Here is a 126189-nt window from a genome sequence, read left to right as displayed (position 1 = left end):
AAAAGAAAGAAAGAAAAAAAAAAATGCAGCCCCTGTGTTTCGGTGGTTCTCTCGACTCACCCGAAAATGAGAAAGCTCGCAGGCAGCGAGGAGTGCGGGAGGATGCCCGGGGGTCCCCGGCCACGGGAGCTGCCGAGCATCCTCTGGTGCCCGTGCTCAGCCTGGAGCTGCTCGCTGCTCCCCTCGGTGCGAAGGGGTCTGGTTCAACAAGCAGAAGACCTTCATTTCCATCCCCCCCACCAAAAAAAGTGCGTTTCCTAATTGCCCCCTCTCTGAATGGAGCCGGAGCACGAGGGGAGGCTCTGTCCGCATCCCCTCCGCCAGCGGCTCCTGCACAGGGCCAAAAGAGGAGCAGCTCCGGCATCTCACAGCTTGGCGAGCACATTTATGAAGGGCAGCGAGTTATTTCCCTCTGTTTTACTTGCTTCCAGGCCCAGAAGAGCTGCTGTGGCTGGAGAACACAGTGTCTGTGGATAAAAAGCGAAGGGGAAGGTGGAAAACTTGCTGCCGTGCATGGACTGGTGCTCGCCAAAGATCCCCAGCCATAACGCAGCAGCCCTTGGCCGCAGCACCATGGTTGTGCTGAGGACACCTCACTGCGGGCAGAATTTGCCACCTCTGCAAATTCTGACCCTCGGCTGCTGCGCTCTGATAGCTCCGGGTTTGCTCCTCTCCATATTTCTCCCTTGCCCCCAGCCCGGGCTGCTCAGGGGCCGCGGGGTTGTAGCCGTGACCTCGGTGTGGCTCGGTGAGCCATTTGGAAAGGTTGCGCTGCTCAGACCTCCCCGCTCCTCTTATCCCCTTATATTGTTGGCACGAGAAAGGACAGGTGGGCATTTGCACATTTTTTTTACTTTTTTCTTCCTGTTCATAAAAAGCAGAGAAGGAAAACTCCAGACCCAAGATCTCCTCTGCTCTGAATGCGAGCAGTTTCACACCCATGCTTTTTCCCCAAAAAAGTGCCCTGGTTTTGGCTCTGGTGCGATGAACCCCATGGAGCCGGGGTGCAGGAGGAGCCTTGTGCCCTCGGCTGCTGCCCGCAGGGATGGGGGCTCTGTCCTAAACCCACCCTCCCAGCACGGCTCATGGTGCTGCAGGGGAAAACAACCATCAGCTAAACGATCCGGCTCTCTCGATAGCTACCTGCCCTCCTGGCCACGGTTTCCAAGCCCTGAGACCCTGCTAGTTAGCAGGAACATAAAAATATAACTCCTCCGTAATTAATATTAAAAAGATTGTAGCAGAAATGAAGACGGATGAAACGGCGCAATTTTGCAGATGCGTTGCTGGGCGCTGGGAAATGAAATGGGAGCTGAAAAAGTCCTGCCACGTTTTGGGGACGCTGTGCTGCGTTTCAAGGCACCTGGTAATTTTACTGGCTAACGAACCACATCAAACGCTGCAGGACAAGGTTTAGAAGAGCCAGATTAGCTCGGACCGGCTGCTAAAATCTGCCAAAAGTGTGTGTGCAAGACTTCGTGGCAGCCTTTAACCAAACCCTGCACCTCCCGGACCGCTGTGGCCGATGCCATGGCCGTGCCGATAACTTTGCACAGCCCTCCTCTGAACGGGATCGGGAAACTCTGGGGATCATGGAGGAGTCCCAAAACAAGGAGAAGCTGCCCAAAATGCAGCACCGTAAAATCCCAAACAATTAAAATTTGTGTCACGGACACTGTTGGGGATTCCAGGCTTTGCTTATGCTTCAGGTCATTTTATCGTACTCTTGCCCAACCCTTTTTCTTCTTGCTGCAATTATTCTTTTTTTTTTTTTTTTGGGGGGGGGGGGCAGTGGGGTCAAATGCACCTTTCGTGTAAGGTTGTTGTTGAATAAAGTCTTTTAAGTGTCTTCGATTGTTATAAATGTCTCTGCGGTAAGCGAAGACGACCAAGGGTTGCTTTCAGCGGCAGACGGCGTGAATTCAGCTTTAGGTGTCACCGAAAAGTTTCCAATAATTCTCTGCATCGGCACCAGCCGAAGGAGTCCCCGCACAACGCCTCACGTCCATCGTCTGAGCGCCGAGCTCAAACATTCCCCATAAAACAGCTTCAAAACGCACCCCATTTTCCACTGCCGTTTTGATGCTGACGTCTGAAAAAAAAACACCTCTGTGAGCAGAGCGGTGTTTTTAATGCACTACCAGGGGCTGCTCACGACAAATGTCCTCATTTAGATTACACAGAAATTGAGCTTTTTTTTTTTTTTTTTTTTTTTTTTTTTTTTTTTTTTTTTGCAGTTGGTGGGGCTGTGCCTGGCTCCTGGATGAGGTTTGGGGTCCGAAGCCCCGGCACGATGCTGGACCCCAGGGCCGGGCAGGGGCCAGGCGATGAGCTGCTGAGTTTTTGGCTGAGTGGCGGGGGGGAGCTCAGCCCACAAGCGCTGCCTCTTTCTGTACAAATAGGAAACCAACGGGTAGACAGCTCGAAAGGAAAATTCAGTCGTTTGTTCTGACCTGAGAGAGCACTGCTGCCTTTCCAGCCCCACCAAGCCCACAAATGGGGCAGGAGTGGAGATGCCTCAGCCCAAGGCTGGCAGCCGTGAAGCATTTCCACCTCTTTTAGAAAAAAAAAAAACAGGCTTGCCTGCTGCAGAAAGAGAAAAATATAACCTGAAAGTTCTCCTTGCAGGCGCTTCTGCCTGCTCCAACCGAGTGCTTTCTCTTTGATGGTCAAGCAGACCATTTTTTTTTTTTTTTATTGTTCTCCGGTTTTGTGTGGTTGTTGTTTTTTGATTTTTTTTTTTTCTTTTTTAACCGCTCTGGTCTATTTTTAGTGCCGAGGGGATGGCGTTGAAGGGCCTCTGCTGCTGGCCATGGCGCCTGTCATTTGGGTTGCTCCCAGAGCAGGGCTGGAAACCAAAGCAGCCCCTGGGGCTGCAGAGAGCTGGGGGTCCATGGTGGGCTGGGATCTGGTGCTGGGGGGCTGCCCAAGCACCTTGAGATAGCAGGAGGTGGCAATAAACCCAATTCCTTCAGATTAATTGCCTTTTTTAGTTAGCACATGGAAGAGCTGGAGGTGTGGCACTGTGATGTGTAATGAGAAAAGAAGTGGTGTTTATTTTTTTTCCCCAATTTTCTCCAGCACCTCCGTGCTTCAGGAGGAGGCCAAGGGGCTGTGGGTGTCCAGCAAAGCGTCCCCCTGTGAGCCTGGGTGACAGAGGCAGCAAGATGGAGCTGGAGCCGTGCATGAGCACAGCCCTTGCCTGTCGCCTTCAGGAACACTTGGCCGTGGCAGCTGGACACCACACGATATCTCAGGGCCTCTCATTGCTCCCCAAAGTGTAAACCAGCATGTTTTCTCTTTCTTTCACTAAAAAAAAAAAAAAAAAAAAAAAAAAAAAGAAGAGTGGTGTGACCTTCGTAGCGCTTGGGCTGTTGAGGAGGGCAGTGCTGCTGAGGGCTGCAGCAGCAGTGCGGGCAGCACCAGCCACCCCAGTGAGGTGCAGGCTGGGGCTGTCTAAAAGAAGAGTTAGATAAATATCTTGGCGCCAAAAAAAGGTGGTTTTGTTCTTGTTCTCGCTGCCCAGACCCACGAGGAGCCATCACGGCCACCCCGGTGAGCGCGCATGCCTGCCTGCCTGCCGGCCGGGCGGCCAGAAAGACAGAAGCGGGGAGGGGAGCCGTCCGCCGCCCACGCAGTGTTTCCGAGGTGGTGTGTTTGCCGCCGGCAGTTTGTCACAAACACAAAAAAGTCGATCTCAAAGTGCTGGCAATGGCGAGGCGGCGAGAGGGGGCCCAGCGGCCTCACCAGATGGCAGCTGTGGGCGGCTGAGGGGAGCCAAGATGGCGCCGCAAGCCGGTGGAGAGGGCAATGGCAGTGGGGATGGGGCTGCCAGGCATCGAGGCCTCCCGCCATGGTGTTTGTTGCTAAATTCACCATTGCTGCCTCAAACAAGGCAGGGGGAAGGCAGGCGGGGATGGGGAGGGAAGGCGCCATGTTCTCACATGGCAGGAGCAGTCTGCCCAAAGGGGAAGCGGTGGCATGGGTGCACCGCCGGTTTGCTGAGGTAAAAGTCAGCTCTGTGGTGGCAAAACACAGCTTTACGGGGCTAAATGTGGGCGTGCTGAGGAAAAGTGTGGCTCTAGTGGGGAAAAACACAGATCTGGTGAGGAAAAGTATGGATCTAATGCAGATGTGCAGAGCAAAATTATGGAAGTACTGCAATAAAAGCAGGAGCTGCCCAGGGTGCAGAGGTCTCCAGGACCTTTGGTCTGTGCGATCCCCTGCGGGACAGGGTGTGGGTGCTTGGCCCTGACGCCATAGGGTGCCATGCCGTGCTCTGCTGTGCTGTTTTGGGTGTGCCAGCTGCCGTCCATGGGTGCTGGGGCTGCCTGGGTGCGTGGGTGGCACGCAGCAGCCTGGAAGTGCTGCAAAACAAGATGTGGTAGCCGGAGGCTTTGGTGATGCCTCCTCCCCTCCACCCCACGTTTGTTTTCCCCTCCCATGGTGGAACGTCCTACAGGTGCTGGCTGTGCTCATCACAGGCTTCCTGAGGTGACAGGCCGGACCATTGGTACACGAAGCCCTTTGGTGGGCTCCATGGTGGGTCACAGCCCCATTGCACCCAGTTCTTCTCCAGTCACACCTCACGGGCTGCTTCCTGCACGCTGCTCCTTGGGGGCTGTGATGAGAGACCCAGAGCCACAGCACCCATGAGGTTTCAAGGAAATTGGGATGAAAGATGCTTGCTTTGCTCCCCACCAGGGAATTATTGTGGGTTTTTCACCCGCACGATGGACCCTGGGAACAGCCCCTGCTCAGGACCCACTGGTGGCCTCGTCTCCTTCAAGGAGGCCAAGGGCGGTGTTCAAAGCTCTGCTGGAGCTTTATGCATGAAGAATGACGGGGCATTCGTTATGGGGTTGCACATGGTGTGGCAAGCAGACGCTGGGCTCCTCCAGCACTGCCCTGTGCAGCCAGGATGGCTGGTGCAGGCTCCTCCATGCTCCTGGTGCAGCTGCAGCCCCTTGTCCCACACCTCATGCCATGGCTCACCTGGTGCCCCAGCCCCAAAGCCCTGTGTCTGCCAATCCTCCTATGTTTGTGCTTATGAGCTCTCCTTCCACCTACGCAAAGAGCTATTTTTAGCAGGCCCTAATCAAGTGTCGGCGCTGGCTCTGAGCGTGGCTTTCAAGAAGAGGGCTCCTGCTTTCACTGAGTGCTTGCAGGAACTTGGGCGTGTGCTTTCTTTTAAATTTAGTCGAGAATTTATACAATGTGCCACAGAGCGGTGGCGGTTATTTTGGGCTCCTCACACCTGAGCCCACACTGAGCTGGCACCAGGAGGCTCCGCTTCAGCACATCATCCCCCTCCTGGTCCCATTGCCCTGGCTGCCTGCCTTGCCCTAGCCCCAAGGGGACCAGCTCCCAGCCAGGGGGTCCCCAGACGAGAAGGGGTGGGCTGGCTCCTCTTGGCCCCTTTACCTCCAGCACAAGGATGTCGCACGGGTACTTTGAATTGGGCAGGAAGGGAAAATACTCTGCGTTCAGCCACAAGGGTCACGGCTCTGACTAAATCCACCTCCTGGGGCTGGCTGTCTCCCTTCCGCTGAGGTTACTCTGGCCTGCTAGCAGCTTCCTGGAGACCGTTACGAGAGCCACGCCGCACGGCATCGCGAGCAGCTCTGATTCAGCAAGAGCAGCCCGGTGCTTGCGTGAGCTGTGTTTCACTTCGGCTGCTGAACTGAAACAAGGCCTTGGTGCTTTTTAACCCGAAGCTTTTTAACCCAAGCCGAGCTTCAGCTTCCTTGCAGAAAGGAGGAACGGCTGTTCCTCTGGGACCAGCCCTTCACCTGGATCTGGAGCACGGGATTTCTTCCCTGGAGTGAGGCAGCAAGAAGAGGGAGCTGGGGAATGGGGGTGGTGGGTTCTCCTCCTGCCCCAGCCCTGCTTCAGGAGGAAGGCCTTGGTTTGAGAGGGATTATACCACCCTTGCAGCAAGGCCGCAAAGAGCTCTCTGTCCCCATGAGCTCTGAGGAGGCTTAGAGCAAGCAGGACTGAGGGCACGTGCTCCACAGGGGTGTAAGGACTTCAGTGCTTACTGGAGGGATGCAATGAGCAGCCTGCTGTAAATAGCTCAGCCAAAAGACAGAGCTGCAAGAACCTCTCTGTGCCTGCAGGGTCAGCGGCCCTCAGCAGCATCCACCTCCACGTGCAGCATCTCCCAGGGTTACGACTTCTTGTCAACCCCGGGCTGCGACAAGCAATGGCTCCATTCAAGAAAACCAGAGAAAAAATTTATTATTTTTCTTTATAAAATATCTCCAATAAGTTATATAGGCAAATATTTAAATTAAAATAAATTAACTCCACTCTATGCTGGGACACGTGACTGTCCACAAAGTCAAACTAGGATTTGTGTTTCTTTGAAAAAATATGCCCTAGATCTCCAATGTAAGATTTGAAAAAAATATCTATGCTTGGTGAGGAGAAAGGAGAAATCTTTGCGATGGACAGAAGGGGTTAAGGTGCGGTGCTGAAGCTGCCTGCCACCAGAGGCACCTCCACGGCCAGCTAAGTGCTAAGAGCATCTTCATCATCACTCCAGTCAGGAGGAGCGTCCGTCCCGAAGTACCGATCGCCGAAATTCCCTGTGGGGAGAAGAGAAAAAATTGCAACCACGGTGCAGCGTTGCAGGAGCCTTGGACCAACCCCTCCAAGCTGCTGGCTGCCCAGCAGGCGAGGAAACAAAAGCAGGTTTATCCGACAGCTTGAACGGCTCTAAAATTTGGGTAGCAGCAAAACTGGAGCAGCCTGGAGGCTGCTTTAGCACCCCGCAGGCTGTTTTAGCACCCCAGAGGCTGTTTTAGCACGCTGTGGCAGGGTTGTTTCCCAGCACAGCAGAGGTGAGGACAGAAGAACACGCTGAGCTTGTTTAGGACAAGCTCGTTTCAGGTGGCAGCTTTGGAAATGAGGTGGGCACTGGTCTGCCCCAGCTGTCACAGCCCAGATTCTCTGTTTTGGGCTGGATGAGGCTTGTGGCACGAGGCTACGGCTGCCTGACAGTGCTCAGCGTGCACCTCGATCCCACCACCCGCACGGCAGCAAGACCTGGGAGAGGCCCTGGGTAAAACAAGGCCAGAGTAAAGCAAGGCCAAGCTGCTGCTGGCAACCACTTCACCTCTTTGGGGAGTGGGCCAGAAACACCGAAAATTCCTCTGAAACTGCTCATTTCTACCCCCAGGGACTCACCAATGCCAGGGATTATCCGGAACAGGTCATTCACCTTCTTGTCCACAGCTGTGGTGATGATCTTCACCCGGGGGAAAGCGTAGGCGACTGAGTGGACACCCATCTCTGCCATGAGCAGGGAGAGGAGGAAGATTTTGTCTTCTGGGACATCGTGATCCTACAGGAGAGGCACGGAGAGAGCACGGAGGTGTGTGGGACGAGGAACCAGGGTCTGGGTGCTTACAAAGCCACTCCAGCTCTTGCTGTAACCCACACCACCCTCTGCAAGGACGGACCAGCTTCAGTGGGGCTGTGCCTGGCCCTTTGAACGTTTTTTTGGGGTCAAACACTGTTTGTCAGCCCACCTCCGGCCCCGCACCCCCCTGAAATCCCCCCGTACCAGCAGCACCCGCACGGCCATCATAGCTGCTGCGCCTGTGGAGACCGTGCAGTCCATCAGGATGACGTGGTCTTCGCTGATGTCCTTGGGCAGCCGCAGGTAGTGGAGCTGGGCAGGAGGGGAGAGAAGAGGCAAGAGCAGCTCAGGGGCTGCAGGCTTCGTGCGGGGACCTCTCCTGATGGGCAGAGCGGAGCGAACGCAGAACCCCCAGCCCTTTTTTTTTTAGAAGGGTGCACCCCAACAGGTCTCGGGGGGGTTTGGTTTTTACCTCCGGCTCGCCCGTGTTGCAGTTGGTCTGGATGAGGATGGTCCCGATGCGCACGTCCTTGCACACAGCTCGCAGCGCCGGCTCCATCGTCTCGCCCGCCCGCAGGATGGACACCCCGGTGATCTGCAGCACGGGGAGGATGGAACGAGAAGGCACCATTCTCTAGGTGCACGCCGTGTGCTTTTTGGCCTCAAACCTCGGGACCTCTCACGGGCAACCCCAAAACACCCCTGGAGAGGGCTGCGCTGCTCCTGCCTCCCAGAGTGGTGGCACGGTGACACTGCTGGCACACTCGTGGCAGCAGGAACCATCCCCAGGGCCTGGAGGTAGCCCTGAGGGGCCAGGGCTGTCCTCCCCCTGCAGGCAGAGGGCTCTCAGCTTACCCCACCAGGCATTTTGGGTACACGGCACCTCTTGTTTCCACTTACTTGCTTCCCACTGTACGTCCTCCCTTCGTAGTCCTGTCCCTGCGGGGTTTGGACTGTGCAACTCTATGAAAAAACACACAAAAAGTGTTACCAGGGGCACTGGCACGGCTCTCAGAGGAGCTCTGGTGACAGGGGGACAGCCAGGCTGGTCCCCTGGAGAGCAAGGCTGGACAGGGCATGGTCACCCAGCCCCAAACCCACCTGGAAAGGGAGAAAGGAGAGCGCGTGCTCAATCAGCAGCCGCATCAGCCTCTTGGAGTAGAAAATGAACTCGTCCCTGCTGGTCTCCTTGTTTCTGGAGGGGAAGGAAAAGAAACATAAGCTGGAAACCAAAATGTGCTCCACCCACCCCCCCCAGCACATCAGGGAAAGCCCCTGCCCCAGCTGGCTGTCAGCCTCTTGTTTGCATGGGGCCCGCGGGTTGAGTTTTAGGGTGAAAAGTTTTAAGGTAAAAAGCAGAAAAATCGTTAGCAAGATGAGGGAGCATTTTCCAGCTTCTGAGAGCACCCCAGCAACGCTCCCACACCCAGGACCCCCTCTCGGCTCCCCTGTCCCACGTCCCCAAGCCCCGGGGCAGGGCACAGGTTGAGCTCTGGGGGGTTTGGGAGCCCAAAATGAGCCAAGCCCACCCCATCCGAGCCCCGTCCCACCCCAGGGGGGGGCTTTACCTGATGATGGTGTGCATGCCCCTCACCTGAGGGGTGCTCTTCAGCACGCTGAGGGTCTGCGGGAGAGGGTGGCACTGGTGGGCAGAGGCCAGGGCGGCCCTGAAAACCAAAAACTGGGGGTCAGAAGGGGCTCAGGGTGAGGTTCCCGAGGGCTTGTGCACAGCACACGGCCGGAGCCATCCTCCCAGATGCCCAATTTCCTGCAAATTCACACCGAGGACATTTGGCCGAGCCCAACGAGCGGCCAGGACCCCGCGGTGACAGAGGGACCCGCTCTGGCTGAAGGGGCAGGGGGTGGGTGCTTAGGATTTAACCAAAAAAAACAAAATCCAAACGTCCTCCTGCTTGGGAGCTGGAGCTGGGGGATGGATCCTCGGCTCACGGGGTGAGGAGGAGACATCGCAGCGGGCTCGGTGCCACCCAAAAAGCACGGGACACCGGGTGCTGGCTGGGTGAGCACGCATCCATCCCAAATTGGGAACAGCTTCAAGGCTGTGCCCGCCGGGCTGGCTGCCTGTGAGTCATCTCCACGTAAGTAATAGGGCCGGGAGCTATTCTGGGATCAAGGGAAGACCATTGAAGGGGGGAAGAGCACAATGGAGCCCCGTTAGTCACCTCTGGGTTTGTAACGAGCTGAAGGTCACAGCCGCTGGGCTCCCCGGGGGCCGGGCAGGATGGGGCAAAGCCACTTTGTCTGGGAGGAGGGCTGGGGTCACAAAGCCACACGTCACACCAAAAAAAAAAAAACCCAAAAAAACGTGCCAGCGGCCGCTCGGAGAGAGGGAGGAGGAGAAGAGAGCAAACAGACACAAAGCAGCGGGTGATTAAGAGTCGCCATCCAGCAGAAACCTCGGATTGATTGCCCGAAGGCGCACACACAAGCGGAGGAGAAGGCAGAGAAAATGACTGGGGGGGGGGGGGGATGGAGGAGGGCAGGGCTCGATTTCTCGAGGCCTCCATCCTCGGTGCCCAACGAGACATTCCCAAGGCCTGGGGGAGCTTCAGGGCTCCTTTTTGTTTTTGCCAGCCACACGGGGAAGGATCCCGAGAGCCGAGGCAGCACACGGGGCAGGCTGCGCCCCCACTGTGGGTCCGGAGAGCCCCCCCTGTCCCTCTGGGACCAGCAGCCCTCAAGACCCCGCAGCAGCCGTCAGCGAAGCGAGCTCACCCCGTTAGCCCCCAAAATTCAGGGTAGTTAGTCCCCAAAATTCAGGGTAGGTGCTCTCGGAGATGCAGCTCTGCCCCCTCCTGCAGGACCCAGCCCCAGGGACAGGTTCTGGGGACGTGGCCACCACCCAGACCCCCTCCTGACCCCAAAAACGCGGACCCACTGAGCCACCGCTGCAAGGGGTGAGCGCTGCTGCCTGCTCCCGGGGTGGGGGGGGGCAGAAATCAGCCCCCGGCACCGCACTCACACCCTCCTCTCCCAACCCCAATTGGATTTTTGGGGCTGTTAATTGCTGTCCCCAAAATCAGAGCAGCTCCAGGTGCCGGGGTTGAGCCCGTGGTCTGCGAGCAACCCCGTTCCCTGCAGAACGGGCTAGAAAAAAAAAAAAAACAAAAAAAAACAAAAACCACCTTGGGACCCCCCCCAAGTCCCAATTTGGCCCCTGAAGCCCCCCAGCAAAGCGGGACCCCGTGTGCAGCCTGCCCCAGGACCCCCGCCCGGGTTAGTGCCGTGGCTCACACTGCGCTGCCCGCGGTTAGTGGCACACCCCCACCGCGGCTGTCAGCGTTTTGTTTTTTTTTGGCTCCTCACATATCCCAGCGCAGCTTCCTCTGGTCACCGGGTGGGAGGGACGTTCGGGGGGAGACAAGACGGGCAACAGCAGAGTTTTGTGGGTTTTTTGTGTTTTTTTTTTTTTAAGGGGAGAGGGGACAAAGACGACATGGAACAAAGGAGAAAGCACCAGCATTAGTTAAAAAAGGGTGGGGGGGGGGAAAAAAAAAAGAAAAAAAAAAAAGCCCAGTGCCCGGGCTGGCACCATACAGCCCCCAAAAGCCCCTTCCTCGGTGGCCCTGTCCCCTGTCACCAACCCTGGTGCCACCGTGGGGACTGCCACGTCCCTGTCCCAGCTGGTACCGCAGCTCCTGGGCTCCTCCAACCTCTGAAATCCCCAAAACAAGTGCAGGAGCTTCAAAAACCCAGCCTCGTCCCGCACGTCCCCCCCCTCCTGGCACGCTGGGGGGGCTCTGCCCCAGTCCTGGAGAGCCGAGAGCACTGGGAGCACTGGAGAAAGGCAGCCCTGAACCCACCACCAGCAGCTGGAAAACCTTCAGGACCTTCTCCTGGACCTGCCATCCTCCCACGGGGGCTCGCGGGCAGGGGGCTGGGGGGGTCTCAGCCCTGCCGGGGGGGGTCCGGTCCCCGCAGCCAGCCTGCGAGCTTCCTGCCCCCCCCTCCTGTCGGGGCAGGACGGCGACGGAAAATTCAGCCAGGCAAGAAAAACGTCTCCGTTTGGAAACTTCATTATTAGCTTTTTTTTTTCCCCCTCCCCGCAGAACAAAAGGCTCGAAGGTAAAAAAAGAAAAAAAAAAAAGAGAAAATAAGAAGAGAAAGAGAGAGAAAAGGGGGTGACCACCGCTCAGGGAACGTCAGCTCTTTGTGGAGCGCGCCGTCGAACGGGAAGCAGACAGGAGACATCTACAAAGGGGCTGCTGCAGTCAAAGCATTTCGAACACGGCCAGCAGCTGGCTGTCACGCTGACATTTCAAACCTGGGCTATTAAAGCCGAGCCACGGGCTGATATTTATAAAGCCACAATCGGCAAAGGGCACGCCGAGCCCATCGCGACCCGGCGCGGAAGAAAGAAAGATCAATCGGCGAGGGGTAAAGCTGGGAAGAGCTCCGAGAGCTGGGCTTGTTGCTGAAATGGTGCAGGGGGGGAAGAAAAAAGGCTGGGGGGACACACAAGGGTCCCGCTGCTGCTGCTGCGGGGCACGAGGAGAAACACCCAGCATGGGTGGAAGGGGGGCAGGTGAAGGTAATCACCCCGTGGTTAAATGTGGGGCCGGGTCGGAGCATCCCGCTCTTATCCCACCTGCCACCAAGGCCTGGCTGCGTCCCCACAGCCACCAAAGGGCAGTGGCATCAGAAAAATAAGCGTGATGTTTGGATGAAGCCATTCAGGATGAGGAATCATTTTGGATGGCACCCCATGAGCACGGAGCCTGTCCCTAAATCCACCTCGCAGGGCTGTGGGGCTGCCAGGGGCTGCCCCGGCTTCGAAGGCACCACGATGCCAGGAGCAAAAACTTTGATTTTTTTTTTCCAGACCCTCTGGCAAAGGCATCAATGGAAACCAGGGGCCTGAAAGGGAACACGCACATTTCTGCAGCCTTGATGACCGCAGGGGTCAGAGTTCTCCTTCCAAATTTGCTATCGGGACATGGCTCACGTTGCCTCAACCTTTTGCTGACTACATGGGTTAGAGGGCGCACAAAAAGTTCAAAAAATCACCTCTGCTGAGAGCCAGCTCCATTAAAGAGGAAAATCACCGGAGAGAAAGGAAATCCTATAAATATCAACACATACACACACACATAGGGGCATGCAGACGCACACACAGCCTGCTCCCTGATGTCATCCCTGCAGGATTTTGGGTAAAAAACTTCTCCAAGTGCTAAAGAGCAACTTCCCAGCTGAGCCTCCAGACACCCAAGGAAGCTCACGCAGGGAAATGCCGGGCCCCGTGGTGTTAAACAAGCAGAAAACCCCAGAGAAAATCCAACGTCTGGTCGCTTAGTCGGGGAAATAAATGGCTGAAGCAGAAATAAGGAAGGCGGAGAGCCTTTTCCTGCCCGCCGTAGGTATTTTAAAAGCTTTCTGCGTGCTGCATGTAAAATCTGGGGGTCACTCGTGCCGAGTGTCTCCGTACAACGATGGAGATCTAAATGGAAACCCTGCGCTTCCGACAGAAATACCCGTAAATTTCGCTGGTTGCCTAATGGAAGTGAGAGAGCCTCGGCCCCACCTGGATGCAGAGGCTGAAGAGGCTGCGGAAATCGCTGCCTGCCCTACAGCATCCTCCCAGATCCTGGGAAATGAGAAATCTCGCTGGGCTGCGGCCAAATGGGTCGCCCGGTCCCAGAGCCTGCGCCCGGTGAGGGATTTGGGGCTGTCACCTCCCTCCTGCGGCTTCGTCCCCAGGGCTGGGGAGGGAGAGAGGCTCCAAAACTCCCAAACTTGGAGGAGGAAGGGAAACGAGAGCAAAACCCGGGACGTGGAGCCCCCCTTTTTCCTCCAGGGTCCTGGCTACGGACCTGCCCTGCTCCGTTTTCTCAGACCTGGCGGCGCCCCCGCGGCACAAACACGGCCCCGAGGACCGGCCCCGTCCCTGCTGGCCCCAAAATTGGGGACTTGTGGCCTCTTGCCATGGGATTCGGGAGCTGGTCGGGGTTTAGGCCAAGCAGTGCCTGGCATTGGAAATGCCTCGGGCTGCACAGACAGGACGGGGTGAGGGGGCTCTTACCTGACACTGAGTTCACGCTGCGGCAGCAAGACAAAGACACAACGCAACCGGTATTTAAGCATTGCCAACACCACACGGTCGTTTCAAGACAAAAGAAAAGGAGAAATAGGAATATTTTCCCGCATTCCCATGTAGCTTTTTCCCCTTTCTTCCCCTCCCTGGGTAAAGGTGAGCCCCCCCAGCCAACCCCTCGCCTGGCTCGCGGTATTTGCTCTCCCTGCCACATCTCGGGGGGCTGGAAGAAAACTTCCATTCCCCCTCCGCCTGATGCCAGAGATGATGCCAGGGCTCTGGGCTTGGCTCCTGTGCCCTGGGAGCAGGATTTAGCAAAAAAGCAGCTCCTGAGCTGCCAGAGTTCAGCCCTGGGGTGTCCCCAGGGGAACTTTCCACCCTGGTTTTGTGCCGGAGCAGGAGGCACGGTGCTGTCACAGGCACCAGAGGCTCCTGCAGGAACCGAGCCCTTGGTTTTCGGGGTGTCCGTCCCCAGGCTGTGCTGCCCCCCGGGTATCACCCCGAGCATCTTCACAGCTTGAACATGAAAGCTACAAAGCAGCCCAGCACCGTGGGGCAGCGGGAGGGGGCTGCGCTGCCCAGGGAATGGCAACACGCAGCTGGGAGCAAAACAGGACAAGACTTTTTTTAATTTTTTTTAGGTTTTGCTCCCCATGGGATGCACCCAACGAGTGGGAACCCGGGCTCTGGGTTGCCAAAAGCGCAGCAGTGGCTGCTGCGGGTCCAGCATCACTCGAGGATGGCTGCTTTGTCCGTGGATCACTTGCTGTCCCGGGGAGATGGAGGCTGCTGCGGGACCGCAGCGTGCAGCGAGGATTTGTGCTCGCTGGGACGAGGCAGGCTCCTCCGGGCTGGAGGAACAGGGCTCGGAGGAGTTGTTGGGGACAGCCCAGGAGCACGGAGGGATGCCAGCCCCTTCCCACCACGGCACCCGGCACCCCGAGGGTCCCCCCATCCCTCACAAGCTCCTCTTACCTCCTCCAGCTGGCTGTGGACGTGCTGCACGATCAGGTCGATGGCCACCGTGTTCCCACTCCCTGAAGCAAAAGCAGAACAGAGGAGGTGAGGGCCACAGAGTGCTAACCACGACAATTCCTTCCCCAAGTTCCTCGCTGTGTTCAAAAATAAACCCTACTCCTGCAAAGCATCATCCATCAGGAGACATCCCTGCTGCTACCACATCGCTGTTTGGTAATTTATTACTGAATATCTAGAATATAGATAGATATTAGATATAAATAATAATATAGATAGATATTAGATATAAATAATAATATAGATATTAGATGGAATATCTAGATATCACGATATTTTTTAAATTGCCAAGCTACCAGCACTTGTAGGGCAGGACTAGTCGAGGGAAAAGTGGCATGAATTCCCCAGGAACCTGCTTTTGGTGAGTTTTTGGGTCTCTCGCCTGCAAAAAAACCTTTGCTTTTGCCACTCTCCTGCCCTCGCCCGCCGGGCCCCAGGCACGTGGCAGTACCTCGGGGCACCACGATGTCGGCCAGGCGCATGGTGGGCTGGATGTACTGGTCGAAGGCGGGCTTGACGAATTTGTTGTACTGCTTGATGACGCCCTCGATGTCGCGGCCGCGCTCGCTGATGTCCCTGCGCAGGCGGCGCACCAGGCGGATATCCGAGTCCGTGTCGACGAATATTTTCAGGTCCAGGAGCTGGAAGGAGAGGGAAGGGAAGAAATCACAGCGGGATGAACAGGAAACAGGAGCTGGCCACAGCCAGGAGGCTGAGCCCAAGGCACGGCTCTGACCGAGCTGGGATCTGCTCTGCACGGCTCCGGGCTGTAGTGAGGTCAGCTCTGGGGCTGGGATCCCTGACGCTGCCCCGAGCCTCCAGAGACAGAACCGAGGGATATTTGGAGGAAAAGTTCCTCGGGGATTTACCCAGCTGTCCACTGGAGGTCATCGTTGCTCCAGGAAAGCCGCAGCACAAAACGCTTGGCAGGGGAGCAAACTTCCTAGACTGAGCTTGGCGAAGCTTGTGCGCGGCTCACCGCCCCCCTGCAGCATTTTCCACGGACCCAAACACTTCCCAGGAATGCCCGAAGCGTGGGATGAGCCCGCCCTGGGAACTCAAGGGTCTGCGGAGCAGAACCTCAGCCAGATTTGCCTCTGGCTGTGCAAGCTGAGACGCGGGGTGGAGGTGTGCTATTTCTGGGCGTATTTACGCGCCGTCGCTGCCAGGGCCCGGGTCACCACTTGGCTCCTGGACACGAACAGCAGAGACCAAGGTCTCTGCTTAAAGCCTGGGGCTCTTCCCCTGCTGCTGCAAGAGCCCAGGACTATTTCTCCCACACCCTGAAGCCACAACAGCTTCACAACGAGACCCACAACTCACCTTCAGGAGCTCCTTGTCTGCAAAAGCCATGATGCCTTCGAAAATAATCACGTTGGCGCCGTACAGGGTTTTCTGCGGAGGCAGAATCGATGTGGTTAGAGCTCAGAGATCCCCCACTCCAGAAAAAAAATAAAATAAAAACAAAAGAACAATCAGCTCCTTGTTTCCCAGGCTTTGGGGTGACTTTGGGGTACCCAAAACCCGCACCCTGCTCTCGCCCTGGCGGTCCCCCCCCACCCCATCCCGCACCCCTCGGTGTCCCGTACCCATTCCTTCTTCCTGCTGTGGGTGGTGAAGTCGTAGATGGGGATTTTCACACTCTTGCCTTGCTTCAGCTTCTTCAGGGTGGCGATGATGAGGTCGAAGTCGAAGGCATCGGGGTGGTCGAAGTTGAAATCGTTGCTGGCCGCCTGCTCCTGCTGCTGCTTGGTCAGTACCTGTCCCCGGAGACGAGTTTAGGGCTTGTGGCCGTCCCCCTTTTGGGGCAGCCTTCGCTCCTCCTGCCCCAAATAGGGCCAGGGGAAGCAGGAGGCTGTCGCTGAACCCACTCCACGTTTCCCCATCAAGGCCACGGCTGCCTCACCTTGTAGAAGGAGTCCATGGAGAGCAGCACCACCCAGGGGACGTCCAGGGCCTCGATGATCATCGTGGCCACCGTGGTCTTCCCAGAGGCGCTGCCTCCTCCCAGACCTGCCAGAGAGAAGGGGAGGAAGCCCCTGAAATCTCCTCCAGACCCCAGGAGGGGCTCGGGGGGCTGCTCTGATGCTGGGGGCACAGCGAAAAGAGGGAGATGCTGGGAGAGGTGATCCCTGAAATGCCCAAACGCCCAAAAGTGCCAGCAACGCGCACGGCTCACGTGGTGCTTGTGTAACGAGGGGAGAGCTGGCACGGGAACAGCCGAGGCTAAATCCCTCGGGACAACTCAGGCAACCTGCAAAGCTCTGGGAATAACCCCGAGGACTCTCCCCGAGGCTGAGCAGCTCAGGACGGAGCCAGCCTCCAATTTCTGAGCACGTTGTGGGAGCGTGGGGGAAGCACAAACCCCAACTCAGGTCTCCAACAGGGCTGTGCTGATGCTGCCGGAGAAATTTGGGCTGTTTTTGCCTACCTATGACGAAGGCCTCCTTGGACTGGGTGCCGTGCTCGTTGTACCAGGGCGGCCGGCCCGCCGTGTAGATGGTTCTCTTGCTGGTCCTCAGCAGGGGCGGCTCCGACTTGCACTGGCTCGTGGTGCGCTTTCGGGGTGGTTTGGAGGATCCCACGGCCGGGTACAGGCGGTCCAAGGACTCGGCGCTGCTGTTGCTGGGGATGGGAACAAGGAGCAGGGGTTAAATAAAAACCGAGGGCTCTGGTGAGCACCGAGTGCCATCACAGAGGGCAGCGGGGTGTCCCAAAAGACTTTTCTAAGGGATGGAAGTCAAACATGAGCCAAATTCTGCCACACACCCCATGCACAAACCCTCTCCTCGCAGCTTGGACGATTTCCAACCTCACCCCAGCTCCCACCCTTTAGGGCTGAGCCCCCTGGGGACCAGCCCTCGAGCTGCAGGGCTCAAAACCCTTCCTGGGACTACAGAGCTGGAGCCCTGGAGCTGGTAAAAACCTCTCCCCGATCTGTCCTCCCACAGCAGGGAGCTGGGGGGGGAGCCCGGAGGCTCTGCGCTTGGCAGCGGTTGTGGTGGCTGCGAGGTGATAACGCGGCGGCCGGCCAGGAGATAAGCTGCAGCCTGCACCAGGAGGATGATTTCCACCCCCGGGGCACCGAGTTCTGCACAAGCAGGCTGTGCTGGAGGACAAATCCTGGCTGGAAATGGGGCTTTTTCCCCAAAACAACCCCCTGCAACCCCCTTGGCACAACCACGAGGCGCCTCCGGGAATCACCAGGTGGGGATAAAACCTCTGCCAGGGCACCGAAGGCTCAGAAGGGTTTAAACCTTTTTTTTTTTTTTGCTTGGTTTTAAGCCGTTTTGGCACGCAGATTAGTCCCCTCCTCTCCCGCAGCCCTTTTTAGGATAATTCTTGATAATGACCAAAATTTGAGGCCGGCCATCTGTGCGCAAAGCCGCCCGGCACCTCGCAGGGGGGGGACACGGCCGTGGCGTGGCTCTGTGTGATCCCCCCAGCACCAGGAGCTTCCACATCAGTGCCAGAGCTGTGAGCATCGCATCTGGAGCCTCGCTCAGCACCCCTGGAGCCCTCTCCCGTTTTCCCCCAAGGCTGCAGGGCCCCAAATTCTGGGGCTGAAATCACGCTCCCCAAGCCAGGCACTGCCCCTGGATTGATCCTGGTCTCCAAAGAGGTTTTTGGCAGCCAGCAGCAGGCTGGGGGCTCTGCCTCCAGCTCAGATCCACGCAGCTCAGCTCCCGGAGGTGACAAGGAGGAGGCTCTGCCCCCACGGCTTCGGTTGTGCCCCAAATTTCAGGCTGCTGTCAAGGTTTTCTTCTCCCCGAGGTGCCCGCAGTGCACGAGCAGCAGATCCATCCTCCCCTCGTCCTCCCCGACGCAAGGCGCGTTTTCATCCCGTTCCCGGAGCTCGCCTTCTTCGCCTCTTCTCCTCCACGCACGTCTGGACCTCTGCATAAATTGTGTGCCACCTCTCCAACTGCTGCCCCCCATGATTTATCTCACATAAACACGGCTCCGGGGGGGCGGTGACGGTTCTGGACTCCTGCAAAGGTCACGATTTTTCTCCTGGTGCCAACTTCAGGCTCTCCCCTCCGAAGGTCCCTCAGTCTCAGCTCCCTGATTTCCCCGCTGGGTTCTTCTTTTGCTTTGTAGGGCCAAAGCTTTGCTCTCTGCACCTCCTGAGGAGGGAAGAGCCCAGAGAAAAGCCACTATTTATAGCCGGAGCCCCTGGGCTGCTTCGTGCGCCCGGCGGCGAGCCCGGCCAGACCTCGCCAGGAGGGCAGGAGCGGAGCACAACCCTCGTCCTCATCCTCATCCTCATCTTCATCCTCTGCAGCCCCGCCGTGCCAGGAGAATGCGTCCCTGTGCCAGAACAAGGCAGGTACAGACAGAAACCCCTCCCTCAGTGCCTTTTTGGGGCAGCCACACCGATCTGTCCCCAGGTTTGGGGACGTTTCCCCTCCTCGCTGCAGGTGAATCCTCCCCGCTGGCACCGGCGCTGCTTTGCCAGGGGAAACCCACCTGGGTTGGAGACCCCCCCCATGTGCCCGCTCCCCACCTGGGTGAGTGCAAAACATCCAGATCCCGGCACCCCAGCTGCAGCCAGCGAGGGAAAACCCCAAACCTGACCTTGCCACCCCGCAGGAGAGCTCCTCCTTGGTCCCATGCCCTGCAGACACGGCGCCAGCCTTCCAAATCCTCCCCCTGATCCCCCCCCCAGGGAAGCTGATCTTCCCTCCAGCTGCCAGCCACGATTTTGCAGCCCCCCACCAAAAGAAAAAAAAAAAAAAAGAAAACCCCAAACCCACCCCAAAAAGGGGCAGAGGAGGAGCTCACCTGCCTTCGGGCCCGAGGGCCCAGCAGCCCGATATGCGGACGCTGGCGTACGCCGGGGGGCTGCTCATGGCCGGGCACCTCCCGGGGGGAATTTGGGGGGGAATTTTGGCTCGGAGGCTTTGGGACGAGCCATGCGGGGAGCGTCCCCGTGTGGCTGGGGGGGCACCGACCCCAGAAATGGGGGGGGACACCACGGGAGGTGTTTTGCTGGGAGCCGTGGGGCGGTCAGCGCGCATAAGAGGATAGCTTAACCCGGAGATTACGTTCATTACCTGATATTAATAGCACTGGCTTGATTAAAGAAAAAAAAAGGGGGGGGGGGGCAGCAGGGGGGTGGCACCTCCTCGAAACGCCCCGGCGGAGGACGAACGGGCTCGTTTCGGGGCCGGGGCTCCTTCAGCTGCTTCTGACACTCAGCGCACGGCTCCGGGGCAGCTCGGTGAGCACAGGGGGGGCACCAAGGGAGGGCTCCGGGGGGGGCACCGGGATGGAGCGGGCACCTCGGGGGGCACCGATGGGGCTGCACAAGGCTTGGTGCTGCCTTAGCGGGGCTGTCGGTGCGGGTTTGTCGCCCTCCTGTAGCCCCCAGGTGGGGGCCGGTTGGATTTGACCCCCCCCTTTGCCGTCCCCGTGAGCTCGGCAGCCCCGGAGTAAACAAGCCCTGGAAACTCAACACCCCTCAGGCTAAGAATAACGCCGCCACCGCCGCCGTTCCCGCTGCCCCCCTCGTCCCCGTCCCCAAAATCTCTCCACCCCGGGTGTTTGGGCAGCAAAAAAAAAAAAAAGAAGTTTTCCTGCGGCGGCTGAGAAATCGCCCAAAAAGCCACGGCCACCGAGCACCACGGTCACCAACGGGACCCCCACGGGACAGCCGGACACCGAACGGGGGCTCAGCAGCTGCCTCCTGGCCCTATAACGCGGAGCTGACCCCAAAGAGCAGGATTTGACCCAGGGGATCAAAGGAGCCCATCCCGCACCCTGCCATTTCGGCACCAGCTCCCCTCTCGCTGGAAAAGCGCTCGCAGGAGTTTAAAAATAAAAACCCCTTTTCCGCAGCGATTTGGGATCTTCCTCAAAATAGAAGAAAAAAAAATAAAAATAAAAATAAAAAGGGGACCAGAAATTGGAACCGAAGTGCTCCTTGCCCCTGTGTCACTGTTCCGTATCGCATGCTCCTTGCTGCCTTTTTTTTTCCCTGCCGTTGTTTAAAGCCTCCGAGCGGTGGCACCGATGCTCCCAGCGGCTCTCCCGACGTCCCAGACGAGCTCCCAGGTAGGATGGGAATTACCCGTGCCAAATTTTAATCCTGGCAGCAACAAAAATCCCCCCCCGGGGGGCTCAGCATCCAACCGTGGGCATCGGGCGCCGCTGCGGCTGCGGGCACGGCGCTGGGCAGGGCCCTGGGTGCGCTCCTTCGCTTCCTGGTTCCTCAGCTCTCACGCAGGGCGAACGTTTTGGGACTTTTTTCTTCCTTTTAGAAGATTTTTTTAAGCCTGTGATCCCAGGGCTGGGGCAGCTGGGCTTGAAATTGCGAGCGAAAGCGACGCGGCGAGGGCGGATGGAGGCGTGCTGGGGCGGCCACCTCCGCTCCCCGCGCCCCGCGAGGAAATGTTGGAGGAACGGGAGGAAAAGGAAGCGTTCAGCCTAAAAACCAAATATCTTAAGGAAAAAAGAGCAAGAACAAGGCCGTCCGAATGCACAGGGGCTGAGACGAGGACGTTGGAGACGAGGATGTTGGAGATGAAGATGTTCAAGATGAGGATGTTGGAGACGAGGACGTTGGAGACGAGGACGTTGGAGATGAGGACGTTCTCCACGAGAGGTGGCGCAGACTTTTGGGACCTCACCTCTCCCATGGTGCTGGGATGAAGCAGAGCCCCAAGCAGCTCTCCCCCCACTGCTCACCACGACCCCAAAGTCACCACCAGGTCCCTGGGAGAGTTCCTGGGGTGCCCAAGCCGAAGCCGAGCGGCGCTCGCAGGATGGATCGGCTCCGGTGCCGCCCCTGGGCGCAGTTTGGGCTCTGCCCGCTGGCACGGGACGACTCCAAGGCTCTTTGGGATTTAGGGAAGGGCCACGGCAAAGCACAACGACCGAGACGGGTCCGACCCCCTTGTCTGAGCGCTGAGGGGGGCTGCATCCCCCCTGCCAGGTTTCGGGAAGCCCAAAGTGCCCGGAGAGAGGTGGCGGTGTGGAAATGGGGGATGGAGGCAGCCCCAGGGGCACAGGGTGCCCCTACAAACCCGAGCAGGACCACGGTTGGTGCCCCCACCTCACCCCACACAGGAATGGGGTCAGCCCCCCCGGCGGGGCAGAGGGAACACCTCCCTCCTCCGATCCCATTAGCTCGCTGCTATTTATACCCGGCACAGGCAGCTCCACCACAGCCTTGCGGTCAGTGCCCGCGCTTACACAACCCCACGGTGCCCTATGCCCCACATCCCGTCCCAATTCCATCCTATTCCATTCTTTTCTGCCCTGTTCCATCCCATCCTATCCCATCCCATCCATCTCATCCCATCCCATCTTGTCCATCCCATCCTATCCTGTCCTGTTCCATCCCATCCCATTCATCCCATCCCATCTCATCCATTCCATCCCAACCCATCCCATCTATCTCATCCCATCCCAACACACCCCATCTTTTCCAACCCATCCCATCTCGTCCACCCCATCCCAACCCACCCCATCCCATCTTATCCATCCCATTCTACCCTGTCCTTTCCATCCCATCTCAACCCATCCTATCTCGTCCATCCCATTCCATCCCATCCCATCCTATCCTGTCCTGTTCCATCCCATCCATCCCAACTCATCCATCCCATTCTATCTGATCCCATCCCATACATCCCATCCCATCCCATCCTGTTCTACCCCACCCCATCCCACCCCCCCAAAATTCCCCCCCCCACCTCCACATCCACCCCCCCCCTCCCACCCCACACCCACTTCCCCCTGGCTCTTCCCCATCCACACCGACACCGGCAGTACCCCCCCCCCAAAAAATTTTACCCCCCCCCAAGAAATTTTACCCCCCCCCAAAAAATTCACCTCCCCTTCCAAAGCCCAGTTCCACACCCCCACCCGGGGGCCCCCCCATACCCGTTACACCCCCCACCCCCCAAAAACCCCCAGAACCCCCCCGGGACGCGCTCGCAGCCCCCCAGAACCCGTTTTTGGGGCCGAACCCCCCCTTTTTTCCCCCCCCCCCTCCCCAAATTTCCGTATTCCCCGGCGCTGCTTCACCCCGGGGGGGCCGAGATGGGTTCCAGCTCCCCCCCCTCAGCCACCCCCAGCCCCTCGGGACCCCCCCGGGACCCCCCGGGACCCCCTCCCGGTGCCGCCCCCCCCCTGCCCCCCCCCCGGTACCTCCCGGCCGGTGCCGCCGGGGCCCCCTCGGCCGCCGGGGCCGCGGCCATGGCGCTGCCGGGGAGAGGCCGGGGCCGGGCGGGGCGGAGCTGGCGCGGGGGGGGCCGGGACTTGTAGTGCGGGGGGGGAAATAGGGGGAAAGGGGGTGTATGGGGGGTGTAAGGGGGAGGATGGGGGGTGTAGGGGGGTATAAGGGGGGGATGGGGGGGTAAAAGGGGGGTTTGGGGTGGTTATAGGGGGGTATGGGGGGTATAGAGGGGTATGGGGGGGTGTAGGGGGGTTATAGGGGGGTATAGGGGGGTATGAGGGGGGTTATAGGGGGGTATGGGGGAGTTATAGGGGGGTATGGGGGAGTTATAGGGGGGTGTAGAGGGGTATAAAGGGGGTGTAGGGGGGTTATAGGGGGGGTGTAGGGGGGGTAAAAGGGGGGTTTGGGGTGGTTATAGGGGGGTATGAGGGGTATTGGGGGGTATGGGGGGGTTATAGGGAGGTATAGGGGGGTATGAGGGGGTATAGGGGGGTATAAGGGGGTGAATAGGGGGATATAGGGGGGTATAGGAGGGGTATAGGGGGGTATGAGGGAGGTGTAGGGGGGTTTTGGGGGGTATGGGGGGGAGTAGGGGGGGTATAGGGGGTGTAGGGGGGTATAAGGGGGGTGTAGGGAGGTTATAGGGGGGTGTAGGGGGGTAATGGGGGGTATAGGGTGGGTTATAGGGGGGTATAAGGGGGTGTAGAAGGGGTATAGGGGGGTGTAGAGGGGGTGTAGGGGGTTATAGTGGGGTATGGGGGGTATAGGAGGGTACAAGGGGGGTATAGGGGGGATAAAGGGGGGTATAAGGGGGGTTACAGGGGGTTATAGGGGGTATAGGGGGGTGTAGGAGAATTATAGGGGTGTTTTAGGGCTGTATAGGGGGGTTATAGGGGGGTGTAGGGGTGTGTAGGGGGGTATAAGGGGGTATACCCTATATACAGGGGGTGCTGGGGGGCCTGGGAGGGCTGATGGGTTCAGGGGGTGCTGGGGGTTTCGGGGGGGGGCTGAGGAGTTTGGGGCCTTCTGAGGGGCTCGGGGGGGGGGGGCTGAGGGGCTCCAGTGGGTGCTGTGGGGCCCGGGGGGGTGCTGGGGGCATTTGTGGGTGCTGTGGGCACAGGTGGGTGCCACCCGGGCGCTGTTGGACTCCTTTGGGTGCTGCGGGGCACAGGAACGCACCCCGGGGCGCAGGTTACGGTGCCGGGGGGTGCAGGGGAAGCACCCCCAAGGATCCCCCCAACCCCATAAAGCTTCAGGGTGGTCCCTTGGGGTCAGCGGTCAGGAGCAGGGTCAGGTTTGGGGATCGCCCACCGCATCCCCACCTACAGGGCTCAGATCGGGGGCAGCAAGTCCCAGGACTGCCCCATGGGGTCCGAGCTGCCCCAAAACAGCCCCACAGCTCCAGAGGGGCTCTGGGAGCTCTGGGTGCATGGTGTCCCCCTCCTGTGGGGCTTGGGGTGCTGGGGCAAACATTTTAAGGTGATTTTAGGGTGATTTTAAGAGGAAACTCAACCAAGGGAGCCCCCTTCCCAGCAGCAAACCTCCGTGCCCCTTTAGGGATTTCATCACCCGGGAGGGGAACGGCAGCGCTCGCCGTGCCCGCTCCCCGCAAACCCTCCCGGCAAACTGCAAAATAACGATGATGGTGATAATAAGAATAAAAAAATCAATAAACATTTATTCGATACAGCTGCTTTTAATACATACAGTACATCGAGTTATCCCTCCTCGGTGCTCGGCGGCGCTGTGGTTAATAGCTGCTCGTTACAGTACTCTCAAACTGAGGATTTGTCCATGATTAACAAAAGAACAGATCGTCACAAATCGGGAGTTTATTATAAGATAGTTTACTGTTAAAACAATTTTATTTTTTGCAAATAAACACTTTTTTTAATATATATATTTATATATTTATATATATGGTTACAAGTGATAAATTGAAAATTCTTTTTTTTTTCTTTTTTTTTTTTTTTTTTTTTCCGTTTCGCTTTTTTCCCCAAAATACACTTACGCACTAATAACTGGCGTCGACGAGAAACATTCGGATATGCCGTGGGATGGGTGGCACGGGGAGAGAAAGAAAAGAACAAAACGGTCCCGGCCCCGGGGGGTGCTCGGTGTGCCCGGCGGGACCCCGGCACCCACAGCCCTGGGCGCGCGTGCGGGTGCGGAGCCGACCTCGCCGGTGTTTCACGGCAAATTTCGGCACTGGGAGCTACCAGAGACATTTTTGGGGCCGGCTCCGTGCAAGGGCTGGGTCAGAGCCCTCCCGTCCCCAAGCACGTGGAGGTTTTTAGCCCTTTCCTGGGTGATGTGCGGGTGCGGGCGGCGTGAAGATGAATTTGGGCAGCTGCGCCCCCGAGCCCCCCGCTGACACCGTGCGCATCCAAGCAGCGGGTCCGGCCGCTTCAGCCCAACCACGTCTCCAAATCCCAGCAGGAAAGAGGATAAAAGGGCAGAAAAATAGCTCACCGTGGAGCCAACCTCGCCCCCCACACCCTGCTGCCCCCCACCCGCTCGGTTTCAGGCGCCCACCTCCAAATACGAAGCGGTGGCACCGCGCGCCCTGGGGCAGGCAGGAGCTGCTGCTCCCGTTATTGCTTCGGAGGTGGGCAGCGAGGGGTGAGGAGCCTCCCCCCAGCGGGTAAAGGAAAGAAAGATGCTCACGGCGAAGCAAAGCAAAAGGTTTTCTCTGCCCTCGTGGGAGGAAAAAGCTCGGGTGAACCCAGGACACGAGGGGCGTGCGCTCACGTGGCTTTGAAGACTCGGTCGCAGCGGGCTGGGGGCTGCTGCATGAACCCAGCTCCTTCCAGGGATGCTCTGCCCCTCGCCTCCCACTTTGGCCCCATTTCTCTTGGGGTCTGAGCCCCATCTAGGAGCTCCCGGTGCCGGGCTGGGTCGTGTCCTCACCGCCGGCTGCGTCGGCGCAACCAGGCTCGAGGAGAAATCTGTCCCTAGGCTGTTATGGCCACCAACGCTTTTTGCAGCTCTTTATGGAGAAGAAAGCGGTGGGAGAACAAATCCTGCACCGAGTAATGAGTAGCGGGGGGGAAAAAAAAAATCAAAGGGAAAAAAAAAAACAACCCTGAAGAGTTCAATTCCTCATCGAAATTTCCTTCTGACCAGGGAGCTGCTTTTTGGGCCAAGCACTTTGTGCTGATTTAATCAATGGGAATCAAATTAATCGCGTGTTAATGAAGGCGAGCCCCGGGATGCTCCCTGGGGCGGGCGGTGGGGATTGCAAGGGGAACCTGGAGCCAGCGCAGCCAGGGCCAGGACACGGAGGAGCCTTCTCCCGATGCCACCTCCCAGCTTGGGAGCTGAATTCAGCCACAGCATTCAGAAATTTCAGCCACATCCCTCGGGGAAGGCGAATTTCTGAGGAGCAGAAATTTGCTGGGCTCCCGAGCGCATTTTGGCACGCCCTGCCTCGAGGTGGGCACCGGCCCCACGGTCACAGCCCAAGAGGAAACCACATTCGGCTCCCAAACACCCTGATTTTCGGATCCAGCAGCTCCCTCTGACGTTAGCACGGAGCTGCCAGCTTCCCAGCCCTTTTTGGGGGCACAAAACCCCCCAAAGAGCCCTCCCCAAAGCACCTACGCGGGGATTTCAGTGCAGAGCTCAGTGCCGCGAGCTGCCAGCTCCTGCCAGCCTCGTGTTCCCCCAGCTCTGCCCCCTCTGTCCCTCTCCTACCACTGCCCCAGCAGCCTCTAAAACGCAGAAAAAACTCTTGGGACCGTGTCCCCACATCCCCACGTCCCCCCTGACCGAGCCTGGGGCACCCCAGGTCCTGCAGCTCCTCGCAAGCCCCGCGGAGATGAGATCTGCACGGGCGATAGCATCAAAGCCAAGATGGGACGCAGCGCAAGCAGCCAACGGGATGAGCTGCGTGACTAATTAAGCTTTCTTGCTAATTGCTTCCAAGCCCGAGGCAACAGCAGGGTTCCCTCACTGCGGGACAGCCGCTGGGGCACGAGGGCCGGCTCCCAGAGAAGCCACCCCGGCCTCGGACGGGATTTTCACTGACCAAAACCCAAAAAAAGCAGAAGCTCCCCTCCCCGTCACCACCTTCCCGAGCCCCAGGCGGGGGAACAGAACGGAGGAAAACCCAAAATGAGTTTTTTTTTTTCTGTTCCACCACCAGAAAAGCGCCGCGGGTGCCCCGGGGTCTGCGTCCCGAGGACGGAGGTAGCCTGGTTTGTGTCTGCGGACGGACACCGCTGGCTCCGGGGACCCTTTCCTCCAGGCCAGAGCGATTTGGGATGAGCCCGGTGTGGGAAAAACCCCAGCCCCGAAAAGAAAAGCCAGGAAGGGAAGGGAAGGGAAGCGGCGCCGTGCCCGAAGGCAGGAGCTGTGATTGTCACTCCACGCTCACCCTGTGTCCCCATTGCACGCCCCACCGAGGAGCCGGGTGCCCAAAATGCTGCTCCCCTTTTTTGGGGCCATCGTTTGGGGCAGGATGGGGGCCCCCCGAGGTGCTCCGTGCCACCTCCCCGCTCCTTCCCTATAATATGACAAAAAAAAACCCTACAGCCCTCGCTTGGAGGCACCACGGGGCAGCCCCCCGCTGCGGGCAAAGTGCCACCAGGTCCCCCCCAGCACCCTGCTGTCCCCCCCCAGTCCCTTCCCACCCCACGGGTCCAGCATCTTTGGGAACGTCGCCCCCCGAGGGGGGGTTGCGGCCACAAAAAGGCTTCAACAAGGGCAAGGGGGGGCTCGGGGTGAGCCCCCTGGCAGGGCGCAGAGCGACCCCGTCCACCGGGGCCCTGCTGCTATTGCACTTTTCTTTCGCTCAAGCGTCACCAGTTTCACACAGGGGGTGAGAAGGGAAGGAAGGGGGACGCGGGGGGGGGGACGGCAGCAGGGCCCCATTGGGCTGGAGGGGTTGGGGGGGGTATGTACATGGGCGGGGGGGGGTGAGAAGGGTCCAGCTTGCTCGGTCCTGTTTGCTTTCCAGTGTGAAACAAGGTCCATGATTTGCTTAAAGTGGTTAATCGCTATTTTCCGTCTCTTTTTTTTTTTCTTTTTTCCTTTTTTTTTTGTAAAAAGGGGGAAGGGAGGGGGGCGAGCGGAGGGTGGAGGGGGAATAGGAAGGGAAAAGAGGGGGGACAGAAAACCGGGAGCGCCCCCCCCCAACCCCCCCCTTCACCCTGTTACCCTGGGCTGTAAACGAATCCGTGAATCCTCGCGGAGGAGTCTCTGAGCTCTCACTTTTCGGGCACCTTGCTGCCCCCCCCCTTGCGGTGCTGGCTCGGGGGTTTGGGGACGCGCTCGTCCCCGGCGGGGCTGCAGCGGGAGCCCTCCCAGTGCTCGGGGCTTTTCTTGTGATTAGTCTTTGCCGCCAGGCTCTCTTTGCCTTTGGGGGATATTTCCGGAGGCCTCTCCTTGGGTTTTCTCCCCCTTTTCTTCCCGTTTGTGCTTTTCTTTTTCTCCTCCTTGCTGGATGAAAGCTGCTCCCTGCTTTTCTTTTTCCTGCTGGCCTCGGCAGCGGTTCGGAACCAGTTCTGCATCCACGGGGTGATAACGGGGCTGGTTAGGGACCTGCCTCGGCCCCGGCAGCCCCACAGAGCAGGCTCTCTCACCCCCTTTTCCCAAGCCCCAGCTGCCCCATGCCCTTTGGCATCACCTCCCTGGAGGTTGGGAGCTGCTGCGCCCCACTCCAGGAGGATTTGGGGGGCTGGAGAGGGGCAAACCGAGCGCGGGCGCGTGGCAGCAGGGCCCCGGAGCAGCCCCGGCTGCTTCCTTACCTCCGAGTGAGCCTTGATGATGTGGTACTTGACCCCGCTCTCGGAGCTGAACTCCTTCTGGCAGAGGAGGCAGCGGTACTTGCCCACCGAGTGGTCCCCCTGCAAAGACACAGAACCCACGGGCAGCCCCAAGGCAGAGCCCAAAAGCTCCCCGGGCGTCCAAATTTCGGGTCCTGCAGGCTCGCAGGGCACAGCCAGTGCCCGAATTCGGTGCCCCTGCGTTACCCACGGCGGCCGCGGCGCTGCGCAGACCCCGTGTGGGGCCAAACGCCCCCGTTCCCTCGCTGTCAGCAGAGCTGTGATCTACGGGGACCGAGCCCTCGGCTAATTTACGCCCGCCAGCCTCACCTCGCTGCCCTTTGAGGCTGTCAAAGAGCTGCGGCTACCGCTGGGTTCCTGTCGGCAGAGCCCTCCTGGGGGTGACTGATCACCCGGCTCATGGAGGGGGGGGGATAATGTGTTCTCTATTGACAAGGGGTTGATGGATGGCCCCCTCGGGCCACACAGACATCGCTCCCTGGGAATTTCTCCCTGGCTGGCTCTGGGCTGTAAATCTGCAGCGGGACAGCTCGTGCGTTTTGGAGAGGGGCAGGCCCGGCTCCGTAAACCCTCGTGCAAAAATCAGCTCGGTTCCTCGATCCCCACCGAGGATGGGGAGCTCCAGCGTGGGCTGTGCCAGGTTTGCCTCTCGTGGGCAACGCAGCTGTGTGTTTAGAGAAAATGATCCTGCAGGCCCTGGCTACCTTCTGTGCACAGGCACCAGAGCAGAAACAACAGAACCAGTCAGAAAACGCCTGGTTTTCGCTCAGAAACCATTTGCTGCTGGGTGCCCGGGTCTGTAAACTAGCAAAGGAGCTGCTGGAGCCTCCTGCGCTTGCACTTTTATCCTGTGTAAATCCTGCTCCTTCTGCCGGGTCTCTGCAGCCCATTTTCGAAATGATCTCATTAGGGGCTGATGTTCCAGCTCGTGCTGGAGGAGTGCGGGAGTTTGTGTTTTTAATAACCGTGGGGTATGCGTTGGAGCTGCCTCCTGGAAGCTGCGTTCAATGCAAGCTGCAGCTGGAAACGTTTCAGGGCAGAAAGCTTTACGAGCTCACCCCGTTCCAAGGCGAGGGACCTACGCTGAGCTCCCGATCCCTCCTCCTGTGGGGGCTGCAGGCCACCGCGGCCCCCCGGCGCTCGGCAGTGCCACCGCTCTGCCTGCCCACAGCCCTGCGGTCTCTGCACGGCTCCTGGGGGTGCTGGCCACAGCTGCAACTAAATTATGGGCTGCAGGAGCTGTGCAGGGGCTGCTGCGGGTTGTCCTTGGGTCAGATGTTGGCTCAGGCAAGGGTTTTCCTCCAGGAGATAAAAGCTCTCCGCGATGTCCGCTGGGCTGCAGCCTCGCCACTTTCGGGTACGCGGGGCTGGGGGGTTGATCCTGCCCACGTTGCCATCCTTTAACCCACGTCCTTTTTTATTTTATTTTGTCCCTTGGCCTGCTTCTTCCAAAAGGACAAGCCCAAGCCCACCTCCGAGCCGAAGGGGCGAGAGGCAGGACCTACCTTGGTGCAATTGGCCAGGTGAGCTTTCAACCCCGAGACGCTGGAGTAAATGGCTTCGCAGCACTGCGGGAAAAGAAACACAGGAGGGTTGGCCACCGTTTGCCCTCCCTCGTCTCCAAGCCTTCCTCCAGCCCGTGGCCAGGAGCCCGCTGGGCCAGCGAGGCCACGGGTCCAAGCGGAGCAGCGGGAGGTTAATGCTGCGCGAGACGCCGAGGGCTCTGGGCACACGTTTCCTATTAGCGCTAATGGGAGTCATGTGGCTGCGTCCCCCTGCAAGGGGCTGGAAAAAAAAAGTCTCCCCTCAACGTCTCCGTGGAAAACGTACATTTGCGAGCAGTCAGGAGGCCCTGCTGGGCTACAGGAGTTCTTGGAGCCACAGCAGACGCTTAACGGAGAAGGGAAATCACCAGGGCAGCAGCATGACCAGTTTCTGAGCAACGTCTTTTCAAAGCGCCTGGGTATGACATTCATTAGCCAGTGCGTCTCCCCCGGCCTTGTGGTAAGAGCCCCGCTCAAAATTCCCACTGCTGAGGCTTTGTTTCACGTTGTAAATCAACGGCCCAGCACAAGGGTGGAGTTCACCTCCCTGCGAGCTCAGGCCAAGGCTGTTTTACAGCGAGATGAAGCACACACACCACGTCCCGGAGGCCTTTGCCTATCCCAGCGCTTAGAAAATAAAAATAAAATTAAAAAACACGCACGAAAATACCCAAAACGACTTAAAACCAGCCCCAGCTTTACTCTGGGAAAAGCAGGTTCTGTGCAAAAAGGGCTCCCAGGCACAGAGCACACATCCTTCGCCCTGTGCTGGTGCCAGAGCTCCCCAAATACAGCCCCAGCTTTTGGGGAGCTCCAAAACCTGCCTCCCACCAGCACCCAGGACCTGGGAGGGGTGATTCCCAAGCCCCCGCGTGCTCGAGAGCCCTGGCAGGGGACGTGCTTCCAGCCCACGCTGCGTGGGGAGAGCAGCTCAAAACCAGAGCTGAGCAGCAACAAAACTGCTGCAGCCTCAGTGCTCGGGAACAAAACGAACCGAGGGTTTCTGCCCCAAAAAATTCCCTCCGTGGGGTGAAAGCAGGAGAGGAGAAGCGTTCCTTACGTTGTTGGGGCAGTTGATGTGTCCCTTCTCCTTCACTTCGTTCTTCCAGTTTTCCAGCAGCCTCGGGTTGAGCTTGGGAAGTCCCGGCCGGGTGTAGTTGAGCTGCGAACAAGGGGAAGGTGTTAGCAGAGCGGCACTGTCCGGGGGGGGGCCTTGCTCTCCAAACGGGTTTGGACCCCCCCCCGTTTCCCCCAGAGAAGTGAATTAGGGTCGAAAACGAGCTGAGAAGCTTCCCCTGAGGATGTTCCCTTCCCTGGGCACTGAGCAGCACGGGGGTGGCTCTCCTGGAGAGCCAGGGGGCAGCGGGAACGGGGGGCGGTGGGGACGGCACAGGGCAGGAACCGCGGCCACCTCCAGGCAGAGACATGAGAGAAGGTTCCAGATCCTGGGGCGCGCTCCCCACGGCTGCTCGGGGCCAGGTCTCATTTCGGAGGAGCCCCTCGGCCACATTTTGTGACCCGCAAGCTGGGCAGAGGGGACAGAGCCCAGCTGGAAGAGCCCCCGTGGCTGCCTTCCACCGGTTACCGGGCGCAGCCCCACCGAACAATGAGAGCCTCTCGTGTCTCTGCCTCTCCTTCTGGCAGCGCTGCTCCTTCCAAGTGCTTTTAATTACTGCTTTATTAGCGACTTGGAGGGTTAGCTTAGCGGGCTGGGCCCTTCCAGCTCTTTTTCTGTGTGTTCAGCCCACGCAAACGCGGCCGTGGGGTGCGGGGCCCTACCTGCAGGGCTGGTGCCACCAGGGCACGGGCGCAGCGAGTGCCGCAGGGCGCACGGGGCTGCTCCTCCTGCAGCTGGAGCTGCCCTCAGCCGTGACACGATGCAGGCAGGAGCTGGACGAGGACCAGGGGGTGCTGCTCGTGTCCCCAAACCCTCGTTTGCTCGGTGGGACCCGTGCGGTTTTGGGGACGGGGGCTCCTCCAGCACATCAATGTAACTTTGCTCATTGGAGAGGAAGCAGGCTCAAAAAACGCTTGCAGAGAGGTGCAAAAACCAGGCTGTTCCTTCAAAACGCGCATCCAGGCGTTTCACGCCAACCACAAAAGCCCCCCCCGTGCCCCCCTCAGCTGGAGGAGGGAGGAGAGAGGCTCCACACGAAGGGCAGGGGCGAAGGGACTTGCGGAACGGACGCTGGTGAGGACGGATGTGGAAAAATCCCCCAAGCCCCGGCGTGCAGCTCTTCTGTCACGCCTCGTGGCCACCAAAATGCCAGCAGAGCCCTTTGAAGCGCTGGGATGGGGGCATCCACCGCCCGCCCCCGTCCTCCCCTGCCCGGGGAAGGCGATGCCACCTCCGGGGGAGAACCCAGGAGGCTCTTTTTTTTTTTTTGCCATTGATACTGAGAGGCGGGGATGCCAAGCGGCCTCCTTAATTAAAAGCCAATCAATCCCATGAATGAGCAAACATTAATGGGAACCGCAAGCGGCCCCGGCAACAACCCTCTCCCCCTGCGTGTCCCCGGGGAGGAGGCGGGGGGGATGTTGGATGTTCAGAGATGCGGGTTCTGCTGCTCCGGCTTCCCACTCCGGGGGAAAAAAAAAATAAAATAAAATAAAATAAATCCCTCCCCGCTCTGCTCCAGCAGGCACTGCACAATGACATGCAAATCCCATGTCTTCCCGGGGCGCTGCGGTTCTGGGAATGTCAAAGCCATCTTTATGTCTCTATTAAGCAGGAGCCCCAGGCATGGAATATTTTATTTTCTTCCATTTATTTTCCTCAAACAGCCTGTAAGTGAAAATCTTCGGGGCCAGATCATTAAAAGAGCTACAACCGGGTTTGGCCGCGGCCCATCTTCCTCGGAACAGTCGAAGGATGCTGGGCTGGGAAGGCTCCTTTTCTGTGTCGGGTGGTTTTATTTCCTTCACTTGCAGATTTCCATCCTCTCCGCTGGCCCGAGACGGCTCTCCCCTTCCCCAAAATACAACGCAGCAAACGAGAACCACGCACGCCAACACCTCGGCACAGCCCCCTGACCTCTCCGTGGTCCTGCCCCGTGCAAAATGCAGCTGATTTCACCCCGGAGGCAAAGCCAGGAGCTGTGGCCGGGCTCCTGAGCGAGGGCAGGGCACGGGGAACGGTCCTGGGGGGTCCTCACCTGAGCCCCCTGCTAGCAGCCAGCTCGGCCACCGCTGAGCCGAGTCCTCGGGGCTCAGCCTGGCTCCAGGACTTGCCGTTTTCTGCCCGGATGGCTGGGCCATTGTGTTGGGGGACAGACCCGAGCCAGATTTTTCTGGTCTGGGAATGCATTCCGCTCCCAACGCGGGGTTTTCTTAAAAAAAACTCAAGCCCGCGGATGACTTCTGCCCTCCAGCTTGCTGACTGGTGTGCGCCGGCGCTTTGCTGCGAGCTCCCCTTCCATCCCAGCCCCTGCTGGGCTCAGCGCCCCTCTCCCTGCTCCTGCAGGACAGCAGCCGGGTCCCCAGCACCGTGCAGACCCCCAGGAGCAGGCAGGAAAGCAAACTGTTCCCCCAAAAGTGCTGGAGAGAGCAGGAAGGGCCGTGGTACCCGGCTGGAGCTGGGCTTGTGGCAGAACAAGACAAAAAAAAAAAAGCTCCAGGAGCACAAGCTGCTCCACGGGGGAGCAGGGAAGGCATCAGCCCATCACACAGCCAGATTTCCGAGGTGTTTTCTCCCTGCTCACCTCTTCCCTCCGCTCTAGGAGGCTGTTTCTCCCACATCAGCCTCCAAAATGAGTCAGGGCACCCCCGTGCAGAGCTGGGAGCCCACTGCCACCTCCACCCCCTACCTGGCAGCCTCTCACCCCCCTGCCCAAAGGCTGAAGGCACCGAGGCAGAGCTGGGCCTTGCTGCAGGTAGGGGCTGGCTCCAGCAAAGGTCGGAGGAGGGCCGGGGGGATTGGCACCATCTTCATGGAGCTTCTGGAGAGGAGATTTTTTCCCAGAAAAGCAGCAGGGGTGTGCCCTTCCCCAATCTGACATCCTCAGCAAGCGGCCGTTGTGAAATCCCTCATCTGGTTCAGCTTATCCAGAGGCAAATAAAGATCGGAGCGAGAAAATCAGGCTCCAGTGTATATTTAGAAGTGCTGGATCTGGTTAGCGCAGAAGGAAGGCATTGCAAGGCCTGGGATCCGAGCAGCAATCGTTTATTCTGATGCCATGGCTTTGGTGAGAAGGAATCCATCCTCCCGGGGGGAAGGCGAAGGCGTCCCACCACGGGCCACCAACAGGATCCCAAAGCAGCGTCCCAGCCCGGCCAGGGCCGGCTGCGGCACGGCCACGGTGGGCACAATGTGGTGGGGGGGCTGCAGGGGGGCACCCGGAGGAGATTTGGGAGAGGCAGGATGCTGCCAAAGGAGCTGCTGAGGAGCTGCACGCCCTCCCCCGGGGAAGAGCTTGGCTGCTTGGAGAAGGACGGAGCAAGGGGTGGCTTTCTTCATCGCCTCCCTCAGCGTCCTCGCGGGCTGCTGGGACCGTGGCGTGTCGCTGGAGAGCTCCGGGACAGAGCAGGTCCTGCTCTGAAGCAAACGGCGAGCAGGATGGGTGCTCCCAGTGCGGTACTGGCTGGAACTGGGAGCACTGGTACCCTCTGGGGCCCTGCAAATCCCTCGGTGTTGCTGCAGTGTGGCTGCAATCTGCCACTGACCCCTGACATCTCACCTCCAAGGCAGGGAAGGGTCCTGCAGGCTCAGCAGCGTGCTCCAAAGGGTGGAAACTTCTTCTTCTTCTCATGGTTAAGCAGGATTTGTCTCTTTGCAGCCCCAGTGTCCGCTCCCTGGGAAGGACGAGCACCGTGGGGGTGCTCAGCAGGAGCTCCGGGCGATGCGCAGGGGTGCTGAGCTGCTGCCCCCTGCTCCCTGCTGCTGCAGGGCGGTTCTGCCAGCACGCCTGAAGCCCATTCGGAGCAGAGGGGGAATTCAGGAGCAGATGAGATTTCAGCGTGTTGTCAAGGCGAGACGCACCCACAGATAAACTCTCACAGCTCCACATGTGTCCACTCGCCGCGCTCTGACCTCTGAATTCATCTCTGCAGCAAAACCCGGTGCAGCTGGGGCCAACACAGGGCTCGAGGTCCTTGTTCTCCAGCCCAAAAGCCTCGCCTGCCACCTGGGAGCTGGGCTTGCTCCCCCCTTCTCATCTTCGACGCCAATCTGCTGCCACCAACCTTGCAGCAATTCGGTTTTCTTAGCGCTGGGATGGAGCTCACACGTTCAATTTAAACAATTAGACCGTGAACACAAGAAACATCTCGTAAAAAAAACACAAAGGGAAGTTCATGGAGCTGTTGTGCCAGGGGCTGGAACCTTTACGAGGTCTTTGTGTGCCGGCCTGCACATGGGCCTGCTGTCCGGGCCCCTCCCTCAGCTCAGCCACAAAATACCCAAAGAGCAAGGAGGAAAAGAGGAATGCAAATACCGAGGGGGAGAAGAGCGCACAACGCCTCTCCTCCTGGGAAGAGCCTCCCAGAAATTAAGCAGGAGAGATGGAAGGGATGAAATTCTGCCTGGGGAGTCCTTGCTCTCTGACGAGGTGATTCTTTTAGACCTGACCTGCTCTCTGTGTGCTCCTCGCTTGTCAGCCTGCACCTTGCCACAGACAACAGACCTTCCTTCATGATATCCTCGGGGCCAGACCCTGATCTCCCCACTGCTGGTATGGAGCCTCCAGAAAGAAATTTGCCATCTCTGCTAATTCACTGCACGCACCGAACACGAGAACGCGAGGCCTCGGCCACCTGGGGCCCCGCTGCCGTGCCAGGATGTCTGCGCATGAATAGCTCAAAGCAAGGAGAAGTAAAAGCCTCTTACCCGCTTCGTTTCGGGTACCAGGTCGTCCTTCATCCTCCGCTTGGTCCAGTCCCTGGCGAGCTCATCCTCTGCTATCTCCTGCAGGTGGAAGACGGCCACCTGAGCCGACGTGCGACGGATGCGGCCGCTTGGGGTCCTTTCAAAATCTTCCACGGGGCTGGGCTCTGGCTTCACCTCTGGCTCCTCTGGAGGCTGCAAAAGGAGACAAGAATTATGACTAGGGGAGAAGGGGAGAGCTCTCCCCAGCCCGGGGATGGGGATGCTCAGGTTTGGGCTGGTTGCAGACCTGCTGTGTGCAGGGACAGCAGCACCCCAGCATGGGGACCCCGGGCACACACCCGCCTCCTCCCACAACCACACAGCCCAAGCGCTGGGCTGATCGTGTCCTTTCCTACTCCCAGACTTCCCACGTGTATAAACGTCTCCGTTTATTAGAGTTATGGGGTTATTAGAGTCAGATGCACTGTCAGGAGGGATCAACAGCACAGAGGATGCTCCCCAGGGACGCATCCTGCCACCCCAGCGGTGGTGAGCAGCTTGCTGGCTGCTGGAGGAGTGATCTGATCTCTTATTTTTTTTGGCTGGAGCACAGCTGGGCAGCCCCGCGGGTGCTGGGGAACACCGCCCACCACTCCCCTCGCTTAGATACAGCTCCCTGCTTTTTGGGGATGGGCAAAGGGGGCTGTCGCCCGTTCCCCACCTACACTGCAAGGTACAACGCACGCGTGAGGTGACGAAAAGGGAAAAAACAACATCAGTCCGACGTCTGCACCTGCCTTGCCCGGCCCGGCCCTGCCCGGCTCGGTCCTGCCCACAGGCTCTGCAGCTCTGCAGTCCCCTACAGGGAGGGCTGGCCCCGTTCCTCGGGCTGCGGAGGTGTCCGGGGGGCTCACCGAGGCCGGGTGTTCTGACCGCACATGGTAATCGTGGCCAGCCTTGGATTTGTACTTCTTGCCGCAGTGTGGGCAGCTGAAAACGGGCTTGTCGGCCTCGGCGAGCTGCTTGCCGCAGCGCTTCTGGTGGTACTGGTAGCCCATCAAGCTGGAGAAGTTGGCTGCGCAGCCCTGGGGAGAAAAAGGAGGGAAGAGAAGGGTGAGAGAGGGCTGTGATTTCGGGATGAAACGATCCCGGTGCCGCTGCTCCGGGCACGGCAGGAACACGTCCTGCTCTGCAAACCCCTCCGACACGCAGGGGACCGGCAGGCAGCCGGCCAGCCCCACTCCCCTCTGGCTGCCCCGTGCCCACGGAGGTGACACGGAGAGGCAGAGGGAGCAGCCCCCAAATCCCCCTGAGCTACCTGCCCTGCTCTGACACACGGCCAAGGCTCCCCGGCCGGACAGACGGCAGGCAGGGAGCAGCGAGCGTGGCGGGCACGCGCTGCCACGCGCCCCACGCAGCCACCAAACCACCTGCAGAGACAAACCTCAGCCACACGCCCCCGTTACCTGCTCGTGACTTGTCTGCAAAAGGCTGGGCACCGTTCCGGCGCGGTTCGGTTGGGTTTACGCTGTGCAAGGGGCCCACGGCAGCGCCGTGCCCCTTTTTTTGGGTTGGAGAGGCTGAGCTCGGCTTGCGGCCCTCCTCACCCTGCCCTGCTGCCACCCTGCTGCTAGGACGGCCCTAAGAGCTATCGGGATGGGGATGGGGACACGGAGAGCTGAGCTAAGGGGGAGCGATGTGAGAAGTGGAGGGCGCACCGAGGGGTGCCAGGAGGGCACGCATCCCCTCTGCCTCGGGGCTCACTCCTTCCACCTTTTCACAGAACAAGAAACAGGAATCGTTCTTGTACCTCATTGGGGCATTTCAGTTTTCCCATCTGCTTTAGCACTTTCCTCAGCCTTTCCCGCTCTTCCTGTTCACCAAGTCCAGCGGTTTCCACAGGAACAGGCTGGAAACAAGGAAGTAACAGAAGCGACAGAGTCAACCATTTACTCATGTCCTCTGTGCCAGGAGTGGGTGGTAAAGCCCTGCCTCGCAGCAGCTGCCCCGGGCGGGCTGCAAACCTCGCCTTAGGCAAGCTGGGTGTCCCACTGCTCCGTGGTTTCGCTGCTAAACGCCAGCTTTGCTCACACATTTCCCGTGGCTGCACCCAAAGGGCAAACCGAGAAATCCACGAGCAGTTCCTGCACAGAGAAGCCACCAGCCGGGCCAAAGAGCGGGAGATCAGTGCGCAGGTGAAAGACAAGTCACAACTGGTAAACACGGGACATGGAGAGAGAGGGTTCTGCCTCACCCTGCTATCTCAGAGGCATTCACAATTGGGTTTTTAAGAGCAGCACCTAAATCGCTGCCTGCCAGATTTTGTTCGTGGCAGATTTTGTGGCTACTTCTCACGTGGACGGTGGAGAGCAACACGTGGGATTTGGAGATTTGTGCAAAGCAGCACCCATCCATCCCACGTTTGTGGGCACAGGTTTGGAAACAGAGCTTTGCCCCTCAAAAGCTGCCTCACCACACTCACTGAACCTTCCCCCGTTCTGGGCTTGGAAATCCTGTTTTGTTTTTCCAGCTCTCTGCTCTACGCTCAGGGGTGAACACGAAGCTAACCAGCTGCCTGGGGACGCAGGGCTTTGCTCGGCAAGGATGGGGGAAGGCTACTGCGGTCGTGGGAATCCCTCCTTTGAAAAGACAAAGGAAAGCGAGCTGCCGATTGCTTCGTCTTCTGCATCTGCATCTTTGGGGAGAGAGGAGAAACGAGGTGTGAGGTGAGAGGTCCGCAGCCCTCTTACCTTGCTGACGTGTTCAGCCATGGTGTGGTAATTCAGCCCAGCTTTGGACTTGAACTGCTTTTTGCAGTGTTGACACTTCAAGGCGTCCTGCAGCTGGAGGAATCAGAAGCAAATCATCACGGGGGCTGCTAACACCTTCAGGTTTCCGAGGGCTGCTCCTCACCGAGCCCCGGGGGCAGCTGCTGCTGCGTCAGTTCCCCCTGGTGGGACTCAGCAGGCAACTCAGCACCCGTGTCCCCCCGACCCCATCTGAGCCTGCCACTCAGTTTTCTCTGTGTTGGCCTGGATATGCCCCAGTTTTTGGAAAACATTTCATTTTGCTGGGGCTGGTACAAGAATTTATTGACTCAGGAGGTGAATGCTCCAAGCACCAGGAGACAGGATGTCTGGTGGGACAGGATGGTGCTGGGATGGCCACGGCTGTTCCTGCTCTTCCTGCCACTCTCACCACTGCCCGTTCCCTCAAGTCTGGCCTGGAAGCTGGGGAGGGGATGCAGATGGAGCTGTGAATCCTTCCTTGTCCTAGAACTCTTAGAAAATGACGAATAAACTCACAGCAGCCAACTGGGAATGACCGCTTGTACCTGTGCTCTGATGGGTTAATCTTGTTCCAGACCCCAGCACCATCCTAACGAGGTGGGTGCTGAAAGCTCCTGGACTCACCAGATGCCAGGGGCAGCCAACGTGGGGTTTATACCACTCTGGTTAACACTGAAGAACATCAAATGTTCCTGTCCTGCCAAGCTCTTCCAGCTGGGATGCTGGGAGGTTACACCTGCCCTCATCTCCTTTGGGCTCAAGGATGTTGCAACCATCCCTACCCCTTATTTCCTTTCTAAAACCTACGGAAAAGGGCAGACTGCTCAGTGACAACAGGCGTGAGCAAGGAAAGCAGGAACCAATTTCGGCTGTTTTACAAGAATTTCTGGAGTCTGCACATCCTTTTCCCATTGCCCAGCTAAGAAATACTTCAATCACTAAACAGAGAGCGAGCAGAGAGGGTGCCTGTGCTGCAGGGTCACTTCTGATGGGAACATCCCGAGGGTAAAACCTGCTGCAGGCTCCCTGCAGAGATGCTGCTGCGGGGTGGACACATCAAGTCTGAGGACTGCCCTTGCCAGGCCACAGGCTGCTCTGTGAAGCTATTTAGCTCCCGAAGTGGCACGGCCACCCAGGAGGGACTACACCTCGTGGGAAAGGGAAGAACACACCTGCTCCTTCAGCTGGAGCCGGGACCACTGGGACCAGCGCTTCTGCTGCAGAGGGAGAGGCAGGCACGTCCTCCCGGGCAGGCGTGACTCAAGGCCACGCTAACTCTGCTTTGTCGTGAGCTTGGCAGGCTGTGCAAGCCCCGATTGCTTGGCTGAACACCCACAGGGCTATTTATAGAGGGGAAGACAGGCCTGACGGCTCGCACAGATTTGCACTCGGGGGGCTGGCTGGCCTCGCAGCCCACGCGGAGCCTGCCTGGCGAGGGAGCCGCTCGGAAAGCACAGGAGATGAGGGAGCTGATGGCCAAGATCCCCCCTCCACTGAAGCCAGGACGCTAGTGGAGGCAGGATTCTGCCCAGCATCGATGTAACGCAGGGTTTGGAAGGGATAAATAGCCTCTCGCTCTTGGATAAAGAGCGAGGCAAAGGCTGAGGAGGCACTGACAGAAAATGAATGTGGAATCAAAGCTGAGCCATGTATTTTCAAAGTGGGAGGCATCGATCCCACGTTGGCTTTCTGTGGCAGTGGCTCTGCAGCATGCCAGGTGACAGCTGAAGATGTAATCCTTTGCTCTGATGGATGGCGCTGTGGCAGAGGGACAATTTTTCACTGTGCCATTACTGAACTCCTGCATCGCGACAGTCTGCCCGGAGCACATCCGAGCTTGGTGTCTCTCTGAGACGTGCTCTCATTCAACCACAATTTATCTGGCCTGATGCAAGGCATGGCACGCAGCGAAACCCCACAGCCAGGTCTCTGGAGGAGGGCAGATTAGAGACAACCCCAGCAATCTCTCCGGCCTTAAAACTATTCATTTAGCTGCTAGAAATAACTGACTCTGCTGGGTACACGGGGACAAAGGGCCCAGACCACAAAGGGATTCAGAATTGATGAGAATTAGGTGTCCAAATTCCTCTCTGTGTTTGAAACAAAGGGAGGCAGCAGCTCTCTGAAGATGACTAGCAAGAGCTCTACCAGCCCCAGCCCCAGCCCAGAACTGCTTTGAGGAGGACCAATATGGTTTAGAAGCAGCGCATGCACGTGGCCATTGCCTTCCGAAATCCAAAGGTGTGTCACTGAACACGGCAAGCCCTTACTTTCTGGCAGACGTCCATGTGCTTTTTGAGCCCAACGACAGTTTTCCTGGTTATCACGCTGCAGGTTGGACAGGCAACTTCCCCCTTCTCGCTGATCTCCCGCTGCCACTGGTCCTCGGGATTTGCTGGGGAGAGGAGAGGAGAGGAGAAGGGAGGTGTGACACCCAGCCAGAGACAAGAACCGCCGGGACTGTTCAGCAGAGAGCAGCCCTTTGTTATTCCCCCCCTGGTATCTTGCATAGTTAAAATATTGCGATGCCCCTGGCAACCTGAACTTGCCCTGCTTGGAATAATTCCCCCCTGCCAAACAAAACAGTGAGAGGGAGAGAAACAAAGGTGAGAGCCTCGGCTCCATCCGGACGCGTGCCTGGAAAGCTTCCTTGGCATTCCTCTTCCCAGCAGACACACGGTCAGCTAGGGGAGCGCTGGCTTCCAGGCGTGTGTTTGTTTGAATGGCTGTGACCAGCTTAAAAAAACACCCCAAATAAAAAGAGCCATGTGACCAAAACGTGTTCCCACGTCCAGAGTTCACGCCGCGTTCTCAGCAGAACGACACTAGGTTTCCAGCAAGGGAAGCCCGGGCTGAATGAAATCCTCCAAGGCTGTTTATTTGGAAGCGTTTGCATGGCTGGGAGATCAGAGAGTCATTTATTTGAATCTGAAACCAGCGCAAGGCGTTGCAGCTGTGTTTATCTTCTACATCCTGCGCTCCTCCTGCTGTCAGAACTCCCAGGGAAAGCCAGCAACCTGTGCTAGGATGTAGGCTGCAGCCCGGAGGCTCCACGAAGAAACAATCATCGTTAGAATTACACACACCCAGTGTCATTTGTGGGGATGACATTCGGAAAATGCCATCATCCCACAGGCTGGCCCAAACTGTGGTCACACTAAAGCCAGGTGGACCCAGGATTTGGCTGCCAGCTCCCAGCACTTGCAGGAAGCTGATCTGTCCTCACGGTGAAGCAGAGCTGGGGTACCCCTTTCAGGATGTTGGCTGTGACTGCAGCAATGTTTTACAGTCAGCAATGTTTTTATGCTGCACCTCAAAAAGGGAAGGAGCTGCTTGCATCTATTTCTTGTGCTGCTTTCAGCTCCTGCTTCCACAAACCGTGGAAGTGGGGCTCGTGCAGGCTCAGCACAGAGAACAGGACCGAGGCAGGGAGCAGCCAGGCTGCAGGCAGAGCTGCTGCCTCCCATCTGCCTCCCCCAGCCCTACCTGCTGGTAGATGTGCAGCTGCTTCCTTCTTCACACCAGCTCCTGGAGTTTTCTTTTTCAGCTCCTCCACGTTGGTGCTCCCCTCCAGCTTCTTGGCTCGATGGGCTTTTGCCTTGTCCTCTGCTTTGACAAGACCTGAAGAAAGAAGGGATGCTTATTCAGCACTCGATTCAATACCATCAGACCAATCTGCATTCAGCAGGGACCCCTCGTAGAAAACCGGGCAAACTGGGATCCCAGACACCAGATCCCACAAGGTCTCATCCCACAAGGGCTCTGTGCACAGCTGTCATGATGGATGCAGGCCTCTCCCCGTCCTGCTGGCTGATGGGGAGGTGAGGAAGGACAGCAGGAGAGGGAAGGTGACCAGGGAAGAGGAACCCCCTGGGCTGCTGGCACCATTCTCAAGCTGCCTGCAAAGCAGAGAGGCTGGGAAGTGATGGGCTGAGAGAGGAATTTGAAGGCAGGGCTCTCTGTGCACACACAGACAGCATCCTGTGACACTGGTGGCATCCCTGTGTGGTGGTTCTTCAGGGAACGACTGCCTCGTGGTGTCACAAGCTGCACATTCAACCAGGGGATGCAGGCAAATGCCAGCTCTGTCTCACTCTGTTCGAGGCAGAAGGTCGTGGGGGGACCAGCTTATTCACGAGGAACCCGCAGCAGATATTTCAGTCTGCCCCTGTGGGGAAGTTAAGGGAAATGACCCCAGACTTCCCAGGAGGCAGAGGCCAGGAAATCGCAGCGCCCACATCCTGTCTGCTCTCTGGTGAGCGTGTTTAATTCCTTCAGAGCCACCAGTGCCTCTCCCCCAGGACTTGTACTGGAAGGTGCTGCCTCCTCCAGCGCCTGGAAGCCCATGTTTAATTCCCCCAGTTGAACAAATTTCAGCACGAATCCAGTTGCTCTCACGCTGGGGTGCTGCAGGTTTCCTCCCTCCACACCCTGCTGGGTGTGCAGAGGGAGCGTGGCCACGGTCCCACACAGCTCCGCCAGGCTGAAGCAGCCAGCTCCCGAGCCTCCTCTCAGCAAACACCCCGGGAACAGGGCTCTTCCCCCCCGAATTAATTTTCTGTCATGTGGGCGACCAGCTCTGAGACAGTCTGAGGGACGGATGCGTCACCCAGCCTCCCTAAGCAGCAGAAATCCCTCGCAGCTCCACGGGAAATACCGTGGCATCCCAGGCCAGCGTTTGCCTGTCTCATGGCTCCCTGGTGTAAAAAACTCATTCTTTTTGTGTTATGGCCTTTACCGGGTCCTTCCCCCTCTTTCCTCATTCTCCAGGACCGGGCTCCTGAGCAGAGCAGACGGGGTTGTGATCAGTGCCAGCAGTGCTACTGCCCTGCATCTCCCTTTCGACACCTTTATCGACCTGGCTTTAGTGTGACCACAGTTTGGGCCAGCCTGTGGGATGATGGCATTTTCCTAAAGTCATCTCCACGAGGCACCAAATCCTCCAGAGAGAGGTTCCTGTGGCCCAGGGGGCTCCCACGTTACCTCCACCACAGGGAGGGCTCTCGGGGAAGGGGCTTGCCTGAAGTGTGGCAGGGAAAAGTTATGACCCTACAGCTGCCCATGGCCATCCCCTGTTACCTTTCAGTCCAAACGTCCCCGAGATGGATGGCTGCTCCCCCGTAAACTTCTTAGGAGTTTTCTGTTTCCTTCCTGACTCAAAAGAGAGAAACAGAGAGAGAGATTTGGTTAAATACCCATACTGCTGGGTACTTTTCAGCAGTCCCGGTGCCAAGAGCTTCATGGTTTCCCCAGCCTCACGAGCTAAGGTATTTGTTGCTGGTTCACTTTGGAGCTGCAAGCAGTGTAAACCCATGCTCTGACGGATAAGCAGGGCCCAGGCAGTGCTAACGGAGACTCCTCACTCCCCATAGGCAAGGAAAATGTGTTTGCCAATCACCCCGGCTCAGGACGGATGAGCTGACAGAGCAGCGTGCTGTGCCGCAGGTAATTCAACCCATTTCCAGCTGAGGGGCCCTATGGAAATATCCCTGCCACAGCTGCAACCTTTTTTTTTTTATTTTAACTCCCAGTAGAACTCAGCGCTGCAAGAACCCATGGGGGCAAATTCTCAGGATGTGGAAAAAAGGCTTGAGAGAGAAAAGCTTCGGCAGCGTTCACCGGAGCAGAACCCCAACCCTTCCCGGCTTCCCAACCCAGCACAGCCCCGGGCTCTAATCTTACTGTGCTTCATCCTCTCGGGGTCTTCCTCCTGCAGCGAGGCCTGGCTGCCCCCCTGCTGCCCGGCGTCCTTGCCGCTGGAGGATTTGGCCGTGGGGGTGGCAGCCGCGATCGCCTCGGCCGCCGCGATCTGAAACTCCTTGCTCTCGCGGCTCTCCGCCGGGCACTCGCCGTTCTCGGCGCGCTCCTGGGCCACGGCTTTTTCCGTCTTTGCCTGTTTGGGATGGATGGTGGGGCAAGCTGAACTCTCAGCAGCTCTAGGGCAAAGCACAGAGGGCTCGTTTAAAGAGGGCTTGAAAGGCAAGATGTCCTGACACCTCTCCCCCACTCCCTGGCCCGGATGGTGGGTATGGAGGTGGGGACGCCGCCCTCCTCCCGGCTCCCAGCCGGCCGGGTGCCACCACCACGCAGCCCGGCCGCAGCCTGCTACCTTTTCTTGCCGCCGCTCTTCCCGAGGGCCTTCTGCACTTTGTTTTCTGTTTTGCTGCTCGGCACCGGCCGGTCCAGGTGATTCCAGAGGCGATGCTTTTCTAGCTGGGTTTTGGAGGTGAAGGCGGCTTCACAGTACGAGCACGAGTACGTCAGCTTCTCCGAGATCGCACCCTGGGCAGCGCAAGGAGAAACAGGCAGGCAGAGGTGTTAGGCAACAAAAGGGCCAGGATTTTTCTGGTGCAGGGCGTCCCAACCCTTCCCGATGGTCCAAACTCCCTCCAGGCTCCAGGTCCTGCTGTGCTGCAGGGCCCTTGGTCCTAGCTGTGTGCACCTCACACCATCCCCAACCCATTTGTGCCCTCCCCGTCTTCATTTCAGGTTTCTCCTGGGGTTTGCAGCCCGAGAGGAGCTTTACCTGCAGGCAGGAATGGAAAAGTTGGCCGCCAGGAGGGACACGCAGCCCTCAGGTCTCCTTACCCCTTGGCAGCGCTGGTAGTGGTACTTCAAGCCGTAAATGCTGGGGAACTCCAGCCAGCAGCCGGAGTTGGGGCATTTCACCCTGGAGTGGGCTTTGAATTCATCCTTCCACTGGTTCATCAGGGGGAGCTGGGAAGGAGAGAAGAGAAACGTGGCTGAGTGAGAAGCTTCCCGTTCCCTGGCTGTGTCCGGAGGGCTGGGGTCACCCGCGGGACCTCTGCCCACCCACAGCCCCCTGCCCACCACCCAGAGCTGCGTTTTCTGCAGGCTGTTAGTTCCTCCTGAGCATTTACCTTGCTCCCAGCCAGGCTGGGGAATAAATCAGGCCAGAAGCAGCCTGGGTGATTTAACCACCCCACATTTCATCCAGTCGGTAAATCACCCCCCCTCCCACCCCGTGCCCACGCTCTCCTGACAAACTGCTCGGCGCGTTGTCCACGCTGGAAATTAAACTGCACAATTCTCGGGGGAATAAATCAACCAGCCCCTTGTGCTCTCTAATCATCAGCCAAACCCGAGGCGGCTGCGAGAGCTTATCTGGGAACGACATGGGGAAAGGGAGGTTTGTGGAGGGTCCTGATCCCCACCAGGGTTTTGTAGGGTGCTTGGTGATGCCGTGAACCCCCACGGAGGGGACACAGGGGCCGAGATCTTGCTGAGCTGAGGAAAATACTGCTCTGAAGAGTGGGGCTGGTTGGGGTCAGCAGTGCAGCAAGCTTCGGGGAGCAAACCAGAAGCTGGGGCCGCATCCGGAGCCAGGGAGCGCGAGGTCTTACCGGGATGTCCTTCAGCGCCTGGTTCTCCGCCTTGGGTCGTCCTTTCTTCTTGCCCTCGGTTTTGTCACTGGTCGCATTTCCTGCAAACAGACACGGCGCTCGTCACCCGCTGCCCCAGCCCCAGGCTGCCCTGCCGGGGGTGCAGATTCCCCTCGGGAAGGGGATTGCAGCTTCCCCACGGCTCGCACCCGTGCAGGCACCCGTATGGGCTGTGCCCAGCTTCTCCTGTTTTTTGGTTGTTTTTTTTTGACCCCTCTCCTTTTATTCGCAGAAGCAAAGCGGAGCAGTTGCAGCACAGCTGGGGCTTGCTTTGGAAAACCACACTTCCACTGGGGTCGGAAGAAAGCCTTCCTTAGCAAAAGAAATCCGTTTGGGGCAGGGGCTGGGCACAGAAATCCCCCGGACCTTTTGCCGGGGGATCCTACAGATGGAAACGTGGCCCCATAAAACCCAGCACAGCCTGCTCGGAGCCAGCAGTCGGGCCTTTTTGCCATGTTTACTCACGCTGCTTTTGCACAAAAGCATTTTCGGGCACGGGATCTGTTTATTGGGACGATTTCCAGGCACCCCAGAGACATGCCTGGGTTCGTCTCCATCACCAGAGACCTGGCAGCCCACTCACAACCCCACCAGGCTCAGGAGAGCTCTGGCAGGCGCCGAACGCTTCCTACCTCACCTGCAGCTCTCGCTCTGCTGGCCGCTTGGGTTTTGCAGGTTTTTCACCTGCTCCCTTGGGTGCAGCCCCATGCCGGGGCAGTGAGCACACCCAGCCGCCACGGCCACCACACCGGGGCCCTGCGAGCCCAGTTTGGCCACAAGCAGCCTTCCCTGGAGGCTTGCAGAGGGCTGCCAACCTCAGCAATCTGCTGCTTTCATTATTTCCATCGTGCTGTTTGCTGCCCTTGGGATCTGGCAGCGTTCGTGGTGCCGGCACCGTGGGTGCTGCGCGCCACCCGGTCCCTCCGTCGTGCTCTGATTCCCCAGCCTAACAATCGCTAGGAGAAACTTTCCAAATCAGGGCAATTTCTGAAAATACAGGTCAGGCAGCGGAGCTGAGGGGAGGGGAGCGCAGGGAACAGCACCGGCAGTTTTCTGCCAGGTCTTCTGGCTTGGTTCATGGCTTGGCTGCAGCCGTGCCAAAGCCACCACCCTGGCCAAGGGAAGGGCACTGGTTCCTGGGCCACGTTTTTAACCCTGGCTCATCCTGGGGCACGCACAAATCCTCCTGCACAAGCTCTCGTTGGCACAGCTCAAAAGGGAGAAGCAAAAGCAATGACTGAGGGGAATGACAAGTGCCTGGTGGCAGCAAACTCCTCCTCTGGGTGCACGCAGCGAGCGCTCACAGGAGGAGGGGGCAGCTGGAAGCAGAGGAGCTGCTGCAAAGCTCCTGAGGCTGAGGGCTGAGGGCTAACCCAGAGCTCTGAGCCATGCAGAACATTCACACCGAGATCTGGGAGGGCTTTCCTGGCAAGAATCAGATAAAAAGGGGTTGGAAGCCGAGCCGGCAATTCCCCCCCAAAGCTCCCGAGGAACCGCAGCTCGGCTCTGAGCCTGTGGCTGGCTGCGCTCAGAAGCCAGCCCAGGATTTCTGAACAAGTGAGAGAGATTAAACACAAAGCCGTCCAGTTACCTAAAGAGGTGCTGCCAAAAACATCCACTCTCTCCTTTTTTTTTCACACCTCCTGCCCCAGCAGCCAGGGGTAAAATGGCAAAGCAAGACAATTTCCTCATTTCTTTCCAGCCCTGTGAAGTCAGGCCAGCTGGTTCGCTTCGCTTTGAGAGCCGTGAAGGCATCGTTTGGAGCTCCTGCACCCCCTGGGAACTCCGCTAGCCATGAAGGCCTGCACGAGGTGGCTCCCAGCACTGCTGCTCCCTGCTATTCCTCCCCTTTTTTTTCCTGCTTTCTCTCTTAAATGCTTCAAACTAGCCTGAATTCAAAAGATCCCAGAGCAGCAGGAAGAGCACGCCCCCATGCAGAAGCTTGGCACGCCTGTGGCCACAGCTCGCTCAGGCTCTCCTCTCCTTTTAACACCTTCCACAAATCTCAAAACTTTTGGGGATGCTTCAAGCCAGACAAGAGCAGGACAGCTTCCAGGCAAGGCACCTCCCAGTGCCCTCAGCGATCAGCTGCTGGCTGGGGTCAGCAAGGGCAGGCAGGGAGAGCAAGCAGGAGGAACAGAAAAAGCTTCTCCTTTTCCAGCACGATGCCTGCGGTCGCTGTGGTGAGCCGTGGTGTGCCACGGTGCGCCGTGCTGGCATGCAGCAGGCACCACAGCATGCTGGCTGCTGAATCCCGGCCTTTCCATGCACTCCTAAGAGGCATAAACCTGATTTTTAGGGTATTTTCAGGGCTGGCACCGTGGCTGTGTCCCCCTGCAGCGGGTTGTGCTGTGTCAGCAAGGTGGGAACGGCGCGCTCTTTAAAAACGGGGACTGGGGATGGCTCGCCAAGAGATTTAGGGTTTTTTTGGAGCAAGACCGAAAGCACAGCACAGAAAGTGCACTCCCTGCCCTGCCCTGGCCACGCTGCGTCCATGGGGTCAGCAAAGCAACCGCAGGAGAGGCTCCTTCCTCCCCAGCCTGCGCTGAGCCAAATTCGCCTTGGCACATTGCGCCCTGAAGCTGCACCCCGCGACGTTCAGGAGCTCCGAGAGGCTCTCAGCATCACAGAGCGGATTTACCCAGCGGAAACAGACAGGAGAAAAATCTCCTCGGGCTCCGGGATTCCAGGATAGAGCAATCAGCCATCCATCAGCGCGACAGCCCTTAGCACGAGGGTCTCCCAGGGCTCGTGCGGCGGCGAGCTCCCTCCTGGGGGGCGCGACACGGGGGGCAGCAGATGGGCTGTGCTCCTTTCAAGCCTTTTCATGTAGCACTCAGCTCCCCGACGTGACAAATAGAGGGCGAGACACCCGGCTCGTTAGCCAGGCACGGTTTCCTTTAGAGGGAAAGACCTCTAAAGGGAGAGACCTCTAAAGAGAGAGCCCATCCCCTCCGCCCCGTGGAAATAAAGGCTGGTTCCTTACCGAGCTTGGGGAGCTCCACCGGGGGGTTTATCCTCGTGTCTGTCCTGCTTTCCTTGCTGGCAGTGGGTTTGTTGGAGCCTGCTGTTTTCCTTCCCCCTTTGCAGGTGTAGGGATCCGCCATCTCTGCAACGAGCAAGGGACGGGTTAGGATTCATGCACAGCCCCTCGGCGCCGCGAACGACACGTGCGAAAGGCGAGGGGAGCTGCTGGAAATGAGGCAGGGAGGGAAATTAGGAAAAGTGTCCCACAGCTGAAGCGTTCCCACCAAGGGGAGAAGCGGGGCAGGTTTCTGAGTATTCGTTCCACGGCTGAGCAAAGCCACAGACATGGTCGAGAACCTGCTTTCATTATCGGCTGCTTCCCTCTCCGCGTGCAACAGCAAAGATTTTATTAAAAATTATGGGCTGGCTCCGTCCAGGGAAGCAGCGAATAAATGGCTTTTCCTCCTCGTTTATTTCTGTGCTTTCACTGAAGACACCAAAAGGCAAAAAAAAAATAAAAAAAAATAGTGAGTTTTAATGAGCAGATGTAGTGATAAATTTCCAATTTTCCTTATTAATGGGAAACTGTTATAAACCGAGGATTGTTAATGTTATCTAAATTTTCCGTATTAATAATTCAATTTGGCTTCTCTAGAAATAATGAACATCAGAAATTATCGCAGAAGGCCCAAGCGTGCTCCCAAGGGCAGCAGGCAGCAGGACACCCCTCGACTCCAGCCGTGCCGGGATGAAGGCCGTGGAGTGGCCGCTTCTCACCCGAGCTCATCTCAAGCACCCCGAGACATCGAGCCCAAACCCTGCCGTGCTCTGGTTAACGGGGGCACAACGAGGCTCCAGACAGAGTGAGGACAGATTTTAGTCCCACAGCGCTTCATTCATTCTTGTTTCTTCATTCCTGGGCCCATCTTCACGCCCTGGAGCTGGGAAATCGCTGCCGGTGCTCAGCCAGACGCCGGCAGCGTGGCTGAGGGAAGCGCCAGCTGCCGCCTTCTTCACCTTCCCTCCACGCCTCTCTCCCCCCACGCGCAGGTTTTTTCACGCACGGATTTGACTTGTCACCCCCCCAGTCCCTCCCACAGAGCCCTGCTCGCTTCATTTCCATGCTGGAAAAAGGGAACTGCACCTCGCGTGCGGACCAGATGCTTGGGGACGAGCCGCCAACCCCTCCTGGCACGTGCACGGCCGGTGACAAATATCTGGTGCTTTGCACGGGCCCAGAGGTGAAGCAGATCAAACGAGAACCTTGGCAACAGGTTCTCTGGATTCCTGCACACAGGAATCATTTATTCAGCTCGTTTTGGTTGGGTGGGAGCTGCGGCTCCCTCCCCAAAACAGCTCCTCCACGTGCGCGCCGCCGGGGACAAACCTGTCCCCGTCCTCCCCGGCCACCTCCTGCCACCCCCAGGCAATCCTCGCAGTCGAGAAATAAAATTCCTCGCTCGCAGAAATAAAAGATTTGCGAGGTCCCAGCTAAATGGAAGCTGAAGAAGGACGAATCTCGGGGAAAACCCCGCTGTGGTCCATGGCACCAACATCCTGCTCGCATCCAGGCTGCGTGCCCTGATCCCACAGCTCATCCTTCCTCCCTGTCCCCTCAAAGGGGTCCTTTCTGGCCAGCTTCGGGGGTTTAAAACTTCTTTTATTTTTTCCTCCCCTTCTTATTTTTGACTACAAGTAAAATAAAAGTAAATAAAAACCCCACTCGGCGAGGGTCCAGCTCCGCTCCCCGGCCACCGCCACAACCCCAGGGCTCCCGGAGGAATTGCCCCAGAGGCGGAGAGCAGAAATCAGCCCCATTGTTTCCCACCACGTCCAAACTTCTCACTGGGTTTTGAGGAAGGCACGCTGAGATTTGCCGCGATTTCCTTGCGTTTTGGTGAAAACCCTCCTGCAGCTGGTGACGGGGGGACAGATCCCGGCGGGTCTGACTGCGAGGGCGCACAGGGAAGGCTGGGGCTGGCCCCACAGCAGCCGAGGACACCCTGAGCTGCAGATGTTTTTTAAGCATCCCCACTCCAGCTCCGGGGAAAAAAAAAAAAACAAAACACACAGTGCCAAGGTAAGAGACAGCATAGGATGAGCAAGGAAAAAGCTGCAGAGCCTCACGAGCTAACGGGGAGGAAGCACGTGGGCCTGGAGGGTGAGGAGGGAAGTTTGGGAACTCGTCCCACGCACGCTCCTCTGCTGGGCTTCAGCGGGGACAGCAGCGTGCCCATGCTGGGGACTTCCCGTGCTGGGAAATTCGGCACAAACTGGAGACGAGGAAGGAAATGCACACAAAAATACCTGCCTGGCACTTGGGCACACAGGCAGCAAGGGATGCTGCGATGCCCCCGGCCCCAGTGCACCCCTACAAGGGGGAAAAATCACCAGTCGATGCTCTCCACTTATCATCAATAATTAATCGATGGTTTTGGATGGCCCAGAGAGATGCAGGCGGTGCCAAAAAATCAAGAGCAGTGCCCACGGTGCCCTGCGGGCAGGGAGGCAGCGAGGTGACGGTCACCACAGGGAGCTCGCTGACCTCAGGCTGCGCCAAGAAAGTTTCTGGGGGGAAAAGACGAGGAAGCGCTGGGAGAAACTTCCTTGGAAGGGACGGGAATCACCACCAAAAGGGAGGTTTCCCAAAAGGGAGGCACCCGCTGGGTGACACAGCCCCAGCCCCTGCTTTGTGGGGCCAAGAGCTCTTTTGGGACAGAGCCACACGTGTCCCTGCCTCCCCGACACCTCCACGGACCTCAGCAGCATCAGGGGACGTCCCCCTCGGGGTCCTTCAGCCCCCCGAGGAAAAAGCAGCAGAAAGGTTGAAAAGCGTTTCAGGCAGAGCGCCTCTTTTTGGGCGTGGGCGCAGCTTTTTTTGATGGTTTAAAGTTTCTGTTGGGAACACATTCAGCAAGTCCCTCCCCCCCTCGCCCATCCTCGGGCACAAAAGCAAATGGGGAAAGCGCACACACACACATAAAAAAAAATAAATAAAAACCACAAAAAAACAGCAGACAATGAGCAGCAGCGGCTCCGTCCCCAAATCTGCTCGGCCTCAAAGCCTGGACGGAGCCACCACCCTGCCCCGGTGACAAGCAGGGGATGTGGGGACAGGGTGATGGAGTGGCAGCGGGTGGCCGTGGCGGTGACTGGGGTGTCCTCGTGCTCTGGGCATCCTCGGAGTGAGAGGACACGGGTGCTGTCACCTCACTGGGCTGTCCTGTCCCCTTGTCACCCCGTTGGGCTGTCCTGTCCCCTGTTGTGACCCCGCTGGGCTGTCCTGTCCCTTGTCACCTCACTGGGCTGTCCTGTCCCTTGTTGTCACTTCTCTGGGCTGTCCTGTCCCCTCGTTGGGCTGTCCTGTCCCCTGTTGTCACCTCACTGGCCTGTCCTGTCCCTTGTCACCTCGCTGGGCTTGTCCTGTCCCCTTGTCACCTCGCTGGGCTGTCCTGTTCCTTGTTGTCACCTCGATGGGCTGTCGTGTCCCCCTGTCACCTCACTGGGCTGTCCTGTCTCCTGCTGTCACTTCTCTGGGCTGTCCTGTCCCTTGATGTCACCCCACTGGGCTGTCCTGTCCACTGTCCCCTGTTGTCCTGTCCCTTGTCACCTCACTGGGTTGTCCTGTCCCCTGTTGTCACCTCTCTGGGCTGCCCCGTCGCCTGTCACCCCTCTGTGCCACCACCTTTCACCCCCTGAGGCCGATGCCACCCTCCTGTCCCCTCCCCACCCCTTGTCCCCCCTCCTCCTGCCACCCCATCCCCCTGTCACCCCGTCACCCCCTCCCCGTCCCCTCAGCACCCCCTGCCCCATCCCCATCCCACCCCGTCGCACCCCCCCCATATCCCACCCCCCCCCCTCATCCCCTTCACCCCCCCGGTCCCCTAGGGGCCACCTCCCCCTTCGGTGCCCACCCTGAGGGCTTTGGGGACCGGGGGGGACCCTAAAAAGCGGCCCCAAAAGCGGGGCCGAGCCGCGCTCCCCGCCAGGGGAAGCGAGAGGCAAAATGGCGACGGGGCTGCGGCGGGAGGAGGGGGGGGGGGGGGGGGCTGGAACCGGGGATCCCCGCACCGGAGCCGAGCTTTGGCCGCACCGGAGCCGGGAACCGGAGCTGCACCGTGAAGCCGGGAGCCCAACCGTGAAGCCGAAGCCGGGCCTTCGGTGCTTACCTCGGCGGCCGCCCCTTCGGCTGCGGGGCTCCCCGGCGAGCCGCCAGCCGCGGAGCCGAGCTCCGGTGCCGAGCTCCCCGCCCGCCGCCGCCGCCCCTCACCGCCCCTCACAGCTCCTCCGCGGCTCATGCGCTTTTCCCCAGCCCCCGGTTTCGATCCCCGGTTTCTCGTTTGGCTCCGCCACCGGGCCGCGGCCACGGGGCGGGAGAGGGTGGCGGTGGCGGTGGTGGTGGCGGCGCCGCCCCGGTAGGGCGGGCCCCGGGGAGCGCCCCCCTCACGGCTCCGGGACACCCCGAAGGGGGGAAAAAGGAGGCCCCGGTGCTGTCCCGGTGCCCTCAGGGGGCGAGGAGGCTTCCAGGCCCTCTGAGGCCTCCTCACGGTGCCCCCCGGTGCCTCCCGGTGGGTGGGGGGGGGCACCCGAGGGTGCGCCTCGAGTGCCTGTGGTGGGGGCTGGCACCGCCAAAGGGGTCTGGGACTGACCCCTCAGGGGGACACGGCCTCTCCCGGTCCCGTTTTTATGGCCAAAGTTGGTGCTGGAGGCCCGAAATGTGTTGTCACACACCCAGCACACCCACTGGGACCATCCCAGTTAGAAACTGGTTTGGGTTGTGGGAGCGGTGCCGCTGAGCGTCTCACAGAATCACACCGAATTTCGAGGTTGGAAGAGACCCCAAAATCATCGAGTCCAACCTCTGTCCTAACACCAACAGTCCTCCACCAAACCATAGCCCTACATCGAAACGTCCCCACGGCCCAAGGCTTTAAGCACCCACCCCACACAGCCCCCGGCACACGAAGCTTTCCCAGCTCCGTGTCACCCCACGGGGCTGGTGGCAGTGCCGCCGTCTCGGTGTCTGCCCACAAATCGGGGGGAAATCCGACAAATTTCGCCACGTGGGGTTGAAGCCCGGTGTGTCCATCATTTCCAGGGCTGCCCCCAGCCGTCCCGTGCCCGTCACACATCACCGAGACAGCTCCGGGCACGGCCCAGCAGCACATGACGAGGCTCCTGGCTCCGTTCCTGCTCCATTTCCCCTGTCCCCAAGGCCACGTGGGCGAGCAGCCGCAGTTTTTGGGTTCAAAAGGCTGCAAAACACCGCTCTGCCCGGCAGGACGGGGATTTCCCAGCGCTGTTGTTATGGAGCAGGGACCCCACGAAGCCATCCCCAGCTCGTGGGGAAGGTGACGAGCACCTTGCAGCTGATCTCTGCTCCCAAGCACATCTCTCCTGCTGTCTCTGGCACCGTGGCGTGGTCCCATAACAGATCCAAACCCCTTTAGGGATGCGGCTCCTCGGTGCCACCGCCACACACCAGCCTTTGCGAGCAGGGTCCAGCCGCACCGCACCATCGCAGCACTAAAACGCAAGCTGGGATTTCCCCCCCCCCCCCCCCCCCCGGTTCCCCTCTTTGTCTCCGTTGAGGGGAAAGAGCTTAATTAATGTCTGCGGAGAGCATGTAAAGCTTTGTGTAATTGCTAGGTATTATTATCAGCGGAGCAGAGGGTGAGCAGCGGGGTGGGAGGGAAAGGCACAGCCCACCTCCTTTGTACGAAACGCGGCGCATCCGAGGGAGCTCCGCTTCCCAGCCGGCGGCCTGCCTGCGAGCAGAGCTATTAACCTGCAGCGGGGCTGGCAAGAGCCTTCATGTGCCCGGGGGGACCCGGGAGCATCCCGAACACGTTCAACATCTCCTCGTTGTGCGGCTTCAAAGTGCTCCTGGATGCCCTTGAGCGCATCCCGCACGTGCTCCTGCTGAGCGTGCCGAGCTGCAGCCCCAGAGCCAAAGGACAGCAAAAACGAGCTTGGAAGGGGCTCCTCGTCCCTGTCCCTGTCCCTGTCCCTGTCCCCGCCACGATGCTCCTGCTGAAGGCTGCGCTCATTTTCTGCTCGTTTTCTGCGTTTGCAAAGCGCGGTTTTACGGCACAAGGTGCAGGGTGAGGGTGAGAAGGAGAGGCTGGGGAGCCTGGCGGCCTCGGAGGTTGTCGATGGGCTTGGAGAGCGGCCAGCTGCGGCTGGTCGAGGTACAGAAACTCCTGAATAATGCAGCAGGAAGGTGACCACAGTTCCTATTTTCAGGCCCCGCTGAGAGGAGGGGAGGGGGCCAAGGAACGAACTTGAAAAGAACAGCAAATGCGGAACAGATGCGGAGACGTGCTTTGTGGTGCTTTCCACGCACGGGGTCGCGCCGGTGTGGGAGAGCCTGGCTGGGAAGGGCAGGGGAGACGAGGAGGAGGAGGAGGAGGAGAAGGAAAAGGAGGAGGAGGATGAGGAGGAAGAGCAGGAGGACGGGAGGATGAGCGCTGCCATCCTTGGCGTGCTGGAGAGAAACCATCGCGCAAAGGGGCAGTTTGCCAATGGCGTGGGGGTGTGGGGGGGACACCCGTGGGGACCCCCATGGGTTCCCCACGGGTGTCCCCCATGCTCTGCCCTGCAGCTCTCCGTTTCCACCCCACAAAGCAGGAGGAGGTGGAGGGGAGGCGATCGGGTGAAGGTGTTGGGCGGTGGGGGATGAAGCAGTCAAAGCCGGCAAGCATGGAAATTAAATTGATACGGACCCCAGGAAGAGGAGAGGAGGGGGGGGGGGGGAAAGCAATTACAGAGCAAGGATCGGATAAATATTTGTGCAGAGGCCTTTTCGTTTCAGGTCTTGCTCCGCTGGGGCTGCTCCAGTGTGGGCAGGGGGGGCTCTGCCCTCTCCAGAGGGCAGGGGAAGCTCCAGGCAGCTCCTGCTGGGGCTGGGCACGGCCTCATCCTTCGTCAGAGGGAGGATTTGTTCAGAGGGAGGATTTGTTCCCAGACACGTGTGGGTCCCCTCCTCTCTCCGTTTGCTGTACCTGTAAGGGCTGGGGCGCAGGACGTGAGGACAGCCCTCCTGCCACCACTGGCCTGATGGTTTGGTGACCTCAGCCAGCTTTCACCAAACTGGGATGGCTGCAGGGCCACCAGAACAGCGACACATTTCATCCACATGTCACCAAGAGGCTGACATCCTCATCGGGACAAATCCACGGGGCTCAGATGCTCCTGGAGCAGTCCCGGTCCCGGCACAGGAGCAGCGGGAGCAGCGGTGGCGGAGCAGCAGTGCAGCGAGCTGCTGCCATCCTTTGTGCACTTCCCACACTGCTCGCCTGGCCGGGCAGGGAGCACAGGGTGCCGGTCCCGTTGGTGGCAGGGAACAAACAAGTAGGGTGAACCCCCCAAAAAAATCCCATCCTGGGGCTCAGCAGGGGTCAGGCTGACCCGAACGGCACCTGGGCAGTGGATTAAAATGTGCAAGCTCCCCTCTCAGATGAAAGGTAGGAAATAGTTCAGAAATCGGTGGGTTTTGGATGCGGGTCCTCCCCAGGTGTTGAGGCAGTCGGGGACCTGGTGCTGTTTGTCCCTGAAGCCAGCTGTCTGTCCCCACACCCTGAACGGGGTCAGCTGGTGAGCAGGCACTGCCCCGGTGAAGCATGGTGACACCAACAGGCTGCAGCAGCGCCCTCCAGACCATTAAATCTGCGGAATCAAACTGGCACTGGATTTACAGAGCCACTTTCATCCACCGCCGCTCTTGGGGCATGGCCGAAACGCATGCAGAAAGCTGCAAGAGCAGGGAGAAGGAGCCCGGTGCCAGGACGTGCGCCCGCGCCGCCAGCCAGCACCAGCCTCAGCCGCGACGGGGCACTGGGATGCACGGGGATGGGACTGGGAGCGACTGGGAGGGACTGGGAGCTTGGATTTTGCTGAGCAGGGCAGGACGAGGTGAGGGGAAGGGCACAACCGCGGTGCCTGGGTGCATTTTGGGGACACCCACGTTTCCCAGAGCCATCCCCAAACCGCTGCTGCCGGGCACAGCGCGTGCAAACCCCCTCCCCGCTACCCTCAGAGCAAAACCCCACGGCCCCTCTCTCCTCTCCGCTACCCACGGCAGAGGCCGGGCTGCTTTTTGGCTGGAGCAGAGCGATCCCAGAACAAAGGGAGGATGGCTGGGGGCTGGCGAGGCAGCATCCGGGCCATCCCCAGCCTCCTTCTGCAAGGCGCTGGCTGCGCAGCGTGGGCCTCTGATTGGAAACGGGAGCCCCCGAGCCGAGATGGCTGCGCGAGCTATGAATTATGCTGATGGCTTTTTTTTTTTTTTTTTTTTTTTTTTCTCTTCTCCTCCCGTGCTTGAATACATCCAGCAAATATAAGCAAAAGGAAAAAAAAAAAAAAAAGAGCGAGAGAAAATCCGAGCAGATTTAATTTCAGATACGGCGAGGAAGGAAAATGGCTGCGGTGCAAAGAGGGGAGGTTAACGGGGAGAAGGATCCCGCCTGAGGAGGAACGATGCTCCCAAAAACCCTACAGCTCTGCTTGCTGCTATTAATTATTTCATTATTAATTATTTACACGGCCTTATTGGCTTGGTGGGGAGTCTGCCCCAAGCCGGGGGGTCGGGTATGGGGGTTGCCCCCTGGAACAGCGGGGCAGGATGGGGACAGCGGGTTTGGGGATGGAGCTGCGAGGTGTGAAGAAGCCCCCCGGTTTGAAATAAACCCAACAACGGATGGGAAATGAAGCTCCTCATTTCAGGCTGGGGGTCTGGAGGTTTTTACCTGAGCCTGGAAATGTTGTGGCAAAAGCAAGCACCAAACTTTCCAAAAACGGGCCAGCTGAAACACTTCGGTGCCTGATGCCACCTGGAAGAGTTTGGGGGCATTGTTCCCCATGGTCATTTAGGAGCTGAAAATGAGAACCTAAAAGCGAAGGAAGTTACACGGGCAAAAAAAAAAAATTATGAAATGAAGCAATTATCCCCGCTCCGATACATTCTAATTACGGGAACTGTCACCCTTATTAAGAGCCTATTAATTCACTGTCATAAGTCACCATCAGGAGTGCAAGCACCAAAAATGTGCCCAGGCTGTGGGGACGGCTGCGAGGAGCTGCAGCATCCCCTGGTCCCTGCCTGCCCCGGGCACAGGGGAGCTCTGGCTGCTCCCTTGGGAGGCCAAATGCTGCCGAGCTGCGGTGCTAAGCCTCCTCCTGCAGCTCCAGGTGGGGTCGGGCTCATCCCTGCCCGTGTCCTCGTGCCGTGCTCGACCCCTTGAATGGTGCAAAGGAGGCAGCAGCGTCCCGGCAGGGAGCAGCCAAGGGAACCAAAGCCCCGGGAGGTTGCCAAAACGTCCTCAGCACCGCGTTTCTGCCAGCGTCACCTCCTGCTCGTAGCCAGCTCCGTCTCCGGCAGCCTCTCATTACGCATTCCGCATGGAGGGCCCTGCATCAGCTTAATTAACAAGGTACGAAAGACAGGACCTTTGAGGAAATCTTAATTATATTATCCATCTCGCCCTGAGTGGCACCTGATCCAGCCCGACGCCGTTCCCAGGTTCATTAGCAATGATTCAGGATTGATTAGTCCTGGATGCGCAGCGCGGGCACGGCCAGGGGATGGGGAGTGGAGCCTCAGGATGGGTTCTGGGGAGGGAAACGGGGCTTTGGGATGGGGACGGGGGTTTGGGGGTGTCACAGCATCCTTGGAGGAGCCGTTTTGCTGTGCCTCAGTCCCTAAATGGCCTCACAATCACCTGCAGGCTCCTTCCTGAGGTGTTTTAGGGGTGCTGAGCGCACTCGCAGCCCTCATGGGCCACCCCGGTGTCCCCGTTTGCCTTCTCCGCTGCTGCCCCAGGGCTGTGGGGTCCGGTGATGTGCCACATGCCACCAGCACCTGGGACTTCTCCTCCCTGCCCAGGATCATGATATTTTCTTTGTGCAGGTGCCCACAGGTCTCCAGCACAGGGAGCTTCCTAAAGACCTACCCGGGAGCACCAGGAGGGCGATGATTCGGTGTGGGTGGCGGTCCCAAAGCCACCCACCAGGTGGAGAACATGTTCCTAATTCGGGTGAGCACATAACCTGCCAGGGAAGCATCCAAACTGGCCTTTTTTCAGCAGAGCCCTTCAGCAGCTGCTGACACCCAGCATCAGCAAATCACATCCCAAAAGCCCGGCGCAGCCAGGGAAATGTACGGCTGCCGCCGGAGCCAAGCACGAATGCACTTGTCGGGGGAGCGTTTCCTGAATCAGAGGAGCAATCAGCGGCGTTTCAGACCTGGAGGTATCTGTATCATCAAGCCAGGCTCAGTAATTACTTGGACAAATTAGGCATGCATTTTCTGTGTGCAACTGTGTTGTGGTTGTGTGTTTTTGTTTTTGTTTTTTTTTCTTTGCTTGAAAAACCTCGCCGCAATCTGCAAGCTGCCTCTGCCACTGGGAAGGGATTGCTGGATTTTTCTTTTTTTTTTTTTTTAAGGGCAGAAAAAGCCGGCCGTTATTTTTTATGCCAACAGCTCATTGTCCTGCAAAATAAAACAAACAAAAAAAAAAAAACAAACAGCCAAGAGCAGAAGAAGTGAATCAGATGCATCCAGGTCGTGTGCGCTCTGACCGCGGCCGTTCCCTGCCCGGCCACCACATCCCCCTTCCCACTTCACAGGGCTGATTTATGCTCGCTGCCATCCTCTGCCTCCTTTAATTGTTGCCTGGTTTTAATATCCCACGAATCTGAGCCCTACAAATCCACGTTTCATTGCCTGGTGCTGCTTGGTTTTGGGCAGCGCCTGGAACAGCAGTGGCAGATGAATGTTAGATAAATCGAGGGCATTTTTCTCGCCCAGCCCGAGCACCCTTCTCCCTCCCGTGCCCCTGCTCCCGGTGCAGCACCCACCGGCCCAGGGTGCCCCCAATTTGTCCCTGCAGAGCCCAGCCCGGCTCCCTGGGCCACCCGGGGGCATTAGGTGGCGCCAGACACTTGCGCAGCGCACGACCCGTGTCCGGAGCCGGCTCAGGGGATGCTCCGCGCTCCCCATCCTCATCCTGGTGGGGATGAAGGCTCAGCCGGCGCTCACCCCATTAGGGCAGCTTCTGGGGTGGCCGGGGCACCCCCTTGCCCTGCCTGCAGCTCCTCCAGCCCTGTCCTCAGCAGGAAGCCCTCGGTGGGCCATAGGGACCCCGCAGGAGGGCCGTGCTTTGCGCTCAGCCACGGGTGCTGGTGGGGTTCCTGCCTCCTTCTTCCTCCTCGTGTGAGATCCAGGCTGCTCCAGCTGCAGCAGGTGCAGAAAAAAAGCAGAGATATTGCCCTTGGCACCCCAGAAATGAGGTGGGCACCCCGGTACCTGGGGGTTCTCCATGGGGTCCCTGCGCTCGGTGGCAGGAGAGGAGCCAGAAGGAGCCGGAGCGCGGCTTGGAGTGGGTGGATGGGGCAGACGGAGCTGGAGCAGGGGTCCCAGCAAGGGACAGCGGGGCCTTGGGGATGGACTTCGGGGGCTCCATGGGGTCACGGGTGGCCCCACACAGCCGCAGCCCCGCTCTGTGCCCCCTAATTGCAAAACTGCCACCGAACCGCTGCGCGAGCGCAGCCCAAAGAAGCCCCCCAGAGAGAGAAGCCATTTCTCCTCCTCGCCTCTCTGGAGCTCTCCCAAAAAAGCTCAGCATCTCCCTCTAACGATGTTCACCCGCAGCAGGAGCCCAACAGCCACGGGCTGCTCCGGGGCAGAGCACCCGGCCCCATGGGGACGGTCACCAAGTGCTGGCCACCCCGGTGCCACCGGCCGGCAGCCTCCGCTCCCCGCTCCCCACCGCCAGGGCAGGGACAGGGTGGAAAAATCGAGCTGGCTTTTCTCCACGGGTTTTCTTACCCAGGTTTTAGTTAGCCTTGATCTGAGCAGGCTCAGAGATTTAACAGGGGATGCATCAGGAGGTGATGGGGCCTCATCCTGCTCAGGGCTCTGCTGCGCACCGCGGCCGGCTCGGCACAGCCCACGGCCAGGAGCGCTGGCACCAGCCCCGCCGCTGCAGGAGAGATCATTTTTATTTTTTTTCCCCCCGATTGTTTTCTTTCTTTTTCTTAAAATTCAATAAACTCGCTCGGCTTTGTTGCCGGTGAAGTCCTAGCGAGGTGAGGGGAGCCAATTTGGCTGCATTTTTGAAAAGGTCAGCAGCAGCTGAAGAAATTCAGATTGCTGTGTGCTCGCGGGGAGGCGAGGGGCTGTGAGCGGCGGAGCCCCCCAGGCGGGGGGGCTGCCAGCAAACGGGTCCAGGGGCTCTCTGCCTGCAGCGAGGGCACCACACGAATGGACATCAGCCACCTGCACACCCTTTGGGCACCTCCACGTGCCTGGAGCACCCTGAGGAACATTTATCTTGAGGGTTTCAGCAGGGAGACCAAAAACCTTTGGGTTTCATCACGATTTTTGCTAGTCCTGAGCAAACAGCAATTTTTCTGCTCGTCCACCTCCATGGAAATCTGCTGCCACGTGCGCTGGGGACACTTCTGAGCAGGGAACGGGTCAAACCGTGGGACGAGCCAGGAGACCAGCACGCTAAAACACCAGTCTGATTTTATTCACACAGCAGGAGGCGGCGGTGCACGGCGGCCACTGGCTCCCGAGCACCTACCTCTGCCAAGTCCCCGTGGCTCTGGGGTGCTGCCTGCCGGCTCGGCAGGAACCCAAAAATCATCAGCCGGGTTATCGGGATGCTGCTGGCATCGGTGGCACCGCCACCAGCCCCAGGCTTTTGCAAAAGCCCTGTGGAGGCAGAGCTCTGCAAGGAGCCCGGCCAGCACTGGGAGGGGGAAATAAATAAAACCCTGGGACTGGAGGACAGGAGGCTGGGCACACGGATGGAGAAGGACGCGGAGAGCTCCTGGCACAGTGTCCTCTGGAGCATGGTCACGGCGTGCCAACCCCTGGGTTGCTGCCCTCGGTGCCTCAGCTCCTCTTTAATTCACAAAGTGGAGCCAGGCGCTGGTGACTCTGCCCTGCTTCTCGTTTTTTTGCCCAATGGGGTCACATTATTCACTACCAACGTTATCTCCTAGGCCACTGTAAAACAGCCCAGCCTGAGGAGAAAGCTAAAGCTCCCCAAACAAGCTCCGAGGCACTGACACAGGCAGAGCCTGGAGCACTCCCCAGCCGTGCCAAGAGCCTCCAGGTGCTGGGACCCCACTCACGTGCCCGAGGTTTCAGTGTCCTGTGGGTGGCTCCAATCTGTCCCAGGGGTGGCCGTGCTCAGGCTGTCGGCTCCGCTGAGCCCCGCTTGTCGCCGTCTCCTCTCCGCAATTTCCCCCTGCGAGGGGTCAGGCTCAGACGGGCAGGAGTTCATCCATCCCCGGGGCTGTTCTGCTCCTCTTCCTCTGGCTGGGAGCCGCGTCTGCTGGAGGAAGCAGCCCAGCTCTGCGCAGCGATGTGTTCGTAGAAAAGAAAGAGAGAAGAAGAAAAAGAGAAGCCCCGGAGTGGCTCGGAAGCTGCCTCTTCGTATTCCAAGCACGCGGTTCAGGTCTCGTATCTGCGGTGCACAGTCCATCCCAGAGGTGCTCGGTTCACAGTGCTGGTACAATCTGCCAAACAGACGGAGCAGCTAGGAGACATTTCCAAAAGACGCTGGAACAAGGAGGGGAGAGGAAGGAATAAACAGCCTGCAGGGTGGCACGGGGGAGCCAGCCCTGGAGAGCCTCGTCCTCTCTATGCCGGTTGCCACCAGGGGAACTGGTGCTGTGCTCCACGGCCTGTCCCTGTGCACTGCAACCTGTCCCTGCGTGCCACCAGCTGTCCCTGTGCTCCATGACGTGTCCTTGTGTGCCACGACCTGTCCCTGGGTGCCAAAACCTGTCCCTGGGCATTGCAACCTGTCCCTGTGCACCATGACCTGTCCCTGTGCACCACGACCTGTTCCTGTGCACCATGTCCTGTTCCTGTGTGCTACAACCTGTCCTGTGCACCACAACCTATGTGCCACGACCTATTCCTGTGCGTCATAACCTGTCCCTGTGTACCACAACCTCTCCCTGTGCTCTACAACCTGCTCCTGTGCACCGTAACCTGTCCCTGTGCTCCACGACCCATGTGCCACGACCTGTCCCTGCGTGCCACAAGCTGTCCCTGCGCTCCATGACCTCTCCCTGTGTACCACGACCTGTCCCTGTGTGTCACAACCTGTCCCTGTGCACCAGGACCTGTCCCTGTGTGCCGTGACCTGTCCCTGCGCTCTGTGACCTCTCCCTGTGTTCCACAATCTGTCCCTGTGCTCCACAACCCGTGTGCCATGACCTGTCCCTGTGCCACAAGCTATCCCTGTGCTCTACAACCTGTCCCTGTGCTCCAGGACCTGTCCCTGTGCTCCACAACTTGTCCCTGTGCTCCACGACCTGTCCTATGTGCCACAACCTCTCCCTGTGCCCCACAACCCACCCCAGCTGCAGCACGGGCTGGATTCACACCAGCACCGTGCCGGTGGCTGGGTGGCCGTGGCTCTCGCCACCACCGCTCTCCTTTTCACCCACAGAGGGGCATGACCTCCCGGGGTTCGCCTCCCTGCTCTCCCCTCCTACCTACCTTGGCTGAGCAGCTGCAGGTTTCGGACCTCCTCGCGCACCTGGAGCTGCAGGACCTGCTGCAGGACCTCCTGGCGCTGCGCCTCGTGAGCGATGCCCATGCGCTGCAGCTTCTCCCCGTTGAGCCGCAGCAGCGCCCGACCTGCAAGCACGGCGCTGCTCAGCACCACGCCCCCGGGGGGGGGGGGGCACACGCACACACACGTGTGTGGTGGGAGCAGGGAAAGGGGTGAAATGCTAAAAATCCTAAATCTTTCTGGCCTATGGAGCCAGTCTGTAGGGAAAGAGGGTGGGATGGGATGGGGTGGGATGGAATGGGATGGGATGGGGTGGGATAGGGTGGATGGATGGAATAAGATCGGAGGGATGGGATGGGATGGATGGAATGGGATGGAATAGGATCAGATGGATGGGATGGGATGGATGGAATAGGATTGGAGGGATAGGATGGGATGGGATGGATGGGATGGGATGGAATAGGATCAGATGGATGGGATGGGATGGGATGAGATGGATAGAATAGGATTGGAGGGATGGGATGGGATGGGGTGGGATCATATGGATGGGATGGGATGGATGGAATAGGATCGGAGGGATGGGATGGGATTATATGGATGGGATGGGATGGGATGGGATGGGATGGATGGAATAGGATCGGAGGGATGGGATGGAACAGGATGGATAGGATAGGATAGGATAGGATAAAAGGGGAGGGGATGGAAATGATGGGATGGGATGGGATGCGATGGGATGGGATGGGATGGGATGGGATGGGATGGGATGGGACGGGACGGGATGGGACAGGACAGAAGCCTCACACCGTGTGCCCTGGCCTCACCCCAAAAACGGGTGACCCTGTTTTTGGAGCGCATGGGGTGGCAGCTCAAGGTGCCAGCCCCAGGACAAGGTGCTGGCTCCAGTGATCACGTAACCCATCCCTGCGGGCAGGGGCTTTCCATTTCTCCATTTCTCCTTTTTTCTCCTTTTCTCTGCTCCACCTCCCGCACCAGGACGCATTCTCCTGACCCCACGCACAGGCTGGCGGCCAGGGGAAATGGGGCACCCATCAAAACCCATTAGCACCACTGCCCCCCCGTCCCCATGCAGCCACTCTCCTCCAGTCCGGGGGCTATTAGAGGAGGGATTCACCACCAAGCTTTTGTCCTCGCTTCCCGGCTAATGCTCCCTTTATTTCCCACACAAGGGCTCGCTGAGCTCTTGCATTAGGGCTTTGCATCCCTCAAGGGCATGGGGCTGCAGCTCTTTATGCTGCCCTGACCCTACAGAGCTCTGAGGAGCTCTGCCTGGCCATGGATGTGTCGTGGTGGGATGGGGACAATGCTGGTAGTTAAGGGTCAAAACCACCATCCCAAAAACACCATCCCAAAAACACCATCCCAAAAACACCATCCCAAAGCCACCATCCCAAAAACATCATCCCAAAACACCATCCCAAAGCCACCATCCCAAAAACACCATCCCCAAAACACCATCCCCAAAACACCATCCCAAAGCCACCATCCCACAGCCACCACCCCAAAAACACCATCCCAAATCTCACCATTTAGGGGGGCAGAAACAAAGCCTGCCCAGGACCCCAACCACCCAAAAACCCGCGCGAGGCGACCCCGAGGGGCATCACCTGTGATGGCGTGGTGCGAGAAAGCCTCCACGTAGACCAGGTAGTTGTGCGGGCAGTGCTTCTTCAGCCATCGGCACACATCCTGCTGCGTCCAGAGCACCACCGGCTTGGTAAGGCTGCCCAGCGTGGGGCTGGTGTGGTAAATGCCATAATGATCGCAGCCACGGCCCTACAGGGGGAAAAAGGGGGGAGAAGGGAGGCGTCAGTATGTCCCCCCGGGGATGCTAACGGAGAGCTGGGGCGCACGTGCAGCATCCGTCGCGGTGCTGGAGCATCCAGACCTCCTGGCTCCGTTTCCTCGCCCGTGGCACGGCACCTGCAGCCTCCCCAGGCTGCTGCAGCTTGGATTTATCTCAGCGTGCAGCGAAATCAAACCCCAAAAGCTGGAACAGCGCAGGGGAACGAGGCTGCTTCTGGCACGGCGGCGCCTGCCCAGGCGGATGGCACGTTCTGGGTGGGGAAGGGGCGCGCCAAAGCCCAAATTTCTCGGGTTTAGCTCCCGGGGGAGAAGCCAGGGGGCTGCGGAGAGGGGCACAGGGTCAGCGCAGCGATGCTGAGGACTCGTCCTCATCCTCTGCACGAGCGTGGGGCCGGTGAACATCGCTTCAGTGGGCTCAGCATGGCACTGGGGGCACAGCTCACGTGGAGCCGGGGCTGCAGGAGGAGCCCCATCCGTGCTGGTGCTGAGCAGGAGGGGACGGGGGTCCCGGGGGTCCCTCCAAGGATGCTCCCGTCCCACATCCAGGGCAGCAAAGGGACAAGGAGCCGACACGGGGACCCGGCGGCACCGCAAAGGTCGGCGGCGCTCGGACCGCGGTGCGCCAGCGCCGACCTCGATGTGTGAACATCGGCTAATTAAGCATGCCTAATGGAGGAGCAGAGATAATTAGTGTAACGGGGGCTCCAGACATCCTGCAGTTGCTGAAACTAATAGCACGTCCCCGGGTGGTGGAGGAGGGTTGGAGGGGTTTGGGATGCTCCGGTGAGCCCCGGGGTGTGGGTGGTGCTGCACCCCTGGGCTTTTTGCAGCAAAAGCAAAGGTGCAGGAGGTGCATTTGGGGCCATAAAGGGACCGAGCAGCCCTTGCTGTGGCCACAGGAGACAAGAGGGAAGAAGGCAAAGCTGGGAGGTGGTGGATAAATACCCAGAGGCCGTCCTGCAGCAGGGTGCGGCCACGAGGTGAAGCCCGAGCGCTCCCCGGATGGGGTTTGCAGGGTTTCCAGCAGAGGAAATTTCCCACCCAGCTTCAGGCTGGCGCAACGGGGCTCCTGGGTAGGCTCTGGGGTGCTGCGTGCTTGGGGTTCCCTTCCGAGCCACGATGAGAAGTGCAGAGCCTGCCTCCAGCACCGCTACCTACGGCAGCTCTCCGAGCGCGCGGCCGGGAGCTGCGGGACGCGGCCCCCGCTGGCTCCTGGAGGCAGGGACGGGGAGATAACGAGCACCGGGCTGGTTTTCCAGGCGGCTGAGCCGCGCTGTCTCTCTGATGAAGCCTCAGCCGTGAAGGCAGAGGCTGGCAGTTGAGGCGAGCAGGCAGGAGCGATGCCCAGGAGCTGGGGGTGCCCGGGGGGAGCCGTCCCCGCGCCGCTGCGTGGGGACCTGCAGCCAGCAACTGGCGTCACCTCCGGTCCCTCGGGCGTTTTCTCTTGTTTGTGGCACAATTAAAGGCTTGATTTGTACCCCTAAACCCCCCCGGGAGGCACTTGGAGGCAGACGGGGGGGATAAGAGAAGCGCAGCAGCCTGGAGAGCGGCTGCTGTGTCGCTCTCCCCATGCAGAGGTGGGGGACAAAGACCCTGCTGCTGCTCCAGGAGGATTTTGGTGTGACCACGGGGCCCTGTTCCCCTCTGGCAGGTCCCCAGCAGGTGAACGCGTCCCCCCGTGGGGTCTGTGCCCTTTTATCTCCCAGGTTTTCTCCCCAGCAGTCACCGGCTGGATCTGCAGCCTCCGAACGCCTCTCCAAAGAGCTCCACTTTGCTGCTGCCCTGTCCTCACGCCGTCAGGTTCAAGAAGCACCAAAAGCTGTGAAGCTGTCCGAATTTGGGGTTTCCAAGCACCAGGGACCCTTCCTGCTCCTTCCCACGGCACCACAGAGGCAGGGAGGGAAGCGAAGGCTGGGAACTTGGGGCTCGCTGCTTCAGCGAGGCGCATTCATGCAATAAAGTCCAGGATTTTAGCCAGGTTTGGACCGTTTCCTCCTAAACGACACGCCAGAACGCTCCGGGATTTGAAGGCAATATAAGAAATTCGGAGCTGGAACATTTCCTGCAGAGCCGTGCCAACTTCCACCTCCGAACGTGGAATCAGCGATGCGCCGGGCTCACCCCACACCCCCCACCCGCTCCTCACCCCCTTAACCCACCCCTTACCAAATAACCCCCAAACCCCAACCCCCTAAAGGCCTAACCCTCCAAAAAAACACCTCCTGGGGGGGCCGATGCGGGGTTCACTCCCCCTCAAAGCCGTGGGGATGATGCCACCCCCATAACCCCGCGGGTACCTGTGCGCCCTCGGTGCCCGGCTGGCGCAGGAGCTTGACGGCGCGGGCGCCCTCCGAGCGCTGGCTGCGGCCGTCGTGCCAGGTGAGGCTGGTGCCGGGGCTGCGCTGCAGGCGGTAGCTGAGGTTTTCGGCTGACACCGTGTGCTCCAGGAGGCTGCGGCAGAAGCTGAAGTGAGCGGCGGCTGCTGGGGGGGGGGAAAAAAGGAGCGAGAGGTGGCGGTGGCGGCGGTGGCTGCGTCCGTCTGCGCCGCGCCCCGTGGCGTTGCCCAGAAATGCTGCTTTTAGCCCCAAGTCTGCAGCCCCGTGTCCTGATGGATTTGGCTGTACCCATTGCTGGAATCCCCTCCCTCTCCATCAGCACCTCGTAAGGGGAAAAACCCATCAGAAAACCCTTTTTTCTCATCAGAGTGGCACGTAAAGGGGAAGAGCGCAGCCGGTTTCCGCAGACCGAACTGGATCCGTCCCCACCGAGGGCTGGAGAGGTCCCGGGGGGACAAAACCCACCCTGGGCACCCCGATGGTGCTCACCCAGGTGATAACCAGCACACACAACACATCAGCAACAGCCACTTGTTGTCCCTCGCCCCTTTTAATGAGCTCAGACTTCATCTAATTGCGTGGTGATGAAGGTGCAAAGCTCCCCTCCGGGAGCTGTAGGATCCTGCTGCTGTAGGATCCGCGTGGATAGGGGCAGCTGGCTGGGGATAAGAGACCCGAGCATCCCCCAGCACCTGCTTTGACCCCAGTGAGCCAGGAACAGCAAAACCCCAAAAAAACAGTGATGAGATACGATCCACGGTGAAAAATAACCAAGGGTGGAGGGTGACGGGGCTTGGGAACAGCCACTGCTGCTCATCCCCAGGGGTTTTAAGGTTTCCCGGGGTCCTCCCGCAGCCCTTTGGGCAGGGGGGAAGCGGGATGTGAGCGGTGCCCCTTGGATTTATGGCCAGGACAGAAATAAACCTGCCTGAGGACTGGAGGTGCTGGATCAGTCCGGGAAGTGGAAAATGAGGAGCTGAGCGTCAGACTTGGCTCCGCGAGGGCTTCAGCTCCAGAGCAGCCTCCCAGGAGGGGAGGCCGGAGCTGGGGAGGACCCAAGGGGATCTGAGAACAGCCCAAAGGGGCACCTGGCTGGGGACTGAGGCTGGAGACGTGGATAGGAACCGAAAACAGCTCCGGGTGCAGTGCCCCTTCCCGGCACCGCCACCGAGCTGTCCCCTGCTAACCCCACCGGCAGGAAATTACGGCTTAGCCATAAAACTTTGTGCTCAGCCCGCTCTCATATGGCAAGGGCTTGCCCTTGAGCAGGGGATTTGGCAGGAGAGAAATGGAACCGAGCCCCACGGGGACGCTGAGCATCAGGGGGACGCGGGGCTGGGCTGGGGGACCCGTGGGGAGCAGCTGGATGTGGGCATCTCCTGCCCCCCCCCCGAACAAACGGGGCTGGAGGCGAGGCAGGGGAGACAGAGAGGGAGCAGATGGGAGAGGGGGGAAGTAAGGGGGGGAAACCAGCCTGGAATATGGCAGAGCAGGGAGCGTCGGAGGCTCTGCTCCGTGGCGGGGGCTGCAGTGGCCGTGGCGCAGCCCAGAGCCCCCCCAGCACCTCCCCAGCTCCTCGTGCCCACCTCCGGGGACCCCAAATTCCTGGTGCAGGTGCGAGGAGAGAGCTCTGAGCCATGGCACAAGGCTCGGCCACGTTGAAACAAGGAGGGGTCACAGGGAGAGGAGCCCCCATGCCCGCCACGAGCCCCCCTCTCCTCCCCGTGCCCCCCAGCAGCGCACCCATCCTTCCCCCCAAAACCCCAAAACCCTGCGAGCCTCCCCATCCCCTCTGAATCTCTTTCTGCTGAACTGTAACCTGCACCCACACCCTGGGGTGCACCAGCAGCCCCCCCCAAAGCCCCCTGCCCCCCTCACCTGGCTCAGGGGCACCCCGTGAGCTGCGGACGGCGGAGACGCAGCAGAGGGACGGGCGGCCCTGCTGCATCCTTGGCAGGGGGGAGGGCTGCGCGCTCACCAGCGCTCGGCACCCGGCTGTCACGAGCGCAGCTCCATCCATCCCTTCCTCCCCTCATCGCCTCTTCCACACCTGACTGCCTCCTCTCGCTGCCTCCCCGTCCTCCTGCCAATAAGCGGCGGCCGCACGCTCGCCCCAGCTCCGGCTCGAGGCCGTTTTGCTCGGGGAGGGGGGGACACACACGCAGGAATTGCCCCCACGCAGCCCCCTCCCCAATGTCCCGCTGGCTGCGCCGCCAGCACCTCCCCAAGGCCTTAATCCCCCCCCCTGTGTTTGATCTGAATCTGATCCACGCTCGCCCCGCGTGCCCCTGCTTAATCCGAGGTTGAGGGGGGGGGGTTTGGGCAGCTGGCACCGGGACGGGAGGGGGCTACGGGGGGGGGGCTGAGCGGTGCCAGCAAGTGGCCGGGCATCAAAGCGCCTTGGGATGGGCAAAACCACGGCGAAATCCTGCGTAACCCCGAGTCACCCCGCTCCCAGGACCCTAAGGGGGCTCCTTTTGGGCACATTGGGGTCGGGGGGGGGTTCAGCCTTCCCGAATTCCCACGAGCCAGGCTGCTGTCCCCCCTGTGGTTCTCCTGCCAGCTCTGTGGGGTGGGTGCCTTGCTGCTGGCTCGGTCCCCCCGCAGGCTTGGGAATGGCTGCGGGCTCCTTTTCCCTCGGTGGCTTCTTTCTTTTCTTTTGGGCACCCCTCCAGGAGCGCGGGGCGGGCAGAGGGAGGGCGCACGGGGGGGGGCAGCGATGGGCACTCTGTGTCTGCCCCCCCTTCTCGGCGTTTTTACGCTGGGGAGAGGTGGATGGGAACCTCCTGAGACAGAAACCTCAAAAAAAAAAAAAGGGGAAATCGGCCAAAAGCAGCCAACTTCACACCTTAAGGGTGCAAGGAGCAAGGCGCAGGGGTGCGGAGAGCCTGGAGAGGGATTTGGGGAGGATTTGCAGGAGCTGCTCCCGGGACAGGGGGACAGGACTCAGCACAGGCTCTGCTCGTGGGGCTGCTCTCCAGGGGTTTTGTCGTGTTTTCGGCAGCACCCACGTGAGCCAGGGGCACAGCACCGCTCCCCGGGACCCCTGGGGCACCCCGTATTTGGAGCTGTCCCCGTGCAATGTCCCTAGGGACCAGGTCCTGCCTTGAGCCGTTCCCCAAAACCTGCTGGCCCCGAGGAGGACAAGACAAATCCCAAGCAGAGGATCAACACCCGGGAGCATCATCCCAGCACCTTCCCCGCAATTAATTCCCTGCTCACGGAGGTCAAATCCTGAGCCCTTCGTGTGGCCGGGGACGGAGCTGGAGCCCACGACTGCTCTCTGCTATTGCCAAAGGAGCAGGAGGAGGAAGGGGACAAAATGCAGCTGCCCCTTCCGTGCTCCCCCTGCCCATAAAGCTGGGGGACCCATGGGGGTGCTGCCCACCCCGGAGCAGGGTTTTGGGGTGCACAGCCCTGCGATGGGAGCCCTGGGGCACAGCCTTTTGGGGCTGTGTGTGGTTTTGGGGGTGCTCCTGCGCCCCGGGGGCACCGCCAGGAGGTCCCTGAGCACCCCAGGACGGGGTCGGGTGCCCTGGGGGGGGGGGTGCAGGCAGGGAAGAAGCCCAATGGCACGGGCACCCCGGCCTGCAGCGAGCCCCTTCCACCCCCACGAGCCCCTCCTGGGGGTCCCATCCTGCTCCAGTGCCCCTCCGGCCTCCCCTGCCCTGGCACCCACCCCTCTCCGGCCAAATTTCCTATCCCGTTTTATTGGTGTCCCCCCCCCAAAAAAAAATTGGGGATAAGGCTGTGGACAGATGGTCACCATGGATGGAAGGGGCAGAGCCCCGGGATGGAGGAGGGGGCACAGAAAAAAAATCCCCAGGGCTGGGGACAGACCCCTGGGGTGGTGGGGACAGCTGGGGGGGGGGGACAGGCAGCACCCCCGGGATGGAGAGGGCAGAGCCCAGCACGAAGCACACACCGGGGACAGAAGGAGGCGGCTGGGGGGGCTCTGAGGCTGGGGGGCACCCCCCGAGGATGGCCACGGAGCCCCCCTGCGTTCCTGCCGGGGGTTTTGGGGGGGTCCCACCGCGCACCTGAGCCCCCTCCCCATCCCCATCCCCATCCCCATCCCCGGCTCCTCCATCCCCGCTACCTTCCATGTCCTTGGCGTCGCCGCAGCTCATCCTCCGCTCCGGAGGGGGGGACGGAGCCCCCGCGCCCCCCAGCGCCGCCGCCGGCACCGGGAGCTCCCGGCGCGCCCCGCCCCGGTGCCCGCTCCGGGGGCGGCGCCGCGCTCCGCCACCCCCCGGTGTGCGCTCCGCCCGCCGATCCGCCCCGAATTCACCCCGCTGCTCCCCTCCCGGGGCTGCCGGTGCTCCCGGAGACCCCCGATTCTCCCCCCTCGCCATATAGCCCCGACCTGCTCCGGGGTCCCCCCCTTCCCAGCATCAGCGCCCCCCCAGGAGAAGGATGGGGTTTGGGGACGCGCGGATGGCACCGGGCGCGTCCCGTGGGTGCAGTGGGGAGAGGAGCAGCGCCCTCAGCACTCAGCACCGACCCCAGCTGAACGCCAACCCCCCAAAAAAACAAAATTCCCTTCTCCCCCTATGGGTGCCGGAGGGTGCTCGTCCCCATCCAGGCTGTGCACGCCCCGGTGGGTGGCCAAAAAATGTCCCCGAGCGCCACGTGCCAGCGTTTTGTGGAACAAGAGCTCATCGTTCCCCTGCAGTAGCAACCCCAAGAGTATTTTTGGGGGTGTCCACCTTCACCTGTGGCACGTGGGTCTCAGCCAGGGGTTGATGCTCCTGGGGTGGAGGGTTTGGCCACGCACCCGCATTGGGATGGGGACGGGGACAAAGCCAAGCAGGGGCCTGTGCCACGGTGCCTTGCCACTTTGCACGGTGCTCCCCATCACCAGAGCACCAGGCGATGCTCTGTCCATGGTTTAAAACCAGAAAATCTCAGTTTTCTGGGATGTTGGTCCCAAAACCACACATCCTCCTCGTCCAGGAGCTCATTGGGGTGAGAACACGTTGGCACCGTGCAAGGTACCGGGTGTCACCAGCTGTGTGCGGGGGCTCTGCACCAAATGACACCGCTGCGATGGCGAAGTGGCTCAATTTGGGGCTGCTCAGGCTCGTACCTGTTCAAAATTGAAGCTGCAGAATTTTGGCTGCTCGCTCAGGAGCTGCTGTGGACGGGGCTCACCCCGCTCACCCAGGCGCAGTGCGGGTGCGTCCTTCCTTCTCCAAGTTTCCACCTCTTTAAAAAGGAGCAGGAGCACCGAGCAGGAGCAGAGGGAGCCCCACATCCTCCCCAGGGTGTCACAGCCAGGACAGGACAGCACCGAGTGGCACTAAACCCCCCCAAAATGCTGTTAGCACAGCTCCTATCCCTGCTGCAGGAGAGGGGCTGGGGCAATTTTGCTCAGTGCAGGCACCCGGCTCCTTCCAATAATGAGCAGACCCATTTCCCATTACTCTTAACCCCAAAGTCCTCCTCAAATCTCTGCGCACGGAGCTTTCAAGCCGTGGCAGAAATCTTCCAGGAGAAATACGGTTACGCAGGGGCCTTGGCAGGAGAAGGCTAACGTTGTTTGAAAAATGTGTGCAGATTGCGCCAAGCTGTTATTAAAAATAAGCGCCGCGCCGCTCCCAGCCGTTGCTTTTCCTGGTTTTTCTAGCGGTAATTGCACTTCTCCAGGAAGGGTTTAATGCGCACAGAGGGGGAAAGAATTTCTTCCCTCATCATCGTTTGCAAACAGCTCTGTGCAAAACGCCCGTCCTCCTGCTGTGCGGCGATGCCCAGCTGTAATTCCTCACGGTTTTGGAAAAAAAAATCCCATTCCAGGGGAGCTGCAGGGCTGAGGTGCCTGTGTGAGGCTTGGAGAGGGTCTGGGGAGAGCCCAGGCTCCGTGATGCTGCCCATACACCTCAGCTTGTGTCCCATCCCTGCCTCTTTTTGGGGTCACCAACTCAGCCCCACGTGTGGCTGAGCATCTCTTGGCCTTTCCGCTGTAAACCCTGTTTTTTAAACAGCCATTTTTCTCAGATTGGGAAGAAAAAAAAACGTGGTAACTTGGGAAATTTTTAAATGAGATTGCAGGGGGTGTGGGAAGGTTGGAGGGCTCTGGTGTGCCACCCCCGTGTAGGGCCGTCTGCAGGGGGATCCCTCCCCTGCCCCAAAACGGAGCCACCACCCAGCCAAGGTGTTGCTGACCTTGACTTTCCCGTTTTTTCCCTTTTCTGCCCCAATTTGGCTCAGGTGGGATTGGGTTTGATGCTGTCAGCCCCACAGCTCAGCATCTGAGAGAAGGAACCGGCCCTGGGGAGCTGGCTGTAGGATTTTGGGGTGAAACAAGCGGCTGTGGCTGCGGGTCTCCACCGAGGGCTCACCACAGTCAGAGAAAACAGGAGGAAAAGAGGATGAAAAACCCCACGTGTGGAACCCAAACACAGAACACGGCTTGGAAAGCTCAAACCCCGGTGCCCGTGCCCCCCGCTTTGGGGTCAAGGCTTTGGGTTGGGGCACCGACGGCACCGCGCGCCCGTCCCCGCGCCTCCCTGGCGGGTGCAGGGTGGGATGATTCAGCTGGATGATTTTGCAGAGGAAAAAGGAAATTAATTACCCACCCGCTCTCCTCCTGACGAAGCAGCCCGGGAAGGATAAGGAGGAGATAAAGAGACTTCAGAAGGAAGTTATTGTGGGAGAAAAGGGGGCTCCGCTCGCCCGCTCCTTATGGGAACCCACAGAAAAGGGACACGGGCAGGGGAAGGACGCCCAGCACCACTCGGTGCCCTCAGCCCTGGGCTCAGGACCAACACCAGGAAGCAAAATCCTGCCAGGGCTTTTCCCAAACTCCTCTAAATATTCCCAGGAATGACCCCAAAGGATTTTGTGAAGGCACTCGCAGGGAGACAGAGGAGAAATCTGCTTCGTGCCCACCGCCGGAGCTGGGTGACGGATGGTGCTGAGCTGGCCGGGCGTGGAAATACTCACAAAAATCCTCTTTTCCAGAAAATAATTCATTTCCACGCCGATCACAGAGCCGCACACCTCACTGTGTGCCACCAAGGCCATGTGGATGTCCCTTTGGCATCCCCAGCACCCTGTGGCCCCGCAGCTCCCAGGGGAGGGTGCTGGATGTGCTGCTGCCTGCTCAGACACCCCACAGACGTTCCCTGGGTTTCTTGAGACTACGGGAGCTCTTCTACTCGGAGGTTTCTATAGATATATTTAATTGGATTTTTGCACGTCACAGTTATTTTCAAGGCAGCCTGTAATTATTTGAGAGCACCATTTGCCTCCTTTCTCCCTTTTTTTCTTTCTTTCTTTTTTTTTTTTTTTAATTTCTTTTTTTTTCTTTCTTTTTTTTTTTTTTTTTTTTTTTTTTTTCAAATTTTTAATATTGTTTCCCGAAACGAAACTGTAAATTTGCAACTTAATCCAATCAGGGGACGCACACACACACACGCACGCTGCCACCCTCTACGAGGGCACGAGGCGGCGTGATTCATGTTTCCCAGCTTCGCCGTCAATTCGCAGCGAGCATAAAAGACTCAGAGCAACATTTTAATTCTTTCCTGTAAGAAAAAAAAAAATAAAAAAAATGTTTTAAGGACGTGCATCGTGCTCACGGATGCTTTACGAACCGAGGAGGCACGCGGTGGGTTGCGTGCACCCCATGGGGGATGCTGTGCATGGGGGGGCTCAGCCTTGCCCAAGAGCCTCCCTGCACCCCCAGACCCCCCTGATGCAGGTGTTTATTGCCATTATTATTCTATATTTATGTTTCTTAATGTATTTTGCCTTTTTTTTGGCCCAAATCGTTTTGGCTGAAGACTTTCCTCCAGCTCCAGCTGGGCTCCATGAGGCGTCCGCAGGGGGAAAATGGGTGTTTGGGGGCGTCTGTGGGGCTGGTGCAGGGGGAGGTCACGGCTGTGGGGTGCACGGTGCTGGCGCAGCCGGGGCTGGGCACCTGGCTCTGGGCTTTGGGGTCCTTCATCTCCATCTTCACCTTCATCTCCACCTTCACCATCATCTCTGCAGGATCTCAGGTGGCTTCGGGACAGAGGCTGAAGGTCCCCCGCCACCTCCCCGCCACCTGGCTGCCCACATCCTCGGGGCCCCAGTGCCAGGAGGTTTTTACCTACCGGGAGCTGATTTCACTAAGTAGGACACCCTGTCTTCAGAGGATTTCACGGGAACCAGGTGATAATCAAGTGAGAACCAGGCTCCAAAAGTGTTAATTCGGTAGCTGAGCAGGCGGGGATTAAACCCAGCCCCCGGTCTAGTCTTTTTCTCTCACTTCCCCAGCTGAAATCCAAATAATCATCCCATTTTTGGGTGCGAAGTGGCGACACCTCCGCACGGCCGGCACCGCGCCAGCTCGGCGCAGAGGGGTGGCGGGGTCATGGTGCCCAAATTTTTTTCGCTTTACCCATGTCCCTTGGGGCTGGGACACCCCGAGGCTGGGACAGCGAGGTGGCAGAAGGTCCTGGGATGGGGACAGGAGGCTCCATGCCATCCCCACACCAGGGAGCGAGCCCTGCGGGTGTTTTGCCCCCGTGGCTGCGTTCTTGCCGCATGACGTGCTGCTTGAACGCACCCAGCGTGGGGACAACCCGGGTGCAGGGCAGCCCTGTGGCCTCGGCATCCCCCCCTTGTCCTCCCCTTGTCCCCGGAGAGGGGACAGAGGCGGCTTTGTGCGGGCACGGGGCTGTTGGCGACCCCTCTGCAGCAGCTCGGGGCCGGATCCTGCCCTGCGGGGAGGCTGCTGGAGCTGGCCCGGCCCCCAGCGGGATCTGCAGTAAATGAGCTTGGCCTCGCTCTCCCATTTAAGTGATTATTTTTCACTTTCAAGCCTTTGTGAGCGATTACCGCGCGTGTCTGCGCCTACGTGCGCTGCATCCCCTGCGGACGCCGGTTTTTATTACCGCGGCCGTGCAGAAATTGAACTTGAAAAGCCCTGAACCGGGCTGGGACAACTCTGGGGCTGCTGGGGAGGGAATGACCCCCACGGTACTGGTGTCGTTCCCTTGGAGGGGGTATTTCCCACCCCAAAAACCTCAGTCTGGGGTGTGCAAATACCCACGAGGGTCTCCAAAGAGCAAGACCTGGCTGGTGAGGGGGCGGAGGGACAGATCCTGACCCACTGGAAAATCAAACCAGAGCTCCCAGTGCCTCCAGTTAGTTGGTGGCTGGGTGTGGGGCCAGAGGCTCAGGCTCCATCAGAGCCTGGCTGCTGGCTCCCAACTGTGCTCACCGGTCCGTAACGAGCAGCGGGTTCCGCGCGCAGAGATGATTAAAAATCATTCAAGATTGATTTTACCAAACCTATAAAATTACTCTGAGTTTTCTCCTTGGCTGGAGCGCGGACAGGAGCGGGGAACCCTTGGGGGGAGCGTGTCGGTGTGGGGGAAAAAGAAAATTCAGAGCAGAAAATCAGCCCCGGGACGGGGTCACCCTGCACTACCCATCGTGTCAGCGGTGGTTTTGGGGTAATAACCCCCAAAAGCGGAATTCCTGCCGCTTCCAGAGCCCTGCTGGGATCTTTTTCCCTCCCTTTTCCCTCCCTTTTTCCCCCACCAGGCACATTCCTGCTCTCCCCACCGCTCCCAGGTCCCAGCTCCCTGCAGCCCCCATCTGAGGCCAGACGTGCTGGGGCAGCGCTGCCTTTTATCAGCCTGGCCATAAAAAACCGCCGGAGCTGGTAGGAGCTGATGGGTTGGGGCCAAATCCTGCCCCAAAAGCAGGGAGATGGAAGGAAGGGGGCTGGCGATGTCCCCGCTTGGCAGGTGCTGGGTGAGGGCTGGGGGTGCTGTGCCCGGCCCCGCCACCCCAACCGCTTGGCAAAAGGGATTTTTAATTATTATTTTTTTAATTATTATTTTTTTTTCTTGTCTCCAGCCAAACCCAAAAATAGACGGATGGGAAGCGGCTGGGGGCTGGGTTTGCCATTAGCATGCAAAATGGGGCCATTTGTCTTCCTGCAGCTGGTTCTGCTCTGGCGCGGGAGCTGCGGCAGCCGGGCTGGGTGCGGGGACGCGACGGCCCCAAAAAACCTCCCTGGCCCCAAAAAAACTCACTGCCCCTTTTCCCTATTGGACAGGGGGGATGAGGTGTCCCCGAGCCCTTTGGGGTGGGCAGAGCGGGTCGCTGACCCCGTTGTTCATCAAATCCATCCCGTGGAGGGCAGGAAAAGCTGTGGGGTGCCAAAAAAAGGGCTGAGGAGGTGGAAAAGGGAGGCCCCGGGGCCTTATTGAGGCTGGGGGATCCTCGTTCCCCGTTCCCCGTTAATTGCCACCTCAGTAATTGCCAGCTCATCCACGCTGCTTTAGGAGCAGCCAGGAGCACGCAGACATCCTCCTGCCGAGCCCCAGCAGGGATCAGAGCCGTGAAAAGGCCGAATCCTGCCCCAAAAATCCCCAGGACCACCAATACCAGCTCTCCCTGCACTAAATTTGTTCCTTATCCAGGCCCTGGTGGTGCCCGGTCACAGCAGGGCCCCAATGGCTCCCAGCGCGGCCTACGCGGCCTGCTGTGCTTGGTGGGGGCAGAGAGGAGGAATTGGGCCTGTAATTAATTAATTAGCAAAGATCCCTGCTCCTCGCTGCCTTTATGGGCCGTTGGACAGGCCTGGTGCTGATGGTGGGGGTTTGGGGATCGGGGAGAAACAGGGGGGGTGTTCAGAAACTGGGGGGTGTTCAGAAATGTGGGGGAAATTAGGAAATTTGGGGGGAATTTGGAAACCTGGGGGGAATTCGGAAACCGGGGGGGTGTTAAGAAACTGGGGGGCATTCAGAAACGTGGGGGGAATTTGGAAATCTGGGGGAGATTTGGAAACCTGGGGGACATTCAGAAACTGGGGGGCACTGAGGAACCCGGGGGGGATTTGGAAGCCGGGGGGGGCATTCGGAAACCAGGGGGGAATTCAGAAATATGGAGGGAATTCGGAAACCCAGGGGGTAGCTGGTGCATGGGGTCCTGGTTGTGAGCCCGGCATGCTCCGTGCACACCCCACAGTGAGCATTTGGGGTGAGGGGGGCACAACAGGGCTGTGGCTCCTTGCACACGCATGGGGGGAGAGCTGTGATGGTGCAGGCTGGACGTGTGGGCAGCGTAGAGACGGGTGTGCTCTGAGCATTGGGGGAGGGAGATGCACGAGTGTGTGCAGTGTGCATGCACGTGCAGGGGTGTGGGAGCACGTGGGTGAGTGTGCATGCGTGTGCATGTAGGTGGGTGTGCACACATGCGGTGTGTGTGCATGGAGATGTGTTAGCACATGCAGTGTGTGCATGTAGACGTGTGTTAACACGCAGTGTGTGTGCAAGCAGGAGTGTGTTAACACAGTGTGCATGCGGATGTGTGTTAACACAGTGTGTGTGCATGCAGGAGTGTGCTAACAGTGTGTGCATGCACGTGTGTAGCCATGCAGTGTGTGTGCTTGCACAAGTGTGTTAACATGCACATTGTGCACACCGATGTGCATTTACACACGCAGAGTGTGTGCATGCAGGAGTGTGCTAACAGTATGTGCATGCACATGTACAGCCATGCAGTGTGTGCACATGCACAAGTGTGTTAACACCCACACTGTGCACACTGCTGTGCATTTACACGCGCAGTGTGTGTGCAGGTGTCCAAACACCCCCTGTGTGCACGGCGATGTGCATTACCACGAGGTGCTGCTGTGCATTTACACCCGCAGCGTGTGCATGCAGGCGTGTAAACACACACACCGTGTGCATGCAAACGTGCATTTACACACCTGCAGCGTGCACGCAGGCGTGCAAACACCCCCGTGTTGCACACCAATGTGCATTTCCACACGCAGTGCATGCACACAGCTGTGCAAACACCCCATGTGCATCCAAATTTGCATTTACACACGTGCAGCGTGCATGCAGGCGTGCAAACTCCCCCCCCCCCGTTGCACACCAATGTGCATTTACACGCGCAGTGCGCCTGCAGGTGCCGCGCGCTGTGCGCATGCGCACCCCCTCCTCGCTTCCCCCTCCCCTCCCGGTCCCGCCACAGCCCCGCCCCTCCCCGCCCCGCCCCGCCCCGCCCGGAAGCGGAAGTGCCGCGCTGCCCGCCGGGAAACCACCCCGCTTCCGCCGCCGCCACCGCCGGTGTTGTTGTCGGTCTCTCCCCGCCGCCGCCGCCATGAACAAGAAGAAGAAGCCGTTCCTGGGCATGCCCGCGCCCCTCGGTTACGTACCGGGGTTGGGACGAGGGTGAGGCGCTGCACCGGGCCCTGCTCCCTCCTCCCCCCGGTACCGGGCCCGGTTCCCCTCACGGCCGGGCCTGCGCGGCCTCAGGGCCCGGTGAGGCCTGGGGCTGCCTGGGGGCACCGGGACCGGCTGCGGGAGGGGCTGGGACCCCCCGGTTGTCCCCCCCCCGGTTATCTCCCCTCCGGTTGCCCCGGTACCGTGCAGCCTCCGGGGCTCCCCTTTTGCCGATCCCAGCTCGGTACCGGCTGTGGGCAGAGCCGGGAGCCCCACAAACCCCAAACCCTGCAGGGAACCCCCTCCCCCCCCCGGGGGTGTGTTTGGGGGGAGCTGCCGGTGCCCTGCGCGCCCCGGGGGTCCCGGTGGCGTTGCCTGGGGTCGGTACCGGCTGTGAAGTGCTGGGGCTGCACCGTGCTCAGTCTCTGCCCCGTTTTTGTCACCGCAGGGCCACCGGCTTCACCACCCGCTCGGATATCGGCCCCGCTCGCGATGCCAACGACCCCGTGGATGACCGCCATGCGCCCCCCGGGAAGAGGACAGTCGGGGACCAGATGAAGAAGAACCAAACGGCCGATGACGATGATGAAGATTTGAACGACACCAATTACGACGAGGTGATGGGATGGTGATCGCCCTGGAGATGCTGTTCCCCAAGTAGAAGAGCAGTCCCGTAGCTCCTCGTTCCCTGCTCATAAAACCCTCCGTTAGCTGAGGCTTCAGGGCCAGGCTTTCCTCACAATGCTCCTTTTTATCTATTTTTTTAATTGAGACTCCGTTATACGTAACGGTGTGGTGCTCACAGACTTCTTGTTCTGGCGTTGGTCCAGATGTCGTGGTTTAATTATCCACACAGAGCACTGAGCGTCTTGGGAAGACGCCCATAAATAAATTATTAGTGGAAGTACTTTGGGATATATTTTTTTAGTGTTCTTCTGCACAAATGAAATCAAAACTCTTGTGATTTGGCGTATATTTGTCTTCACGTGGCCTGTGTAGTTTCTGGTGTTTAAATCCATGGTTAGTTAAAATGTTAGTAAAAAATGGTTAGTTAAATGTGGCGTTATTCCTCTTGTTTGCTTTTAGGAATTAAAAAAAAAAAAAAAAGGCTGTTAAAGGAGGAAAATGCCCATTCTGCACAGGGAACCTGTTTATTGCTTAACAGAAGCGATTTTGAAGCATTTTTTTCTTTTAAAGTGCTTTGGCAAAATAAACACAACACTAGGGGTGGTAGAAGGAAGCTGCTTTTATTGAAGGGCTGTGTTAGTCTGGTGCAAGGTTGTTAAAACTCTCCTTCTCCGGCTTCTTTGTTTCCCTGGGTGGCAGTGGCAGTGTTAGGTGTGTACCAGGAGCTTGAAACTGACCCTTGTGCTTTTCTTTTCTCTTTTTTCCTCCTTTTTGTCTCTCCCTTCACGTTCTTAGTTCAACGGCTATGCTGGGAGCCTGTTCTCCAGCGGTCCCTACGAGAAGGACGACGAGGAAGCAGATGCTATTTATGCAGCTTTGGATAAAAGGATGGACGAACGGAGGAAGGAGAGGAGGTAGGGTTAATCCAGCGCTGCTGTGGGATGCTTCCTAATTCGTTTGTGTTTCATAGTTTTCCTCTGGAAAAAGTATTTTATATGGTTTCTGATCAAACCCCATTTTCTGTAATACTTAAGGCCTTGTGCGGTGTTACTTTGAGCATAACCTCAGTGCTCCTTTCTTCAAGGGAACAACGGGAGAAAGAGGAAATCGAAAAATACCGTATGGAACGACCCAAAATTCAGCAGCAGTTCTCAGACTTGAAGGTAAGGACAAACTCATAAATGTGACTTTTTCTCTGCTTTGGGGGAGATGGGCGCGTGATTGCATGTATTTGCTCAAAATCTGCGTGTTATCACACAGATACTTCCTGCTGGCGAAAAAAAACGAGTATCAAGCTGGTAGCTGGTGGTGCAGAAGCTGTTGTAGGATTGAAATGCTCCCTAGTGTAGTTCTCAGTCACAGTTGCACACTCAGATGGTAAAACTGGATCTGCTGACTAAAGCTTCTGTTCAAACAATAGCCAAAATGATGCGTTTTATTTATGATTAGTAATAAAACAGTGCTGCAGTCACTGAGATTAACCTGCGTGTTTGTAGCTCTGGGTTTAAGAACAAAATTGGAATCTCAGTCTGGACTAAAACCAAATTCTAATTAAATGCACCTAATTCTTTTCTTACATTGGATTAGGGGAAGAAAAAATCTGATCTTTGACCTCTAAGTCTTTTTTTTTTCTTGCAAGAATTCAAGATGAATTAAATCTGTTAAGGACTGTGAGTAGCTTAAAGGAGCAAATTTCTAAAATAAATAATGACAACTCATGTTTGAGTAGCGGAAGCTAGCAGAGGTCACAGAAGAAGAGTGGCTGAGCATTCCAGAAGTTGGCGATGCCAGGAACAAGCGTCAGAGGAACCCTCGTTATGAGAAGCTGACTCCTGTACCCGATAGCTTCTTCGCCAAACATTTACAGTCGGGGGAGAATCACACCACTGTTGACCCACGCCAGACGGTGAGTATGGCCTGGTGATCTGACCTGTTCTTTATTAAGCAGAGACAAAGGTTAATTGGTGCGTTCATTAGTGGGATTTGAAAAAAGAAAAAAAAAATTATTGACCAAAAATCTTGCCATATTTTCCCAGTCTGTCAAAGGAATTGGGGATGTTAAATTCCTGTCCTTGCTGGAATCTTTCAGTGCATACCCATTGCCCGACAAAGCCTGAGGATGGATGGGGAAGTCTGTTTCTTTAGTTAAAAATGGGAAAAAAAGCTTTTTGCTGTAGTGTTTTTGGACGTAGAATGGTGATAATGAGTTTTGGTGAACTTAAAATCATTTTTTTCTGTTACACTAATGTCTTGCAAAAAGGGAACAGAAGACAAAGGTCGACTTCACCTAGGGGTTTGCTCTGCCCAGGAGCTTGAGTTAAAATTACTGAATTTTCAGTTGATTATAAGTCATATACGTTTTTGCTTGTTGCTACTGTGGTCGTAACGGTTACAGAAGAAGCTGACTGGCCCTGAATAAGCACCAAAAGCCCATGCGACTGCTTTGTAGATATACAGCCTGAATTCTTTTAGAAACTTCAAGAGATTTTTAGGAATATGTTCCTCTCGTTCTTGTTTTTAGCAATTTGGTGGATTGAATACTCCCTATCCAGGGGGCTTGAATACTCCATACCCAGGAGGGATGACACCAGGCTTAATGACGCCTGGGACAGGAGAACTGGACATGAGGAAGATCGGCCAAGCCAGAAACACCCTGATGGACATGAGGCTAAGCCAGGTAAGCACACTGGAAGGTGGGATCTGTCATAAGTTTACTTGGAATTGGTGGTGTGCTGCTATTTAAGACCTGGTTTTAGGAAAGTCTTTTGTTCTCTTGGGTGTTAGATAGGAGAAATAGCTTAGTTGTGGCTAGAAATAATTTTTCACTCCTCCTTTCCCCATCTCATGCTCTCTACACTAACAATTTCCTGAGTAGTAACAGTTTGTCGTTGGAAGTCTTGGTCGTGATGGGAAAATGAACTGCACTGGTACACCAGAGGTAGGCTTCAGACAGACCATGCTGATAGCTTTGTCAGGGAAGACATCTCTTCGGGATTTATTCAGGACAGAAAGCTGAAAAATACTGCTCTCGTGTAGTTGACTTCCATTCCTTTTCATTGATTTTCCCATCCAAATCTGGTTCAAACTGAAAAAGATGAGCTTCAGCTGCCCGGGCTGCAAGACCTTGTAGTGGCTGGCAGCCAAGCCGTTTGTTTTCTGGCTTTGCAGTGGTACTAAGTTTTGAAATGAAAAGCCATGTGTTTTAGAAGTGGGGACAAAAGCTAATCAGGAAGGGAAGGGCTTGTCTTCTCCTTCTTCCTCAGTCTTGGTAACAGATAAATGTCTGAAGATTTTTTGTGTAGCAGCAGTGCCTTGTGCAGGCAGGTTTGGGGCTGGGAGCGGTCATTTCAGCAGTGCTGGCTTCACTTTCCCAGGTGTCAGACTCCGTGAGTGGCCAGACTGTAGTGGATCCCAAAGGATATCTGACAGACCTGAATTCCATGATTCCCACACACGGAGGAGATATCAAGTAAGTCTAAGGGTTGGCTGATTTAGCCTCTTAAGGGCTGTGATCCTGCATAAAAATGGAAGTCTGCCTGAATGAGTGCCTTGCAGGTAATCTTTAGTTTGTAAAAGATGGTAGGTGAATTTAGGGAATTAATTCTTTTAATGTGAGGTCCAGTATTTCAGCTGATGTGTTTAGCATCTGACCTGAATGAATTAATCGTGGGGATTGTTTCTGTTCTATCCCTGGACTGTATCCAGGGTGATGGTAGTGTGCAGCTGCCTGCCAGCCAGGAAATTAGCACTACACAGGTGCAATTAGCCTTGACTGGTCACCTCCAAAGCCATGTGTCATTGCCACATGAGTCAAAACAGTATGAGCAAATCTTAATCATAGGACCTGACCTAAATCAATGCTGTGGGTTATTAGCTTCCAATTGCAAGTGCCCAGCTGCAATTCCTTAAAATAAAAATGTATATAAGTATATTTAAATACTAAGCCAATTTTTTACTGGCATCTGAGTGTGGCTGAGAAGAACTGATTGTGCGTACTGATTCAGGAGAATTGTTTTCTAGCATGCTCACAGCTTCCACCTGTCTTTTCTCCTTCACTAGCGATATTAAAAAGGCTCGTTTGCTCCTGAAATCTGTACGAGAGACCAACCCTCATCACCCACCAGCTTGGATAGCGTCAGCCCGATTGGAGGAAGTCACTGGCAAACTGCAGGTGGCTCGGAATCTTATCATGAAAGGAACAGAGATGTGCCCCAAGGTCAGAATTGCTTCGCTTCCCTGCTGGCCCTTGCAGGACAGCAGGAAAAGGTGGTGGTGATAAGCAGCATCTGTCTGTCAAGCTAGTATCAGCTACAGCCCGATACTGCTTCACTATCTGCAATATTAAAAACACATTTAGCTAAAAGCTCTGGTTTTAGGTTCTCACAGTACTTGTTTTGATGTAAAGGAAAGCTTCTTTTATTTTTTTTTCTGACAGAGTGAAGATGTTTGGTTAGAAGCTGCTCGGCTTCAGCCTGGGGATACAGCCAAGGCTGTCGTGGCCCAAGCTGTCCGCCACCTCCCGCAGTCTGTCCGGATCTATATAAGAGCAGCAGAGCTGGAGACAGATATCCGTGCAAAGAAACGTGTTCTTAGGAAAGGTGAGAGCTTCTGCAGCACCAGGGAACAAAGCCTTAGAGTCCCTCTGCATTGTCTTGTAAATTGCTCGAGATATGTCCATAAGATTTTTTTAAAAAATGCTTTTATTTTTTTCCTCCTTGGTGAAAACACGGTTGTTAATAATGTATGCCTTAGCGCTGGAACATGCTGCTGTTGAATCAGAGTGGAGTGCTTCTAGTATTCGTAAAACAGCCCCCAGCAGAAAGCTGCTCCTGCTGAGCAATTGCAAAATGACATCTCACTGAAAACAATTCCATCTTGGTCAAGGTTAGAGAGGTGGATGGAAGCAATTCAAGAAAACATGCTCTAAGGGGAAAAGGGTGCTTTAACAATCTTCCTGTGATATGTTTTAAAAAAGATATCAGACTTTATATATGAGTTCTAGCTTGTCTATAACCTGTTAGGGACCACAGTGAGATTTGGTGGGGGAGCTTTAAAGGCCTTGGGGTTCTCATATCATTGAGCCTGGTGAGCCTTGGGATTTGCTTTAGTGTAGCAATTTCTGTGTTCTTGACAAACAGCTTTTCTCTGTGGTGCTTACCCAAAACCTTACATCTTCATTGTATTGAACTTGGCGATTCCACAAAAGGGAAACTTCCATCTTTTCCCAAATCTTTCTCTTGTAACAGCAGTTTGTGCTGTCCTGAGCCTGGGTTTTCCTCGCAGGTTCACAGTATTAGTCAATTACTTTGATTGATGTGCCTGTCTCAGTAGGGATTAGATCCTTCCCAGGTATTCAACTGTATCAATTACATCTCACGACTTTAATCTAGACAGGGAAAAGGGTCTGGATTTAATATGCTTAATCTCTGCGATGCAGTGTACAGCATTAAATAACTTGGCTTCAAAGGGAGTAAATTGCTTCCTCCTTACTACTGCATGCAAATTGCATATCGGTGTGAAATGGTCTCTTACCGCATGTGACAACGCGTGGATGAAAGGCACGTCAAGATTACTGGGGCTGAAGTTGTGGGACTTCAAATATTAATTATTTGGTAGCTTTGTTTTCGTTGGCCAAGCAGCGCAGTGTTGTCTGGAGCGTTGCTCCCGCAATACCTTGTTCTTCTGCAAGAACAATAACAGGTGTTTAACAGGGAAAACACTTCTATGTGAGCAGAGGTAGGTTTTTGAGTCCAGCTCAGGTAGGAAGGCATCATGTGTGAAAGCAATGACTTGTGCATTAAGTCCTGAGGCTGTTTGTTTGCTGTAAGCGTTGTATCTTACTCCAGTTTGTGGAACCACCTGCTTAATCTCTGATACAAAGCTGTAAGTGGAGTGGAATATGATTTACCGTGCTGTTTCCACTCTCTACATGTCAGCAGTCGGCTTCACAGTGCTCTTGTGCTACCCGGGGAACACCAGTAACAGTGCTTGGGTGTGTAGTCTTAACACAAGTGGCAGGTTAACCCAGTATTTGTCCAAAAATATAAAAGGCTGACTGCCAGGTAATGTCACTAAAATGTGAGCTTTCATAATGCATTTCTCTCTCCTGTCTGTTGGCTGTGTGCATTTCTGCAGTCTAGCACAACGTCTGGAGTTTTTTAAAGCCTCTCTTTGGCTACAGAGGCAGCAAGCTGAGTGTTTAAAATACATCTTGAGGTGTAAAAATCGAACTCTCTATCTATGAAAACAGCCTCTGTCTTGCTGAGTGCTGCTTTCAGCTCTCCCACACTGATATTACTCACTTTAAGTGAATATGCTTCAGAAAAATCTCCTGCTGCTGTAGGCTCTAGGAGGAATGGTTAATGCCCAGACGCTCGGTGCACACTACTTGTAAATGCTCTGTGTGTTTCTGTAGAGCTTGGATGTGCTCTGAAGTTCATGCTCAGCAGTGTGCCTCAGCCTTTGCAGGAGTGCTTAAAGAAACAGCAGTGCCTGGAAGCCTGGCAAGTTCCAAAGTACTTCTAGATGCATCTTCTCCTGCTTGTGTGGTACTTGCATTATTGATAAAGGATGTGTTCAGTCCTCTCTTCCTACGTCACGTTCATGTATAATCACCAGGGAGGCAATGAAACCAATGCTACACCGTGTATGGTTATCTAAGCTGTAGTGACAAAAGGATTTTTTTAAATCTTCTCAGTAGTAGAAATAGAAAAAAATCGTTTCTCATTACTTTTGAAGGTACGCTCGTGGGTAAAAATTTCAGAGAAAATAAGGACTTAATGGTTTTGTCAGATGAGCCCTGTTTGCAAGGCATTTGTCTTAATGCGATTTAATGAGGCATGGAAATCCTAAAGAGTGTGAAATTCTTTATTAGAGTAATGTAGCCTTAACCCTCGTATATTTGAGATTTTATACCAGCCTAGTATGTATTAAGGCAATATATTTGGAATGTCTATCAGAATCCAGAAACCCTTTGACCATGCTGAGAGTTGAGGCTTTGTTCAGCTAGGTGTTTTACTGAAGAGGAAGCAATTACAGCCTGTAATGAGAAAAGCCCTTGGCTTGCCAAAACCTGTTTCCAATTAAAATTAAGTATTTTTTTTTATTTTCTGATTTTAAGTTCCCATCGTTGAAGCAAGAGCTTGCATAAGGACAGTTCCCTCTGTTCTTTCAGGAAATGTCATCTGTAGTAAGACAAGGCCCTTAACATATCATCTCTGAAAACAATATTTCCTTTGGGGAACTTCTTTATCGTGATTTACATAATTGTTTTTGCCTCCCTAGCCCTTGAGCATGTTCCAAATTCAGTGCGTTTGTGGAAAGCAGCTGTGGAGTTAGAAGAACCTGAGGATGCCAGGATCATGCTGAGTCGAGCTGTGGAATGCTGCCCAACTAGCGTTGAAGTAAGTTTTTTAAAAAAAGAGGAAAATAAAGCAACCTCCTACGTTCTGTTCTAGGTTAGCAGTAGAGCTTTGACAACAAAAGGCAGGTAAGTGTGCTTAGTTTCTACTAGGCATTTTGTGAAGGATGTGATGAGTAGAAAACTATTTTTTCCCCCAGACTTAATTGTCTGGTAGTCATTATATGCCTCATTTTCCTGCGTAATTTTTATATTAGTTATGCCAGTGTGCTGCTGTGCCTGCAGTGGCCAATTAGCCATGTTTACATTCATGTTTAGTGCCTTGACAATTGTGAAAACAAGCATATGTGTAGCTTGGGGAATCTAAGACAGAGTTGCTTGCTTCTGAAATGTTGAACCAAAGGGCGTGTGCAGCAGCCTGGCAAATGGAGATGATATCTTGAGATGATTAGGATTTAGCTCTAAGGACAGTCGTAGACTCTGGTTCTACTCTTTCTGCTTTGGTATTCTGCAGCCTGCTTATACTACGTGAGGACAATTGCCAACTAGTAGCAAACAGAATGAAGCTGCTTATCTCTTTGGGCTGACACTGTCATCTCCTTGTTCTAATCTAAAATATATCTTCTGTTGCTCTGCAGTTGTGGCTGGCGCTGGCAAGACTGGAGACATATGAGAACGCTCGTAAAGTCCTCAACAAAGCCCGTGAGAATATTCCAACAGATCGTCACATCTGGATTACTGCTGCCAAATTGGAAGAAGCCAATGGAAACACCCAGATGGTGGAGAAAATCATCGACAGAGCCATCACATCCCTTAGGGCTAACGGGGTGGAAATCAACAGAGAGCAATGGATACAGGTATGGGCTTGGTCTTGGTTAGCGACCCAGGTGAACCCTTCAGGTTCTGTTTTGGAGGCTATTGATGCTAGGTACTGTGGGATCGAGTTATTCTGCACTAGGCTTACCAACGTTAGAGCCCTGTGGAAATACAATAGGTGAGACTAAAACACAGAGGAGGGACAAGGGCAGATTTAAGCAATACTCCAGGGTGTCGTTATGTGTGCTGAGCTGAGGAATATCTGGTTTACTTCTTTCTTGGAAAATAACCAGCTTCAAGTTGAAGCAGCTGCTGCCTCAGGTAGATTGGAGGCCTTAAACCTCCGGGGAGTTATTTATATGTATTTTTGCATATGTCGTTTTTGGCTTAAAAGGTACCTGTTTGCCAGTTCAGTCGGGTGTTGTTGTAAGAAGTGAATACAAACATCGTGTGTGCAGCAGATGGGAAATACTCTGCTCGTCCTTTATTGGCTCACACTGCCTCCTGAGGCTGTGCAAAGTACTCACAGCTGACATAGGGAACCCTGTTACATGGTAATGTTTACGAAACATGACCTCTGCAGGTTCATTACGGTTACACATCATCCTATTTTTGACCTCCTGTACTAGAAAAGCAGCAAGAAGTTTTATGTATGGCTTTTCAGTGTTCTGGTCGCCTTTGAAAGCTGTGGTGCTTGAGCTTCCTGAGTTAGTAAGGCACTTCAAAGGCTGTTGCCATTTAAATCGCTTGATGTTCAGGTTAAAATAACTTTTTTCCTCCTGAATGTGTCCTGTTGCTATATTTAAGCATAAGCCTTTTAAAACAATTTGCTACTGAAATAATTCACAGGGGGTCAAGGCAGCAAAATGTTCTTGGCACAGTGCTTAAAAGAGTATCGGTAACGAACAAAGTATTTAATACTAAACGGATATCCTCGTTAACATCTAAATGAATTATAACTTTCTTTTTACAATTAAAGGTTAATTTCAACTTCTGTTAAAAAAAAAAAAAAACCACAACTCTGCATCTGTCTTCTCGAGTTCCTTTTTGGTACTAGAACTATTCCATTTCTGTTACCTGATCAGGGAGATTTTTAACAAGTTTAAGCAAGTCGCGTGAAGCCTTCTGAAAGCTTTGTCAGACACTTTCCTATATCTACTCTAGTCACACAGCCTTTGCAGCTGTAACTTAACAGTGGTTGAGGGTATTTGCTTAAGACCAGTTCTTGCTTAGTTCTTTTTCAGACTTAAAAACCAAAGCTGAAAGCAGGTCAGTAGCTTTGATGCTACAATTTGCTCTTGAATTCTTGCATTTTTTGTTTATTGGACAAATCTCCGTGTGGCCCAACCCAGGGGAAGTCAGTGCAGTGGTAAGACAAGACCTTACAGCCTGGAGAGGTCACGCGTTGTCACACTTTCTCTCCTCCTCTGACTCTGTGCACAGCTATAGTGCATTCCTTGTGGGTGTAGTCTCACTGGTGTCAAGATCTGTTTGAGTAATAAGATACTTGTAATGCACAGTGACCCGCGGTGTCCCCGTGTTTGTGCCTGAGGAGCTGCTGCTGCAGAATCTGACTTGCTGTGCTGATTTCTCAAAATGAGCAGGCTGTTACTCTTGTCTCTAGGATGCTGAGGAATGTGATAAAGCCGGAAGCGTGGCCACGTGCCAGGCAATCATGCGAGCTGTGATTGGGATTGGGATCGAGGAAGAAGATCGGAAGCATACCTGGATGGAAGATGCAGACAGTGTATGTCCAGCTGTGATTCTTTTTTTTTTTAAACTGGGGGAAATTGAACTGGAACCAGGGAAATTAGGATATTTTAATCAGTGAAAGCAGATGTGGTTCACATGTTATCTGCCTGCATTTGGCCATTAAACATGCACTACTAACTAAATTATATCTCAGCATGAGAAGTACCCATTTCAGTGGCCTTGAGCTGGGTTTACAGCAGTAGGTGGACATGCTAATGTTATATTTTTTCATGTAAAAAGTGTGAATACGAAAGTCTTTACAAAGCCTTGCTAATTTTTCAGCCTGGCCTCTGAGCGTCAGTCCCTCAGGCCAGTGATGCTTGTGCACTGACATGGGAACTCTTCGAAATTCCTCCCTGCTTCCCTTTAAAAAGCTGATAACAACTGCTCTGTTATATGGAGTGACCTAATTCATACATTACTCACTGAGTTCTGTATTGAATTATGAATTGTGTCATTCTTTCTTGCCCTTGATTTCAGCGCAACCCTAAGCTGATTTAATTCCGGTCTGTTTTTCCTTAGTGTGTTGCTCATAACGCTCTGGAGTGTGCCCGAGCAATTTATGCGTATGCCTTGCAAGTTTTCCCAAGCAAGAAGAGTGTGTGGCTGAGAGCAGCGTACTTCGAGAAGAACCACGGAACAAGGTACGTGGACGCCTCTTTGTGTGGCTCCTTAATACAGCCTGCTAGACCAGGGAGGTAGAAAAGCTACAAGATCAGCAAAGTGTGCTGTTACACAAATGGAGTGAGTTCAGCTGGTGAAAACTCAACGGCATTGTTTGCTGGTCTGACCTTCTTTGTTGAGGTTATGGTCAGAGAACCTTAATTTTTTTTGGTAAGATCATAAAAAGTTCTTTGACAAAAGGAATTACTCATTCATAGCTATTTTTACTAGGTAAGGTAGGGATAATGATCTTTCAGAAGGCATTTCTAGAAGAAATTGAGAATACAGAATGACAAGTCATCATGTGTTTCATTTAATTTTTGTAGGTAAATTGCTCAGACACAGTGCTAAAGTATCTCTGGCATTTTCTGATTATACTGTGAAAGTGTATCAGAATCTGAACTAAGATTGGCATTATAATATCACAGCCTGGGGCTCTTATTTTGATTATTCATAAAGTGCTACATATTTGAACCTTTTTGCCCAAAGTTTATAATAAAACAAAGTTTATAATAAAACAGTCTATGTAATAGACCACGTACAGATGTGGAGTTAGTCCTATTAAAGCTTATTGTGTGGAAGTGACTGCAGATGCTGAGTTCTACATCATTCAGGGCTTACTTTGGATCAAGTATGTCTTTGCTTTTGATGTTGTTCTCCCATGTTTTCCCAGTGGTGGCTTGCTTTTAAGCTCCTTATTCTACCTGAAATCTATTTTCCAGAGGAGGAAAAAAAAATTCAATAAGATCAAGCCAGCTTCATGCAATAATTCTGAAAAACTTCCTGTCTTGGTTTCTGCTAAGGTTTGTTTAGAAGAGTGGCTCTTTCCAAGACAAATGAGCTGTTTATGCACAGAGTCTTTCCGCAAAAGCTATCAAACAAAGATGTCTGAACAATGAGCCGTTTGTGGAGTGCTGATTTCAGAACCCTTGTGAAAAAAGACCTCACCCTTTCCTTGTTAATGAAACAACTTATCAAGGTTTACAATGTTGGACTTTGCAACAATATTTATAGCATTGAGTGATAGTGGAAATGGTGTGTGAGAGCTCGCCTCTGGCAATATTTCCAGTGATTGTAACTTGCTCTTTCTTGTCTCAGGGAATCCTTGGAGGCTCTTTTGCAGAGAGCTGTGGCTCACTGTCCCAAAGCAGAAGTGCTCTGGCTCATGGGAGCCAAGTCGAAGTGGCTGGCAGGAGATGTGCCAGCAGCCAGAAGCATTCTGGCCCTGGCTTTCCAGGTGGGTATGTTACATGTGTGTGATGGTCTTCAGTGTGACTGCTGAAGAGAACAAAGTAGGCCTTTTCTTTCAACACTCACCTAATTTTTGCTGCCTTTCAATATGAGGGGTTTTGCAGTGTTGTTTGATACTTTTACGTGGCAAGAATCTTATCCCGTAAGATAGCAGCAAGCTGGAACCCAGACTTTGTTACTGCTCTTTCAGTATTTCCCACCAAGCTGTGAGTTCACAAGACATTAAAGTTACTGTCACGGTTCCCACCCTTCCCAGTCATGGATCAGAATCCTCCTGTGCTGGGTAATGTCTTCTCATTTAAAAAATAAGAATTATAGCTTCTGAGCAGGGAGGTAGAAGTGAGTTACTTCCTAGACTTGTTCTTGGCATTTTGGGTTAATATCCTGAAGACTTCTTGACGTGGTTGTCACCGAGATGACTTGAATTGGAGAACTTGTTCACAGATTTCAGCTGAGAAGCTGAGCTCCAGCTTCTTTGTTCACGGATAATAAAGTGAGGGTCTCACTGTGACAGACCCTGTGATTTCTTCCAGTATTTTAACTGGAAGTTCAGAAGATCAAGCATTAATGGTTTTCAACGACTGAGAAGTATCCAGCTTCTCAACTGGCATATATCTTTGTGTTGTGCATCTGTTTTGTAGAATTTCTGTAAACTTCAAAGGTCAAAGAATACTGGGAGGAGCTTGAACTGAAAAAAAAAAATATATCCTAGTGTGGATTGGCAAAGCTCTGATTTCAATTTTAATCTGGATCAAATGAAGGATTAAATCTGCTGTTGATTCACTGTATGTATTTGTCTGTCATTTTATGTTCTTGCAGGCCAACCCCAACAGCGAGGAGATCTGGCTGGCTGCCGTGAAGCTCGAGTCAGAAAACAATGAATATGAAAGAGCAAGGAGGCTGCTGGCAAAAGCTCGCAGCAGTGCCCCCACGGCAAGGGTAAGGATGTGTGAAGGGTGGAGAGACTTAAACTTCTCGTGCCCATGGGGGAGTTGAGTCGGAAGGAGAAGTTCCTTTAGTTCTGTGGCCTGAGTGATTGACCAGATGGCTCCCTGCCATTGCCTTTTGCAGGCACTGTAGCACTTCTCCAGTGAATTGCGACACAAAATCGGGGCATGATGGGAAAAAAGGCTAGGATCAAGGGAAGGGTTTTATTTTTTTTCTACACAAATGGCAAAAGTCAGGAAATTCCCAGTTTACAGCTGTTTGTATAATGTTCCTGTTGCATAAAAGCGTGTCTTGGAAAAGAGAGAGAAAATACTTTCACAGAAGACTCACTTACGCTTGCAGTGCTAAAGACAGCACCAGTCAAGTTTGTTTAAAGTTACACACTTGGGTTTATCTCTGCCCTTACTTCTGGTATGATAAACTTTGCCAATTTTTAGCTGCGTGTACAGAACCATTTTAATTTTTCCAAGTAAGAGAGAAGATGTGGTTTGTTATGTGGAAAATGAGATTCCCCTTGCCCCCGATTTGTACTTTATTCTTGATCTTTTAGACTGGCCTCTTCCTTCTTTATCAGTCAGGGAGCTTCTGTCCAGCTGGAGTTTGAAACTCTTGCTGCAGACTTGATGCCTCTCTTGCAAAGTCATGGGGGGGGGAGTACGGGAATTGGGAGGAACAGGGATTAAAGAGCCACTAAATGGTTGTCAGTCTGTAATGTATTTCTAACAGCTGTAAGCAAAAAAGAAGGTGTTCGGAGGCAGAAAAGCAAACTTACCAGTGTGTAATTAGCAGGAAACACTTGCAGCTTAAAGCCATAACTAGGAATAGGTGCTCTTGGTAGCTTGGATGTGAGGAGATCATTCTGTGCAGACAAAGCAGGCTCAATTTTATTATTGGTTGTGCTCTTGAAGCTGTGCTCTGTGTCAACTTTCTGCTAACTGTTGAGGAAGAGGTTGATCACTGTCCCAATTCCTTTAATACTTGTGTTTTACCTTTCTCGTTGCTATCTGTTCCTGCAACTTAACCCTGACATTTTTTTTTTTACTCCAAACTGTGGCTAATGAATAACATGCTAATGAATGTATGAATGTGGGAACCCACTGCGTTGACAGAGTAATGTTGACAGAGTAATGTTTCTTCAATGGCTGCTGGTGATAAATGGCTATGCTTTTTTTCCTCAGGTCTTCATGAAGTCTGTGAAGTTAGAATGGGTGCTTGGAAACATTGCTGCAGCCCAGGAGCTCTGTGAGGAAGCCCTGAAGCACTACGAGGACTTCCCCAAACTGTGGATGATGAAAGGACAAATTGAGGAACAAAAGGAGCTGGTAGAGAAAGCACGGGAGGCTTATAATCAAGGGGTAAGATGTGTGTTATTGCAAGTTTGCTTTGTGCTTCTGGCACGGACAGATGTCTGTCCCTCCACTTTGATTTGAAGGGCTTCAACCCAGATTAAATGAAGAGGTGATTTCTGTTTTCTCCCTGTTATTGGTTAGAACAGTAACAGAAAAATACAAGGATCTTGAAAGAAGCAGCAAAAATACCAGTATCCATGTTCACTTTCTTGCTTGAGAGAGTTTGCTGTATGCTTGACTACTCACTAGTATGAAAAAGTCACTGCACAATAATTCTCTAAGACCTGTAAGGACTAACGGTAGAACTCCTAATAGAAAAGCTTGCTAATGAGCTTAGATACACGCTGTAAAAGGAGGTGGGCTGCAGAGCACTTCTCTCTTTTAAATGGTAATTGGTGTCCTTGTGTATGAACGCTCCCGAAACTCATCAGCCATGAAAGTAACGTGGAAGCAAGTTAATGACTTTCCAGGCTTCAAAGGCAGTGTGTTTGCTTCATGCTCTGTGATTTGGTTATGGATTAGAGCCCTCCGTCTCCAGACAGAGCACAAATTGTAGGTGTGTTGTTAAGGGAGGTGTATTCTTTCCTTTCTCTTGCTACTGGAATAGCTCAGTCCTAGCTGGTGTGCTGTTATCTGGCTGTTCTGGACATAGGAGAAACTAATTTTCTGTACTGTTCAGTGCTGTAGGATTAGCTAGAAGTAATTTGAGTGATGTAGTCAGCTTTATTTCGCTTCTGAAATCCCCAGGAGGATGTAAGGAAGGAAGTGGATTTGTATAGGGATTATAATATGTTTTCAAGTGTACATAATATGCTTTTTGTTATTTTAAACAGTTGAAAAAGTGTCCCCATTCCATACCCCTGTGGCTTTTGCTGTCCAGGCTGGAAGAGAAGGTGGGGCAGTTGACCAGAGCAAGAGCCATCTTGGAAAAGTCTCGCTTAAAGAATGCAAAGAATCCAGATCTCTGGTGAGTTGTAGCCCAAACTCCGTTCACATTCACACAAGGCTTCAGGATAGCTATTTCACATCTTAGCTGGGGGTCTTTTGTGTTTATTATAGTCACTTTCTCATGTAACTTTTAATCTAGGCCATTATAAAATAAAGGTTACATTTGTTTTTAAATGGAGAGGAATGGGAAGATGTCAGCCACCTGTATGTATTCAGAATATGGGCAAACGTTTGTAATTTCTTGTAACTTCCACGTGATTTGCTGTTGGTTTCCACACAGTGGATGTTGTCATAAATATCCTGGCTCTCTTCCTTACCAGGTTGGAGTCTGTGCGACTGGAGTACAGAGCTGGGCTAAAGAATATTGCAAACACTCTGATGGCCAAGGCATTGCAAGAATGCCCCAATTCAGGTGAGAGGGATCTCATTTTTATCTTAAACACGGCTATATTTGCTTGGAAAAAGATAAGCCTTTATCAGCTAAGATGTCCTTTTTGGCCGTGTTTCAAAACACTGCGTTGCAGAGAGGTGTCAGTCATCCTCCTGCAAAGGAGATGTTGAGAGTTTTTGTTGAATAATCCCAGTTACTTTCTGGTGTCTCACACCATGAGAGGCCGTGGGTTGGTGTTTGTGTCTTGGGGTCTGTGGTCCACGGCTTGTTCCCAGCTTTCCTGGTAAAGCATCTTGGGTGGCTTTTCTCTGAACCTGATAAAAAATTTGCCAAGGTTTAAAGTTGAAGAAAGACTCAAGGGTTTGCAGTTAGGGAATTCAGTGGAAAAAGGATGGGTTTTTCCTTGTCTCATTGGAGTATAGCTGGCCATAGGAGACTTCTGTTGGTGGTTTGCCCACACTGGTTTCACTACTAGTCAGGCCATGCTTAATAACGTGCCCTGACAGCAGCTTCAGTCAGTCATGATTAGGGGATCATGTACCATAAATGTTTAGTCCTGCTTTGTCATTATTTTAACATCTTTAAGAAAGGGCAGATAGGTCATATAACATAAATCAGTTGGTTCTAAGTAGCAGTGGAAATATTTGCCTCTTGGGATGGGAGGCGAAAGTGCAGAATGCTTCCCTATTTTTTTGGCAGAATTAGGCAAAAAACTTAATCATCTCAACATGTTGACATCTTTGGAGAGAAGATGTCACAAGTACAAAAAGTAGTAGCCTGCCACAGGGCAAGCCTCTTTTGCTTGCCTTCAGGCTCGGTTTTGGAAGGTGTTTAATTGGTGGCTGCTGAAGTCCCAGTGAAATAATGGGAATTAAGTGGCTTTTAGGACATGATAAACTCATTGCAAGCTGCTCGCTGTGCGAGTGGGTCAATAAAGCTACCACACAAGCCCCACTTTGTTTTGGGAATGACCTAATGCTTAGTGTGTGCTTGCCACCACAGGCTTTTTTACAGCATCTGCCTGTTGCTATGGCAATAGGCAGCAGGGTCTCAGATTTTGTTTAAATAAAATAGCTCCCAACCCTTATCTTAAAACTCTACAAACAAATAAATAGAAAGCCTGCAGGAATTAGCTCATCGGACACCTACAGTCATGTAAACCAGAGACTTGTGTCCATCGGTTGCTGAATTGGTCACCATTCCTTACGGTTGATGGCACAAAGAAGGAGGAAACCGAAATACAGGGGTGTTTGTGTCCTCAGCTGGCCTGAAAATAGACCCGTAAAATATGGTTTGACCCTGTATATGAAGAGGAAACAGGCGAGAAGGGAAGAGTTCTGCTCCAGTCTGTCACTGCAGTCATCAAAGTTTGTATAAATTCCCGTGGTGTGGTTTCTGGGAAGTGAGAGCACTTTGATAGAGTCCTGGCAGACACCAGCTCTCAGGCTTTGCTTTGAAGTGATCAGCAGGTATGGCTGGCTGACGTGAGAAACTGGAGATTTCATGCTCCTCTGAGCGTGTTTCCTTTCTTGCTTTTGGCAATGAAAGGATCTAGGGATTAAACCCAGCTTTGCTGGGCCTGCTACGTCCTTCATCGTGTGTGCGGGGAGCCAGCAGCAATAAGGCTGCGGTGCTCCTTGGCACCCTTGGAGCTGCTTCCAAGTGGTTTACTTCTGGGACTTCTGCTGCTGAAGCTACCTGCTCAGACAAATGCAAGTCTTTCACTTTGTTCCTGCTGAGTTGCCCTCCACTGTTCCACTGCTTCCAGTGTCTCCTTGGAAAGCCACGAGCTTTCTGTGCACGCCAGGTAGGGAGTGTGGAAGCTGCAGTTGGGTTATGGTACGGAAACATTTAGAACTGAATGTTCAATGTGGAGCTACCTGTAACTCAATTTCAGAGTCCTGAAGGAAATACAGGTGCTGAAAGAGTGATTTAAGGTGGGGTGGAGGCATGGGGATAACTCCCAGGGTGGGGGCAGCAGTGCTGTTCGCTTTGGAGAGCGCTGGCCTGCTGGCAGGATGGGGAGCTGAGTCTGCAATCCCACTGAACAATCTTCCTCCTTGACTTGATTAAGGAATCCTGTGGTCAGAGGCAATTTTCCTTGAAGCGCGACCGCAACGAAAGACCAAGAGTGTGGATGCTCTGAAGAAGTGTGAACACGACCCACATGTCCTGTTGGCTGTGGCCAAGTGAGTTCCTGTGCTTCGTGTAGTAAAAAAAAAAAAAAAAAAAAAAAAAAGAAAAAAGAAAAAAATACGCATTTTTGTGTGTGGCTGCATCCGTGATGAAACACTGCACTTGAGCGTGACCACATGATGCTGGCTGCAGCAGTTTTAATAAGCCTCAAAGCGGGTAACAGCTCTCAAGCTGTCTCCTAGTAACTGTGCAAATCTGCTGCTCTGCCTTGATTCAAAGCAGGGGATGTCAGCCTGCCCTCCAGCTGTTCTGGTGGATCTGGGGCTGCAGCACGGAGAGTGAGCCATTCACACTGAGTCCCTTCTCAGTGCTGGCTTTTGGCAGTCTGAAAACTGCATCTTTGTTTCCCCTTAAGTGGAGTTCTAGCATGTTTTCAGATAAGCTAGGCTTCCTCTAGGTTTTATAGGGTGTGTTCTAAGTATTTTTAAAAATACGGACAATTTTTGCTGGTGGCTGTTCACTTTTCATGTGGCTGACTTTCTGTGTTCTTCATGTTTTCTCTCTATCCTAGATTGTGTTGGATTTTTTAATCTTGATCTTAGACTGTGCTGTTTTAGTCTTCTCCCTTCCTTGAATTTCTGCTCTGTCAGTTTTTCTTTCAGTTGTGGCCCTTCCTGGAATGCAGACTACAAGTCACCCTGTAGTTTGCTTCTCTGGAACAGGAAGATAATCCACTAGGAATTGTCTTCTTTTATAAGTCAAGTTGTGAGGCTTCCAGGGATGGAAAACTACGATTAGTTTTGACTCACCATATCCCTTCTGATCTGATGCGTAGATGGCTCTACAGCAGTAGCGATTGGAGCAAACTTTCTTCTCTTCCTTTGTGAAGACCAGAAGAGGTTAATGCAGGAAGCACATTGCCCAGACAGTTGCCCAATTCTTTCACAACCCTTTTTTATAGGCCAAAGAAAACTGTAGGATACACTCCAGTGACTGCAACGCTGGCTTCTGCCAGATAACAGCTGCCTTGTTCTGCTTTAGCAGCAAGTGAGGAAAAACGTTAACTTTTGCTTTATTGAAGCTGCTTCCAGGCCCCTTCTGGTACAACCTCAGGCAGTTTTCGCAGCTAATCCCAACACAAACAGCTTCCACCTCCCATCACGACTTGCATGTAGGTATGGTAATACCACGGTCTGTCACACGTTTGTGGAAAACTTTCAATCTTGCTGAAAAAGGCCACTACCTGCAGGTGTTTCGCCTCTGCCATCGTTGTTCGTGCTCTTTTAAATCGCAGTTTATTTAACACGGAACAATCAAGGGTATTATAGGGCTTAAAAACAATCACATAAGCTGTATAATTTTATGGCTGGCTAAGCTCTTTATGAGGGATGGCTGTTTGATTTGATAAGGACCTTACTAGCTCAAATGAACTCTTTAATGCAAAGGAATGAAACCAATAGACTATTGATTCAGCTGGTTAATTACCGGGGAGAAATTTAAGAATTCACAAGCACCTTTTTTGAAATGGCAGCAGTCAGGCTGAGTGCCAGGGTGCGATTTGAGTGTGGGACGTTGCGTGCTTGCCTTTCCTCGTAAAGTGGAGGTGGAAGGAGCAAGGTTAGTGTACCTGAGCCCGTGACCACATGCGGTAATGGCTCCAGTGCTTATAATTTGCAACTGCTTAGATGTTAATTGCTAGATGGTAAAATGAACTTGAAATCTTAGAAAATTGAGGGAGGGGAAAATAGATGGAGGTAGGTGATCCTGTCCCTTTCTACGCTACGTCTGGAACAGCAAAATTAAGCAAATGAGTTAACAAAGATAAACCTCAGAGTAATCCTTCCCCTCTCCGAGAGCCTGTCTCCTCCTTTAATTGGGACTGCCTTTACCTGTTACAGTGTGTGGGGAGTAAGGAGGAAGCAGTGGATGTTCTTTCTACTCCTCTCCTGTCTCTTCCACTCCCGGGGCAAGTGCAGTTTGCAGATAACTGCAAAATCTGGTGTTTCCTTCTTGGGAGAACAAAGAAATGAAATATCTGTAGAGCTTTGGAGTGCCTGCAGACTGCTGTGTTCCTCTGAAGAGGTTCTCTCTTCCCTTCTGCTTTTCTCACCAGGTTATTCTGGAGCGAGCGTAAAATAACCAAGGCCCGAGAGTGGTTCCACCGAACAGTGAAGATTGATTCTGACCTGGGGGACGCCTGGGCTTTCTTTTACAAATTTGAGCTTCAGCATGGCACAGAGGTGAGCGTGCAGCTGGGCACGGGGAGCAGGGAAGGCAGCAGGAATCCCTTGCTGCTGGTGGTTACTTTGTCCGGGGAACTGCTGCAGCACCAGGACATGCACACTGCTGCTGCTCCCTGTCTGGCTCCCAGATGAGGAGGCTAAAGCTGTCACGCCTGGTCTTGAGCGAGCAAGAACAGGCATGTGTGGTGCTTTTTAAAAGACACTGTCATTAGCAGAGCTGTCTTTCAGGCTGCTTTGCCATCCACAGTTGTGCTGGTTCGTGCAAAAAAGCTCTGAAATCAATCTTGCTTCTGTAAAATGCAAACTTCCTCAGAGGAGACTTTCCTGTAACTGCAGTGCTGGATGTGTGCAGCTCGCCCCCACATCTGCACAAGTGTCAAGTGCAGGTTGCACGTGGACACAGCTGTAGGAACAATCTGTTCTAATCTCTTACGGTGGTTTTTACTGCCTGATATTACTGAAGTGATGGGAGTGTTTATCTTCTGACTTCAGAGAGACCTCTCGCTTGACCTGTCTCATGCAGGTGGCAACACAAAGGAAGTTTCTGCTGCAGTTTCTTTGGTGTTTCCAAAACTTGCTTGGCTGTTATTAGGCCAGTTTGTTCAGTGAGGCAGGAGAATTTTAACCCAGGCTTCCAAACTGCCTTTAAGGGAGGTGGGGGGAAAGCTTTGGATGAGTGTTTGAATTAGGGAGGGGACTTTAATTTTTCATCTCTCTTCTGGAACAAACCAGAGCATTAAGAGACCTGCAAACTGTTTTCTCTTCCTCACAGGAGCAACAAGAAGAGGTAAGGAAGCGCTGTGAGAACGCTGAACCCCGCCACGGAGAGCTCTGGTGTGATGTCTCCAAGGACATAGCAAACTGGCAGAAGAAAATCGGAGAGATTCTCGTGCTTGTGGCAGCCAAGCTTAAAAACACCTTCTAGAGTCCGCTGCCTTCAGCTGGATCAGCCATTTCTGTAGGACCTGCCTGCTTTCAGTTCGTTTGCCTGCAGAGTGGCAGATTCCAGAGGACAGGAGATGGGTGGCAATGCGACAGATCTTCCTTCCAAAAAGCAAAGCTGGGTCCTCCCCCTTTTCCTGGTGATAGTGCTCTTGGCTCTCACAATGCAGTAATCAGCTTCTGCAGCACAAGTGCATCTAATTCCCCTCTGAATGTCGCTGCTGGTGTAATTGTAGGGGAGTTTTGTGAGGCTGTGTTGGCATTTTCATTTTGATGCCTGAATCCCCTCTGGAAATACAAGCCTTAATCAGCGCTTGTATGGTTTCTGATGTTAGCAGTTGCTCTGGATTCCTCTGCAGCATGAAGTGCCCGTCCTGTCCTTGTCCTCCTTTTGTGCAGTTTCTTTAGTGTTTGGCCCACCTGATGCAATTTCTTTGCCAGCACCTGTTTTCTTGCTGTTTTTGAATATCCTCGGAGGAGATGGGGTAGGGCTCTGCAGGGAGGGGAGCTGGACAGCTGAGAGGAATGGCTGGGGTGAGCCTTTTTTAAAAAATATTCCTTTTTTTTTTGTTTTTTTGACCAAAGGTCTGGTCTAACTTCATCTCCTCTGCAGGCAAGCTGCAACACAACTCGAGTACTCCTCAAACCTGAGCAGATGGAGCATTTTGTGAAATCCCAGAGCATATTTTTAGAGACTTTTCCTTAATTTTTTAAATGTACATAGTGTCACCTTATTCTTCTAGGTGCCCAATTGTGTTAAGCACGGTGGTATTTTAAAGTAATAAGGGAGAAGGCAGCAATCCCTGAAGGCCCTTTTAAAGGAATCACCTCTTGTTAGAGCCATCGAGAGACTGTGCACTTAGTGGCGACTGCTTTTTCAGTGTGGGTGTTTGGGATGGCCATCTTCAAGTGCAGATGGCAAAGAGCAGATTAATTAGAGCGAGATCTTTGTGTCTGGGACCCTTTGAAAGTTGTCTTCGATTTTCTATACTCGCAACCTGTATTATTTTGACCTAACGACCCTTACTGATTCGTGATCATTCACTGAACTAAAAGGTGTAATATCTTGGTAGGATTTAGAAGTCTTCAGGTCTGTGTATGTGCATTATGTAATGTATTTAGCTAGAGGAAAAAAAAAACCTTTATTTGTCTGGAAAATATGTATAAAACATGGCTTGTGTTTTGTTTCCTTAAGTCCTCTTTGAATGTGGTCTCGCCTTTGTACTCTGACTGGGAAGAGTGGCTCTGATAGCAGAAACCTTTGAACTTGCCAGGCTCTCACCACTCTGGGAACATTTCTGCCAGGGGTGGTTGCACCAAGTCGTGCCGCATCCTTCTGCCAAAAGCAACAGCGCACATGAAAAGTGTTTTAACACTGAAACAGGCTTTTCCTCCAAGGCCAAACGTTTCTATCTTTTGGATTTGTAAGAGAAAACTTGTGAACTCTTGTTCTTCCCCTTGAGTAGCTGATGGACATGTGTGAAGCTGCATTTTCAATAAGAAGCGTGTAAATCGTGGATGTCCTGTGGGCTTGTAGTTTCCCAAAGGTGAGTGAGATTTGCTCAGGGATCTGTGCCATCGTTGGCATCTGCCCTGAAGGGGGTCTGATGCGAAGGTGAAATGGGACAAGGCTGGGGAGCGCATGTTCCCTGCCCCTTTCAGGTGGCAGCATCGTATCTAAAGATTTTTGGGGCAATGCCCAAGAACTGAGAAAAGGCAAGGGAGGGACTTGCAGGGGAGATTCTTGTGGCAGGTGAGAGGAGAGCTGATTTTCCTGGGATGGGCTGAGAGCCCTGGGCCAGGGGACCTGCACCCAACTCCTTTTACCACCTGCTCCTTGCATCTTCAGCCTTCCCCGTCCTGGGGTTTTCAGATTGTTTTCCTTTTCAGAAAAAAGGCGTCATCCATCTCACAGCCTGTTAGTGCTGGGAGCTGGCTTTGTGTTTCCAAGCGGCTGATGGCACCTCCACCGTTTAACGAGATATAGAGCTCCGTAAAGAAGTTATATGGGCCCTGTCTCAGCGGTATGCTCTTGTGTACGCTGAGCTTCCCACTCGCCTGCTCGGACGCCTCCTGCTCACACTTGCCAAGCTGCGAGGAGTCGGATCCTCGGATCCTTCAGCTTTATTTCACCTCACGCCAGCGGAGCCTCGCGTGTGAGGCTGGCTCTGAACGCATCCTGCGTGAAAGCGGCTGCCCCGGCGAGTCAGGGCTTTGCTTTCCCTGCCTGGGCTTGCGAGCTAAAGGGCGATATGCCCCTAAAACTCAGAGTTTTTGGGAGCAGGAGGATTTATTTTGGCTGCGTGCGGGTGTTTGAGCAGCGTCCCCTCGCCTTCTCCAGCCACAGCCGCTTCTCCAACCTGTGGTGCGCGGCCACGATGCGACCCAGGGGCATCAGCAGCAGCCAGTGGATTTAGGATGATGATTTAGGGCATGCTAATAATGAATTAAGGAAATGCTAATCATGCTCACGGTGCCCTGGGGGTGTGTTTTGGTGTATTCCTACAGCACGGCCCTGTGCAGGAGCAGGGCAGTGCCTCCCTCCTGACCTCCGTGGGACTGAGCCCACGCAGCCAGATCCCACGCAGCGCTTTCTCTGCGAGCCCTATTAGGGCCCTTCAAGGAAGAAGGGAGCCTCCTGTACCCTGACCCTCCAGGCACGGCTCCTCGGCACGAGCAGGACGCTGGGTTTGCCTCCTCCACCTCCTCCCCGAGCCCTCAGCTCCTCGCTCCTTTCCTTTCCCCGGCTTCTCCGCTCGCCCAGCGCCTCCTGCTCGTCCCAGGGCTGCCGGGGGGCTCCATCCTGCGGGGCTGGGGGCTTCATCCTGCAGGGATACAGCCGGGGCTGGGCCCAGAGGTGCCCCCCCCGCTGTATGGGGCCGGGCCCGTCCCCTCCCACCACGGCCCCGCGCGTGGAGCCAAGTTCAAACCGCGAGCCCCAGCGCGGCGGCGGCGGAGCGGGACGCGGAGGGGGGCCAGGCTGTGGGGGCCCCCCCGGTGCCTGCGGGGCTCCATGGTGAGTGGGCTGGGGCTGGGGGGAGATGGTCCTAAGCCCCCTTAAAGGGTTGGGGTTGGGGTTGGGGGGGAGCTGTGGGGATTGGGGTAGGTTTGGGTCTTGGGTTGGGATGGGGTTTGGGAGCTGTCGGGACGCATTTGGTGTTGGTCTGTCCAGAACGGGGCTCGGAGCAGTGGGGTTAGGGATTAGGATGGGGCTGGTCCGGCCCTAAAGGGGCTCAGAGAGGGTCAGGATGGGAGTAGGGTCAGGGTAGGAGCTGGAGCTGGTGGGGATGGAGGTCAGAGCTGGTGGGGAAGGGGCTGGTCTGGCCGGGAGGGCGTGGAAGTGCTCGGGAGGGCTGGGCGGGGGCTTGGACGTGGGGACGGACGCGTGGCTGGTCCCAAAAGTGTCACCGGTCCCGAGGTGCAGGGTGGCTGCTCTGCAGGCATGGGGTGGTGGCAGGACCCCTTTGGAGAGGAAGGTTTTAGGGGACAGGGATGGGGACAGCCTGGCCAGGACGACCTGGGGACCCCAGCGCCTTGGAACGGGGGTGGCCGAGCCTCGCGCGGTGCCACCGGGAGCTGCTCTATCACTGGAGGTGATTTCCCTTATCTGCCGGTGTTTGCAGGAGGATTAGAGCCGGGGAAGGGATTAGCTTTCCTTGCCAGGTGGCTGCAGCCCCGTGGCCGTGCTCCCCAGCTCCTTTTTCCCCTGCCAGCCCCAGGGGATGAACCCGATCCCAACCCCAGTGCAGCCAGCGCCGTGCCCAACCCGGCCCTCCTGCTGCGGGCACGGGGGAGAGGGGATTTGGGGTGACCCCAAATCAGCAGCACACCTCGTTTTCCCCCATCCTGGGACCTTCCCCCATCCTGCAGGAGGGGAGCAGAGCACAGATTTGGGTTCCTGGGCTTTATCTCCCCTTTATCTCCGCTCCCCCTGCTCTTTATGGGGGCGGTGGAAGCGCCCGTGGCACCCTCCTGCCTCCTGCCCCGGTGCCTCTCCGAGCTTTTCAGCTGCTCGCTGAGCTTCCTCCCGTGCTGGGGGCTGAGATCCCGGTGCCATCAGCTGCCTGGAAATGCTGCAGAGGGTGTGCTTGCTCCTGGAATTCGCTCCCAGTTGTTCAACAAAGCGCTGCGGGGAACTCGGCTTCCCTGGCTCGGTGCTCCGGGCAAAGCTGCGCGGCCACGGGCTTCCCGAGAGCAACCCTTAGACTTTGGACGGGGTGTCCCCTTCTCCTTTGTGTCCCCGAGGAGTTCTGTGCTGAATCACCCCTTGGCCAACTTTGCTTTTGCTCTTCCCCTGCCCGTCCTAGCCCAGGGGATGGAGCCCAGCACTGGAATCCTGCGAGGTGGGCACGGGTTGGGAGCTCTGGAGGACTCCCAGTGGGATTTGCACCGCTTGCACGGGGATTTGGTTGCATCCCTGTGCCTGTGCCCGCTCCGGGGTGATGCCCCCAGGTTCACAGCCTGGCATGGTGCTGGGTTTGCTGCAGGGCGTTGAGCTCCTCATCCTGCTGAGCCTCAGGAGCAGGAGGGTGGGGAGAGGTTTCCTCGCCCTTTGGAGCCAGGACCAGCCTTTAATCGAGCAGGGAGCAGGCGCAGGTTTTGCAAACAAACCCCCAGGCTCCCACCACGGGGCAGGACGGGTGGCATCTGCCTGGCCTTGGGGACCGTCTGGTGCTCCTGAGCCAAAAGACAAGGCTGAGAGCCAGATATTTGGGGATGGCAACAAACCCACCCAGGTGTGAGCTGTGATTTGGGGCAGGGAGCTCAGAGATCCAGAAAGGAGAAGAGGGAGCAAAGCCCTAACCCAGAGATAAAATCCCTCCCGTGGAAGCTGTGAAATCAGCAGCCACCAGCCCTTGCCACCAGCTTTTTCCTTCCCGTGCGCACTCTGGTTGCGCACAGCAGCTGCTTTTGGAGGGTGCTGAGCTGCTTTTTGCCTGCCCAGACCTGATGCTTGGAGTTGTGGGGGGGGGAAAGCTGGAGGGAGTTGGACTTCCACAGTCAACAGGAGCGGATAGAAACGCCCGGTGCCAGCCTGGAGCCCAGCACCGTGCCATCTCCCAGCGGTGTGCCGGGGAGGAGAGCTGCTGGGCTTCTTTCCCGGCAGCTGCAGCGTGCGTGGGGCTTCCCATCCTCTTCCCATCCTCACCCCGCTGCTGGGTGCTCAAATATCCCCGGTCCCGGTCACCTGAGGCTGCTCTGGCTCCTCTCCAAAGCGCCTGAACTCAGCCCTCGGAGAGGGTCCGGGCACCCCCGCCCAGTGCTGCCAAGCTCGGATGTCAGCTTTGGGGTTTTCCCTGCTCTGTTGGGGCTGCCGGGAAGCTTTGGGGTTGGGAGGCTGTGGGGCCATGTGGGGGCTTGGAGAAAAGCTGAGCGGCTGTCCCGGGGCCGCGTCCTTGCCTTGGGGTTTGTGGAATTGCAGGGGGCACCTTCCCAAAGGGGACCTGGAGCTTGGAGAAGGTTGGGGAAGCGGGAGGCTGTGTGCCCCCTGCTCCTCTCCAAAGGGCAGAGCGGGTCTCGGGCAGCTCCCTTTGATCTTTGGTGCTCGACAGCCCGGATTTGGGGAGCTGGGGAGAGCCCTCGGGGTCCCCACTGAGGGGGTGCCACCCCCAGGACCCAGCTGCTCCCCCTCCTGCTGCGTCCCCAGGGGCAGCTCTGCCTGATGCCCGTGGCGAGGAGCTGAAAGCAGATCCCCAACCCTCCCTGCATCCCCCTTTGTGTCCCCCCCCGGCTGACGCTGAGCCCTTTCCCTGCACAGATTCTCCCCAGGGCCCTTTCCTGCGCTGTGCTGCTGCTCCTGCTCCTCGCCGTGCTGGGTCGGGGCAAGAGGTGCAGCATCGCCAGGATCCTGCGGCAGTACCGCGCCGTCATCTTCCACGAGATCCAGAACCTGGTGAGCAAGAAGGGTGCTGGCGGGCTGCTTTAGGCTGCCCCACGCTCTCCTTGCTTTCTTTCCCTCGTTATTTTATTTTATTTCTGCAGAAAAACCTGAGTGGCTCGGCGGAGAGGAGCAGCCGGGCAGGGCTGGCTTGCCGCTCGGACAAGGTGAGCACCCGGGGCTGGGGATTTTGCGCAACCTGAGCCCCCCCAAGGAGCTGTCGAGCCCTTTCCCCGCTCGGGGCTGCTCTCCTCTTTCTCTTTTTTTCCCCCCCCGAAGGACCAGAAGATCCTGCTGGCCATCTACAACATCAGCATGTCCCTGCGGGACGTGGCGGGCGGCACCCTGCGTGGCCCCGAGGAGGTGGCGGTGTGGAAGGTGGCCAGGAACACCGAGTTCGTGCTGAGGGAGAACTGCAGGAGAATCGGCAAGGTGGGAGCCCTGCCCCTTCCCAGTCTATCCCAGTAGCTCCCAGTTTCCTGGCCGTGCGCTGGGAGTCGTGGCAAGAGTCCTGGGCCAGAACTGGGATTTATCCCCACGGCACCAGTCTGGGTATCCCCAGGGCTCCGCTGGGGAATTGCTGGGGAAACCCCAGCCTGGAGGCTCTCCTGCCCAGCCAACTCATTAACCGGGCAACTCATTAACTAATTAAGCAGCGGGGAAGCCCCTGGGGTGGCACAGTGCGACTGGGGGCATCTCCCTGCCATGGTGGGGAAACCACCTGGGGTTAACCCTTCCTGGCTGCGGGCTGGGGGGGCTGGAAAACCACTTCTGCCCCACACGTGGACGTGCCATGGGGTGTCCGGGGTGGGTGCTGCAGGCTGGGGGGGGGTCCCCAAATCTCCTGCAGCCCCGGGGACCCCACCTGTCCGTGGGGCACCTCCTTGCTGTGGGTGGTTTGGGGTCCCCGATGCGCACGGGGTCTGCGCCCTCCCCTGGGGCTCAGCATTTTTGGGGTTTTGGGGGGGTGGCTGCCTGCTGGGGCTATTTCTCACCCCTTTGGCACCCCGACAGCAGAGCCCACCCCGCGCCCCGGTGCAGCCCCGCGGGAGGAGGAAGCAGCTGAAGGAGATCTCCAGGAGGGCGCAGCGGCTGGCGACGTGCTGGGAGAAGCTCTACGCCCTGCACGGCCCCCCCCGGGGCTCCTAGGGGTCCCCTCACCTCCTCCCCGCTCTGCTTTCGTGCCTGACGCCGCCTGGTTTTTGGGACCTGGGGGAAATTCAACCCCGAAGTCAGCCAAAGAGGTACCAGGGGGTGCCCGGATTTAATTCATCCTCTTGTTTCGAGTGGGACCCCCGGGACTGGCCCCGGTGCACGGGGTGGGTGCCGGAGGGGGGCTGCAGCCCCGAGCTGGACGGCCCCGAGCTGGGGGAAGAAGAAGGGGAAGCCCAGAAAAAAAAAGAAGAGAGAGACCCTGATTTCTGTGATGCTCCTGCCCCTGCATCACCTGCTGCTTTTTTTTTTGGGGGGGGGGACAATGGCTGGTTTTTTGGGACCGAAAAAGGACAAACTGGGCCATGGGGCTGAGGTTTCTGCTGGCACTGGACTTTTACGCACCCATCGGTGCCCGTAGGGTGCCTGTAGGGTGCCGGGGTGAGCCCCTGCCCCGAAAACACTGAAACCCCCCCCCCAGGACTGCTCAGAGCCTCGCTGCAGCTCTGGCTGCTCGGAGCTGGGGGGGGGGGGGAGCCAAAAATAAATCCCCTCCTTCCCTCGCAGCCTCCTTGGCTGCTTTCTCTGCTGCCTTGCCTTGTGTGTGGGGGGCTCACAGTGCTCCTGGGGACCTTTTGGGGTCCCATCCTGCCCCCCCCCCCCTTTTCTCGGTGGGGGCGCACGGGATCGGTGCTGTGCGCCCTGCCTCAGTTTCCCCATCCCCGCTCCCGGCTGCGGCGCGGACACGAGGTGGCAGCAGCGGGCTGCGGGTCGCGGCCCTAAAAAACATTTCCCGGCCCCAAAAACATTCCCCGGCCCCAAAACACTTTGGGTCCCCCCCCCCTTTGTGTCCCCCCCCCCACCGGGGCTGCGGGTGGCCCGGCCGGGGGGGGTCCCCTCCGTGCGCACGGCAGGGGCTGGGGGCGCTTTGCTGGGGGCTTCGCGGGGGCTGCGGGCGGTTCTGTGCCGCGGGGGGAGGAAAATTGGGGAGAGAAAAGGGGATTTGGGGGCTGTGCCCCCCCACCCTGCCTCTGGGGTTGGAGCTGGAGCCGGGGGGCTGCGTGGCTGGGGGGTGGGAGAGGGGTCCCTGGGCACGCTGCTGGCCCCGGTTTAATGGGAAGGGAGCAGGATTTTTGCTTTGGGGGCACAAATTGGGCCTTGCTTTTTTGGGGGGGGGGGGGTGGCACTGGGTGGGGAGCAGGATCCGGCCCTGGGAGATGCTGTCCCAGCCTGGCAGGAGCCAGGGGGACGCCAAGCCCTGCTTGTCCCCCGGTGCCACGCTCCTCCCCAGCCCGCTGCTGGCCTGGGCCCCTTCCTCCCAGCCCCATCCTCCTCCTCCTCCTCGGGTGGTCCCAGGGGGGGCTCGGGGATGGGACTCCCGCAGAGCCCCCCAGCTCGCTGCGCCCAGGCCCTGCCTTGTTTTGCTCGTGCCCTTTTTGCTGCCTCCCTGGGCGGCTTTGCGCTGGGATTTTCTTTTTTTTTTTTTATTTTTTATTTTTTTTTCCCCTCTTATTCCCCCCCCTTCCTTGTTTTCCTAAACAAAAGATCAAATGCGGACAGTGGTTTTAATCAGGTTGAAGAGAGGAAAGAGAATAAATAACGATAATAATTAAAAATAAAAACAACCAACACAACCCAACCGCCCCCACGCGTAACGACACCCCGCCAAACCTCCCAAAATAACCCTGCGCCCCCTGCTCCGCATGGGTGCCCACCAGCGTGACGCAGACCCCCCGAACGAGCAATTTTCCTGTTTTTTTCTTCCTTTTTTTTTTTTTTTTTTGGATGATGGGTTGCAGCCGGGGCTGGGACCACTTTTTTTTTCTCCCCAAGGATGGGGTTGGGGGTCCCGCTGGGGGCGTTGCTGCCGCCCTGGCTGTGCTGTGCAAACAGGACCACGTCTTGGGTGATTCACTGCCATTTTTGCATCAAGGCTGGAGCAAAGGGACCCCCCCTGAGCTCTCAGCACATTCCCAGATAAAACAGAGCCGTAACCAGCCCCTTTCCTAGCAGCGAGGAGCTGGAAATCACCCCCGGGGGTACCCAAACCCTGCTGCAGGGGATGGGTGCAGCTGCTCCGGCTGCTTCTGCAGGCTGGGAAAAGGGATTTATGCCCGGTGCTGGTGGTTTTGGAGCGTTTTCCTGGTTTTGGGTGGTGGCAGGAGGTGAGCGGTGGTGCCTCTGGCCGTGGCAGCACACGCAGGGGGTGTTTGGGGTGTTTGTGAGCTTGCCGCGCTCTCCGGTGGCTGGGGGGGGGGGGAGCCCGGTGCGGCGGCAGGAATGAGTGCATGGAAAGGAAGGAAAAGAGTGAAGGAAGAGGCTAAAGGGAGGGAGGGGAAAAGCGAGGTCGAAGCTTCGGTGGAATCACAGCAAAACAGCCGGAAAAAGGAAACGGGCCTGAAAAGTCAAATAAAAATAGCAGCGAGGCAAACCCAAGTGTGCAGCACATGGGAGTGAGCGCATTTCCTTCGAGGGCAGCGCCACACGCTCCCGGCTGCTCCGGGGGGGCTGCTCTGATGTGGCTCCAGCAGCCGCCACCGAGCTGCCTCCCTCCTTTCCTCCTTCCCTCCCTCCTTCCCTCTTTCCCTCCGGCCTCCGCGGCCGCCCCGCGCGGTGCCAGGCGCTGGGCATCCCGTGGGCACCTCTCCAGCTCCCGCCTCGCTCCGGGCAGGCGGGCGCACGGCGAGGAGCCCGGAGCACATCCCCACAGCCCCCTCCCCGAGATTTGGGATGCAAGAATAGGGTGCTGCACCCCACTTTTGGGGGGCTGCGCCTCGTGCCGTGCGTGTTTTGCTGCGTCCTCGCACGCGCGTGCCACGCTCCCGCCCGCCGTGCCGCAGGTGTGTGCGTGCCCGGGGGCTGCCGGCTCTGATCGCCTTGCCAGATGCGTCCGACCGCCCCACAAACAGCGCGGCCACGGCTTCCTCCCCTCGCCTCTTGTTTTGCAATCAGAGCCCGGGGATCGGGGTCAGGGCGCGGGGACAGGGTGCTCCTCGAGCCCGGAGCGCAGCGCGCTGCAGCACGGAGCTGGCCGCGGGCTGAGCTGGGAGAGGGGAAAAAAATAAAAATTAAAAAAAAAAAAACACAGAAAAAAACACACAAAAAACAGCATCACCCAGGACAAGGGGAAAAAACAAACCAGCATCCCCCAGGATGGTGGCTGTTGTGCTCCTGTGGAGCCGATGAGGGGGGCGCTTTTCGCCCCTGCCCCTTCGCAGTGCCACGTCCCACCGAAACGCGGCTGTCCCTGGGATGGAGCAGAGCTCTCCTCGTCCTAGCACCAGCAGCCACCTCGCTGGCGATCGGGAAACCCGCGCCCTGCTTTGGTCCTCGTCTGCGTTATGACCCAATCTGGGGCTTGGGGGGGGGTCGAGGCTGGGGGGTGCTGGCCCCTCGCAGCCCCCCGAGCGCGGGCACAGAGCGAGCGCTGGGGGCACTGGCACACGCAGGCTGTGTCTGAGTGAGAAGAAGAGCGTTTTGTTCTCTCCCATCTCCCTGCAGCATCGTAAAGCTGTTGAAAGCCCAGATTTACGGTGTGATAAACGCTAGGGGCTCTGGTTAATATTTTACTGCTCCATCCTTTGGAGAGCGGCTGTTTTGGAGGAGCAGGGAGAGCTGGGCTCGGGGCGGCACACCCAGCGGCATCTCTGCCCGGCTCCAGCTGGAGGACAGCCGGTCCCGGGGGACGGGGACAGTTGGGAATGGGGCCGCACGGAGCCGTGCCACGGCCCAGGTGGGTCCTGGCTCCCCCGGCCATGAGGTGCCAGGATCCTGAGCCCAGGTCCTGCACGGAGGCTGCGGGCTGGAGGTGCGGGACGCGCGGTGCTGTGACAAGCAGAGCCCGGCGAGCCCTCGAGGGAGCAGCGTGCTGGAAACACTGACAAATATCACCGGGGTCCCACAGCGGGGAAGGGCAGCTCCCCCCCCCCTCCAAAGCCCAGCTTCCCAGCCTCTTGCTGGTTTCGGAGGCATCTGCCGACCAGATTGTGCCACTGCGTGCCCGTGCGAGGACGTGCCACCAAGCAGCGGGGTGTGCCCGGGCCCAGCTCCGGATGCTCCCCTCCCCGTGCCCCCCAGCCCGTGGCCCCACTGCCAGCTCCCCGGCACGCTGCTACAGCCCCATGGGTGCCGGGGCCGTGCTGGTGGAGCAGCGCCCGCGGTGCTGGGTGGCTCTGCAGGAGGCTGAATCCTCGCAGGGAAGGGTTGGGTGACGCTGGGAAGTGGCTCAGGGCTGGGGGCATCCTGGGGGGAGCCTTGGCGAGGGGCCTGGGTGGCCCAAAGCACGCGAAACCCTGAGTATGGAGAGGAGAAGGGGGGCTCTGCACCACCGTGCACGCATGGGAGAGGGGTCTGCAGCCTCGGGGCCGGGTGTGCATGCGCACAGCTCCGTGTGCCGGCACGATTCCTCCCCGTGGCAGCTCCCCGAGGGTGCCTGCACCCTCCTCCCTGCCCCGATGGAGCCGGAGCCACGCGGTGCAGCCAGCAGGCCCCAGCACGAGGGGAAGAGAGCAGCACCAGCATGCCGGGCTCAGCGGGAGCCCTGTCTCACCCCAAAACAAGCAGCAGCCCACCCCGGGCCCCCGTGGCACCGCAGCTCCGCGGGACGGCGCTGGCTCCGGCGGCTCTCGACGCCCAGCGGGAGCTGGATGGGGGGCGAGGGGCCCGGTTGCCCCCTGCTCCCCTCCGTGCCCTCGCCACGGACACCTCCACGGGGCCAGCGATGCCGGTGGGATGCCGGTGGGATGCCGTGGTTGGGCTCGGGGCCTCGCTGCCTCCCGCCGCCCCCCGGCCCCGCTGCTCGGCCCGCGGCACCCTCCGCCGGGGCCCATTGTTCTGCCGCGCCGGGCTGCGGGGCAGGATTCCTTTGTCAGAGCTGAACAATATTTTATTCTAACAATTAACCAAACACGCCCGGGCTCCCGAGCCTGTTTGTGATTATTGGAGGACGAATTCCCCAGCCTCGCTCTTGGTGTCGGCTCCGCCTGGGGCCGCGCCAGGCAGAGGGGATCCAGCCCCGCCGAGCCCGGCTCCGTGCGCAGGGCCACCGTGCCCACAGCCCCCATCCCTGCAGCGGGTGGCGGGGGGCTTTTTGCCCCCCTTGGCCCTCTCAGGAGCCCCTGAGCATCTCCAGCGTTGTCTTTGTGGCAGCGGAGCAGAGGCGCGGTGACTCACGGAGCCGGGGGGCTCTGAATCACGGCGCTCTCCGGGCAGGATGTGGCCCCACGCTCGCGGCTTGGTGCCTGTGAGCCTCTGGTTTTGTCCTCAGTGGGGTGGCAGCAGCTCGTTCCCTGCCACGTGGGACGGGGCTGCTGCTTTTCCTCGGGGTCCCCAAGCTCCTCTGGCCCCCTCGCTGCCTTCCTGCTCTCCCAGTCCTGGTTTTGGGGCAGGGAACGGTGCTGTGGGGTGCGGGTGCTCCGTGCGTCCTGGCTCTCTGAGCCCCTCTCCATGCTCAGGCCTCATTGTGGTGAAAAAGGGAGGTTTCTGCAGCAGTTCGCCACGTAGTCCTGGCAGAGGTTAGATTGTCCAGTGCAGCACAGGTGATAAAATCTCTTACAAAATCCCTTGCTTGTGGTCATTTCCTCTCCACCCCGTTGCTGTTCCCAGCCAGGAGCGAGGCGGTGGAGGAGCCCGAGGCAGCAGGGGGATGTTTGCCATCCCAGGCCAGCACCCAGGGGTGAGCCATCCGGGGAGATAAACCCTGAGAATGTTTTTTCCATGGCTGTGGAGACGGATGGTCAGCTCCTGGGGTTTCCAGGCGCAGAGGAAGGGAGCTGCAGCCTCGGGGTGGGAGGATGTTGAAGGGGCGCACGCTGCAGCACTGCCTTGGCGCTGAGTGTTTGGCACGAGAGGGCTCCGGGTGCCTAAACCTGCTCCTTCAGGGCCACCTCCTCGGCTGTGTCCCCCATCCCTGGGCTCTCAGCCTGCTCCTGGATCCTGAAATTCAGTGAATCCTCGAAGCACAGCGGCTCGGGCGGTGGGGCCAGGCAGGGCAGGCGCAGCACGGCACCGGTGAGCATCCCGCTGAGCAGCGAGCCTCCAAGGGCCACAGCCAGCCCTGCCACTTGCCACAGCGCCTGCCTGCCACCACCACAACCCCACAGATCCCCCGCCACCCCGCTGCCATCAGCGTGGGACAGCTGGCACCTCTTGGTGTCCTTGGAGGCCACCAGGACGGCCACGGCGCTCGCCACCGCGCCGAGGATGCCCGGCAAGCCGTGGAGGTTGTGGATGCCGCACTGGTCATGCAGCGCCAGCCTCCTCGCCAGGAATGGGGTGAGAAATCGGAAACCGAGCAGGCAGACGAGTGAGGAGAGGCTGCCCAGGGCCAGGGAGGCCGCCGGTGTGATGGGCACATCGGCCAGAGCACCGATGGCCACCCCTCCGGCCAGGCTGCCGTTCTGCAGGTGGCCCAGGCTGAGCTTGCCGCCGCTCTCCAGCAGGCTGGAGGCCACCACGGTGGTGACAGCGCCGGCGCTGAGGGCTAGGAAAGTGTTCAGGATGGCTCGGTGCTGGGCATCGCCCGGTTGGCACGGGGCGGCCACGAAGCTGGGCCAGAAAACCCAGAGGATGAGCGTCCCCACCAAGGCCAGGAGGTCGGATCGGGGCGTCGGGGTCTCCTTGGGATGCGCCGGCCGCCTCTCCGTCCCAAACAGAGCCTTGGAGACGCCGAGGCCGAAATAGCAGGCGAAGACGTGGATGGTGATGGTGCCCCCCACATCGCGGACGCCCAGCTGGGTGACGACGAGCCACTCGCTCGCGAGGTAGACGGGGACCTCGCAGAAAGCCACGGCGAGGAGCTGGCAGGGGCTCGTCCTGCCCAGGACGGCCCCGACCGAGATGAGGACGGTGACGGCGGCGAATTCGGCGGCGAGGACGTTGTGGAGGCCCAGGCGGAGCCGGCCGTGGCGCACGCCCTGCAGCAGCAGCGCCCACTGTGTGGAGACGTTGAGCAGGAGGAAATTGTGGGCGAGGGCGCTGAGCCCGTAGCGGGGCAGGAAGGCCAGCAGGAGCCCCAGCCCCACCGCCAGCATCACCTGGATGTCCTGGAAGAGGGGGAAGAGGCCGGGGAGCTGCTCAACAGCCTGGGTGCCATCCTCATCCTGCGTGGCCGCGGCCGAGGGCTCGTCGTAGGTGGCGAAGAGGGCGAAGAAGAGCAGCAGGGCGCCCTGGAAGAGCCCCAGGGAGAGGGGCAGGAGGCGGCGGGCGCTGGCGGGGGGCGGCGTGGCCATCCTCGGATGTGGCAGGAGGGGACGGTGACCGCGGTGCCGCGGTGCAGGGGGTGGCACAGGAGGGGACGGTGACCACGGGGCAGGGGACGGCAGCCCGGCCGCGCCGGGAGAGCTCACGGGGTGAGCCGTGCTCTGCTGCTATCTCAGGGATTTTATGGCCACGGTTAATTTTTAACCGAGGATGGGGGCTGCTGTGCCGCAAGAAGAGACTTTTATTCCCCCCCCTTCTCTCCTCCTTCAAAGCAATGCTCAGACATCGCCCGTGCGCTCTTGCTTGGCCACCATAAAAAGCGGGCGCGAGGCTTTTAGGATTTTGAAAAGAGAGAGAAAAAGAGGAAAAATCTGCTGGGGGGTGGCGGAGGAGCCCGCGGGGCCGACAGCACTGCTGGAAATGAGGGGGGCACCGCGGCGTGCGCCCGCTTCCCCCCCTCTCCAGCCCCTGCGCCCACAACGGGACCTCTCCAAACCCCAAAGCCGTGGCTCGGAGCTGTGCAGAGCCCCCGGGGCCGGGGCTGGGGAGGGTCCCACGGGTGCTCGGTGCCACAGGAGGGGTGGGGGCCCACGCGGGCGCGCTGCAGGAGGCGGCTGAGCTCTGCCAAGGCTCCCGCGCTGCCTCCGGCCGGCCGGGGACGGCTCCCGGCCCATCGCAACCCAAAGCAGCGCCATGCGTGGCTTGGGGATGATGTGCGCTCTGCTCGGCAACTGCCCGGCCTCCGCAAAGCCCCATAAAGCTCCGAAATCAGGCCGAAAAGATCATTTTCTCACAGGTTTGTGTTGGCTTGAATGGCTGGAAATTCATTAACAATTAGCGCGCGAGAAAAACAAAGCCCAGAGCAGCCAAGCAGCTACCCCGAAGTTTCTGGGTTGCTGTTTAATGTGACATTTTGCCAGTGAATGTCTGGAAAAAAAATATGAGAACCACAAGAACAAAAGGCAGAAGGGTTGGTAAATATTTGTTCCAGAGAGAAGATATTTTTGTGCTGTCCCTGATCTCAACACCCCTGCCGCGGGCGCTGGCTCCACGCCGCTCTTCGTCATTGTTACTGGAGGATGAGGCAGGCGAGGGCGCAAAATGGGAAACAATTGTTGAATAATCTGCGCGAGAGCTCCTTTGCCAAACCCTCCCCTGCCATTTTTCAACAGCAAGATGCTGGAAATCAGGGCAACGTATAGGAGGAGGAGGTGCTTTGAAGGAAGCGCCGCCGGGCCTTGCGATGGGGTTGCATCGTGCCGAGCCGCCTCTCTCCATAAAGAGGGGCAAAGAAAAATCCCAAAGGTTTTTTTTTTTTTGGGGTGGGACCTGGGGATGCTTCATCAAGCAGAGGCCTCCGTGCTTGTCCCTGCCATGTGGGCAGAGCAGGAGAATGCCACCACGGGGACCCCAGGGACACACGGGGTTGGGGTCCCCGTTGGGCTCGCTCTGGTGTCCCCAAGTGCCAGTTGGGGACGCGGTGGGGCCGGGGAGCACAGCGGGATGCTCTCGCCCACCTCCCCCCCAGCAAACATGGGCTGAGCTCCCACCCCCAGCCCCATCCTGCGCTGGTGGTCCACAGGGGATGCCTTATCCTCCCCCACCCCCTGCTGATGCAAAAAGGGGAAAGAAAGGCAATTTCAGCACTGCTGACCCCATTGCATTACATCCCGGGTGTGTGCCGTACCCATCGCATGCCACATCAGCCCTCCAGCGGGATTTTTCAATGGGATGGCTCGACACAGAGAAAAGCTCGACCCAGAGAAAAGCTCGTTAGCTCCTCATGTTTAAGATAAGTCCTGGTCCCTGGCTCGAGCTGCTGGCCGTGGTGGTGCGGTGGCCTCGGCTCGCTGCTGCCAGCTGCCCCTAACCAGGAACCGTGGGGTTTGGAGTGGGGTTTCCAGTGGAAGCACCTTGGTTCAGGTCTTTTTTTTGGGGGCAGGGCTGAATAAAACGCTGATAGGAAAAGCTGCACAGAAGGAAAATTGGGTTTGAACGGGTATTTAAAAAGGAGAGAGCTGTAAAGGTTTGGGAATCGCAGCAAAGAGCCTTCTGGGAGGGGTGTGCTGCAGGAAGAAAACATCTCCAGAGCATCTTAGTGCTGCCGAAGCACCACGGTGCGTGGAGATGTGGAGAGATTTAAGAGGAAAAGCCCTTCTGGATCCAGCCAGTGCCCGTGGCAAGGTTTGGAGATGCGGGGTTGGCACGGGCGGCTGTGCCGGGTCCATAAACACCGCGTGGGTGCACCTGGGGAACACGGCACGGGGTCAGGCTGCCGGGCTACGTGCCCGGAGCTGGTTGGGGAGGTGACAGCTCCTTATCTCCATCTGCGGCTGATAGGGAACTGCAGGCTCAGCGGGGTGGAGCTGGCAGGCACTGGAGCCGGTGCCCGCCCTGGGGCCGGGGGGTCAGGGTGCGTGCCCTTGGGTGCGTGCCCTTTTCCTCCTGGAAACCTTACCCCGGCGGCGTCTGGGGATTTGGGATGTGCACGTGGGTTCCCAGAGGGGCAAAAACCAAGGGCAGCCACCAACAAGCTCCTTTGCTGAGCCGTTTGGTGCCCCAGCACCTCTGTTGGCAGGCGGGATGTCCTTTTTAGCCTTCCAAAAGCAGATGAGGGCGAAGAGGGCGAAGGACCCCAGCGCAGAGAGCGAGGGACCCCGGCAGGGCGCAGGTTAACGAGTAACCTTTATGGCCCCCATAAAGGAAGGTCAAAGTTCCAGGAGGTCAGCGGGGAAGGCGAAAGTCCCCCTGCCCCACGGCACCCCCGGCCCCGCGGAGCAAAGAGGGGGGGAAATGATTAACTCAGGGGAGCTGGGTGCGCCTGCGGGATGGGGTGGGGAAAGTTGGTCCCTCCAGGAACCCTCCGCGGGCACCGGGGAGTTTTTTTTTTTCTTCGGCACCAAAGGAGCAGGGCCTGGGGACGGAGGAAGCATCTGGAGAGGGCCGGGGCGGCGGGGAGGGGACCATTGAATTCCACCCCCCACGTCCCCCTTTCACTGTGTGGGCAGTTGTTTTATGGCAGGAGGGCTGGGGAACCATTTTAGCATGATCCACGCTGAGACTGCTCGAGGAGTTCCCTGCTGAGGGCTGGATACAAAGAAAAGCTGAATTAACTGCGGGTCATATAAGGCAACAGGATCTGACAGATCCGAGCCAATATATGCTGGCAACAGCCAGTCCATGGCACTGTGAGAAAACACTCCTGCAAATTTAACAAATCCCTATGGTCTAGAAAGTCATGTACAAGAAATTACTAATGAAGGGATCTAGTCATATCTGGATTTCCAGACGTTGGTCATACTCCCACCGCATTTCGCAGGCCATATAAGTACATGGATCTGAATCCAGGGCGCTGGAGACCAGGAGAGGATTGTTCCGATCGTTTTGTCTGACCCTCCTGCGTCACACCGCGTCCTTGCGCCCGAGCCCAGCGCTGCCGGCGGGGGCTCAGCCGGGAGGGGATGCACAGCCCAGCCGTGCCGTGCCGTGCCGGGCGGTGGCAGCCGGATCCTGCAGCTGCCTGGAGGAGCCCCAAGGGCTTGGGAACCTTGATGGTATCGGGGAGGTTGGGATCGGGTCCCCTCCTGCCCCGTGGCGATGCTCCGGTGCCCGGGGATGGGTGCTGGGGACCCCTCTGTGTGGGCAGGAGGGAGAGGGGGCTCCGGCTTCATCTCCATGGGGCTGCCAGAGGATTCCCAGCACGGAGGGGAAGAGCTGCTGGTCCCCCCTTATTTCCCAAATTGTTGCCATCCCTCTCCCCATGGGCACCCCAAAAAGCCCCATTCCCTAAAAACCTTCGCCACCCAGCTCCCCACTCCCTCCCCATCCATCCCCGAGCCCCCGCAGCTCCTCCACAAGCACACAAACACCCGCCTGGTTTCGAACCCATCCCTTTTATTATATTTCCCCCCCCCTCTTCTCAATTCCATCCCGGCGATGCCGCCGGCAGCCGCGAGCCGTTAAAAGCCCCCGGATGGTTCTGACCCACGGAGCCCCGGCGCTCGCGGTGTGGCTGCCAGAGCCGGGCAGGTGGCCAGTTCCCCCCCCCCCAAAAAAAAAACAAAAAAATCCTCCCCCTTCCTTGAACCCCTGGCGAGCGGGGGCTCAGCCCGGGGACAAAAAGGCACAGACGTCACACCCGCATCACGCGGCCCGAGTGGCCTTCTCCATCTTGTTAGCACATTGTGTAACACAACATGTGGAGGCGCTGGGACCGCACACACATGCGCTCCCCAACAGCCCGACGAGGGGGGAAAAATTAAAAAAAAAAAAAAAAGAAAGAAAAAGAGAGAGAGAGAGAAAGAAGAGAAAAAAAAAAAAAAAGGAAGCAATTTAAGCTTTGAATCTTTCTCTTTAAAATGTTCTCATGGCTTCATTAGAATTTGCAGCCACAGAGGCTTTGAAGACCCTGGTATAAGGAGTGAAACATCTGGAAAAATTAGGATTAATGAAAACATAATTCCCAAGACTAAAGGAAAGATTAATCCTGCGTTACCACTTGTGTGTTCCACAGCTTTTCCCCAGCTCGTAACGCTGAACTTATTAAATCGCCTTGAGCTGAGTTTTCCTTTTTCTCTCTCCCTCCCCTATTGAGCCGAATGGAAGCGACTGATGCCAAATGTAACGATAACCAACTGTGCCGAGCAGCGCGTGTGCGAGCGCGCCGCCCGCCCCGCTCCACTCCGCTCCCAGGTGGGCGCCCGTGGCCGGCAACTGGGGGTCCCGGGGGGGGGGGTCCGAGCCGAGGGGCCGGGGGGGCTCGGAGAGAGGGGCGATGGGCGCTGCGCCCAGCTGGGCTGCACCTGCTCCGCTCCCCGCCAGTGTGCCAGCGAGATGAAGGGGATGCTGGCGAATTAAGGGCTGAATTTGGGGGTGAAAGACCTCGTTTCTAAAGGCTGGGCTCTCCCCCGAGGTGCTGGGGGGGGGCGTTTTTGCCAGCCTGGGCCAGCAGGGCCGTGTTGCCCTGCGCCGTGCCGTGCCCGCGTTGGCACCGCCGCCGTGGCCGCGTTTTGTCGCCGCTGGGGCGAGGCTTTGAGCTCGGCGTTGAGCAATGCGAGCCCCGTGCCAGCTCGCTCCGTGGGCGCTGCTTCTCCGCACGGGGCTCCTGCAAGCGCGGCCACCCCGCGGGGAGGCCCGGCCGCAGCAGGGATGGGGCACGCTGCGGGGCTCAGCCCCCACCACGTCTAACCCTGCTCGAGCCCCTGCAAAGCCCTCGGAAGGGTTGGCCAGGAGGATTTGGGGCTGCTCCGGAGCTCGGCTCAGTCGTGTTGGGGCTTTGCGCGTGGAGGGACCGGCTGGGGAAGCTGCCCTTGGGTGGAAAACCCTTTGGCTCTGTAAGATCCTGCAGCAAATTCCTATTTATTCGGGGTCTGAGTGTGATCTGCAGGCAGCAGGGAGGTGGTGGTGTTTCTGGGGGTCACGTCAAGGGTTCGTCCCTCGTTGTGGGCCTGGGCACGGCACAGGAGCTCCTTGGCATCAGCCTCCTGCTGCTCCAGGTCCCTTCTTTGTCGCCGCAAAGCCCGGCGAAGCAGACGCTAACTCGCCAAAAAAAAAAAAGCCTGCGAGCAGGGTCAGTGCAGTTCTCTCCCCAAATTAAACACCAGTACATATGTCTATATAGTGGTGTTTATTTAGAATAATAAAAGGAGGCAGATTTCACTTCATTACGCCTTAATCCGTCCCACGTTTGGCGCGGGGGAAGGCTGGGCAGCGCGAGCCCCGCGCCGAGGCCAGCTGCTCCGCAGAGCCGCTCTGGCGAGCAGCTTGTGCAGCCCGTGAGGTAGCAGGAGCCGGCTACCAGCTGCTCTGCCTGGCTGCTGATAGCCCCCCGGCCCTGCCGGTGGCTCCACGGGGACGGGGATGCTCCGAGGGCAGAGCTGGCCCCAAGGGTTGGAGGAGCAGCGGGTGCTGGGAACGGTGTGCGGGGCGCAGCGCGTCCTCTTTGGATGTCCCCGCTGGGGTTTGGGTGGCACCTCGCCCTCTGGGTGCCCCCCAGGACCTCTGTTTGCCATCAGCTCGTGGAGAAGCAAGATTTGGTGGGCTTTTGGGGAGCCGGGCTGGGGTGTGCGTGCAGGGCTGCAGCCTCCATGGGCCATAATTACACTTGTCCCATGCGCGAGAGAAAAGGGCACGTCCGCCCCACGCACAGGGCGCAGGAGGGGGCAGCACACTCTGACCCTATCCTGCAGGGTCCTGGTGGAGGGGAAGGCTCCCAGGACAGACAGAACGGACAGGACAGGACAGGATGGAGAGGACAGCCCGCGAGATGCACGACAGATCAGTGCCCCACACAGCATCCTCCCTGCAGCACCACGAGGGTGACAACCGGGGCCGCGCCGCCGGGGCTCTGCTCCCTCCTTCCCACGCCGCCGCCTCGCTCGGCGCTCCCGGTTGTTTTGCAGAGAGGAAATCTGCAACCTTGCTCTTTTTTTTTTTTTTTTCTGTTTTTCAGTGCATGTGTGCGATGGCGGGGCCCAGCTGGGGGTGGCGGCGGTGCCGGCGGGCGCCAGGTGCCGGCGGCGCGGGGCGGGAGGTGCCCGGCGCTGCGGGGACAATGCCGGCGGCGGCCCGCGGCGCTCGAGTCCGCATTGTGTGAGCGAGGAGGAGATGGATGAAGGTCACATCCTGCCCCCTCTTCCCATGCCCGGCACCAGGAAAAAGCTGCGCTTTGTAAATACAAAAATAAACAACAAACTCTTCCCCCCATTTACCACCTTTCCCCCCCCAACCCCTCCCCAAAAAAACCACCACAACAACAGCCCCGGCGGTATCGGAGCCACCTGCTCGGGGAAGTGATTTTTCATATAGGCAGGAAGCGGGGGTCTAATTAAATCTCAGGTCAAGAGCATAAAGGGAGAAAGAAGTTTATTTACAAGCCCTCGAGCGCAGCCGGAGGGGCAGGAGGGGGCTGCAGGGGTGCACACACCTCTGGCTGCGCGTCGTTGTTTCGGTGTGCCCGGGAGGGAGCGGCGGTGTTTTGGCACCGCACAGGGGTGGCACGGAGAGCCGGGCACCGAGGGTGGGCTGGGGGCAGAGAGGAGGAGGAGGAGGAGGGATGAAGGCAGCGGTGGGGACCCTCTGCCTGCTCCTCGTGCCGCGGTGGCAGAGGGCAGCTCTCTCGGAGCGGGAGGGTGCAGAGCCCCCACTGCCCCCTTCCCCTGCGTGTGGAAAACCATCCCGGCCAGACCTACAAGAGCGTCTCCAGCCCTCAGCGAGATCATATGAGGTTTCTGTTTCACAAGAAGGAGGATGGCATTTCCATTGTGCTCGCTGGGGATGTGTTGCAATGTGCAGCCGCTTCCATTCTTTGTCTTCCTCCACGCAGAGGAGGAGTCTCAGCCTCTTCCAGAGTGACCCATCACACCCTTCCCCCCCCAGACGCGAAATTTGGCTCCGCTGCCCTCGGCAGCCCTCGGTGCGGGGAGAGTGGCCCAGGTGTCCCCGTTTCCTTGTGGGGTGGTACCTCCACGCGTGCCTGGGCATCTCCTGTGCCACCGACGCTCTCGGTCTCCAAAAATGCCCCCACCAATGCCCCCCAGTGGGTTTGGGGACGTGCGGTGATAGCGGTACCACGGCGTGTGCCACTCGCGCTCTCCAGGGTGCCCCAGAAGCTGCTGCTGCCTGCTGCAGAGCCGCTGCTTAATTTTCACAATAAATTAATGAAACGGGGCCTGACTCCACCAAAGACCCAGCATTGAGCTGGGTTATGGCTGCAGCAGCCCCTCTCCCCCAGCACCTTGCTGCCCCATGGCCAATTTTTGGGAACCGCTGTGGGAACATTGTCTTTGGGCAGCCCGGACCCATTTTCTATTCCCCAGCCAGGCTCTGTGTGCTGAATGTGAATCACTAACGGGACATTATGATGAAAAATAATCCAGAAACAGGCAAGCACCAGCTGGAGGGGCTAGAAAGGAGCAAACGGGTTGGAGGTGCTGGTGCATCTCCATCGGGTCCCTTCTGCAACCACCATGGGGACACAGGAGCCTCACCAAGGGCACCCGTTGCAGACCAAGGGGCAGGGCTCCCCCCATCCCCATCCCTCCCGCTTGTCCCCATCCCTCCCCGTGCCGGGGACGTCCCCTGTTGCCACCAGCACCCCGCCACCGCTCGCGGTGCCACGGGACGAGGACGCAGCCCCGGCCCCGGTGCCGGCCGCGGGCCTCGCTCCAGCTGGGCGCTGTTTTGTAAGGACTCCTGGGCCTCTGCGGCGCAGAGATAAGCCCAAGAATTCGCCGGCCGTTCCAAATATCCTGTCCGCTTCCGCCCGCCGTCCTCGCGGCCGCTCCAGCCCGTTTGTCTCATTTCCGCAGCCGCACGCTGGGGAGAGCTTCCTGTTTTCCCCCGGCCCCGGGGCGGGCGGGAGGAAGGGCAGGACAATGGGCGCAGGCTGAGATGGGGACGGGGACACGGGGGACACAGGGGGACACGGGGACCGAGCCCTGGGTGCCTGGCACGGGGCCGCGTTGGGGTTTTCCTTGGTGGCCCCGGGTGGGCGCAGGAGGGGGGTGGGTGCGCCGCTGCGCCCTGCGAGGGGAGAGGCTGGGCTCTGCGGGGTGAGCTGAGATTGCAGATGGGTTTCCTCGCCTTGCCTTGCCTTTTTTTTTTTTTATTGTTGTAAATCAAGCCAGAGTCAACTCTCCAGAGCTCCCCCTTTGCACCCCAGTGGGTAACAGCACTGCTGGGGGGTGAGGACAGACGTCACCCCCGGTGTGGGCACGCACAGCGTGGGACCGGGGCTGGGAGCAGCACCCCGGGATGTGGGGGGCAGGGGGGGGACCCTGCCCTCCACGTGGGGACAAAGCCACCACCAGGCACTCCTCGGGGTCCCTCCAGGAAAACCACACGTCCCACCATAACACCCAGGGCTGCATTCCCCAAAACCACAGCGCTGAAGGGCTGCAGCCCTACGGGGGCTGTGATGTGAGGGGGGGTGAGGTGCTGGCACCCAGCGTGGAGGGTCCCCGCTCCCAAACCCCACCCGTGGGAAAACGGGGATGTGCTGGTGGGCTCTGCTCCCTGCCAGCACCATCCGGGGAGGGGGGCAGCTCCTGGGCAGCCTCATATCCTTGGGCACCTCGGGTTTGGGGCCGGGGGCTGTGGTGGGGTGGGGAGAAGGGTTTTCCTCCGGTGCGTCCGCCCGGCTCGCGGGCCGAGTGTGAGTGTTTACCCGCAGCCTTTCTCATCGCTTGCAGCATGGCAGGAGTTATTCAAAGGCGGGCGGAAGCGAGCGCAGCAACTGAAACAACAATGAAAAGGAAACGGAGCTCGAAAAAATTCTCCGTTCATAAATCAGCTGAACTGCAGGTGATCCCTGGGCAGGGGCGAGCAAAGGAAAAGAGGCGGCTGGAAGCGGCCGGGCAGAACGTCCCCACCAGGACTTTGGGATGGGGGTGACAGGCAGGGTGCCCCCGGGTGGCTTTGGGTGGCGGCGATTGTCGTGCCTGCATCCCTGGGGCTGTCAGCCTCGGGTGCAGGGCCAGGAGAGGTGCAGGAACTGGGGGAGGTTTTGTGGTGCGTGAGTGAAGCCGGGTGCGAGAGGCGAAACCATCCCGGGTGGGGCCGCTTTCCGAAATGGGGCTGGCATCACACGCACACGAGCCACCAAGCCCGGGGAAATGCAAAGAGCTGCAGCCAGCAGAGACCAGCTCGGGGCAGAGAATCCGTGTGCAGCTGTGCCACGGCCCGTGGAGGCTGGCAGAGCGGGAGATGAGGTTATTGGGGTGCTGGAGGGGTGCACAGCCAGGGGACCCCACAGCCTCACCGGGGCGAGCCCCAACCACAGCTGGGATTGCCCTGGGAGCAGCCCCGTGTTACCCTCACCTCCTCTGTGCCCCTGCTGCCTTTTGGGGACCAGCAGGTCTCTTCTGAAGCAGAAAAGCCAGCAGGATCCAGGCGAGCGTGGCACCGAGCCGGGAGATGCCAGGGTTAACAGGAGGCGATTGCGGGCTCTCAGCGGCCCCGGCTCCTTGCTGGGATCTCATAAAGGCCTTTTCCTCCTTAGGAATTGGAGCTGCTGGCTTGGGATGGGCTCTGCTGCGCGCTGGCAGCATCCCACGGAGCTGGCATGGCGAGGAAACAGCTCTGCCTGAGCCGGGTCCCGCGTCTCCAAAACCTGGGTGTCCCTCTCCATGTCCCCCCCCGGGGTCGCAGCGGGTTTTGTCACTGCTTTGCCAGCCCGGGGTCCCCACCTCATCCATCACCCTCACGTTGCTTCTCCAGGCTTTTTAGCCCCGTGGATCGAGCGAGGATATTGTAGCCGCTCCCCAAAACACCGCTGTGAGCCAAGACCCAACCTCAGGGATGCCAAAAAGGGGGCTGGCGCCTCCGGACCCGCACCCATGGGGCACCCGAGGGTGGGCAGACGGCCCTGGGACCAGCCCGGTGGCAGCAGGCTGAGTCCTACATCGGTGCTAATGGGATTTTTCCTGTGCTGGAGGAAAGGACTTGATCATGTTCCCTGCACTGGGAAAGGCAGACGGGATCGCTTCTCCGTGTCTACCGCTATCGTCTCCCCCTTCCTTGATTTCCCTGTCATCTTGTCTTTCAGCAGAGCTAGAAAACCAGGAGACCACCATAAATAAATCCTGTGTCTTTAAGCAGTTTTGTACAGTACAAGAAAACGCACTCGTTGAATTACAGCTTTTTAATCAAATACATGTAACCATGTCACTTAAAGTGCTCGCGAAAAGCAAAAAAAAAAAAAAAGAAGCAAAAAAAAAAAAAAAAAA

General features: G+C 57.1%; 5 protein-coding genes and 1 pseudogene across 16 annotated transcripts; 2 read left to right on the top strand and 4 right to left on the bottom strand.

Moving 5' to 3' along the window:
• Window positions 1–6214: 6214 nt before the first annotated feature.
• On the bottom strand, window positions 6215–22747 carry UCKL1 (uridine-cytidine kinase 1 like 1). Of its 4 annotated transcripts, none has more exons than XM_027442985.3 (15): window positions 22608–22747; window positions 16885–17078; window positions 16360–16466; window positions 16043–16213; window positions 15777–15848; window positions 14905–15094; window positions 14394–14455; window positions 10694–10713; window positions 8935–9033; window positions 8468–8561; window positions 8267–8329; window positions 7839–7961; window positions 7571–7678; window positions 7192–7348; window positions 6215–6590 (listed from the first exon to the last, which is right to left on the bottom strand). In XM_027442985.3, the coding sequence occupies exons 1-15, from the start codon at window positions 22655–22657 to the stop codon at window positions 6514–6516; spliced, it is 1587 nt and encodes a 528-aa protein (XP_027298786.1). In that variant the 5' UTR covers window positions 22658–22747; the 3' UTR covers window positions 6215–6513. The 4 variants fall into 4 exon arrangements, with proteins under 4 accessions (XP_027298786.1, XP_071882748.1, XP_071882747.1 ...); XM_072026647.1 differs by lacking the exons at window positions 10694–10713; window positions 22608–22747 and adding exons at window positions 13407–13423; window positions 19239–19306; XM_072026646.1 differs by lacking the exon at window positions 22608–22747 and adding an exon at window positions 19239–19306.
• A 1546-nt stretch (window positions 22748–24293) lies between these two features.
• ZNF512B (zinc finger protein 512B) lies at window positions 24294–53364 on the bottom strand. 7 transcript variants are annotated; one of them, XM_038166096.2, is made up of 17 exons: window positions 53100–53363; window positions 48950–49072; window positions 45925–46004; window positions 45149–45277; window positions 44670–44842; window positions 44243–44496; window positions 43640–43717; window positions 42047–42181; window positions 40831–40955; window positions 38522–38614; window positions 37582–37680; window positions 36686–36856; window positions 35793–35984; window positions 31029–31130; window positions 29930–29992; window positions 28386–28484; window positions 24294–28142 (listed from the first exon to the last, which is right to left on the bottom strand). In XM_038166096.2, the coding sequence occupies exons 2-17, from the start codon at window positions 49068–49070 to the stop codon at window positions 27846–27848; spliced, it is 2211 nt and encodes a 736-aa protein (XP_038022024.2). In that variant the 5' UTR covers window positions 49071–49072; window positions 53100–53363; the 3' UTR covers window positions 24294–27845. The 7 variants fall into 7 exon arrangements, with proteins under 7 accessions (XP_038022024.2, XP_038022019.2, XP_038022020.2 ...); XM_038166091.2 differs by having other exon boundaries at window positions 36569–36856; window positions 53100–53362; XM_038166092.2 differs by having other exon boundaries at window positions 36569–36856; window positions 43640–43711; window positions 53100–53361.
• An 8078-nt stretch (window positions 53365–61442) lies between these two features.
• SAMD10 (sterile alpha motif domain containing 10) lies at window positions 61443–71932 on the bottom strand. Of its 3 annotated transcripts, none has more exons than XM_038166488.2 (5): window positions 71730–71932; window positions 67592–67776; window positions 65096–65264; window positions 63455–63595; window positions 61443–62503 (listed from the first exon to the last, which is right to left on the bottom strand). In XM_038166488.2, exons 1-5 carry the CDS (start codon window positions 71758–71760, stop codon window positions 62481–62483), a joined length of 549 nt encoding a protein of 182 aa, XP_038022416.2. In that variant the 5' UTR covers window positions 71761–71932; the 3' UTR covers window positions 61443–62480. The 3 variants fall into 3 exon arrangements, with proteins under 3 accessions (XP_038022416.2, XP_038022415.2, XP_038022414.2); XM_038166487.2 differs by having other exon boundaries at window positions 61443–62460; window positions 67592–67773; window positions 71730–71931; XM_038166486.2 differs by having other exon boundaries at window positions 61443–62460; window positions 71730–71930.
• Window positions 71933–79654: 7722 nt separating this feature from the next.
• On the top strand, window positions 79655–102426 carry PRPF6 (pre-mRNA processing factor 6). The gene is made up of 21 exons (XM_038166294.2): window positions 79655–79815; window positions 80255–80423; window positions 81229–81347; window positions 81518–81596; window positions 82163–82339; window positions 82955–83110; window positions 83808–83902; window positions 84493–84649; window positions 84869–85031; window positions 87718–87836; window positions 88432–88650; window positions 90234–90356; window positions 90884–91005; window positions 92123–92261; window positions 93095–93214; window positions 94402–94578; window positions 95406–95539; window positions 95841–95932; window positions 97986–98100; window positions 100161–100287; window positions 101063–102426. The coding sequence occupies exons 1-21, from the start codon at window positions 79745–79747 to the stop codon at window positions 101213–101215; spliced, it is 2826 nt and encodes a 941-aa protein (XP_038022222.1). The 5' UTR covers window positions 79655–79744; the 3' UTR covers window positions 101216–102426.
• A 1698-nt stretch (window positions 102427–104124) lies between these two features.
• C21H20orf204 (chromosome 21 C20orf204 homolog) lies at window positions 104125–109127 on the top strand. The gene is made up of 5 exons (XM_038166295.2): window positions 104125–104248; window positions 106991–107125; window positions 107215–107277; window positions 107390–107542; window positions 108128–109127. The coding sequence occupies exons 1-5, from the start codon at window positions 104246–104248 to the stop codon at window positions 108257–108259; spliced, it is 486 nt and encodes a 161-aa protein (XP_038022223.2). The 5' UTR covers window positions 104125–104245; the 3' UTR covers window positions 108260–109127.
• Window positions 109128–114046: 4919 nt separating this feature from the next.
• On the bottom strand, window positions 114047–116430 carry LOC101795559 (ammonium transporter Rh type A pseudogene; annotated as a pseudogene).
• Between the last annotated feature and the right edge of the window lie 9759 nt (window positions 116431–126189).

Source organism: Anas platyrhynchos, chromosome 21 (assembly GCF_047663525.1).
Source record: "Anas platyrhynchos isolate ZD024472 breed Pekin duck chromosome 21, IASCAAS_PekinDuck_T2T, whole genome shotgun sequence".
In the NCBI taxonomy this organism is placed as follows: Eukaryota; Metazoa; Chordata; class Aves; order Anseriformes; family Anatidae; genus Anas; species Anas platyrhynchos.
Note: the sequence above shows the minus strand (reverse complement) of the source record. Positions and strands in the feature narration are given on the sequence as shown.

Coding starts and splice junctions, on each gene's coding strand:
- SAMD10 (XM_038166486.2), bottom strand. CDS start 71,760: ATGAGCTGCGGCGACGCCAAGGACATGGAAG. Junction 65,265..67,591: donor CGGGCACCGAGGGCGCACAG/GTACCCGCGGGG, acceptor TTCCCCCTGTAG/GGCCGTGGCTGCGATCATTA. Junction 63,596..65,095: donor CTCGCACCACGCCATCACAG/GTGATGCCCCTC, acceptor CCGTGCTTGCAG/GTCGGGCGCTGCTGCGGCTC.
- ZNF512B (XM_038166091.2), bottom strand. CDS start 49,070: ATGGCGGATCCCTACACCTGCAAAGGGGGAAGGAAAACAGCAGGCTCC. Junction 40,956..42,046: donor AGCTGCACATCTACCAGCAG/GTAGGGCTGGGG, acceptor TCCTCTCCCCAG/CAAATCCCGAGGACCAGTGG. Junction 31,131..35,792: donor TGGTACCCGAAACGAAGCGG/GTAAGAGGCTTT, acceptor CCTTGTTCGCAG/CTCAACTACACCCGGCCGGG.
- PRPF6 (XM_038166294.2), top strand. CDS start 79,745: ATGAACAAGAAGAAGAAGCCGTTCCTGGGCATGCCCGCGCCCCTCGGT. Junction 80,424..81,228: donor ACGACACCAATTACGACGAG/GTGATGGGATGG, acceptor TCACGTTCTTAG/TTCAACGGCTATGCTGGGAG. Junction 85,032..87,717: donor GAAACGTGTTCTTAGGAAAG/GTGAGAGCTTCT, acceptor TTGCCTCCCTAG/CCCTTGAGCATGTTCCAAAT.
- C21H20orf204 (XM_038166295.2), top strand. Junction 107,126..107,214: donor TCCACGAGATCCAGAACCTG/GTGAGCAAGAAG, acceptor TTATTTCTGCAG/AAAAACCTGAGTGGCTCGGC. Junction 107,278..107,389: donor TGGCTTGCCGCTCGGACAAG/GTGAGCACCCGG, acceptor CCCCCCCCGAAG/GACCAGAAGATCCTGCTGGC.
- UCKL1 (XM_072026646.1), bottom strand. CDS start 19,306: ATGAGCAGCCCCCCGGCGTACGCCAGCGTCCGCATATCGGGCTGCTGG. Junction 16,467..16,884: donor CAAGGAGGCCTTCGTCATAG/GTAGGCAAAAAC, acceptor TCTCTCTGGCAG/GTCTGGGAGGAGGCAGCGCC. Junction 15,095..15,776: donor CAGACAAGGAGCTCCTGAAG/GTGAGTTGTGGG, acceptor CTCTCCTTCCAG/CTCCTGGACCTGAAAATATT.